We start from the raw sequence: 143,843 nt of genomic DNA, 5'->3' as shown, positions 1-143,843 counted from the left end.
ATTGATAGGCGGCGGCGTCAGAAGGAAGGGAGGGGCAGGCCTGGATAAGTGCTGAGTCATGGAGCCACACCCCATGGCCTATATAAAGGATCTGCTTTCTGGCAGTCTCTGAGTCAGGCAAAGTCAAACATATCTTGCTGAAGTCACTTTCTGGTCTCCTGCCTGCCTTGAGGACTTTGCTAGGACTTTGGCAGAGCTGCAGAGGCATGCCTGATTCGGATTTCCCTGACCTGGCCGTCAGCGGAGGAGTGGGACACGACAGGGTCATGTGGTTGAGGCAAACAAGCTAGCGAGCGAGCAAGGGAGCCAAAGAGCAGCAGCTGCTATGGCGCGGCCAAGGCAGGCAAGGTGTGATAAGGAGTTACCGGGAGGGGTGGGGCTGGTGGGGTGGGCGGGCCAGCCAGTGGTGCGATTAGCCAGTTCTCCAAACTCCACAAAAAATTAACAACAGGTTTGCCCAAACTGGCTGAATCCCACCCCTGACTTGTTTTGTTACATCATTCTTGTATTGCTGAAATCGTAAATTTCTTCAAGATTCCATAAATAAGTTGTAAAAGGGTTAGGGAGGAAAAATTGATATTCTGATGTTGTTATGGAATATGTTCATATTCTACTTTGTGAAAAATTGGTAGAAATTAAAATATGGTACCTTGTTTAAAAAAAGCACTATTTTTATTTTTCCAATTGAAATTTAATATACATTATATTGCAAATCTCCCTTACGCAACTTTTGTTGGCATTTGTTCATTTTAACAAACTGTTGAACCATTAGCCAATTATTATCTCATCAAAACAAAATAATGATCTCCTAGAGGAATCACTATGTTTTCTCAGCTAGACCAAAACATCAAAGGCTGCACAAAAGAACATTTTTAATTCAACAATAATGTAAGGTGTCTGTTTGTCTCTAAAGTAACTCTTGAATCACAAGGAGTTTGGTACAAGGAGTAATAATGTTTCCCTCAGATTCATTGCTTCAAGTATCCACCCTCTGTTCTCTTCTGCCAGACTATCTGTTCAAATCCTTGTGATATTCAAGATAAAAATGCGTGCTCTAATGGATCTTCAAATAGAAAATGATAGATTTTCTCATTAAACGCATCCTCAAATATAAACCTTAGATCAATCTTTAGATGAAGTCTTGGGTTATATGTCCTTCCCTATGGGTAGGATGGAAGGCAAAACATTTTCACAATAACGAAAGCATCAAGATGTTTCTCCTGATGTTTTTGGTGCATAAAGTAGGTACTTTGAGCTGCCCTGCAAGTGATGCTTTCCTTGTTCCACATGAGTGGTACCAACCTGGGGACCTCATCATTGGTGGGATGATGTCTCTCCTCGTTTACCACTTTCTTGAAAGTAAATTTTATGAAAACTCTGCTATGACATCTTATGACATGCCAATGTAAGAATTTTCTTTGCTATCTAATCTTAGCCAGATCTCCGCACCCCCAAAAAACCCCCACCCTTATATGAGTAAAAGCTGTGCATAAAAGTAGCATGCTTTTAATGTAATATTTTAATGCTTTTTGTGTCTTTCAATGGCATCTGGTTCTAGCAGAAGAAATAATCTTCTTTACACAATTCTAAAGGTTTTTTGAAAATCTCATAGAAAATAAATGTAGCACTTTGAAAAAGTCACTGCTTATATTGGTTGCAATATATATTAGCTGAAAGACATGGAAATACTGTGTAAAAAGTAAATTTGAACTCTGTAGAAATTACCAATAAAGAAGAATATTGGTAACTCAGGGTTGAAATGAAGGATCCTTGGTGCTCTCTGATATTTCATATTTTCTTGCAGACATTTCATTATCCAAACTAGATAACATCCTCAGTGCCAGGCCGTGATGATGTTACCTACTTTGGATAATGAAACATCTGTAAGAAAACACCCAAGTTCCAAGACCACCAAGGATCTCCCTGTAGAAATTATTAAGAATTGTAGGAAGACAATTATCTTTTTATTACTACCAGAGAAAGCAATGTTTGTTATTCATACAGAAATGATGCTACCTTATGAGAATTGTCCATTTCCTTTTTCAAGTGAGGTATTTAAATCATTTGCAGTGTAATAATGAAGTTCTACCAGCACATCCTTGCCTTGGCCTTTGCTGTGAAGGAGATCAATGAGGACTCCCAGATCTTACCTAACGTCACTCTTGGGTTCCACATCTATGACAGTTACTACAATCCAAGGATGACCTATCGCACCACCATGGACCTGCTTTTCAAATCCCAGGAATTTGTCCCTAACTACAAATGTGACAGCCAGAAGAATCTTATGGCTATTGTTGGAGGATTGAATTTTGATACGTCATCTTATGTAGCTAAACTCATAGGATTCTTCAAGATTCCACAAGTAAGCTTTGATAGGATTAATTAGAAAAATTCTATATATTGTTGTGGTTGTGATGGAACAATTAATAAGCATGAAATATTAGGCCTAGGTTTGTGTGAATATGTTCTGCATGGCTTAAAATCTACTACTTAGTACTCTTTGAAACTACAATACAAATTTCTGGAAGTGAGTATTCAGAGACATTCCATAGCTGTGGGAAGATTTTTATGTAGTACTCCTTGCCCCTATTAAAACAATTGATCTCTTCTATGTATTTGAAGGGAATGCCAGAAAATTCCTTTCTATATTTATATTTAAAAGATTTCTAGGGGAAAAAAATCCTTGGATATATTTTATAAAAAAAAAAATCTACACTAACAGTTATATTTGATTTAATAATTGAAAAGAATCCTACTCCATTTTTCTTCTAGCTGACATATGGCTCATTGGCCCAAGAGGAATTCCAGACCAGTAAGCTCTCTTCAGTTTACTTCATGGTTCCCAAAGAGGACCATCAGTACATTGGGATTATCCAGCTGCTTCATCATTTCAACTGGACATGGATTGGGATTTTTGCTGTTGATAACAACAGTGGAGAAAATTTCTTACAGAAAATGCAGCCCTTACTTTCACAGAATGGAATATGTTCATCATTTGTACAAAGGCTTCCACAACTAGTCCACTTGGAATATTGTCAAAAATCTTTTCAAACAATTCAAATTATTGCCCTCAATATGATGAACAGCAAAGCAAACACATTTCTTGTCTATGGAGAATCCTTGACAATAATGTGGCTAAAGATAGCCATTTTTATAGTAGATCCTGAAAGCAAGGAAATTGCCTTATTTGGAAAGGTGTGGATCATGACTGCACAGATTGATTTTGTACTATCAGGATTTCAAATCCGTTGGGATCTCCAGATGTTCCATGGGGCTATTTCCTTCATTGTCCATTCAACTGAAGTTGCAGGTTTCAAGGAATTTCTTCTGAGCATAAATCCTATTTCAATCTCCAGTGATGGTTTTTTGCAGGATGTTTGGGAACAATCATTTGAGTGTTCATTTCCAAAAGCAGAATTGAAAGAAATATATAGTAGGAAATGCACTGGGGAGATGAAGCTGGAGGATCTTCCTGGGCCTGTGTTTGAAATGGAAATGACTGGTCAAAGCTACAGTATCTACAATGCTGTTTATGCTGTGGCCCATGCTTTGCAAGCACGACTCATGCTGAGATATAATATTAAAAAAACAACGATGAATGAACAAACTGGCCACTTAGATCTCCAGGCTTGGCAGGTATTCTCTCTGCATTGGGCACTTCTTTTATTTCAATGAGTAGCTTTGTATAGAAGCTTTGTTTTGAAATGATTGTAGAAAGTCTTAATATTTTCTGCACGTGGAATCAAGTTAAGTATTAAAAAAGAATTTAGAAATAAGGAGGGTTTTATCTACGTCAGTGAGAAAAAATAATTTGTTTAACAGCTTGCATTCAGAACTTCTGGATGTTTCCTCACTGGAGATTTTTATGACGAGTTTGTAGAAACCATTTGTCAGAAATGGTATAGGGTCTCGTCCTTCAGCAGGGAGTTGAACTAAAAGACCTCCGAAGTCCCTTCCAACTCTATTATTCTTTTCTATAGAAGACATATAGATAAACAGGTTTCTGTTATTCTGATCATTGAAAATTATTTAGGAAATCATCTTAGTTTGTCCAATAAGAATGATATATAATAATATAATTATAACTAAATGAATAATAAGCCTGCATAAGAGCATCAGCGTGCCTACTGTTCCTGTCCTAATGTTCCCTTTGATTGTATCCAATTTCGTATAGTTATTACATACTTATGCTTATATATATGCTTATGTATCATATAGTTATTTCACTCTTATGCTTATATATACTGTTGTGACAAATAAATAAAATAAATTAAAATAAAAATAAAATATTTTAAATGACTTTACATTGTCTGTTCCAAAAATAATCAATTTTTAAAGATACTTCTGTGTGGCTCATGAACTTTTAATATGTTCTAATTTGAGTCTTCTGTCTCTATCAGATATTTAGAGGAATGAAGTGGTGGTCCTTCTTATATGTGGCATACATAGTATGAACAACTCCTATGTTTGCAGTGATCACTATCTCTCATCTATCTATGGATTAAGAGTACTTGAATCTCAGATTTTAAAGTTCTGACTAAGGGATTTCAGACTATCAAATAGCTTCATACAAATGAGGAAAGGTTCGATATGCTCTAGATATAATTACTTATTTAATTGTTGTCGTTAGTTACGAAATCATGTCCGATCCATCACGACCCCATGGACAACATTCTTCCAGGCCTTCCTATCTTCCACCATCCACTGGAGACCATTTAAATTCATGCCGACTGCTTCAATGACTCAATCCAGCCACCTCATTCTCTGTTGTCCCCTTTTGCCCTCAATCTTTCCCAGCATTAGGCTCTTCTCCAGTGAATCCTTTCTTCTCATTAGATGGCCAAAGTATTTGAGTTTCATCTTCAGGATCTGGCCTTCTAAAGAGCAGTCAGGGGTTGATCTCCTCTAGGACTGACCGGTTTGTTCACCTTGCCGTCCAAGGGACTCACAGGAGTCTTCTCCAGCACCATAGCTGAAAGGTCTCAATTTTTTGGCACACAGTCTTCCTTATGTTAATTTGATATAATGAAGGGAACAATAGGACAGGAACGGTAGGCACTTTTGTGCTCTTATGCACGCCCCTTATAGTCCTTTTAGGAATGGGGTGAGGTCAATAGTAGACAGTTTTTGGTTGAAGATTTTGGGATTTTGAATAGAGACTATGGAGTCAGGTAATGAGTTCGATCATTAACAACTCTGTTACAGAAGTTATATTTTCTGCAATCAAGTTTGAAGCAGCTGACATAAAGTTTGAATCTGGACCCGTGCCCCTCCTGGCTGGTGCTGGCCACTCAGGAGGTGACACGAGGCTGGCTCCAGGGGATTACGAGTGCTTCCTTGTTGGAGGGAGTCTTTCCGGCCACCTTGAAAGAGGCGGTGGTGAGGCCCCTCCTCAAGAAGCCTTCCCTGGACCTGGCTGTTTTAGGTAATTATCGTCCGGTCTCCAACCCGCTCATGAAGGTTGTAGAGAGTATGGTGGCATATCAGTTCCCCTGCACCTGGAGGAAACTGTCTATCTGGACCTGCTCCAGTCCGCCCGGCCCGGTTACAGCACTGAGACGGCTTTGGTCGCTGGTGGATGATCTCTGGAGGGCCAGGGATAGGGGTTATTCCTCTGCCCTGGTCCTATTAGACCTCTCAGCGGCTTTCGATACCATCGACCATGGTATCCTGCTGCGCGGTTGGAGGATTGGGAGTGGAGGCACCGCCATCGGTGGTTCTCCTCCTATCTCTCCGACCGTCGCAGACGGTGTTGACGGGCAGAGGTCACCGCGGCGCCTCACTTGTGGGTGCCGCAGGGTCGATTCTCTCGCCTTCTGTTCAACATCTATATGAAGCCGCTGGGTGAGATCATCAGTGGCTTCGTGTGAGGTACCAGCTGTACGCTGATGACACCCAGCTGTACTTTTCACACCGGGCCACCCCAATGAAGCTATCAAGTGCTGTCCCGGTGTTTGGAAGCCGACGGGTCTGGTTGGGGAGAAACAGGCACAAGCCCAACCCCCCCAAGACGGAGTGGCTGTGGATGCCGGCATCCCGGTACAGTCAGCTGAGTCTGCGGCTGACTGTCGGGAGCGAGTCATTGGCCCCGATGGAGAGGGTGCGCAATTTGGGCGTTCTCCTGGATGAACGGCTGTCGTTTGAAGACCATTTGACGGCCGTCTCCAGGAGAGCTTTCCACCAGGTCCGCCTGGTGCGCCAGTTGCGCCTTTCTAGACCGGGATGCCTTGTGCACAGTCACTCACGCCCTTGTGACGCCTCGCCTGGACTACTGCAATGCTCTCACATGGGGCTCCTTGAGGGGCATCCGAGGCTACAGTTAGTCCAGAATGCAGCTGCTGGTGATAGAGGGAGCCTCGTGGCTCCCGAGTGACACCTATCCTGCGCAGGCTGAACTGGCTACCTGTGGCCTTCCGGTGCGCTTCAAGATGTTGGTGAACGCCTTTAAAGCGCCCATGGCATAGGGCCGGGTTACTTACGGGACCGCCTGCTGCTACCGAATACCTCTCACCGACCTGCGCGCCTCACAGAGAGGGACTCTCAGGTGCCATCGGCGCGACAGTGTCGTCTGGCGACACCCAGGGAAGGGCCTTCTGTGGGGGCTCCCGCCCTCTGGAACGAACTCCCCCCAGGACTTTGTCAACTTCCGGACCTCCGAACCTTTCGCCGTGAGCTTAAAACCCACTTATTCATCTGCGCTGGACTGGGTTAGTTTTTTTAAGTTTATGGGTTTTAATGGGTTTTAGTCCTAAATTTTAATCGTGGCCAATTTAATAAGTTTTTTAACTGTATTTTAATTGTATTTATAGTGTATTGTGTATTTTTACTTGGCTGTGAACCGCCCTGAGTCCTTCGGGAGAAGGGCGGTATACAAATTTAAATAATAAATAAATTTAAATAATAAATAAATATTGTTTGCTCTTGTATTATCGCGATTGAAGCTGAAGTAGTCTTTTACAGGAAGGATATTGCAATAGATGATTATGGTCCAACTCTATGGTCAACTTATTTAAATAGTGGACCTAAATCATAGGAATTGGTATAATTTCAATATTAATTTTGGTTTGGTTCATTGTTGGTGCTTTTATCTTTCCTTAACAATGCCAAATGAATAATAGAATTTGTATTTACATCTGCATGCAATATCAACTATCAAATTTATAAGGGTACATATTTAGCAATTATTATAGGAATGGAAAAAATGAGTGGATGAGATTTGAATACGATGGTCTCCTCACTATCATCATGCTTTCAACTCCTTCTATCTTTCATTCTTTTTCAAGTAGCTCCATTCATTTCTTCAAGGCATTTCGTTCAACAATTCAGCTGGGGAGAGAGTGTTCCTGAATGAGAAAGGGGAAGCAACAGGTGGATTCGACATCATCAACTTGATCACCTTTTCAAACAGATCCTTTCAGAGAATTAGAGTGGGAAAGATGGATCCCAGATAATGTTGAAAAGGCCCTTCGCAAACTGAAACCATCTCTATCTATTGGACCTGATGGCCTATGTGCATACTTCTTAAAAAAACTTTCCACTAATATAGCAGAACCCCTAAGCATAATCTTTGAAAAAGCTTTCACGACCAGCTCCCTACCCAAACTTTGGTCACTAGCCACAGTCATCCCTGTCTTCAAAAAAGGAGACCCCAGCCTAGTTGAAAATTACAGACCAAATTCTTTATGCTGCATCACCTGCAAAGTAATGGAATCAATCATCAACTAATCCATTACCCTCCACCTAGAAACAAACAACCTACTCTCTAATAAACAATTTGGTTTCAGAAAAAATTATCCTGTAATTTACAACTTTTGCACTGCAAAAACATATGGACTACAAATCTTGATCAAGGCAAAGCAATAGATGGTATTTACACAGACTTCTGTAAAGCTTTTGACAAGCTTTTGGTACATGACAAACTTCTCCTAAAACTAAAATCCTACGGCATCTCCGGACCCCTCCACAATTGGATATCAGCATTCCTGTCAAACAGACAAGAAGTGGTCAAAATAGGCAGTGCCCTATGAAATCCTGTTCTTGTCAATAGCGGCATTCCCCAAGGCAGCGTTCTAGGACCAACACTCTTCATATTATACATTAATGATCTCTGTGACCATATTATAAGTAATTGTGTCCTCTTTGCTGACGATGTTAAACTATTTAACACTACCAACGATACAGTTACCCTTCAAAAAGACGTTGACTTTGTGTCGGAATGGTCAAAAACTTAGCAACTCCAAATCTCAACCAGCAAATACTCTGTCTTACACATTGGGAAAAAGAAACAGAACACTAAATACAAGCTTGATGGACATTACCTTGTAGATGACCCCCACGTCATTAAAGACCTTGGAGTTTTCATATCAAATGATCTAAGTGCCAAAGCCCACTGCAACTACATTGCAAAAAAGGCTTTAAGAGTTGTAAACTTAATCTTGCGTAGCTTCTTCTCCAGAAACACTACACTACTAACCAGAGCATATAAAACATTTGCTACACCAATTCTAGAATACAGCTCACCTGTCTGGAACCCATACCTCATTTCGGACATTAATACAATTGCGCATGTCCAGAAATATTTTACAAGAAGAGTTCTCCACTCCTCTGATTACAACAAAATACTTATGCCACTAGACTTGAAATCCTGGGTTTAGAAAATTTAGAACTCCGCCGCCTTTGACATGACCTGAGTTTAATTCATGGAATCATCTGTTACAACATCTTTCCTGTTGAAGATTATTTCAGCTTCAATCACAACAATACACGAGCACACAATATATTTAAGCTTAATGTGAACCGCTCTAGTCTTGATTGCAGAAAATATGACTTCAGCAACAGAGTTGTTAATGCCTGGAATGCACTACCAGACTCTGTGGTCTCTTCCCCCAAACCCCAAAGCTTTAACCAAAAGCTGTCTACTATTGACCTCACCCCATTCCTAAGAGGTCTGTAAGGGGCGTGCATAGGATCATCAACGTGCCTACCGTTCCTGTCCTAATGTTCCCTTTGATTGTATCCAATTTCATATAGTTATCACATACTTATGTTTATATTTATAGTTCACGCTTATGCTTATATATACTGTTGTGACAAATAAATAAAATAAACAAACTGTTATTGTAATCCACTTATACAAAGTTTGCCACAGCATCATATTTATCCCAAATCATCCCCAAAATTAAAAATATTTTGTCCTGGATCAAATATACACATTTGATAGGAGATTCCTCCCCGAGATGGCTGCTGCATGGTAAGAGCTTTTATTTTCTCATACCAACAATTTGATGATTTTACTGCCAAATCTGGTTTTCTGGCAGTGCTGCTCCCTGGATGTGAATGGGAGTACTTAGAAATGATCCAAGATGACTTTTGGAGAACTATGGCTCCAGTTGGGAAGGAGAGTCTTGAAGAAATCTGTAAGTAATCAAAAAGTCACTGGGCATACACATCTTCCTGTCAGCAGTTTCATTTTCTTAAGCATGCCTGGGATCTTAACTTTCACTTTTCACTTTTCACTTTTAAATAATAAATAATAATAATAATAATAATAATAATAATAATAATAATAATAATAATAATAATAATAATAATAATAATAATAATAATAATAATAATAATAATAATTGTTATTATTATTAGCTTTAAAAGTTGATCAGTGGTTGAATGCTGATTTATTTCAACCCTTTGCTGAACTCTGGTTTTTTTTTTTCCATTTTTTTCTCTCTCTTTGATATATGTTTTTTGGTTAACGAAGGAAGCACCAAGCCTTTGCATGGTGAAGAATTTTCATTTGACTTGTTTTAATATTAGAATTTCACCCAAGGATTTCTGTATTTTTTGAATTTTCAAAATATTTGCAAATTTATTTGAAGTTTACCTTTTTTTTTTTTTGATTTTTTTTTATCTTGGATTGAAATATACAGAAACATTTAGAAAACCTCCTTTTCATTTCTTTCTGCTTCTCTGTTCTTTGTTCCTTGATAAAATTTAACAGACTAAAGAATGGCTGAACAGTGGCTGAAACTTAAGAAAATATGTGACAGGTATTTTATTTTTATTTAATTTATTTTTATTTATTTATTTTGTCACAACAGTATATATAAGCATAAGTATGAAAGTAACTATATAATATATAAGCATATATATATAAGCATAAGTATGTAATAACTATATTGATTGGATATAATGAAAGAAAACATTATGACAGGAATGGTAGGCGCATTTGTGCTCTTATGCAGGCCCCTTATGGACCTCTTAGGAATGGGGCGAGGTCAATAGTAGAGAGTTTTTGGTTAAAGCTTTGGGGATTTTGGGAAGAGACCACAGAGTCAGGTAGTGTATTCCAAACATTAACAACACTGTTACTGAAGTCATATTTTCTGCAATCAAGATTGGAGCGGTTAACAGTAAGTTTAAATCTATTGTTTGCTCTTGTATTGTTGTGATTGAAGCTGAAGTTGTATGCAGCATCGAAAGTTCTCTCTAAAAAATTTGATGAAATGATAATGATTGTGCAAAAAGATATGATAAAAATATACAAAAAGACTTCAGTTCAATTCCAGGCCTAAAATATATTCTCAAACCTGGATAATTAAGTTGATTTGATTGGTTTAAGCCTGCATAACCCTACACTATTCTGTTTGAATGGGGAAATGAGAAATTCTTTCTTCCTACGAAGATTGCGGGAGATGGATGGATTTATTTTACCTAACCAGAAATGACTTCTATCTGGACTTTGATGAGAAGATAGACTTATTCTGGAGACTGAATCTAATGTATTTAATTAGACAACAATTGTAAAGAGATGATATTAATCAACCATACTTTAATCAATTATGAACTCAAAACCCTCCTTTTCAAAACCTTTTATGTTTATCACCAGGATCTTCCATTGTCTCGGTGCAATGACCCTTGTTTCCCTGGGTCCTGGAAGAAGGGGATCGAGGGGGAACAGTTCTGCTGCTATGACTGTGTTCCATGCCCAGAAGGGAAGATTTCAAATCAAAATGGTAAGGACGCATGAGATTAATAAAGTGGGTTTCAATAATATGGAATGCCTAGATGACAAATTCCTTGACTTTTCTTCCAAATATGGATGATTGTTTTGAATGTCCAGAAGATCATTATCCAAATAAAGAAAAGAAAGGATGTATCCTGAAACCGGTGGTGTTTCTAACCTTTGAAGAAACTTTAGGAATTTGTTTAGCCTCAGCAGCTCTTTGTTTCTTCTTCTTGACCTGTTGGGTACTTGGAACATTTATTAAGCACAGGGATACTCCCATTGTCAAAGCCAACAACCGGTCCCTCACCTACACCCTGCTTGTCTCTCTTCTGCTCTGTTTTCTCTCCTCTTTCTTCTTCCTCAGCCAACCTGGCAAAGTGACCTGCCTTCTCCGACAATCAACGTTTGGCATTACTTTCTCAGTGGCCATTTCTAGTGTACTGGCCAAAACGATCACTGTGGTTGTGGCTTTCAGGGCTACTAAACCTGGTTCTCAGATGAGGAAATGGATGGGGAAAAGATTGGCTTTTTCTATTGTACTTTCCTGCTCTCTCTTAGAAATATGTATCTGTATTCTTTGGTTATCAACATCTCCCCCATTCCCTGAGTTGCACTCAGAGCTCCAAGAAATGATTTTACAATGCAATGAGGGATCAGCTTTCTTCTTTTATTGTGTCTTGGGCTACATGGGTATCTTGGCCATTGCCAGCTTTATTATGGCTTTCCTTGCCCATAAATTACCCAACAGCTTTAATGAAGCCAAGTTCATCACCTTCAGCATGTTGGCCTTTTGCAGTGTTTGGATCTCCTTTTTTCCATCCTATCTGAGCACAAAAGGCAAAGCCATGGTAGCTGTGGAGATCTTCTCCATCTTGGCCTCCAGTGCTGCACTACTGGGATGCATATTCTTGCCAAAGTGCTACATCATTGTTTTCAGACCTGACCTCAACCACAGGGAGCAACTCATAAAGAGGAACTAATATCTGATTTGATCTTTCTGACTTAGCAGAACTTTTCAAAAAAGGAATAAAAAGACTGCTGCCTACATGAAAATTATATACAAGTTGAGAAACATAGACATTTTTATTTCTGTTAAAGAATTATTTATATAGGATATTTGTGATTATTAAGTTTTATTATGGTTGGCCATTCCAAAGTAAGTTCTCATATTGCTGCATTTGCATCATTTCCCAAGTTTCTTTAACCTAGCCCATTCTCCTTTTCAACACTCTTGTTGAATTTGACTTTGATCTAGCTGTCTTGGTTTCTATTAGGATTTTTCAGGTATTGACTCCAGCAATGTTCAATGTTTGCAGGGACATTTTTATGGGTTTTATACTTTCAACTCACAAAGCTCTATATAAAAATAATAAAAAGTGGATTGCCATTGTATGAATACATATTTAGAACAGTATTATATTAGTTTGGATTTGTTAGGCTTCTTTGAAATTTAAAGAAGGGATCGCCTTCTGCCACTGTTTGCCTCCCACCGACCCGTGCGCTCACATAGGGAGGGCCTCCTCAGGGTGCTGTCAGCTAAACAATGTCGGCTGGCAACCTTCAGGAGGAGGGCCTTCTCTTTGGGGGCCCCTTCCCTCTGGAACGAGCTTCCCCCAGGACTTCATCAACTTCCTAATCTCCGGACCTTCCGCCGTGAGCTGAAGACATATTTATTCTTCCGCTCAGGACTGGCATAGAATTAGTATTATTATTTGTAATTTTAAATGGGGTTTTATGGTTTTATGTATTTTAATTTAGGGGCCAAATTTAATAAGTTTTTTAGCAGTGTTTTTATTTGTATTGTATCCATTGATTGTTGATTTTATCTGGCTGTGCACCACCCTGAGTCCTTCGGGAGAAGGGCGGTATAAAAATTAAATAATAATAATAATAATAATAATAATAATAATAATATTATTATTATTATTATTATTATTATTATTATTATTATTATTATTATTATTATTATTATTATTATTATTATTATTATTATTATTATTATTATTATTATTATTATTATATCCTGTATATTTAACTGCATTTTTTTTAAAATATACTGGACAGTAACCATTTATTCTCTACACATACATCTGTAAACTGTTATCAGGTATTAATAATATGGGAAATCTATTGAACCAAAGTGAAATTTTGGCAGCAACCGAAACAGCTAATGCATTCCTAGGCTGCGTTACTAAGGGATAGAGTCACATCTGCATGATATTCTAGTACCACTTTACAAAGCCTTAGTAAAACCACACTCAGAAACTTGCATCCAGTTCTGGTCACCACGAAAACAAACATGTTGAGGCTCTGGAGAGAGTGCAGAAACAGCAACAAGAATGATTAGGGGACTGAAGGCTAAAATGTTTTGTACTTATCCTTTTCTTCCCAGATTTCTTGGCCTTCAGTTGCCTGTCCACTGCTGGAGGTTTCAGATGGGCACTCTGCTCATTTTAGCTGCCATGCTACTATATAACTCATAAAATCATCTGCTATAATGTCCTTCCCGTCGAATACTACTTCAACTTCAATCGCAACAATACACGAGCATACGATAGATTTAAACTTAATGTGAACCGCTCCAATCTTGATTGTAGAAAATATGACTTCAGTAACAGAGTTGTTAATGCCTGGAATGCACTACCTGACTCTGTGGTCTCTTCCTATAATCCCCAAAGCTTTAACCAAAAACTCTCTACTATTGACCTCACCCCATTCCTAAGAGGTCTGTAAGGGGCGTGCATAAGAGCACCAGTGTGCCTACCATTCCTGTCATAATGTTCCCTTTGATGTATCCAATTTGTATGATTTGGAAAAACTTTGTATAATTTGGAACAATTTGTACAATTTGGAACAACTTGCCTGCAGAAGTTGTGAATGCTCCAACCCTGGAAATTTTTAAGAAAATGTTGGATAACCATCTGTCTGAAATGGTGTAGAGTTTCCTGCCTGGGCAGGGGGTTGGACTAGAAGACCTCCAAGCTCCCTTCCAACTCTGTTATTACGTTATGTTATGTATGGTTATTTCGTGCTTATACTTATATATACTGTTGTGTTTGACAAATAAAATAAATAAATAAAATAGATAGATAGATAGATAGACAGACAGACAGACAGACAGACAGACAGACAGACAGACAGACAGACAGACAGACAGACACAGATAGATAGATAGGTAGATAGATAGATATCAGAATCAAAAAGAGTTATGGATTTGATTTTGTTAAAAGTGAATTGGAAATCTTACTGTGTGTAAAATGATTGACATATTATTGCTAAGATTTATAAAATGTTATTGAAATTGAATTTGGTAAGTGAACATGTAAACATTCAGTGGGCAAGGAATCTTGGATATGAAAAAATAATTGCTACCAATCTGCCTTCCATTGAGGACCTGTATACTGCACGAATCAAGAAGTGGGCCGTGAAAATATTTACAGATCCCTCACATCCAGGACATAAACTGTTTCAACTCCTACCCTCAAAACGACGCTATAGAGCACTGCACAACAGAACAACTAGACACAAGAACAGTTTTTTCTCCGAAGGCCATCACTCTGCTAAACAAATAATTCCCTCAACACTGTCAAACTATTTACTAAATCTACACTACTATTAATCTTCTCATCGTTCCCATCACCAATCTCTTTCCACTTATGACTGTATGACTGTAACTTTGTTGCTGGCAATCCTTATGATTTATATTGATATATTGACCATCATTTGTGTTGTAAATGTTGTACCTTGATGAACGTATCTTTTCTTTTATGTACACTGAGAGCATATGCACCAAGACAAATTCCTTGCGTGTCCAACCATACTTGGCCAATAAAAATTCTATTCTATTCTATTCTATTCTATTCTATTCTATTCTATTCTATTCTATATATGTACCTTCTATATGTACCTTGATGAACGTATCTTTTCTTTTATGTATACTGAGAGCATATGCACCAAGACAAATTCCTTGTGTGTCCAATCACACTTGGCCAATAAAAAATTCTATTCTATAAAAATTCTATTCTATTCTATCTGTGGTGGGATTCAGCTAGTTCGCATCACTTCAGGAGAACTGTTTGTTAACTTTCTGAGCAATTTGGTGAACTGGTTGTTGGAAGAAATCATTAGAGCAGAGAACCGGTTGTAAAATTATTTGAATCCCACCACTGGATATAATGTGATGCTTGAATAATGGGAAAATATGTGGACGAAGAGAGAGAGAAAGAGAGAGAGAGAGAGGGAGGGAGGGAGGGAGGGAGAGACAGAGACAGAGACAGAGACAGACAGATATAGATAGATAGATAGATAGATAGATAGATAGATAGATAGATAGATAGATAGATAGATAGATAGATAGATAGATAGATGAGTGGGGTATTCTATGGACAGCTTAAAAGGGCCCAAATTATAATGAAATTTCAACTCTCATTGCAGATATGGTGGTGCAGTGGTGAGAATGCAGTAATGCAGGCTAACTTTTATGGTCAGAAATGAAGTCTGGAAAGCTAAGGTTCAAAATGAACTAAGGTTTGAAACAAAAGTCAAGAGGAACAAAAAAAAAAGCTTCTTTCAAGATGCATAAAAGCATGCAACTATGTGGCATGGTGTCCCACACAGTTCATCACTTTTGTGAATTGAAATTTAAAGACCAGCCTTGTATGCTGTTGTCCCATTGTAAGGGTTTCCTTACTTTTTATAATCTTAGTCAAAATTTCTTAATATGAGTAAAAAAATGGTTCATCATACATATAGGCTTTATTTCTAATCAGGAGCCAGGGTGACTCAGTGGCTAGAATGCAATATTGCAGGCGGGCTCTGCCCACTGCCAGCAGTTCAATTCTCACTGGCTCAGGGTTGACTCAGCCTTCCATTCTTCCAAGGTCAATAAAATGGGGACCCAGATTGTTGGGGAGCAATAGGATGACTCTGTAAACTGCTTAGAGAGGGCTGTAAAGCACAATAAGTCAGTAAGTGCCATTGCTATTGCTATTTCTGCTGCTGATCTAGGCTTTCTCTGTCTTTCAAATGTTCCTAGCTCTGGAAGAAGAAATAAATGTCAGCTGTCTCACCCTGGTCAGTCAGGAAAGAAAGACTCTTAGGCCCATGGTTAGCCAAAGGTATACTTTACTAAAGACAAATAGTTACAGAAGAAGCAAAGCTGGATCTGAGGCCCAAAGTATATGATAAACTTTTTCCTGTTCCCTTCCACCCCCTGATTTTGAAGAAGTATCCAACTATGTGCTAACAATACATCAATACAATTGAACGTGTCCAGAAATATTTTACAAGATGAGTTCTCCATTCCTCTGTCCGTCGCCTTCGACAAGACCTAAGTTTAACTCACAGAATCATCTATTGTAATGTCCTTTCTGTTAAAGACTACTTCAGCTTTAATTGCAATAATACAAAAGCAACCAATAGATTTAAACTCAATGTTAACCGCTTTAATCTAGATTGCAGAAAATATGACTTCTGTAACAGAATCATTAGTGCTTGGAACACTTTACCTGACTCTGTGGTCTCCTCCCATAATCCTAAAAACTTTAACCAAAAACTTTCTACTATTGACCTCACCCCATTCCTAAGAGGACCATAAGGGGCGTGCATAAGAGCACAAACGTGCCTACCATTCCTGTCCTATTGTTTTTCTTTTCTTCTATATATGCTTATACCTCCTAATATTTACTCATATATATGTTTATATATTATATAACCTTTTGTACGATGCTTATATATATTGTTGTGACAAAATAAATAAATAAATAAACAAATGGTCTGGGTAACAATTGCATTCCTTTGCTCAATCTTGGAATGGCCAGCAATTTTAACAGGATGGTAGGAGGCTGGGTTTGGTGCAATAGAATGTATGAAACTTTGGTGCAAGAACTCTTTTGAAAATTTTTAATGAGCTTGAGGTTATTCTTTTAAAAGGGTCTGCACTGTTACTCCTCACCAAAAAATACAGACAATAAACCACTGATATCTGCTGGATCTGTTCATATTCTATTTTGTGGGGGGAAATGGTAGAAAATAAATGTGGTATCTTGAAAAACAGCACTATTTTTATTTCTACAATTTCAATAATTAAATATATATTCTATTGCAAATCTTCCTGATGCTACTTTCATTGGCCTTTGCACATTTAAAATAAAATAATAGCTGAAGCATCAGCCACTTATTATCTAATCAAAACAAAATAATTATCTCCTAGGGGAATTACCATATTTTCTTCATATGGCCTAAGCATCAAAGGCTGCCCAGAAGAGTATTGAAATTCAACAACATTCAAGGCTTTTGTTTGGCTATAAAGTAAGTCTTGAACCACAGGGAGATTGGCACAAGGGGTATTAAGAGCTCTGTCAGATTTCTATGCTCTGTTCTCTCTTGCCAAAATATCTATTCAAATTGTGGTGGTATTCAAGATACAAATTTGTACTCAGATGGATCTTCAAGCAGAAAATGATAGATTTTCTCATTAGATGCATTCTCAAATGTAATCCTTCGATTAATCCTTAGATGACCTATTGGAAAATATATACTTTCCTATGGGTAGAATAGACAATAAAACATCTGCACAATAACAAAAGCATCAAGATGTTTCTCCTGATGTTTTTGGTGCATAAAGTAGTTACACTGAGCTGCCCTGCAAGTGATGCTTTCCTTGTTCCACATGAGTGGTACCAGCCTGGAGACTTCACCATTGGTGGGATAGCATCTCAGATGGGCTACCACTTTTATTCAATGAAATTTGATGAAAATCCTGCTAGAATACCTTACGACGTACCAATGTAAGAATTTGTCTCATCTTAGCCAATCTCAAAAATCCCTCATATGAGTAAAAGCTGTTTGTGCACAAATCTTCTTTTTTTTAATGTAATCTATGCTTTCTGTGTCTTTCAAATACATCTGGTTCCGACAGAACAAATATTTTTCTTTACATTTTTTAAAAAGACGTTAACTCACCTGGTTGAATATCTTCTGAGGTTAAGGTAATTTTATAAAAACTCTAAAATCCCTCCTCACCAAACTTACATAAAGTAAATGAGTGACACCTGATTAATGTATTCATGTAACATTTTCTGAAAATCTTGTACAAAATAGAGTATTTTGAAAACAAGTCACTACTTGTACATGTTGCAGTATATATTTGTTGCAAGTCATGGAAATATTATGTAAAAAGTAAATTTGAACTCTGTAAGAATTATCAATAAAGGAGAATATTTGTATCTCAGGGTTGAAATGAGGAGTCCTTGGTGCTCTCTGATATTTCATATTTTCTTGCAGAAATTTCATTATCCAAACTAGATAACATCCTAAGTGCCAGGCAGTGATGATATTATCTACTTTGGGTGATGAAATGTTTGCAAGAAAGCTACCCAGCTAAGAGAGCACCAGGGATCCCTCCAAAGAAATTATTAAGAACTTTAGAAAAAGTGATTATCTTTTTACTATTGTCAGAGAAAGAAATGTTTGTTATTTATAGAGAAATGATGAGAATTGTCAACTTACTTTTTCAACTGGGGTATTTACAATATTTGCAGTATAATCACCAAATTTCATCAACATGTCCTTGCCTTGGTTTTTGCTGTGAAGGAGATCAATGAGGACTCCCAGATCTTACCTAACATCACTCTTGGGTTCCACATCTATGACAGTTACAACAATGCAAGGATGACCTATCGCACCACTCTGGACCTGCTTTTCAAATCCCAGGAATTTGTCCCTAACTACAGATGTGACAGCCAGAAGAATCTCATGGCTATCATTGGAGGATTGGATTTTGATACCTCATCTCATATAGGTGAAATTATAGGTTTCTTCAAGATGCCACAAGTAAGCTGTGATGAGGTTGAGGAGGGAAATTCTATATTTTGTTGTTGTTGTTGTTTTGATAAAAAGTTTTTTTATTTTTTACAACGAACAAACATAAAAGCCTCTTCAGTCCAGTTACAGTGTGTCGGTGGGGTGTTGACATATCTCTTGTGCAATTTCAGGTTAAACATCTCTTTCATTCTTCTAATCTTACATTATCCAAATCTCTTATTCAATCAATTTTTAATTAAATAATGGTTATAACATTTCATGCTCTCATTTCATGTTAATTTTCCCAAATTAGTGTTTTATCTAATAACATTATTGATTCCATTCTCCTAGATTAATTTAATTCAGTTGCTTCCTTTAACAACAACCTTTTAAAACTCTTTTCTAATATGTCTTTCCTTCTAACCATTGATAGAATAAATCCCATATTTTATAATATTGCTTATCTTCTTGTTCTCTAATTTCAAATGTCAATTTACTCATTTCTGCAGATTCCATTATCTTCCTAATGATTTCATCTTGCAAAGGTAATTTCTCATTTTTCCAATTTTTAGCAAACACAATCCTAGCTGCTGTTATAACATTCACCATCAAATATTTTAATTCTCTGCTATATATTTCAGGTATAATCCCCCCCCAAAAAAAACTTCTGGCTTAAAGTCTATATGTTTTTTAATCATTTTCTCCAACCATGTGTGTATTTTAGTCCAATATCTTTTAGCTTCAATGCATGTCCACCACATATGGTAATATGATCTAGGTATCTGATGGCACCTCCAACATTTTTCGGATTTGTCCTTGAACATTCTGGCAATTCTTGTCGGGGGTAGATGCCACCTGTAAAACATCTTATTCAAATTCTCCTTGTATGCCGTAGACATTGTCATTGTATAATTATACGTCCATAATTTCTGCCACACCTCTAGATCTATCCCATGACCAAAATTCTTCCCCCAGGCAATCATTGTCTCTTTTACTTGTTCTTCTTCCAATTTAACCTCTAATAAATATCCATACAATTTTCTAATGAAGTTATCATCAGTACCTGTTAAAATCTTATCAAAACAAATTAAGTTATTATAGAAGCTTGCTGTTTTGGAATCTTTATTGTATCTGGAGTCTATTTGCAAGTAAGAAAACCAATTCATTTTTATGTGTTCTACTTCTAGTTTTTGCTTAGTTTTTAAGTCACCCTTTTCATTCAACAATTCATTGTATCGAACAATTTGTTCCTTTCTAAATGTTAGTGAATATGAGAATGCCTCAATATATGATACCCAAATTGGAATTTTTTAAAAATGACCTTTCTTAATCCTCTCCCAGTTTAATAACAACGCCTCTCTTACAAAATGTCTTCTGAAACATCCCTGTGTTTTAGTTTGCCCATACCATAAGAAAGAATGCAATCCCAATAGCAAGTCATGGCCTTTGAAAGTCAATATTCTATTATTTCTTAGGGTTATCCACTCCTTGATCCACATTAAGTTTGCTGCTTGATAGTACAGTTCCCAATTGGGTACCCAAAACCTCCTCTTGTTCTCACATCTTGCAATAGTTTTAATTTTATCCTCGTGATTTTGTTGTTGTTGTTAATGTTGCTGTTATGGAATATTTCATGAGCATCAAAGATTAGGCTTAGGTTTTTGTAAAAATGTTCTGCATGGATAAAGGACTATGAATTAGTTCTACTTTTCTGAAACAATAATACCGAATATCGGAAGTGAGTATCTAAAGACATTCTATACCTAAGGGAAGAGTGAATTATAGCATTCTTTGCACCCATTAAAGCAATTCTTCTCTGATTTGTATTTGAAGTAATTCCAAGAAATTCCTTTCCACAGTAATATTTAGAAGAATTCTAGGGACAATGTTCTTATTTCATAAGAAAACTAGATAAGAAGAAATAGATTTGATATACCATTTCAATAGAATACTATTCCACTTTCTTATAGCTGACATATGGCTCATTAGCCCCCATAAAATTTCAGACCAGTAAGATCTCTTCACTTTATTTCATGGTCCCAAAAGAGGACCATCAATACATTGGGATTATCCAACTTCTTCACCATTTCAAGTGGACATGGATTGGGATTTTTGCTGCTGATAACAACAATGGAGAAAATTTCTTACAGAAAATGCAGCCCTTACTCTCACAGAATGGAATATGTTCATCATTTATACAAAGGCTTTCCCAACTACTCCATGTGGAAGACTTCCCAGGACTTTATCAAACAGTCTCAGTTATCTCCATTAATCTGATGAATAGCAAAGCCAATGCATTTCTCGTCTATGGAGAATCCTGGGCAATTTTGTGGGTAAGAGGTGTCACATTTATAGTAGATCCTGAAAGTAAGGAAACTGCATTATTTAGAAAGGTGTGGATCATGACTGCACAGATTGATTTCATGTTATCAGGATTTCAAATCAGTTGGGATCTCCACATGTTCCATGGGGCTCTTTCCTTCAGCATTCATTCAACAGAAATGGTAGGCTTCAAGGAATTTCTTCAGACCATCAATCCTCTTTCACTCTCCAGAGATGGGTTTTTGAAGGATATCTGGGAACAATCATTTGATTGTTCATTTCCAAAACCAGAATTACAAGAAATGGATAGTAAGCCGTGCACTGAGGAGATGAAGCTAGAAGATCTTCCTTCTCCTTTGTTTGAAATGGAAATGACTGGCCACAGCTACAGTGCCTACAATGCTGTTTATGCTGTAGCTCATGCTTTGCAGGCTCTCTACACATTACGTTTCAAACAGAAAAAAGCTATGATGGGTAAACAAACTGGCCATCTAGATCTCCAGGCTTGTCAGGTATGCTCTCTGCATTGGACGCTTCTTTTATTTCAATGAGCAGTTTGATGTAAACTTTTCTTTTGAACTCACTGTGGAAAATCTTAATATTTTCTATGTGTGGAATCAAGTTAACCATGAGAAACAACCTAGAAATAAGGAGCAATTTCCTGAAAGTGAGAATAATTAATTAGTGGAAGAGCTTGCCTTCAGAAGTTACGGATGCTCCAACACTTTTACAAAATGATTGGATAATGATTTGTTTAAAATGTTATAAGGTCTCTTCCCTGGGGAGTGTATTGGACTAGAAAACCTCCATGTTCCCTTTCATCTCTGTTATTCAGTTCTGTATAAAATAGGAAAGTAGTTTATTTTTTGCCTTTGCTTTCCTGACTTCATTTTTGCAAGACTGAGCTGTTTGCTGATATTCTGCCTTGGTTATTTGCCCCCCTTCCACTTTTTATATATGTCCTTTTCCTTTTTTAGTTTATCAGAGAGTATTTTGTGCAGCCATACTGATTTCTTTTGAATCCTCTTATTTTTCTCCTTCATTAGAATTGTTCTAGACTGGGCTTTTATACTGTTGCGTTTCAAAGTTTCCCAATCTTCTTGGGTTGTTTTCACCTTGAGAATTCTAATCCCTGGAATCTCTTATGAGCTCTCTCAAAGTATATTGAAGTCAGCTGTCATGAAGTCCAAGGCTCTAGCTTGAAAGTGTTCTATTGCTTCTGCTTGCAGAACATTAAATTCCAGTATTGCATGATCACTCCCACATAACATTCCTGTAACTTCAATACCTCCTTTCATTTCATCTTTCTTAATGAGAATTAAGTCCAGTGTGACTGACCCTCTAGCTCCCTTCACTACCACTTATCATGATTAGTTATCCGTAAAAGTTATATAGGAAATCCCCATAGCTTGTACAATAAGAGCTATTTAAAATGATAATTTAGGTTACTTTTCACCATTCTCCAAATACTTCTTCCTTGCTCATAAATCTGTCAGGATTGAGAAGCTGAGCTTTCTGTCCTTATCAAAATTCAAGAGGAATGAATTAGAAGACGTTTCTTTTCAGAAGTGGCATCTGTACTTTTGAACAATAATATCTATCTATCTATCTATCTATCTATCTATCTATCTATCTATCTATCTATCTATCTATCATCTATCTATCATTTAAATAGCTAGCCAGCTAGCTAGCTAAGAATAATACATACTTTGCAATAATCCCATCTCACATCTATCTATTGAAGAAGGAGTCTCAAATTTTCAAATCTGGATAAAGGAAATTTGTCATATTTTGGATTATCAAATATATTTATACTACTGTGGGCAGATTAACTATGTCCTAGCTTTCATTATTGTTTAAATAATTGAAGGAATTTGACTAATCCCAATAGCCTACTTTCATTCTGCTTTGGTTCATTCTTATTGTTTCTTAAAATAATATCAATTTAATGCTAGTGTAGCCATGTACATTTCTATGAAATATCAATTATCAAATTTCTAGGAGTACATCTTTAATAATTCTTATAGGAATGGGAAGAAATCATCAATGAAACTTTAATACAGTGTTTACCTTTCTGTTACATTGAAGTCAACTCCCTTTCTCTTTCACTCTCTTTCATGTAGCTCCATTCATTTCTTCAAGGCATTTCTTTTAACAATTCAGCTGGGGAGAGAGTGTTCCTGAATGAGAAAGGAGAAGCAACAGGTGGATTTGATATCACCAACTTGATCACTTTTCCAAACAGATCCTTTCAGACAGTTAGAATTGGAAAGATGGATCTCCAGGCTCCAAAAGGGAAAGATTTATTCATTGATGAAGATGTGATTGTCTGGCACCCAGCTTTTAACCAGGTATGGAGGCATTTAATCAACCATGCTTGGGTTTTTTTTGCATCTTTTTATTTTATCGAAGGCAAACTTAAAACATGAAACTCAGAAAAATCCATAAAAAAATGTCAAACAAGAAAAAGTAACACAAAACAACTAGCATTAAAAAAAAGAAGAAGGTGAAGATGTGCTTGTCTGGAACACAGCTTCTAATCAGGTATTGAATTATTGAAGCAGCTAAGACTAATCCATTATGATCCAATATTAAACGTAGTCTGTTTAGAAATATGATTTCTGATGTTTTTTTAAAAAATAAACAACGGTATATTCTTTTCAAATCTTGCTGATGATCAGGCATTCCTCAAGTTGACAATATGATATTACAATTTAAAAGGGATGTTTACGTTTTTGTTTTGGATTTGAATCAGAAATCACGAGACAATCTTTATGATTTATATTGATATATTGACCATCAATTGTGTTGTAAATGTTCTACCTTGAGGAACGTATCTTTTCTTTTATGTACACTGAGAGCATATGCACCAAGACAAATTCCTTGTGTGTCCAATCACACTTGGCCAATAAAAAATTCTATTCTATTCTATTCTATTCTATTCTATTCTATTCTATTCTATTCTATTCTATTCTATTCTATTCTATTCTATTCTATTCTATTCTAATTGCCAATTTTCCATGAGATTGTCACTATGTGCAATTATTTACATGGCCTGCCCTTCAAAAAGGAGTTTTCCTACATCACTGCAATTTCCAACACTTTTTAAGTGGATGAAGTTGAAAAATTAAACAAACTGTTTTAAATATCTCCAATTTCAAAACCTTGTATACTTATCAGCAGGTTATTCCACTTTCTCGATGCAATGACCCCTGTTTCTCTGGATCCTGGAAGAAGGGGATTGAGGGAAGTCAATTCTGCTGCTATGACTGTGATCCATGCCCAGAAGGAAAGATTTCAAATCAAAATGGTAGGTTATCCATTCTACCATTTTTCATTAGACTTTCATATACTAGTTTGGGTTGCAAAAAATTAATAAAGTGATTTCTAATAATTGGAATGCCTAGATGACAAATTCCTTGATTTTGCTTCCAGAGATGGATGACTGTTTTGAATGTTCAGAAGATCATTATCCAAATGAAGAAAAGAAAGAATGTATCCTGAAACTTCTGGTCTTTCTAACTTTCAAAGAAGCCTTAGGAATTGGTTTAGGTTCAGCAGCTCTGGGTTTCTTCTTCCTGACATCTTGGGTACTTGGAACTTTTATTAAGCATAGAGATACTCCCATTGTCAAAGCCAACAACAGGTTCCTCACCTACGCCCTCCTTGTCTCTCTTCAGCTCTGTTTTCTCTCCTCTTTCTTCTTTCTCAGCCAGCCTGGTGAAGTAATCTGCCTTCTCCGACAATCTATGTTTGCTGTCACTTTCTCAGTGGCCATTTCTAGTGTACTGGCCAAAACCATCACTGTGGTACTTGCTTTCATGGCCACAAAACCGGGATCTCAGATGAGGAGATGGGTGGGGAAAAGATTGGCCTTTTCTATTGTCCTCTCTTGCTCTCTCTTACAAGTGTGTATTTGTATTCTTTGGTTGTCAACATTTCCCCCATTCCCTGAATTGGACATGCACTCAGAGCTCCAAGAAATGATTTTACAGTGCAATGAGGGGTCAGCTTTCTTCTTCTACTGTGTCTTGGGCTACATGGGTATCTTGGCCATTGCCAGCTTTATTGTGGCTTTTCTTGCCCGGAAATTACCCGACAGCTTTAATGAAGCCAAGTTCATCACCTTCAGCATGTTGGCCTTTTGCAGTGTTTGGATCTCCTTTTTTCCAGCCTATCTGAGCACAAAAGGCAAAGCAATGGTAGCTGTGGAGGTCTTCTCCATTTTGGCCTCCAGTGCTGCATTACTGGGATGCATATTCTTGCCAAAGTGCTACATCATTGTTTTTTGTCCTGACCTCAACCACAGGGAGCAGCTCACAAAGAGAAATTAGTAATTAAAGGAATAGAAAGGATGCTGCTTACTGGAACATTATATAGAAGTTTGAAAAGTCAAATTTATTGAGTTTGTTAATCCCGTAGATTGACATGTATTTAGAAAAAAGGTTTTATATTGGGTCATAACCATTCACTCTCTACCCATAAATCTATTTCCAGAGCAACCTGTTATCAGGTATTAACAGGGATACACTTTTTCTAGGATTTGAGCTGAATTTCAGCTGACTTTCTTGAAAAATGCCAGACTTTTATTGGAAACTATTCAAATCACTCTTTCTAATGATCACTATACACTTTGAATAACGCATGAAAGAGAAGAAAGAGAATACATTTCATTTCAATTCACTAAATTTCCCAGGACTACAAAGATGAAGAAGCTTTGAGGAACATTTTGAGTGTTCACTTGATGGAGTGGATAGATAGGCATTCTCCTCTCCTCTACTCACAATAGAATTCCCTAATCCTCCAGGCTTGAAGTTTTGGTCTTGGTCAATCTGAAACTACGCCAGCTGCGGTCTTATGTAAGCACAGTATACAAAATTGTCTGCTACAACATCATGCCTGTCAACGTCTTCTTCAGCTTCAACCACAATAATATACGGGCAAACAATCGATAGAAACTCAAGGTAAACCGCTTCAAACTCAATTGCAGAAAATACAACTTCAGCAACAGAGTGATCAATGCCTGGAATACTCTCCGCAACTCCATTGTTACATCCTCAAACCCTCACAGCTTCAATCTCAAACTGTCTACCGTGGTCCTCACCCCATTCCTAAGAGGTCCATAAAGGGGAACTACATAAGCACACCAGCCTGCCTACCATCCCTGTCCTACTGTCCCCATTTCTCTGTACTTACTTCCTTTGTCCATGTTTATGTTCATACCTATACTTGCACATGTTTGACAAACAAATAAAATACATAAATAAATATAGTTATGTAGGTAGGCATGTAGATGGATAGATAGATGGATAGATAGATGATGGAAGATTTATAGATGGATGGATGGATGGATGGATGGATGGATGGATGGATGGATAGATAGATAGATAGATAGATAGATGTAAGAAGAAATTTTCTGACAGTTATATATAGTTATGTAGGTAGACATGCAGATGGATAGCTAGATGGATAGATAGATGATGGATGGATGGATGGATGGATGGATGGATGGGTGGATGGATGGATGGATGGATAGGTAGGTAGGTAGGTAGATAGATCTAAGAAGAATTTTCCTGACATTCAGAACAATTAATAATTGGAACAACTTGCCTCCAGAAGTTGTGAATGCTCCAACAATGGAAATTTTTAAGAAGATGTTGGATAACCATTTGTCTGAAGTGGTGTAGGGTTTCCTGCCTGAGCAGGGGGTTGGACTAGAAGACCTCCAAGGTCCCTTCCAGCTCTTTTATTATTATTAGATAGATAACCATAGTAATAATGAAAGTGCAACCCTAATTCAGACAGAAACTAGTTACTTTGTCCTTCTCTGCAGGTGATACTTCCTCTGTTCTCATCATTGGTGGCACAATGTCCCACATACTTTTCCAGTTTTATAAACTGCAATTCAAAAAACATCTTTCAATAAGAACTTATGACACAGCATTGTAAGGAGTTTGTTTATTTATTTAAGAGAACTTATATGGCCACCAACTCACTGTTAGTGTCTCTCAGCTGCTTAAAAAAATAATAAAATAAAAACCCAATATACAAACTATAAAAATACATCCCTAGAGATAGAAATCAGCCAGCTGAGCCACTTGATGGGCTCCAACCCACTCTGTCTTCCATAGGCCTATTGGAAAAACTGGGTGCTCAGGGCTTTTCAAAAGAGTGTCAAAATAGGAGCCAATCTCATCTCCATCCGGATGATGTTCCAGAGGGAAGAAGCCATCACAAAGAATACACTTCTTCTGGGTCCCACCAGATGTCCTTCCTTGAGAGATAGGACACACAACATTCCCTGCCTCTATGCTCTACCGGATCACATGGATGGGATCAGGAAGAGGCAGTTCTTCAAATATAATGTAATACAACAACAGAATTGGAAGGGACCTTGGAGGCCTTCTAGTCCAACCCCCTGCCCATCTCAGTCAGATGGTTATCCAACATTTTCTTAAAAATTGTTGGAGCATTCACAAGTTCTGCAGGCAAGTCGTTCCACTTATTAATTGTTCTAACTGTCAGGAAATTTTTCCTTAGTTCTAAGATGCTTCTCTCCTTGATGAGTTTCCACCCATTGCTTCTTGTCCTGCCCTCTGGTGCTTTGGAGAACAGCCCGACTCCCTCTTCTTTGGGGCAGCCCCTGAGATATTGGAAGACTGCTATCATGTCTCCCCTAGTCCTTCTTTTTCTTAAACTAGACATACCAGTTCCTGCAACCGTTCTTCATATGTTTTAGCCTCCAGTCCCCTTATCATCTTCGTTGCTCTTCTCTTCACTGTTCTCTGCATTCTGCACTCTGCACTCTAAACTGGTCCCAAGCAATGTAAGGTTTAAAGGTGATAACTAGCACCTTGAAATGTACCCAGAAGCAAATTGTCACCCAATACAACTCTTGCAATAAAGGTGACACAAGTGTGCACCTGGGTCTACCCAAAACCATAAAGGTGGCTGCATTTGGAACCAATTGGAATTCTGGATACGTTTCAACTTATAGTCCCATGTAGAATCCCAGTTTGACTGGTGACTTCTTAATCGTTGGCATGGTTCCCTGCATAGGTTGTCACTTTTATGAATTGAAATTTAAGGAACATCCTTAAATCAAATTATATGACATCCCATTGTAAAAGCTTTTTTTTTCTTTTTATAATTTTAGTCAGTTTCTCCCAAATTTCTCATATGAGTAAAAGGGGTTTGCGCAAAAATTTAGGCTTTATTTCTAACCTATAACTTCTCTGCCGTTCAAATGCTTCTAGATGTGGGAAAAGAAATAACATTCTTTAGAATATATGAAAGTGTTTGTCAGAGAATGTGCAGGACATTATTTTGAAGAGTTTAAGAGAGCTTAAGGTAATTTATATAGGGGCCTCTGGTGGCTCAGACTGCTAAGACCATCTGTTATTAACGCAGCTGCTTGCAATTACTGCAGGTTCTAGTCCCACCAGGCCCAAGGTTGACTCAGCCTTCCATCCTTTATAAGGTAGGTAAAATGAGGACCCAGATTGTTTTTTGACTTTGTATATAATATACAAATGGATGAAGACTATTGCTAACATAGTGTAAGCCGCCCTGAGTCTTCGGAGAAGGGCGGGATATAAATGCAAATTTTAAAAAAAAATAAAAAAAAAAGATCAGTGTTGTTTTCTCCCCAGAAAACATGCTTACAATAAATGACGGATACCTTCTGGATCTGTTTATTTTCCATTTTGTGAAAAATTGGTAGAAAATAAACGTGATGTCTTAAAAAATAGTTCATTTTATATATTCTATTTAGTGCAAATCTCCCTTATATTATTTTTGTTGGCATTTGCTCATTTTTTTAAAAAAATAGCTGAACCAGCTCATCAAAACAAAATAATTATATCCTAGAGGAATTACTGTAGGGCAAAACATCAAAGGCTTTCCAAAAGGCTATTGAAATTGAACAATAATGAAGTTTGGCTATAAAGAGTGTTTAGTAGAAGGGGTAGTCATGTCTCTGTCAGATTCAATTGCTACAGGTTTCCTCACTCTGTTCTCTTCTGGTAGAGTACATGTTCAGATCCAACCCTTGTGATATTCAAGATAAAATTTTGTCCTCACATGGATGTTCAAACAGAAAGTGATAGTTTTTCTCATTAGATGTGTTCTCAGATAAAATCCTTAGATCTTTCTTTAGATGAAGTCTTGGATTATATATGCTTCCCTATGGGTAGGATGGAAGGCAAAACATTTCCACAATAACAAGACCATCAAGATGTTTCTCCTGTTGTTTTTGGTACACAGAGTAGTTACACTGAGCTGCCCTGCAAGTGGTGCTTTCCTTGTTCCACATGAGTGGTACCAGCCTGGAGACTTCACCATTGGTGGGATGGCATCTCACATGGGCTACCAGTTTTATTCAATGAAATTTGATGAAAATCCTGCTAGAATACCTTACGATGTACCAACGTAAGAATTTGTCTTCCCTGTCTCATCTTAGCCAAATTCCAAAATCCCTCATTTGAGTAAAAGTTGTTTGTGCACAAATCTTTTTTTTTAAATGTAATTAATGCTTTCTGTGTCTTTTAAATGCATCTGGTTCTGACACAACAAATATTTTTCTTTACATTTTTTAAAAAGACGTTCACTCACCTGGTTGAACATCTACTGAGGTTAAGGTAATTTTTTAAAAGCTTTAAAATCCTTCCTCACAAAAATTACATACAGTAAATGAGTGACACCTGATTAATGTATTCATGTACCACTTTCTGAAAATCTTGTAGAAAATAGAGTGTTTTGAAAACAAGTCACTACTTGTAAATGTTGCACTATATATTTGTTGCAAGTCATGGAAATATTATGTAAAAAGTAAATTTGAACTCTGTAGGAATTATCAGTAAAAGGTAATATTTGTAGCTCAGGGTTGACATGCGGAGTTCTTGGTGCTCTCTGAGATTTCATATTTTGTTGCAGATATTTCATTATCCGAACTAGATAACATCCTCAGTGCCAGGCAGTGATGATAATTTGGGTGAGGAAATGTTCGCAAGAAAGCCACCCAGCTAAGAGAGCACCAGGGATCCCTCTGTAGAAATTATTAAGAACTTTAGAAAAGTGATGATCTTTTTACTACTGTCAGAGAATGAAATGTTTGTTATTCATAGAGAAATGATGAGATTTGTCAACTTACTTTTTCAACTGGGGTATTTACAATATTTGTAGTGTAAGCTCCAAATTTCATCAACACGTCCTTGCCTTGGCCTTTGCTGTGAAGGGGATCAACGAGGACTCCCAGATCTTACCTAACATCACTCTTGGGTTCCACATCTATGACAGTTACAACAATGCAAGGATGACCTATCGCACCACTCTGGACCTACTTTTCAAATCCCAGGAATTTGTCCCTAACTACAGATGTGATAGCCAGAAGAATCTCATGGCTATCATTGGAGGATTGGATTTTGATACGTCATCTTATATAGGTGAAATTACAGATTTCTTCAAGATGCCACAAGTAAGCTGTGATGAGTTTGAGGAGGGAAATTATATATTTTGTTGTTGTTGTTATGGAATATTTCATGAGCATCAAGGATTAGGATTAGGTTTGTGTTAAAACGTTCTGCATGGCTAAAGGTCTACGAATTAGTCCTACTTTTCTGAAACAATAATACCGAATAGCGGAAGTGAGTATCCAAAGACATTCCAGACCTAAGGGAAGAGAGAATTATAGCATTCTTTGCCCCCATTAAAGCAATTCTTCTCTGGCTTGTATTTGAAGTAATTCCAAGAAATTCCTTTGTACAGTAATGTTTAGAAGAATTCTAGGGACAATGTTCCTTGGATGTATTTCATAAGAAAACTAGATAAGAAAAAATAGATGTGATTTAACATTTCAATAGAATACTATTCCACCTTCTTATAGCTGACCTATGGCTCATTAGCCCAAGATACATTTGAGACCAGTAAGCTCTCTTCGCTTTATTTCATGGTCCCAAAAGAGGACCATCAGTACATTGGAATTATCCAACTGCTTCACCATTTCAAGTGGACATGGATTGGGATCTTTGCTGTTGATAACAACAATGGAGAAAACTTCTTACAGAAAATGCAGCCCTTACTTTCACAGAATGGAATATGTTCATCATTTGTACAAAGGCTTTCCCAACTAGTCCATATGGAAGACCTTTCAGGACTTTATCGAGCAGTCTCCGTTATCTCCACTAATCTGATGAATATCAAAGCCAATGCATTTCTCGTCTATGGAGAATCCTGGGCAATTATGTGGCTAAGATCTGTCACATTTGTGGTAGATCCTGAAAGCAAGAAAATTGCATTGTTTAGAAAAGTGTGGATCATGACTGCACAGATTGATTTCATATTATCTGGATTTCAAGTCAGTTGGGATCTCCAGATGTTCCATGGGGCTCTTTCCTTCACTGTTCATTCAGCAGAAGTTGTAGGTTTCAAGGAATTTCTTCAGACCATCACTCCTCTTTCAGTCTCCAGAGATGGGCTTTTGAAGGATATTTGGGAACAATCATTTGATTGTTCATTTCCAAAACCAGAATTACAAGAAATGGATAATAAGCCATGCACTGAGGAGATGAAGCTAGAAGACCTTCCTTCTCCTTTGTTTGAAATGGGGATGACTGGCCACAGCTACAGTGTCTACAATGCTGTTTATGCTGTGGCTCATGCTTTGCAGGCTCTGTACACATTACATTTCAAAAGACAAAAAGCTATGATGGGTAAAGAAACTGGCCATCTAGCTCTCCAGGCTTGTCAGGTATTCTCTCTGCATTGGACACTTCTTTTATTTCAATGAGCAATTTGATGTAAAATTTTCTTTTGAACTCACTGTGGAAAGTCTTAATATTTTCTATGTGTGGAATCAAGTTAAGCGTGAGAAACAACCTAGAAATAAGGAGAAATTTCCTGACAATTAGAACAATTAATTAGTGGAAAAGCTTGCCTTCAGAAGTTATGGATGCTCCAACACTTTTTCAAAGTGATTGGATAGTGATTTCTTTAAAATGTTATAAAGTCTCCTCCTTGAGGAGTGTATTGGACTTGAAAACCTCCAAGTTCCCTTTCATCTCTGTTGTTCTTTTCTGTATAAAATAGAAAAAGTAGTTATTTTTTTCCCTTAGCTTTCCTGACATCATTTTTGCAAGACTGAGCTCTTTGCTGATATTCTGCCTTGGTTAATTGTTCCCATTCCACTTTTTATATGTGTCCTTTTTCTTTTTTAGTTTATCAGAGAGTATTTGTGCAGCCATACTGATTTCTTTTGAATCCTCTTATTTTTCTCCTTTGTTGGAATTGTGCTAGACTGGGCTTTTATACTGTCGCGTTTCAAAGTTTCCCAATCTTCTTAGCTTGTTTTCACCTTGAGAATTCTAATCCCTGGAATCTCTTACAAGCTCTCTCAAAGTATATTGAAATCAGCTGTTGTGAAGTCCAAGGCTCTAACTTGACTGTGTTCTATTACTTCTGCTTGCAGAATATTATATTCCAATATTGTATGATCACTCCTACATAACTATCCTATAACTTCATCGCCTTCTTTCATTTCATCTTTTTTAAGGAGTATTAAGTCCAGTGTGGCTGACCCTCTAATTCCCTTCATTTCCTTTCATCATGATTAGGTATCTGTAAGAGTTATCTAGGAAATCACCCTCGCTTGTACAATAAGAGATATTTAAAATGATAATTTAGGTTACTTTTCATTGTCTCATCCAAAAATAATCAATTCTCCAAACACTTCTTCCTGGCCACCTTGAAAAGAAGCCCTATCACGTTTTTGAGCACATGCGATTAAATTAAGCCCCACAAAAAAATTATTCCTAATTAAGACCCCGCCCATCCCAGGGTGCAGGGGGTGGGGTGAGGCACACAGGTAAAAATAAGTTAGGGTGGGGATGGTGGGGGGTTTGGAGCTGCTCTACTTACCAGGCCTCACACACCTCAACACCTGCCTCACTGTTTTCTGCGGCTACATCTTTTGTGGCCGCTTGCCACCATTTGGTTTAAATAATTGAAGGAATTTGATTAATCCCAATAGCTTACATTCATTCTGCTTTGGTTCATTCTTACAATAGAATAGCCGTGTACATTTCTGTGAAATATCAATTGTCAAATTTCTAAGTGTACATATTTAATAATTGTTATAGCCTTTCTATTATATAATATTCAACTCCCTTTCTCTTTCATTCTCTTTCAAGTAGCTCCATTCATTTCTTCAAGGCATTTCTTTTAACAATTCAGCTGGGGAGAGAGTGTTCCTGAATGAGAAAGGGGAAGCAACGGGTGGATTTGACATCACCAACTTGATCACTTTTCCAAACAGATCCTTTCAGAGAGTTAGAATTGGAAAGATGGATCTCCAGGCTCCAAAAGGGAAAGAATTATCCATGGATGAAGATGTGATTGTCTGGAACTCAGCTTTTAATCAGGTATCGAACTACTGAATTGGCTATGATTAATCCACGATGGTGCCATATTGAATGCAGTCTGTTTAGAAATATGATTTCTGTTTTTTTAAATAAACAATGACATATTCTTTTCAAATGTTGTGGATGATCAAACATTTGTCAAATTGACAAAATGACATTACAATACAAAAGCCTGCTTAGTATTTCATCTGCATTTCCATTTATAATCACTAGAGTGACCATGTTTCCATGACATTGCTATCCTGTTAAATTATTTAAGCACCCTGCCCTTCAAACAGGACCTTTGATACAACATTATAATTTTTACATCTTTTTAAATTGTTGATGAAGTTGATGAATTAAATATTTTTTTTGGAAGTCAAAAATAATTTCCCTCTGTAAAGGACAAAAATTACAAACTGTTTTAAATATCTCCCATTTCAAAACATTTTATGATTATCACCAGGTTCCTCCACTTTCTCGATGCAATGACCCTTGTTTTCCTGGATCCTGGAAGAAAGGGATCGAGGGAGATCGGTTCTGCTGCTATGACTGTGCTCCATGCCCTGAAGGGAAGATTTCAATTCAAAATGGTAGGATAGGCATTCTACCAATTTTCATTAGACTTAAGCGAACTTTAATAAACTACTACAAATAATAAGGTGCTTTTCAATAATTTCGAATGTCTAGGGGACATATTCTTTGATTTTCCTTCCAGATATGGATGACTGTCTTGAATGTCCAGAAGATCATTATCCAAATAAAGAAAAGAAAGGCTGTATCCTAAAACAGGTGGTGTTTTTAACCTTTGAAGAATCTTTAGGAATTGGTTTGGCCTCAGTCGCACTTTGTTTCTTCTTCCTGACATCTTGGGTGCTTGGAACTTTTATTAAGCACAGGGATACTCCCATTGTCAAAGCCAACAACCGGTCCCTCACCTACACCTTACTTGTCTCTCTTCAGCTCTGTTTTCTCTCCTCTTTCTTCTTCCTCAGCCAACCTGGAGAAGTGACCTGCCTTCTCCGACAATCAGTGTTTGGCATCAGCTTCTCAGTGGCCATTTCTAGTGTACTGGCCAAAACCATCACTGTGGTACTTGCTTTCATGGCCACAAAACCGGGATCTCAGATGAGGAGATGGGTAGGGAAAAGATTGGCCTTTTCTATTATCCTCTCTTGCTCTCTCTTACAAGTATGTGTTTGTATTCTTTGGTTGTTGACATTTCCCCCATTCCCTGAGTTGGACATGCATTCAGAGCTCCAAGAAATGATTTTACAATGCAATGAGGGGTCAGCTTTCTTCTTCTACTGTGTCTTGGGCTACATGGGTATCTTGGCCATCGCCAGCTTTATTGTGGCTTTTCTTGCCCGTAAATTACCTGACAGATTTAATGAAGCCAAGTTCATCACCTTCAGCATGTTGGCCTTTTGCAGTGTGTGGATCTCTTTTTTCCCATCCTATCTGAGCACAAAAGGCAAAGCCATGGTAGCTGTGGAGGTCTTCTCCATCTTGGCCTCCAGTGCTGCATTATTGGGTTGCATATTCCTGCCCAAATGCTACATCATTGTTTTCCGGCCTGACTTCAACCACAGGGAGCAACTCACAAAGAGAAATGAGCAATTAAAGAAATAGAAAGACTGCTGCCTACACAAACATTATATAGAAGTTTGAAAAGTCAAATTTATTGAGTTTGTTAATCCCGTACATTGACATGTATTTAGAAAAAAGGTTTTATATTGGGTCTTAACCATTCACTCTCTACCCATCAATCTATTTCCAGAGCAACCTGTTATCAGATATTAACAATAGGGGAAATTTAGTGAATCGAAATGAAATGTATTCTTCCTTCTGTTTCATGCTTTACTCAAAGTGTATGCTGATCATTAGAAAGAGTGATTTGAATTAGTTTCCAATAAATGTCTGGCATTTTTCAAGAAAGTCAGCTGAAATTCAGCTCAAATCCTAGACAAAGAGTATCCCTCTCTAATGGAGGACAGGCCTACAAAGATGAAGAACCTTAGAGGAAAATTTTGAGTGTTCACTTGATGGAGAGGATAGATAGGCATTCTCCTCTCCTCTACTCACAATAGAATTCCCTATGCCTCCAGGCTTGAAGTTTTGGTCTTGGTCAATCTGAAACTACACCAGCTGCGGTCTTATGTAAGCACAGTACACAAAATTGTCTGCTACAACATCATGCCTGTCAATGTCTTCTTCAGCTTCAACCACAATAATATATGGGCAAACAATCAATAGAAACTCAAGGTAAACTGCTTCAAACTCAATTGCAGAAAATACAACTTCAGCAACAGAGTGATCAATGCCTGGAATACTCTCCCCAACTCCATTGTTACATCCTCAAACTCTCACAGCTTCAATCTCAAACTGTCTACCATGGACCTTACCCCATTCCTAAGAGGTCCATAAAGGGGACCTGCATAAGCATACCAGCCTTCCTACCATCCCTGTCCTACTGCCCCCATTTCTCTGTACTTACTTCCTTTGTCCATGTTTATATTCATACCTATACTTGTTACCTTGCACATGTTTGACAAACAAATAAAATACATAAATAAATATAGTTATGTAGGTAGACATGAAGATGGATAGATAGATGATGGAAGATTTATAGATGGATGGATGGATGGATGGATGGATGGATGGATGGATGGATGGATGGATAGATAGATAGATAGATCTAAGAAGAATTTTCTGACAGTTATATATAGTTATGTAGGTAGACATGCAGATGGATAGATAGATGGATGGATGGATGGATGGATGGATGGATGGATGGATAGATAGGTAGATAGATAGATAGATAGATAGATCTAAGAAGAATTTTCCTGACATTTAGAACAATTAATAATTGGAACAACTTGCCTCCAGAAGTTGTGAATGCTCCAACAATGGAAATTTTTAAGAAGATGTTGGATAACCATTTGTCTGAAGTGGTGTAGGGTTTCCTGCCTGGGCAGGGGGTTGGACTAGAAGACCTCCAAGGTCCCTTCCAGCTCTGTTATTATTATTAGATAGATAACCCATGTAATAATGAAAGTGCAACCCTAATTCAGATAGAAATTAGTTACTTTGTCCTTCTCTGCAGGTGATACTTCCTCTGTTCTCATCATCGGTGGCACAATGTCCCACATACTTTCCCAGTTTTATAAACTTCAATTCAGAAAACATCTTTCAATAAGAACTTACAACACACCATTGTAAGGAGTTTGTTTATTTATTTAAGAGAATTTATATGGCCACCAATTCACTGTCAGTGTCTCTCAGCTGCTTAAAAAAATTAATAAAATAAAAACCCAATATACAAACTATAAAAATACATCCCTAGAGATAGAAATCAGCCAGCTGAGCCACTTGATGGGTTCCAACCCACTCAGGGTTCCATAGGCCTATTGGAAAAACTGGGTGCTCAGGACTTTGCAAAAGAGTGTCGAAGTAGGATCCAATCTTATCTCCATCCGGATGATGTTCCAGAGAGAAAAAGCCATCACAAAGAATATACTTTTCTGGGTCCCACCAGATGTCCTTCCTTAAGAGAGAGGACACACAACATTCCCTGCCTCTCTGCTCTAATGAATCACATGGATGGCATCAGGAAGAGGCAGTTCTTCAAATATAATGTAATACAACAACAGAATTGGAAGGGACCTTGGAGGCCTTCTAGTCCAACCCCCTGCCCATCTCAGTCAGATGGTTATCCAACATTTTCTTAAAAATTGTTGGAGCATTCACAAGTTCTGCAGGCAAGTCGTTCCACTTATTAATTGTTCTAACTGTCAGGAAATTTTTCCTTAGTTCTAAGATGCTTCTCTCCTTGATGAGTTTCCACCCATTGCTTCTTGTCCTGCCCTCTGGTGCTTTGGAGAACAGCCCGACTCCCTCTTCTTTGGGGCAGCCCCTGAGATATTGGAAGACTGCTATCATGTCTCCCCTAGTCCTTCTTTTTCTTAAACTAGACATACCAGTTCCTGCAACCGTTCTTCATATGTTTTAGCCTCAGTCCCTTATCATCTTCGTTGCTCTTCTCTTCACTGTTCTCTGCATTCTGCACTCTGCACTCTAAACTGGTCCCAAGCCATGTAGGGTTTAAAGGTGGTAACTAGAACCTTGAAATGTACCCAGAAGCAAATTGTCACCCAACACAACTCTTGCAATAAAGGTGACACATGTGTGCATCTGGGTCTGCACAAAGCCATACAGGTGGCTGCATTTCATCAAAGACCTTTCATATCAAATGACCCAAGTGCCAAAGCCCACTGCAACTACATCGCCAAAAAGATTTTAAGAATTGTAAACCTAATCTTGTGTAGCTTCTTCTCCAGAAAGATTACACTACTAACAGAGGATACAAAACATTTGCTAGACTAATTCTCAATTACAGCTCGCCAGTCAGGAACCCACAGCTCATTTTGGACATTAATACAATTGAGCTTGTCCAGAAATATTTTACAAGAAGAGTTCTCCACTCTTCTGATCACAACAAAATACCTTATGCCACCAGACTTGAAATCCTGGATTTAGAAAATTTAGGCATGACCTGAGTATAACTCATAAAATCATCTGCTACAATGTCCTTCCTGTCGAAGACTATTTCAGCTTCAACCACAACAATACACGGGCAAACAATCGATAGAAACTCAAGGTAAACCGCTTCAAACTCAATTGCAGAAAATACAACTTCAGCAACAGAGTGATCAATGCCTGGAATACTCTCCGCAACTCCATTGTTACATCCTCAAACCCTCACAGCTTCAATCTCAAACTGTCTACCGTGGTCCTCACCCCATTCCTAAGAGGTCCATAAAGGGGAACTACATAAGCACACCAGCCTGCCTACCATCCCTGTCCTACTGTCCCCATTTCTCTGTACTTACTTCCTTTGTCCATGTTTATGTTCATACCTATACTTGCACATGTTTGACAAACAAATAAAATACATAAATAAATATAGTTATGTAGGTAGACATGTAGATGGATAGATAGATGGATAGATAGATGATGGAAGATTTATGGATGGATGGATGGATGGATGGATGGATGGATAGATAGATAGATAGATAGATGTAAGAAGAAATTTTCTGACAGTTATATATAGTTATGTAGGTAGACATGCAGATGGATAGCTAGATGGATAGATAGATGATGGATGGATGGATGGATGGATGGATGGATGGATGGATGGATGGATGGGTGGATGGATGGATGGATGGATGGATAGATAGGTAGGTAGGTAGATAGATAGATCTAAGAAGAATTTTCCTGACATTCAGAACAATTAATAATTGGAACAACTTGCCTCCAGAAGTTGTGAATGCTCCAGCAATGGAAATTTTTAAGAAGATGTTGGATAACCATTTGTCTGAAGTGGTGTAGGGTTTCCTGCCTGAGCAGGGGGTTGGACTAGAAGACCTCCAAGGTCCCTTCCAGCTCTTTTATTATTATTAGATAGATAACCATAGTAATAATGAAAGTGCAACCCTAATTCAGACAGAAACTAGTTACTTTGTCCTTCTCTGCAGGTGATACTTCCTCTGTTCTCATCATTGGTGGCACAATGTCCCACATACTTTTCCAGTTTTATAAACTGCAATTCAAAAAACATCTTTCAATAAGAACTTATGACATAGCATTTTAAGGAGTTTTTTTATTTATTTGAGAGAACTTATATGGCCACCAACTCACTGTTAGTGTCTCTCAGCTGCTTAAAAAAATAATAAAATAAAAACCCAATATACAAACTATAAAAATACATCCCTAGAGATAGAAATCAGCCAGCTGGGCCACTTGATGGGCTCCAACCCACTCTGTGTTCCATAGTCCTATTGGCAAAACTGGGTGCTCAGGGCTTTTCAAAAGAGTGTCAAAATAGGAGCCAATCTCATCTCCATCCGAATGATGTTCCAGAGGGAAGAAGCCATCACAAAGAATACACTTCTTCTGGGTCCCACCAGATGTCCTTCCTTAAGAGAGAGGACACACAACATTCCCTGCCTCTATGCTCTACCGGATCACATGGATGGGATCAGGAAGAGGCAGTTCTTCAAATATAATGTAATACAACAACAGAATTGGAAGGGACCTTGGAGGCCTTCTAGTCCAACCCCCTGCCCATCTCAGTCAGATGGTTATCCAACATTTTCTTAAAAATTTCCAGTGTTGGAGCATTCACAAGTTCTGCAGGCAAGTCATTCCACTTATTAATTGTTCTAACTGTCAGGAAATTTTTCCTTAGTTCTAAGATGCTTCTCTCCTTGATGAGTTTCCACCCATTGCTTCTTGTCCTGCCCTCTGGTGCTTTGGAGAACAGCCCGACTCCCTCTTCTTTGGGGCAGCCCCTGAGATATTGGAAGACTGCTATCATGTCTCCCCTAGTCCTTCTTTTTCTTAAACTAGACATACCAGTTCCTGCAACCGTTCTTCATATGTTTTAGCCTCCAGTCCCCTTATCATCTTCGTTGCTCTTCTCTTCACTGTTCTCTGCATTCTGCACTCTGCACTCTAAACTGGTCCCAAGCAATGTAAGGTTTAAAGGTGATAACTAGCACCTTGAAATGTACCCAGAAGCAAATTGTCACCCAATACAACTCTTGCAATAAAGGTGACACAAGTGTGCACCTGGGTCTACCCAAAACCATAAAGGTGGCTGCATTTGGAACCAATTGGAATTCTGGATACATTTCAACTTATAGTCCCATGTAGAATCCCAGTTTGACTGGTGACTTCTTAATCGGTGGCAAGGTGCCTGCATAGGTTGTCACTTTTATGAATTGAAATTTAAGGAACATCCTTAAATCAAATTATATGACATCCCGTTGTAAAAGCTTTTTTTTTCTTTTTATAATTTTAGCCAGTTTCTCCCAGATTTTTCGTATGAGTAAAAGGGGTTTGCGCAAAATTTAGGCTTTATTTCTAACCTATAACTTCTCTGCCGTTCAAATGCTTCTAGATGTGGGGAAAGGAATGACATTCTTTAGAATATATGAAAGTGTTTGTCAGAGAATGTGCAGGACATAATTTTGAAGTGTTTTAGAGAGCTTAAGGTAATTTATATAGGGGCCTCTGGTGGCTCAGACTGCTAAGACCATCTGTTATTAACGCAGCTGCTTGCAATTACTGCAGGTTCTAGTCCCTCCAGGCCCAAGGTTGACTCAGCCTTCCATCCTTTATAAGGTAGGTAAAATGAGTACCCAGATTGTTGGGGGCAATAAGTTGACTTTGTATATAATATACAAATGGATGAAGACTATTGCTAACATAGTGTAAGCCGCCCTGAGTCTTCGGAGAAGGGCGGGATATAAATGCAAATTTTAAAAAAAAATAAAAAAAAAAGATCAGTGTTGTTTTCTCCCAGAAAACATGCTTTCAATAAATGATGGATACCTTCTGGATCTGTTCATTTTTCATTTTGTGAAAAATTGGTAGAAAATAAATGTGGTATCTTGAAAAATAGTTCTATGTTATATATTCTATGCAAATCTCCCTTATACTATTTTTGTTGGCATTTGTTCATTTCAAAAAACAATAGCTGAACCAGCTCATCAAAACAATATAATTATATCCTAGAGGAATTACTGTAGGGTAAAACATCAAAGGCTTCCCAAAAGGCTATTGAAATTCAACAATAATGAAGTTTGGCTATAAAGAGTGCTGGAAGAAGGGGTAGTCATGTCTCTGTCAGATTCATTGCTACAGGTTTCCTCACTCTGTTCTCTTCTGGTAGAGTACATGTTCAGATCCTAACCCTTGTGCTATTCAAGATAAAATTTTGTACTCACATGGATGTTCAAACAGAAAATGATAGTTTTTCTCATTAGATGTATTCTCAGATATAATCCTTAGATCTTTCTGTAGATGAAGACTTGGATTATATATGCTTCCCTATGGGTAGGATGGAAGGCAAAACATTTCCACAATAACAAGACCATCAAGATGTTTCTCCTGATGTTTTTGGTGCATAAAGTAGGGACTCTGAGCTGCCCTGCAAGTGAGGCTTTCCTTATTCCACATGAGTGGTACCAGCCTGGAGACCTCATCATTGGTGGGATGGCATCTCACATTGGCTACCACTTTTATGAAATGAAATTTGATGAAAACCATGCTAGAATACCTTACAACATACCAACGTAAGAAATTATCTTCCCTATCTCATCTTAGCCAATCTCAAAAATCCCTCATATGAGTAAAAGCTATTTGTGCACAAATCTTTTTTTTTAATGTAATCTATGCTTTCTGTGTCTTTCAAATGCATCTGGTTCTGATAGAACAAATATTTTTCTTTACCTTTTCTTTAAAGACGCTCAGTCACCTGGTTGAAATCTACTAAGGTTAAGGTAATTTTTTAAAAGCTTTAAAATCCCTCCTCACCAAACTTACATAGAGTAAATGTGTGATACCTGATTAATGTATTCATGTAAAGTTTTCTGAAAATCTTGTAGAAAATAGAATATTTTGAAAACAAGTCACTACTTGTACATGTTGCAGTATATATTTGTTGCATGTCATGGAAATATTATGTAAAAAGTAAATTTGAAGTTTGTAGGAATTACCAATAAAGGAGAATATTTGTAGCTAAGGGTTGAAATGAACTAGATAACATCCTCAGTGCCAGGCAGTGATGATAATTTTTACTTTGGGTGATGAAATATTTGCAAGAAAGCCACCAAGCTAAGAGAGCACCAGGGATCCCTTCGAAGAAATTATTAAGAACTATAGAGAAGTAATGATCTTTTTACTACTGTCAGAGAAAGAAATGTTTGTTATTCATAGAGAAATGATGAGAATTGTCAACTTACTTTTTCAACTGGGTTATTTACAATATTTGTAGTATACTCACCAAATTTCATCAACATGTCCTTGCCTTGGCTTTTGCTGTGAAGGAGATCAATGAGGATCCCCAGATTTTACCTAACATCACTCTTGGGTTCCACATCTATGACAGTTACGTGAATGCGAGGATGACCTATCGCACCACTCTGGACCTGCTTTTCAAATCCCAGGAATTTGTCCCTAACTACAGATGTGATAGCCAGAAGAATCTCATGGCTATCATTGGAGGATTGGATTTTGATACATCATCTTATATAGGTGAAATTATAGGTTTCTTCAAGATGCCACAAGTAAGCTGTGATGAGGTTGAGGAGGGAAATTCTATATTTTGTTGTTGTTGTTAATGTTGTTGTTATGGAATATTTCATGAGCATCAAAGGTTAGGCTTAGGTTTGTGTTAAAATGTTCTGCATGGCTAAAGATCTATGAATTAGTTCTACTTTTCTGAAACAATAATACCGACTACTGGAAGTGAGTATCCAAAGACATTCCATACCTAAGGGAAGAGAGAATTATAGCACTCTTTGCACCCATTAAAGCAATTCTTCTCTGACTTGTATTTGAAGTAATTCCAAGAATTCTTTTGCACAGTAATGTTTAGAAGAATTATAGGGTAAATGTTCCTTGGATGTATTTCATAAGAAAACTAGATAAGAAAAAAAATAGATTTGATTTAACATTTCAGCAGAATATTATTCCACCTTCTTATAGCTGACATATGGCTCATTAGCACAAAAGGAATTTCAGACCAGTAAGATCTCTTCACTTTATTTCATGGTCCCTAAAGAGGACCATCAGTACATTGGCATTATCCAACTGCTTCACCATTTCAAGTGGACATGGATTGGGATTTTTGCTGTTGATAACAACAATGGAGAAAATTTCTTACGGAAAATGCAGGCATTACTCTCACAGAATAGAATATGTTCATCATTTATACAAAGGCTTTCCCAACTAGTCCATGTGGAAGACCTACCAGGACTTTATCAAACAGTCTCAGTTATCTCCATTAATCTGTTGAATATCAAAGCCAATGCATTTCTCGTCTATGGAGAATCCTTGGCAATTACGTTTCTAAGAGCTGTCACATTTATGCTAGATCCTGAAAACAAGGAAATTGCATTGTTTAGAAAAGTGTGGATCATGACTGCACAGATTGATTTCATATTATCTGGATTTCAAATCAGTTGGGATCTCCAGATGTTCCATGGGGCTCTTTCCTTCACTGTTCATTCAACAGAAGTTGTAGGTTTCAAGGAATTTCTTCAGACCATCACTCCTCTTTCAGTCTCCAGAGATGGGCTTTTGAAGGATATTTGGGAACAATCATTTGATTGTTCCTTTCCAAAACCAGAATTACAAGAAATGGATAGTAAGCCGTGCACTGAGGAGATGAAGCTAGAAGATCTTCCTTCGCCTTTGTTTGAAATGGAAATGACTGGCCACAGCTACAGTGTCTACAATGCTGTTTATGCTGTAGCTCATGCTTTGCAGGCTCTGTACAAATTACATTTCAATAGAAAAAAGGCTATGAAGGGTAAACAAACTGGCCATCTAGATCTCCAGGCTTGTCAGGTATTCTCTCTGCATTGGACACTTCTTTTATTTTAATTAGCAATTTGATATAAAATTTTCTTTTGAACTCACTGTGGAAAGTCTTAATGTTTTCTATGTGTGGAATCAAGCTAAGTATGAGAAACAACTGAGAAATAAGGAGAAATTTCCTGACAATTAGAACAATTAATTAGTGGAAAAGCCTGCCTTCAGAAGTTATGAATGCTCCAACACTTTTACAAAGTGATTGGATAGTGATTTCTTTAAAATGTTATAAAGTCTCCTCCTTGAGGAGTGTATTGGACTTGAAAACCTCCAAATTCCCTTTCATCTCTATTTTTCTATTCTATATAAAATAGAAAAAGTAGTTTATTTTTTGCCTTAGCTTTCCTGACATCATTTTTGCAAGACTGAGCTATTTGCTGATATTCTACCTTGGTTATTTGCCCTCCCTTCCACTTTTTATACATGTCCTTTTTCTTTTTTAGTTTATCAGAGAGTATTTGTGCAGCCATACTGATTTCTTTTGAATCCTCTTATTTTTCTCCTTTGTTGGAATTGTTCTAGACTAGGCTTTTATAGAATTTCAAAATTTCCCAATCTTCTTAGGTTGTTTTCACCTTGAGAAATCTAATCCATGGAATCTCTTACAAGCTCTCTCTAAGCATGTTGAAATCAGCTGTCATGAACTCCAAGGCTCTAATTTTACTGTGTTCTATTGCTTCTGCTTGCAGAACATTAAATTCCAGTATTGCATGATCACTCCCACATAACATTCCTGTAACTTCATCGCCTTCTTTCATTTCATCTTTTTTAAGGAGTATTAAGTCCAGTGTGGCTGACCCTCTAATTCCCTTCATTTCCTTTCATCATGATTAGGTATCTGTAAGAGTTATCTAGGAAATCACCCTCGCTTGTACAATAAGAGATATTTAAAATGATAATTTAGGTTACTTTTCATTGTCTCATCCAAAAATAATCAGTTCTCCAAACACTTCTTCCTGGCCACCTTGAAAAGAAGCCCTATCACGTTTTTGAGCACATGCGATTAAATTAAGCCCCACAAAAAAATTATTCCTAATTAAGACCCCGCCCATCCCAGGGTGCAGGGGGTGGGGTGAACACAGGTAAAAATAAGTTAGGGTGGGATGGTGGGGGTTTGGAGCTGCTCTACTTACCAGGCCTCACACACCTCAACACCTGCCTCACTGTTTTCTGCGGCTACATCTTTTGTGGTGCGCCTCATTGTTTAAATAATTGAAGGAATTTGATTAATCCCAATAGCTTACATTCATTCTGCTTTGGTTCATTCTTACAATAGAATAGCCGTGTACATTTCTGTGAAATATCAATTGTCAAATTTCTAAGTGTACATATTTAATAATTGTTATAGCTTTTCTATTATGTAATATTCAACTCCCTTTCTCTTTCATTCTCTTTCAAGTAGCTCCATTCATTTCTTCAAGGCATTTCTTTTAACAATTCAGCTGGGGAGAGAGTGTTCCTGAATGAGAAAGGGGAAGCAACGGGTGGATTTGACATCACCAACTTGATCACTTTTCCAAACAGATCCTTTCAGAGAGTTAGAATTGGAAAGATGGATCTCCAGGCTCCAAAAGGGAAAGAATTATCCATGGATGAAGATGTGATTGTCTGGAACTCAGCTTTTAATCAGGTATCGAACTACTGAATTGGCTATGATTAATCCACGATGGTGCCATATTGAATGCAGTCTGTTTAGAAATATGATTTCTGTTTTTTTAAATAAACAATGACATATTCTTTTCAAATGTTGTGGATGATCAAACATTTGTCAAATTGACAAAATGACATTACAATACAAAAGCCTGCTTGCGTATTTCATCTGCATTTCCATTTATAATCACTAGAGTGACCATGTTTCCATGACATTGCTATCCTGTTAAATTATTTAAGCACACTGCCCTTCAAACAGGACCTTTGATACAACATTATAATTTTTACATCTTTTTAAATTGTTGATGAAGTTGATGAATTAAATATTTTTTTTGGAAGTCAAAAATAATTTCCCTCTGTAAAGGACAAAAATTACAAACTGTTTTAAATATCTCCCATTTCAAAACATTTTATGATTATCACCAGGTTCCTCCACTTTCTCGATGCAATGACCCTTGTTTTCCTGGATCCTGGAAGAAAGGGATCGAGGGAGATCGGTTCTGCTGCTATGACTGTGCTCCATGCCATGAAGGGAAGATTTCAATTCAAAATGGTAGGATAGGCATTCTACCAATTTTCATTAGACTTAAGCGAACTTTAATAAACTACTACAAATAATAAGGTGCTTTTCAATAATTTCGAATGTCTAGGGGACATATTCTTTGATTTTCCTTCCAGATATGGATGACTGTCTTGAATGTCCAGAAGATCATTATCCAAATGAAGAAAAGAAAGGCTGTATCCTAAAACAGGTGGTGTTTTTAACCTTTGAAGAATCTTTAGGAATTGGTTTGGCCTCAGTCGCACTTTGTTTCTTCTTCCTGACATCTTGGGTGCTTAGAACTTTTATTAAGCACAGGGATACTCCCATTGTCAAAGCCAACAATCGGTCCCTCACCTACACCTTACTTGTCTCTCTTCAGCTCTGTTTTCTCTCCTCTTTCTTCTTCCTCAGCCAACCTGGTAAAGTGACCTGCCTTCTCCGACAATCAATGTTTGGCATCAGCTTCTCAGTGGCCATTTCTAGTGTACTGGCTAAAACTATCACCGTGGTTGTGGCTTTCATGGCAACTAAACCAGGATCTCAGATGAGGAGATGGGTAGGGAAAAGATTGGCCTTTTCTATTGTCTTCTCTTGCTCTCTCTTACAAGTATGTATTTGTATTCTTTGGTTGTCAACATCTCCCCCATTCCTTGAGTTGGACATGCATTCAGAGCTCCAAAAAATGATTTTGCAATGCAATGAGGGGTCAGCTCTCTTCTTCTACTGTGTCTTGGGCTACATGGGTATCTTAGCCATTGCCAGCTTTATTGTGGCTTTTCTTGCCCGTAAATTACCTGACAGCTTTAATGAAGCCAAGTTCATCACTTTCAGCATGTTGGCCTTTTGCAGTGTGTGGATCACCTTCTTTCCAGCCTATCTGAGCACAAAAGGCAAAGCCATGGTAGCTGTGGAGGTCTTCTCCATCTTGGCCTCCAGTGCTGCATTACTGGGATGCATATTTCTGCCAAAGTGCTACATTATTGTTTTCAGACCTGACCTAAACCACAGGGAGCAACTCACAAAGAGGAATTAGTACCCATGCGATATCTCTGCCTAGACAAAAATGGTGAAAAAATAAATAGAAAGACTCTTTGACATCCACAGGAGATATACATTATATAAAACTTATAAAACAGAATTGTTTTACATTTTCTTTAAACAACAATTTATGTAGAAACTCTTTTATTATTAAGATTTATTGTGATGGTGCATTCCAAAAGAAATGTTTATGTTGCTTCATTTTCACCATTTTGCAAGGTTCTTTAACTTAATCTTTTCTCCCTTTCAGTGCTCTTGTTGAAGTTGACTTTGGTAATCTTGCTTTCTTAGTTCTTGTTAGGATATTTCAGATATTGACTCAATCAATGTCCAATGTCAGCAGAGATACTTTTATGCTTTTTCTACTTTTAACTTTTAATTACATTTAGTAAAATTTACTCAGAAGCAAATGGTCAGCCAATGCAATTCCTGCAGGACAAGGTGACACATGTAGACATCTGGGTCTAAACAAAACCATATCGGAAACTGCATTTTGAACCAGTTGGAGCATTTGGGTACAATGACAGCTCCATGTTGGACTGGTGATATAATAATAATAATAATAATAATAATAATAATAATAATAATAATAATAATAATAATAACAACAACAACAACAACAACAACAACAACAACAACAACAACAACAACAAAAGAGTTGGAAGGGACCTTGGAGGCCTTCTAGTCCAACCCCCTGCCCAGGCAGGAAACCCTACGCTATCTCAGACAGATGGTTATCCAACATTTTCTTAAAAATTTCCAGTGTTGGAGCATTCACAACTTCTGCAGGCAAGTCGTTCCACTTATTCTACTAAGTTCTACTAACTGTCAGGAAATTAATTGGTGGCATGGTGTCCCACATAGTTAATCCCTTTTATGAATCGAAACAAGGAACATCCTTGTATAAAACCATATAATATTTCATTGTAAAGGGTTTTTTTTCTTCTTTTTATAATCTTAGCCAGTTCCCCCAAACTTAACAACTTCACCAAGTTTAAGCATCAGACGAGAAGTTCCACTGCAGTAACTGGCAGAACACCCCAAAGAGGGAACAACCAAGTTCCCAGTTAATTACACAGATATTCCAGATGTTTTTGAGGAGGAGGAGGAGGCGGAAGAAACAACTGTAATATAGACCTGTTCTCAGGGGAGATGTGGGATAAAATACCCGGTAAGAGATAATATCCCAATATCAGCTAAGGAATGCCGCAGTGCTTAACTATCAGTACTAACTACCAGGATCAAAGCACAGAAAACGTCAACCAATGTTTAGAGCAGGGGTGAAATGCTCCCAGTTCGCACCTGCTCTCCCGATTAAGTAGCGATGGCAGCTGCTGGTTCGGAGGACTGGTAGCAAAAATCCCTGCCCCCCCCCCCGCCTCTGCTGAGCCGCACCATCAGCAGAGGTTTTTTTTACTTTTAAAAGTTTTTCTTCAGCCGAAACATGCCTTTAAAAGTTAAAAAAAATAAACCTCTGATGATCACGGGGCTGAGCAGAGATCAAAACCCTTTAAAAGTTTTTTTTTAAAAAACCCTCTTCAGCCAAAGGGGGGGGGGGAAACCCAGGATTTAAAAGCCTCCTCTGGAGATCCCAGAGGAGTTTCCTGATACTCACAGGCCTTTAAACTCACTTTTTAACAGCCCCCACTTACAAGAGCCCCCACCCATGCCCAGCCAATTCCCCCTCCTCACTTACCTATAATTACTGCTCTTTCGGGCTGGCAACGCCATGCTTTCTTCAGCTACTGAAGAAAAAAAAAGCTTGCTTTGACTTCCTGCTTTGCTAGCTGAGGAACTCTGGGATTTGAAGTCCACAATAAAATAAAATAAAATAATAAAATAAAATATTTGTGCAGCTTTCTGAGGTTTGGTGTGTTTCTGCAGTGTTTCACTCTAACTACACAAACACATAAAATCTCAGAAAGCTGTATGTGGCATTGTGTGTGTGTGTGTGTGTGTGAGTTGTGTGTGTGTAAAGTGTGAAAGTTGGTTTTTGAGCTTTTTGTGGCTGTGTGAAGTGTGAAGTGCAGCTGCTTTTACATTGTGTGTGAGTCAGTTGTGTTGTGTTGTGTTGTGTGTGTGTAAAGTGTGAAAGTTGGTTTTTGACACCTCTTATTGTTTTTTATACTTTGTTTATTATTTTTATTTTTATTGTTATTGGCCATGCCCACCTAGTCATCTGACTACCAAACCACACCCACCAATTAAGTCACACCCACAGAACCGGTAGGCAAAATTTTTAGATTTCACCCCTGGTTTAGGGGCAACCACTGGATGACCTCCAAGGACCCCAAACATATACTTAAGAAGTTACTGCTCCTATAGCCAAGATAACTGGCTCTCATAGTTGCCATTGGAAGAATTTTTCTATAGTAATTCTCTGCAGCCTTTATTTTCTATGACCCCACCTTCAAGCTTTGTATGGAAGACATCCCAGCATTCTATCAGAGGAGCTGTGAATTTTTTACAAGAGCTGTTTGCTGCACAAACCCTGTTGAACCAGTTGGAACAATAGTAAGAAGACTGCAGGTTCTTGTCAATAGAAAGGGCCATTAATATCTGAAGGAGACAAACTCTGGTTCTTGACCACTTTTTGGTCTCTGCAAGACTGTGTAAGAAGCTAGATGTCAAACTTGTAGGACCTTTCAAAGTCCTTCAGCAGATGAATCCTGTAATTCTCCGCTTGTAATTACCTTGCTCTGTCTAATTTTTCCACTGTTTGTTGCTGCTTCAATAAAAGCCTCTAAGCACCTTTTGCTCTCAAGTCTCACGAATTCTCTGCCAGTGATATTGGAGGGGAAAATAATGTACAAAATGGAGGAAATTTGGGGTTCTAGGTGAAGGGCAAGGGGAACCCAATATTTGATCCATTGGAAAGGGTAAGAAGAGTCTACATGCTTGTGGGAGAATGCCAGGTATCTTCATCCCCTAAACTGGTTGTAGCAATTCCACCAATATCTCCCTGAAAAACCCTGTCACTCCAATTCTCTGTCAGACTCCACCTGGAGTATCTGTAGGTGAAGGGGTTCCCTTTATAGGGATAGATTCAGGCAATCCATTCTAATCCTTTTCCTGGAGAGTGACAGATCCAATTCCAAATACAGTTGTCCAAGGTTGAGACAGCAGGAACTTTAAAGAGCAAACTGAGATTTTGCCCTGATCTTAATATTTTGGGCCCTGATTATAAGTTACATATCAGAAAGAAGAAAAGAAGTAAGAGAAAGTTTTAGACCGAATGGTCTAAAACTTGGCAACTCCAAATCTGAACCAGCAAATGCTCAGTCTTACATATTGGAAAAAAGAACCCAAACACTAAGTACAAGCTTGATGGACATTACCTTACAGATGACCCCCACCCTGTTAAAGACCTTGGAGTTTTCATGTCAAATGATCTAAGTGCCAAAGCCCACTGCAACTACATACCAAAAAAGGCTCCAAGAGTTTTAAACCTAATCTTGCATAGCTTCTTTTCCAAAAACACTACACTACTAACCAGAGCATATAAAACATTTGCTAGACCAATTCTTGACAGCTCGCCTGTCTGGAACCCATACCACATTTCTGACATCAACACATTTATTTATTTATTTATTTATTTATTTATTTATTTATTTATTTATTTATTTATTTATTTATTTATTTATTTATTTATGTATTTATTTATTTATTTATTTATTTATTTATTTATTTATTTATTTATAATCAAATTTGTATACCGCCCTTCTCCTGAAGGACTCAGGGCAGTTAACAGCCAATTTAAAAAACACTATATAATACAAGTTAAAAACACTATAAAATTAATATAATTTATGGACAAAATACTAAAAACTAACGATAACAATAAAACTAAAAACCCCATTAAAACTACATTTTTAGGCTAACCCTGCTCGATGAAATAAAAGAGTCTTCAGCTCGTGGCGGAAGGTCCAGAGGTCAGGGAGTTGGCGAAGCCCCGGAGGCAACTCATTCCAGAGGGCAGGAGCCCCCACAGAGAAGGCCCTCCCCCTGGGGGCCGCCAGTCAACATTGTTTAACTGATGGTACCCCGAGGAGGCCCTCCCTGTGGGAGCACACAGGTCGATGGGAGGCTGTTGGTGGCAGTAGGTGGTCCCATAAATAGCCCGGTCCTAAGCCATGGAGCACTTTAAAGGTGGTAACCAGCACCTTGAATTGCACCTGAAAAACCACCGGAAACCAGTGCAGACCGCGCAAGAGAGGTGTCACATGGGAGCCATGAGGTGCTCCCTCTTTCACCTGCGTGGCCGCATTCTGGACCAGTTGGAGTTTCTGGGTGCTCTTCAAGGGGAGCCCCATGTAGAGAGCATTGCAGTAGTCCAGGTGGGAGGTAATGAGGGCATGAGTGATTGTGCAAAGGGAAACCCGGTCTAGAAAGGGTGGATCAGGCGGACCTGATAAAAAGCCCCCCTGGCGATGGCCGTCAAATGATCTTCTAGAGACAGCCGTGCATCCAGGAGGATGCCTAAATTGCGAACCCTCTCCGTGGGGGCCAACGACTCACCCCCAACAGTCAGCAAAGGAGTGAGTTGGCTGTACTGGGAAGCCGGCATCCACAGCCACTTGGTCTTAGAGGGGTTGAGCCGAAGCCTGTTTCTCCCCATCCAGATCCGTACAGTTTCCAGACATCACTTCAACAGCCTCGTTGGGGTGGTCTGGGGTGGAAATGTACAGCTGGGTGTCATCAGTGTACAGGTGATAACGCACCCCAAAACCACAGATGATCTCACCCAGCGGCTTCATATAGATGTTGAACAGGAGAGGCGAAAGGACCGAGCCCTGTGGCACCCCACATAAGAGGCACCTCGGGGTCAACCTCTGCCCCCCTGCCAACACCGTCTGTGATCAGTCGGAGAGATAGGAGGAGAACCACTGATAAACGGTGCCCTCCACTCCCAGCCCCCCGAGCCGTCGCAGCAAGATACCATGGTCGATGGTACCAAAAGCCGCTGAGAGATCTAATAGGACTAGGACAGAGGAACAACCTCTGTCCCGAGCCCTCCAGAGATCATCAACCAACCAAGGCCGTCTCCGTGCTGTAACCAAGCCGGAAGCCGGACTGGAATGGGTCTAGATAGACGGTTTCATCCAGGTACTGGGGAAACTGTTGTGCGACCACACTCTCAACAACCTTCGCCACAAAACGAAGGTTGGAGACAGGACGGTAATTTGCTAAAATGGCTGGGTCCAGGGAAGGCTTCTTGAGGAGGGGCCTCACCACCGCCTCTTTTAGGGTGGCAGGGAAGACACCCTCCATCAAAGAAGCATTAACGATTCCCTGAAGCCAGCCGCGTGTAACCTCCCGGGTGGCCAGTACCAGCCAGGAGGGACACAGGTCCAATAAACATGTGGTCGCATTCAGCCTCCCCAGTAACCTGTCCATGTCCTCCTTTTCCCCCTCTTAACCATTAAAGCCCATGAAGATATTCCCTCTACCATTGTTTCCATATTTTTTTAAAAAATCTTTTCCATTCTTTACTTATATACTAGAAATCAAAAGTAATTGAACTTTTCAGTTTGGTTACAGCTGGAAAAAGAGATTTGGAGACAAAAGAATAAGGGAGAGATAGCTGGTAAACAAAATTAAATTTCAGCCAAATTGGACCAAAAAGTATGGAATGGAAATCTCCTGTTGTTTATTTTTACTAACATCATTCTTTGGTTTTGTGTTGTACTTGTATTACGACTGTAATATAGGACTTGTTCTGTTGGGCTATAATACCCAATATGAGACAGTCACTCATGTCAAGTAAGGGATGCACCAATTCTTTATTACCATGATCAAGGCACATAAAAACCCTTCAATCAGTTTTGGGGGAGCAACGGTCGGATGATCTCTTAGGTGTCCCACTAGGTACTGCATCCCCAGTTTCAATGAAGGGGGGCATTGAAGCAGATGGATAGAATAGTACCCTGTTTCCCCCAAAATAAGACATCCCCTGATAATAAGCCCAATCGGGCTTTTGAGTGCATGGTAATAAGACCAAACACTTATTTCAGGCTTCAAAAAAATATAAGACAGGGTCTTATATTCAGGGAAACACAGTAGTACCCCTATTTTAGGGATATTAATTTTAATAGCTGGAACAGGAAAGTATTGTGACTTCGCCCCCTGAGCCTGTCCTCATGGAGGAGGGTGACTTTGAGAGTGATGGGGAGGAGCCGACAAGGCCTACCTCTCCAGGACCCTCCTCTCTGGCACTGCCCCAGGTCCCAGCTGCAGGCCAGGAGGAGGAGCTGACAAGGCCTCCCTCTCCCGGACCCTCCTCCTCCCTGGCAATGACTCAGTCTCCAGCTGGTGAGGATCAATCTTGGATTGACTAGAGGCAGCGACGAAAGATAAGCGCTCACAACAAAGAAAGAGGTGTGGCAGGCTCAGAGATTGCTGAGTCACTGAGCCACACCCCACAGGGGATCAAAGCGGGTGGAGTTGCCATCTGGCCCTTGTGACGGACAAAAGGTACCAAGTGCAAACTGCAGATCGATCGTTTGGGAGTTAAAGGCCTGGACTGTGCAAAGGCTTTTTTCTGTGAGCTCTTGGCAACGAATCTTGGACACGTGGGCTTCTGTCTCTGTAAGAGATAAAGAACTTGGAACTTGGCAGGCCTTTGCACTGTAGCTTCCAAGGCTTTCATTCACTACCGAAAATCAGGTCTGTTGCAAATAGAAAGGACTGTGGGACACGCGTCTCTGCGTCTTCTCTGTGAAGTGGGGAGGGGGACAGAACAGGAAAGTATACAATAAGCCAGAACATACAATTGTAGTTGATTCCCTAGAGACCGCTGACTCATGCATAGGAAATCTACATTATGATTGGTTGCTGTAAGTATAAACGGAGAGTTTCCCTTTTTCCCCGCCTTTTTTTTCCTGTGTGTTTTGCATGCTGTTTAACTTGCCTCATGATATCCCTGTGTTTCGGACTATTTTTCTTTCTGGATAATGACAAAGACTGTTGTAAATTAAAACGTTAAATGTAATACATATATAAAGTTTGTGTTAGTGTCTCCAATTTCATCTGGACAACTGCTACGCAATTCCTTAACAGGTTATGGGCCCATCTGTGCCCTGAAGTACCAGCAGTAAATGTCTCTCAAGCGTAAAGATAGTGAGATGAGATGGTGAAAACTCGTTTGTGAGCCCAAGGAAGTTTGAGGACGATTAGCTTGTATAGATGGCTTGATGCTATCTCTTACAGCAATTGGAAAAGGTTTTTCTTTGGCTCATCTTTTTTTTTTATCCAAAATTTGTATTGATTTTACTACAACACAACACAACACAAACATATATAACACAAACACATAATATGTGTTTTCTATTTACATGTCAGTTTCATTCCACATACTTTCTACTTTATCTATTCCCCATTTTTCCCCTCTTTTCTTATATTTATCTTTATCATCCCTTTATATCTGGTTTTATTCATTTACAATATTTTTTTTATTTTTTTTTTATTTATTATTTTGATTTATATACCGCCCTTCTCCCGAAGGACTCAGGGCGGTTTACAGCAAGGTAAAAACAAGAATACAAAAATTAAAACATTATTAAAAAACTGATTCAATTTAGGTGAAAATAATTAAAATTTTATACATTTATCACCTTCTCTTTGCCATCATTTATTCATATTTACTTTTCTTATTCTCTAACCAATTGTATCACTTAGTCCATACTTGATAGTATTCTGTCTCTTCCTTTTCTTTTATTTCTTTCGTTAATTTATCCATCTCTGCACAATCCAGAATTTTTTTCCTTATCTCTTCCTCTGTTGGTACCTTTTCATTTTTCCAGAACTGTGCATAGACAATCCTTGCAGCAGTGATTATGTTTAATATCAAATATTGAGTTTCTTTACTGTAAGCTCTGTTTAATATTCCTAGTAAAAACATCTCTGGTTTCAAATCCGCCTTCTATCCACTTATCTCTTCTATCTAATAGTTTCTAATTCTGGACCAATATTTTTTCATCTTAGGATCATCTCAGAGGTGATAATATGTTCCGGGAACTATTTTGCATTTCCAACAATCTGGAGAATTATTAGGAAACATTTTAGCAAGCCGTATTGGTGTAAAATGCCATCTTTGGAACATTTTTAGTTGGTTTTCCTTGAAAGCCATTGATAGGTTCAATTTAATATTTATTTCCCATAATTTTTCCCATTTCCCCAGTTCTACATTAAAGCCGATTTTTTTCTACTTTGGCTCAACTTAACGAGTCTAATTATCTCTCATGGAACCTAATAATGGAAAGGGAGGGAAGGTTTTTTGGACAGTCGTAAGCAACCCTTCAGCAGATCTTGGCGAGCAAATGCAAAAGCAATATGAAAAAGCAGCAACCAGCATAATTTTGTGCTTGGAAGATAGTCAGCTAATGCATGTGTGTGGGCTAACTACTCTGCTAGAGAGTGCTTGTTTGTCTAACACAAAGTTTGTTTATTTATTTATTTATTTTGTCACAACAATATATATAAGTATCATACAAAAAAGATTATATAGTATATAAACATATATATGAGTAAATATTAGGAGGTATAAGCATAAGAAGAAGAAAACAATAGGACAGGAACGGTAGGCACGTTTGTGCTCTTATGCACGCCCCTTATGGTCCTCTTAGGAATGGGGTGAGGTCAATATTAGAAAGTTTTTGGTTAAAGCTTTTGGGGTTATGGAAAGAGACCACAGAGTCAGGTAAAGTGTTCCAAGCACTGATGATTCTGTTACAGAAGTCATATTTTCTGCAATCTAGATTAAAGCAGTTAACATTAAGTTTAAATCTATTGGTTGCTCTTGTATTATTGCAATTAAAGCTGAAGTAGTCTTTAACAGGAAGGACATTACAATAGATGATTCTATGAGTTAAACTTAGGTCTTGTCGAAGGCGACAGAGTTCCAAGTTTTCTAAACCTAGGATTTCAAGTCTGATGGGATAAGGTATTTTGTTGTTTTCAGAGGAATGAAGAACTCTTCTTGTAAAATATTTCTGGACATGTTCAATTGTATTGATGTCAGAAATGTGGTGAGGGTTCCAGACAGGCGAGCTATATTCTAGAATTGGTCTAGCAAATGTTTTATATGTTCTGGTTAATAGTGTAATGTTTTTGGAGAAGAAGCTATGCAAGATTAGGTTTACAACTCTTAGAGCCTTTTTTGCTATGTAGTTGCAATGGGCTTTGGCACTTAGATCATTTGATATGAAAACTCCAAGGTCTTTAACAGGGTGGGGGTCATCAGTAAGGTAATGTCCATCAAGTATGTACTTAGTGCTTGAGTTCTTTTTTCCAATATGTAAGACTGAGCATTTGCTGGTTGAGATTTGGAGTTGCCAAGTCATAGACCAAGCGATTAGATGATCAAGGTCTTTTTGAATGGTAGATGTATTGTCTGTGGTGTTAGTAGAATAGAATAGAATAGAATAGAATAGAATAGAATAGAATAGAATAGAATAGAATTTATTGGCCAAGTGTGATTGGACACACAAAGAATTTGTCTTGGTGCATATGCTCTCAGTGTACATAAAAGAAAAGATACGTTCATCAAGGTACACCATTTACAACACAATTGATGATCAATATATCAATATAAATCATAAGGATTGCCAGCAACAAGTTATAGTCATACAGTCATAAGTGGGAAGAGATTGGTGATGGGAACTATGAAACGATTAATAGTAGTGCAGATTCAGTAAATAGTCTGACAGTGTTGAGGGAATTATTTGTTTAGCAGAGTGATGGCCTTCGGGAAAAAACTGTTCTTGTGTCTAGTTGTTCTGGTGTGCAGTGCTCTATAGCGCTTTGAGGGTAGGAGTTGAAACAGTTTATGTCCAGGATGCGAGGATCTGCAAATATTTTCACGGCCTCTTCTTGATTCGTGCAGTATACAGGTCCTCAATGGAAGGCAGGTTGGTAGCAATTATTTTTTCTGCAGTTCTAATTATCCTCTGAAGTCTGTGTTTTTCTTGTTGGGTTGCAGAACTGAACCAGACAGTTATAGAGGTGCAAATGACAGACTCAATAATTCCTCTGTAGAATTGGATCAGCAGCTCCTTGGGCAGTTTGAGCTTACTGAGTTGGCGCAGAAAGAACATTCTTTGTTGTCCTTTTTTAATGATGTTTTTGATGTTAGCTGTCCATTTGAGATCTTGCGATATGATAGAACCCAGAAATTTGAAGGTTTCTACTGTTGATACTGTGTTGTCAAGTATTGTGAGACGTGGAAGTATGGAAGGGTTTCTCCTAAAGTCTACCACCATTTCTATGGTTTTGAGTGTGTTCAGTTCCAGATTGTTTTGGTTGCACCACAAGGCTAGTCATTCGACCTCTCGTCTATATGCGGATTCGTCATTGTCTCGAATGAGACCAATCACTGTTGTGTCATCTGCAAATTTCAGTAGCTTAACAAATGGATCATTGGAGATGCAGTCATTGGTATACAGAGAGAAGAGAAGTGGGGAGAGCACACAGCTTTGGGGGGCCCCTGTGCTAATTGTACAGGTATTTGATGTGATCTTGCTTAGCTTCACCTGCTGCTTCCTGTTTGTTAGGAAGCTTGTGATCCACTTACAAGTCTGTTATAGTTTGATATCATCAGCAAAGAGAACACAATTACTTGAGATATGGTCACAAAGATCATTTATGTATAGTATGAAGAGTGTTGGTCCAAGAACATTGCCTTGAGGAATGCCACTCTTGACAGGAACAGGATTTGATAGAGCATTGCCAATTTTAACCACTTGTTGTCTGTTAGACAGAAAAGCAGATATCCATTTGTGAAGGGGTCCTGAAATGCCATAGGATTTTAGTTTTAGGAGAAGTTTATCGTGTACTACTGACTCAAAAGCTTTGCAGAAGTCTATGTAGATTGCATCTATTGTTTTGCCTTGATCAACATTTGTAGTCCATATGTTTTTACGGTGGAGAAGTTTATGTAAGAGAGACAAGAAGCAGTAGAGTAACTGTCACAAGAAAATTCTATAAAGCAAGGCTACAGTTGGCTGGATCACCTCCAGTTCATGAAAAAAACCTTAGAAGAGCAAGGAATGGTGTTTTCAGAAGCACACAAAGTGTATGTTGTGCTGAATTCTCTTGATGATACATGGGACATGTTGGTATGAATTGAAATTTAAGGATCTCTAGAAAAAGTGCAGAGAACAGCAACCAAGAGGATTAGGGGACTGGAGGCTAAAGCATACGATGAAAGGTTGTAGGAACTGGGCATGGCTAGTCTAGTGAAGAGAAGGACCAGGGGAGACATGACAGCAGTCTTTCAATGTTTGAGGGGCTGCCACAGAGAGGAAGGGCTCAAGTTATTTTGCAAGGCACCAGAAGGCCAGACAAGAAATAATGGATGGAAACTGAACAAGGAGAGAGTCAACCTGGAAATAAGGAGAAATAAGGACAATCAAACAATAGAACAGAAGTTGCCTTCAGAAGTCATGTAGGTTTCATCACTTGAGACTTTCAAGAAGAGATTGGACTGTCATTTGTCAGAAATGGTGTAGGGTCTCCTGCTTGGGCAGGGGGCTGGACTACATGACTTACAAGGTCCCTTCCAAATCTGTTAATCTATAATCTGTAAACTTCCTTGTATAAAATCTTATGATATTTATTTATTTTTATTTATTTATTTATTTGATTTTTATACCGCCCTTCTCCCGAAGGACTCAGGGCGGTGTACAGGCAAAAATAAAACAGATAATACAATATACAATTTAAAATGCAGATTAAAAAACTTATTTTAAAATTAGCCTGATAGGTTAAAATATACTAGACTAAAAACCCCATTTAAAATTAATTAATAAAAATTTAAAATTAATAAAATTCAGTTCAAGCCAGCTCCGCGCGAATGAAAAGATGTGTCTTCAGTTCGCGACGGAATGTCCGAAGGTCAGGTATTTGGCGTAAACCCGGGGGAAGTTCGTTCCAGAGTGTGGGAGCCCCCACAAAGAAGTCCCTTCCCCTGGGGGCCGCCAGCCAACATTGTTTGGCGGACGGCACCCTGAGAAGTCCCTCTCTATGAGAGCGTACGGGTCGGTGGGAGGCATGTGGTAGCAGCAGACGGTCCCGTAAGTACTCAGGCCCTAAGCCATGGAGTGCTTTAAAGGTCATAACCAACACTTTAAAGTGCACTCGAAAGGCCAGAGGTAGCCAGTGCAGTCTGCGCAGGAGCGGTGTTACGTGGGAGCTACGCGTAGCTCCCTCTATCACCCGCGCAGCTACATTCTGGACTAGCTGAAGCCTCCGAGTGCACTTCAAGGGGAGCCCCATGTAGAGAGCATTACAATAATCCAAGCGAGAGGTAACGAGCGCATGAGTGACTGTGCACAAGGCATCCCGATCAAGAAAGGAGCGCAACTGCCGAACCAGGCGAACCTGGTGGAAGGCTCTCCTGGAGACGGCTGTCAAATGATCTTCAAACGACAGCCGATCATCCAGGAGGACACCTAAGTTGCACACCCTATCCTTTGGGGCCAGTAACTCGCCTCCAACAGTCAGCCGCGGCTGCAGCTGACTGTATCGGGATGCCGGCATCCACAGTCACTCCGTCTTGGAGGGATTAAGCTTGAGCCTGTTTCTCCCCATCCAGACCCATACGGCTTCTAAACACCGGGACAGCACTTCAACAACTTCATTGGGGTGGCCCGGGGTGGAAAAGTACAGCTGAGTGTCATCAGCGTACTGCTGGTATCTCACCCCGAAGCCACTGATGATCTCACCCAACGGCTTCATGTAGATGTTGAACAGGAGAGGCGAAGGACCGAGCCCTGTGGCACCCACATAAGAGGCACCTCGCGGTCGACCTCTGACCCCCTGTCAACACCGTCTGCGACCGGTCAGAGAGATAGGAGGAGAACCACCGGTACACGGTGCCTCCCACTCCCAATCCCCCCAACCGGCACAGCAAGATACCATGGTCGATGGTATCAAAAGCCGCTGAGAGGTCTAATAGGACCAGGCAGAGGATAAGTCCCTGTCCCTCCAGAGATCATCCACCAATGTGACCAAAGCTGTCTCCGTGCTGTATCCGGGTAAGCCGGACTGGAACGGGTCTAGATAGACATCTTCATCCAGGTATTGGGGTAGCTGTCGCAAGATTTCTACAACCTTCGCAACAAAGCGAAGGTTGGAGACTGGACGATAATTACCCAAAATAGCTGGGTCCAGGGAGGGCTTCTTGAGGAGGGGTCTCATCACCGCCTCTTTCAAGGCGGCAGGGAAAACCCCTTCCAACAAAGAAGCGTTGATAATCCTCTGGAGCCATATAACCATATAATACATACATATAAAGAGATATTTTTTCTTTTTATGATTTTAGCCAGTTCCCCCAAAATTGTAAAAGTGTTTTAGCATAAATTTAGGCTTTATATCTAATATAAGCCACTCTATCTTTCAACTATTTCTAGTTGTGGGGGAAGAAATGATATTCTTTAGATTTTTATTAAAGCATTTGCCATAGAATGTAGGAAACTTTGGTGCAAGAAATTTTTTGAAGATTTTTAGTGAGCTCAAGGTAATTTTTTTTTAAAAAAGTTATGCATTGTTACTCTCCACAAAACATACATAAAATAAATGATTTCCTCCTGGGGGATCTGTTCATATCCTGTTTTGTGAAAAAATGGTAGAAAATAAATGTGGTAGCTTCAAAAAACACGTTCAACAATTTCTACAACTAAGCATTTTTTTCCTCTTTTTTTTTTGTGCAAATCTCTCTTATATTACTTTCATTTAAAAAAATAGTTGAACCATTAGCCAATTATTATCTCATCAAAACAAAATAATTATCTCCTACAGGAATCACCTTGTTTTCTTGGCTAGGCCAAAACACCAAAGGCTGCACAGAAGGAAATGATAATTAAAAAAAAGTCAAGGTATTAGCTTGGATAAAATGAAACACAGGAAGTTTGACACAAGAAAATAATGGCTCTGTCAGACTCATTGCTTCAGGCTTCGACCCTCTGTTCTCTTCTGCCAGAGTGGTGTTCAAATCCAGGAGGAATTCAAGATACAAATTTGCGCTCATGTGGCTCTTCAAATAGAAAATGATTTTTTTTCTCTCATTAGGTGCATTCTCAGATATAAACCTTGGATCAACCTTTAGATAAAATATTGGTTGATAGGTACTTCCCATTCGGGAGGATGGGAGGCAAACCATTTCACAATAACAAAAGCATGAAGGTATTTCTTGTGATGCTTTTGGTACACAGAGTAGTTACTCCGAGCTGCCCTGCAAGTGATGTTTTCCTTGTGCCACATGAATGGTACCAGCCTGGTGACTTCATCGTTGGTGGGATGGAATCTCAAATGGGCTACCACATTTTTGAAATTAAATTTAGTGAAAATCCTTCTATAAAACCTTACGACATACCAATGTAAGATTTTTTTCCTCTATCTAATGTTATCTAGATTTTCAAATGACTAAGAATTTCTTTGTGCACAAATGCAGGGTTTTGCATATAATCTATGCCTTTGTTTCTTTCAATTGTATCATGTTCTGAAAGAAGAAATAACATTCTTTACATTATTTTAAAGTCTTTCACAAGGAATGAACATAATTTCAGATCCAGAAGCCTCTATTTGAACATCTACTGAGGTAAAGATAATTTTTGGAAAGATTTGGCATTATCTCTCCTCACAAACATACATAGAGAGGCACAATTATTACAGAGGCAGGGTTGAGAGCATCTTAACAAAGTGCATCATTGTTTGGTTTGGTGGCTGCAGTGCCTCAGATAGAAAGTCCATTCAGAGAGTGGTAAGGACAGCCAAGAAGTTTATAGCAAGCTCATTTCCTTTTATTCAGGATACTGTTTATAAATACTATGTGCTTAGTGCCAAGCGCTTTTTTCAGGCTTCAAAAAATATAAGACAGGGTCTTATTTTCGGGGAAGCATGGTACATGTATACATCTGAACCAGACTGTATTGTTTCTCTATGTCATATATGTGGGTCAAATATATCAAATAATAAATACATCATTTTGTATGTTTTATTTATTTATTTTGTCATGTTTATGTAGTGTATATTGGAGGTGGTGACCCTTTGAGAGCTGTATGTAACAAAATTTCACTTTAAGGTAAAGGTAAAGGTTCCCCTCGCACATACGTGCTAGTCGTTGCCGACTCTAGGTGGCGGTGCTCATCTCCGTTTCAAAGCCGAATACCCAGCGCTGTCCGAAGACGTCTCCGTGGTCATGTGGCTGGCATGACTCAATGCCAAAAGTGCACGTAACACTGTTCCCTTACCACCAGTATTTTTTTCTACTTGCATTTTTATGTGCTTTCAAACTGCTAAGTTGGCAGAAGCTGGGACAAATAACGGGAGCTCACCCCGTTACACGGCAGCACTAGGGATTCGAACCGCTGAGCTGCCGAAGTTTCAATCGACAAGCTCAATTATCATACATTCAAAGTGACGATCAACTTATTCTAAGTTCTAAAAAAATAATAATACAGAAAAGAAGTGATTCCCCCAGAATCTGTTCATACAGCATTTTCTGAAAACACCGTAGAAAATAATTATAGTATTTAGAAAAAAAGTCACTACTTGTATTTGTGGCAGTACATATTTGTTGGAGGTCATGGAAATGCTTTGTAAAATCAATTTGAGTTCCATAGAAATTACCAATTCAGGAGAATATTTTAGTTCAAGTGAAAATGAGGGGTAATTGATGCTCTCTGAGATGTGTTGTATTCTTACAGACATTTCATTATCCAAATTAGATAACATCCTCAGTGCCAGGCAGTGATGATATTATCTAGTTTGGGTGATGAAATGTTTGCAAGAAAGCCACCAAGCTCAGACAGCACCAAGGATCCCACTGTAAAAATTATTAAGAATTTTAGAAAAAGTCACTACTTGTATTTGTGGCAGTACATATTTGTTGGAGGTCATGGAAATGCTTTGTAAAATCAATTTGAGTTCCATAGAAATTACCAATAGAGGAAAATATTTTAGTTCAAGTGGAAATGAGGGGTCGTTGATGCTCTCTGAGATGTGTTGTATTCTTGCAGACATTTCATTATCCAAACTAGATAACATCCTCAGTGCCAGGCAGTGATGATATTATCTAGTTTGGGCGATGAAATGTTTGCAAGAAAGCCACCAAGCTCAGAGAGCACCAAGAATCCCACTGTAAAAATTATTAAGAATTTTAGAAAAAGTGATGATCTGTTTACTACTGTCAGAGAAAGAATCGTTTGTTATTCATACAGAAATGTTGCCACCATGTGAGAATTGTCAGTTTTCTCTTTCAACTGGGGTATTTAAAATATTTGCAGTATATTCACCAAATTTCATCAACATGGCCTTGCCTTGGCCTTTGCTGTGAAGGAGATCAACGAGGACACCCAGATCTTACCTAATGTCACTCTTGGGTTCCACATCTATGACAGTTACAACAATCCAAGGATGACCTATCGCACCACTCTGGACCTACTTTTTAAATCCCAGGAATTTGTCCCTAACTACAAATGTGATAGCAAGAAGAATCTCATGGCTATCATTGGGGGACTGGATTTTGTCACATCATCTCGTATTGCTGAAATTACAGGATTCTTCAAAATTCCACAAGTAAGTTGTGAAGTGGCTAAAGGGAAAAAATATATTCTGTCCTTGCTGTTTTGTTGTATTAATTAAGGATTAAAGATTAAGCTTCGGTTTGTATTAAAATAAAAACCAGGAAACTACAGACCTATCAGCCTGACTTCAATACGAGGGAAGATTCTGGAGAAGATAATCAAACAACCAATCACTGAACACCTAGAAGCAAACAAAGTAATAACCAAAAGCCAACATGGGTTTATCAAAAACAGATCATGCCAGACTAATCTTATTGCATTCTTTGACAAAATGACAAAATTAGTGGACCAGAGAAATGCTGTCGATATAATTTCCTTGGACTTCAGTAAAGCATTTGATAAAGTAGACCATAACCTACTACTAGATAAAATAGAAAAATGTGGGTTAGACAGCACCACCACCAGATGGATTCATAACTGGCTGACCAACCACACTCAATGTGTAGTCCTCAATGGAACTACATCCACATGGAGGGAAGTATGCAGTGGAGTACCCCAAGGCTCTGTTTTAGGCCCAGCACTCTTCAACATCTTCATCAATGACTTGGACAAGGGGATAGATGGGGAACTCATCAAATTTGCAGATGACACCAAGCTGGCAGGAATAGCCAACACTCCAGAAGATAGGCTCAAGATACAGAAGGATCTTGACAGACTTGAACATTGGGCGCTATCTAACAAAATGAAATTCAACAGTGAAAAAAGTAAGGTTCTACATTTAGGCAAAATAACAACAAAATGCACAGGTACCGTTTGTATGTTACCTTGCTCAATAGTAGTAACTGTGAGAGGGATCTTGGAGTCCTAGTGGACAACCATTTAGATATGAGCTAGCAATGTGCAGCAGCTGCCAAAAAAGCCAACACAGTTCTGGGCTGCATAAACAAAGGGATAAAATCAAGATCAGGTAAAGTGTTAATACCGCTCTACAATGCATTGGTAAGGCCACACATTGGAATATTGCATTCAGTTTTGGTCGCCACGATGTAAAAAAGATGTTGAGACTCTAGAAAGAGTGCAGAGAAGAGCAACAAAGATGATGAGGGGACTGGAGGCTAAAACATATGAAGAACGGTTGCAGGAACTGGGTATGTCTAGTTTAATGAAAAGAAGGACTAGGGGAGACATGATAGCAGTGTTCCAATATCTCAGGGGTTGCCACAGAGAAGAGGGAGTCAAACTATTCTCCAGAGCACCTGAAGGTAGAACAAGCAGCAACTAATCAAGGAGAGAAGCAACCTAGAACTAAGGAGAAATTTCCTGACAGTTAGAACAATTAATAAGTGGAACAACTTGCCTGCACAAGTTGTGAATGCTCCAACACTGGAAATTTTTAAGAAAATGTTGGATAACCATCTGTCTGAAATGGTGTAGGGTTTCCTGCCTGGGCAGGGGGTTGGACTAGAAGACGTCCAAGGTCCCTTCCAACTCTGTTATTATGCTATGTTATATGTTCTCCCTGACTTAAGGTCTATTAGCATAATTTTGAAACTACAATATACAAGATTATATGCAATTATATATACAATATAAAAATAAAAGTAGTAAGTATCCATCCCCAATGGAACTTAGTGTTCTTTGTTTCTATCAAAATAATTGATCAATTATATTTGCTTGAAATAAAGCCAGTATATTCTTTTCCATATTAATACCTAGAAATATTTCAGGAAACCAACTCCTTTCTTGAATATATTGTATATGAAAACTTGATCTGGACAATTGCATTTGATCTTACAACTCAAGAGAACACTACTCTATTTTCTTGCAGCTGACATACGGCTCATTAGCCCAAGGGGAATTTGAGATCAGTAAACTCTCTTCACTTTATTTCATGGTTCCCAGAGAGGACCATCAGTACATTGGGATTATCCAACTGCTTCTCCATTTCAAGTGGACATGGATTGGGATATTTACTGTTGAGAACAACGATGGAGAAAATTTCTTACAGAAAATGCAGCCCTTACTTTCAGAGAACGGAATCTGCTCAGCGTTCATAGAAAGGCTTTCACAACTAATCCACATTGAAGACTTTCCAGAAATATATCAAAGAATCTCTAGTATTACCATGACTTGGATAAATAGCAAAGCCAATGCATTTCTTGTCTATGGAGAATCACTGCCAATTATATGGCTAAGATTTGTCACATTTATGACAGATCCTGAAAGCAAGGAAATTGCACTATTTAGAAGGGTGTGGATCACGACTGCACAGATTGATTTCGTATTATCAGGATTTCAAATCAGTTGGGATCTCCACATGTTCCATGGGGCTATTTCCTTCACTGTTCATTCAAAAGCAGTTGCAGGTTTCAAGGAGTTTCTTCGGTCTGTAAATCCTCTTTCAGACAGCAGAGATGGATTTCTGCAGGACATTTGGGAACAATCGTTTGATTGTTCATTTCCAAAATCAGAATTACAAGAAATGCATAGTAAGAAATGCACTGGGGAGATGAAGCTGGAGGATCTTCCTGCACCTGTATTTGAAATGGAAATGACTGGCCAAAGCTACAGTATCTACAATGCTGTTTACGCTGTGGCTCATGCTTTGCAAGCTCTACACATGTTGGGTTTCAATAAGAAGAAAACTATGATGGGTAAAAAAACTGATCTTCTACACCTCCAGGCTTGGCAGGTATTCCCTTTGCCTTGGACACTACTTTTATTTCAATAAACTGTTTTACGTAGAAGTATCTTTTGATCCCATTGTGGACAGTCTTAGTATTTTCTGCATGTGGAATCAAGCATGAGAAAGCAACCTAGAAATAAGGAGGAGTTTCCTGATGGTGAGAACAACGAACAATCGATTAGTGGAAACTGTCACAAACTGTCAATTAGCAAACCTGCAAACTCTTAGCTGTGATCGCTGGCTGGGCCCACCCACCCACTCCTGTGCTATCCTTTCCATATACAACTAACTTTCTGGCTTGTTCCCCCTGTCCACTCTGCCCAGCAGAGTTCCACACTGCCCCTGTTATACTCACTGGAGCTGTCAGAGTTGATTAGCAGCATGTTTGAAGCTCCATTTTAGTCCCAAAAGGGCGTGTGTGAGTGAAGCGTGCTGTTGTGTCTGCGCCCCCCGAGCCAGGCCCCCTGCCAGGAAATGACTTGGAAAGTGAGGGGGAAGGGCCATCAGGACTTACCTCGGAAGCACTGGCTTCCCTGGCTCAGCTCCAGGAGCCAGAGGCAGGCCAGGTGGAGGAGATAACAAGGCCTCCGTCCCCTGACTCTTCCCCCCCAGGCCACGCCTCCAGACCCGGCTGATGGCAATCAGGCCTGGCTAGACCCTAGGTTTCGTAGGCAGGAGAGGCGGGAAAAACAGAAGCAGGGGTAGGGCAGGCCTAGGAAGTGCTGAGTCATGGAGCGACACCCCACATGATATAAAAGCAGCAAGGGCTGCTATACCTCTTCGTAGCAAGCAAATCAACTGCTTAACTAAGAGCTGAAGTACTGTTTGTTCTTGGTTGACTCATCAAGAGAGACAACAGAGACACTTGGCAGACACTCTCTAGTTTACTGCCAGAGCTAATAGTGCTGGATAATTAAGTTATCGCTCGGACTGAGGCGAGGGGGACAGAACATGTGCATTGTGTGTGCACATGCTCACAACCAGTAAACCCGATGTGAACGTAAGTGCAGCCCACCTCTGTATATAGTGTAGACATGTACTTATCATGCAATATTGATTATTAAATTTTTAAGCTTAATAATAATTATAGGAATAGGAAGAATGATTGAATGAAATTTGAACATGATTTTCTCTTCTCTATTATAATGCTTTTATTTCCCTCTCTCTTTTATTCCTTCTCAAGTAGCTCCATTCAAGTCTTCAAGGCATTTCTTTTAACAATTCAGCTGGGGAAAGAGTGTTCCTAAATGAGAAAGGGGAAGCAATAGGTGGATTCGACATCACCAACTTGATCACTTTTCCAAACAGATCCTTTCAGAAAGTTAGAGTTGGAGAAATGGATCTACAGGCTCCAAAAGGAAAGGAATTGTTCATTGATGAAGATCTAATTGTCTGGCACCAAGCTTTTAACCAGGTATCGAATTATTGATACCACCTGCCAGTTTCTAAGAGTTCATGACTTGGAAGATATGGTAATAAGATCAGCCAATAAATATGCATAGCAACTAAGTCAGCCAGTGAGGGCTATTTGGAAACTAGGAGCCTGGGCATGGCTTAGCTCAACTGCTCTGTACATAGGAGACGATCCTTTGTCTCTTCTCTCCTCAACCTGTGTTTGTACCTACTTACAATCTCTTCTCTCTACCATGTTGGAAAAACCGGCATGGGTATTGTATATATGCCTTATGCGTTATTATGTATATAAAGAAATTTTGAATCCTGCTGAATTGTCTTGATTGTATTTCAACTCTGACACCATTTTAATCCATAATGATCCTATATTGAACATAGTCTCTTTAGAAATCTAATTTCTATATTTTTTTAAATAAAGAAAAGGATATTTTTTCAAATGTTGTGGATGACCAAAGATTCCTCAAATTGACAAATAAGATATTACAACGTGAAAGCCGGATTGCATATTTGATGGGAATTTCCACTTGAACTCACAAGAGTGTCCGTGTTTCATGGGATTCTCACCATGTGCTGTAATAGGAGTTTTTGTAGTTCAATATAATTTCTACATTATTTTAAGTTGTTGATGAAATTGTTAAATTCTGTATCCTTTGGGAAGTCAATAAACATGTTACTCCATTAAGGGGAAAATTCAGAAACTCGTTTAAAAATTCTCCTTTTCAAAACATTTATATATTTATCACCAGGTTCTTCCACTTTCTCGATGTAATGATCCTTGTTTCCCTGGATCCCGGAAGAAGGGGATTGAAGGGGATCAATTCTGTTGCTATGACTGTGTTCCATGTCCAGAAGGGAAGATTTCAGATCAAAATGGTAGGGCAGAAATTCTGGCATATTTCAGAGCCTTAAGCAAACTTTAATAAACTACATGGGTACATAAAAATAATGCAATTTTCAATATTTTGGAAGGTCTAGATGACAAATTCCTTGATTTTCCTTCCAGATATGGATGACTGTTTTCAATGTTCAAAAGATCATTATTCAAATAAAGAAAAGAATGGATGTATCCTGAAACCATTGGTGTTTCTAACCTTTGAAGAATCTTTAGGAATTGGCTTAGCTTCAGCAGCTCTTGGTTTCTTCTCACTGACATCTTGGGTACTTGGAACATTTATTAAGCACAGGGATACTCCCATTGTCAAAGCCAACAATCGGTCCCTCACCTACACCCTCCTTGTCTCTCTTCAGCTCTGTTTTCTCTCCTTTTTGCTCTTCCTCAGCCAACCTGGCAAAATGACCTGCATACTCCGGCAACCAATGTTTGGCATCACTTTCTCAGTAGCCATTTCTAGTGTACTGGCCAAAACCATCATTGTGGTTGTGGCTTTCATGGCCACTAAACCAGGTTCTCAGATGAGAAAATGGGTAGGGAGAAGATTGGCCTTTTCTATTGTCCTCTCTTGCTCTCTCTTCCAAGTATGTATTTGTATTCTTTGGTTGTCAACATCACCTCCATTCCCTGAGTTGGACATGCAGTCAGAGCCCCAAAAACTGATTTTGCAATGTAATGAGGGGTCAGCTTCCTTCTTCTATTGTGTCTTGGGCTACATGGGTATCTTGGCTATTGCTAGCTTTATTGTGGCTTTTCTTGCCCGTAAATTACCTGACAGCTTTAATGAAGCCAAGTTCATCACCTTCAGCATGTTGGCCTTTTGCAGTGTGTGGATCTCCTTCTTTCCAGCCTATCTGAGCACAAAAGGCAAAGCCATGGTAGCTGTGGAGGTCTTCTCCATTTTATCCTCCAGTGCTGCATTACTGGGATGCATATTCCTCCCAAAATGCTACATCATTGTTTTGCGACCTGACCTAAACCACAGGGAGCAACTCACAAAGAGGAATTAGTAGATCATGCAATCTTTCTTGCTTACAGAATTTCCTGAAAAAAGAAATAGAAAGAATGCAGTCTGTAAGAAACATATAAAAAGTTGTTGTTGTTGTTGTTGTTGTTGTTGTTGTTGTTGTTGTTGTTATTGTTATTGTTATTGTTATTGTTATTGTTGTTGTTGTTGTTGTTATTATTATTATTATTATTATTATTATTATTATTATTATTATTATTATTATTATTATTATTGTCAAAGAAGGATTTGTGTAAGAAAATGCTGAAAAAAAGAATAGAAAAATTGTTTGCTTTCTAAGGAAGTATTTATAAAAACCTATAGGAACATAATTTATTTTTTTCTGTCAAGGAAGGTTTTATGTAGGATATTTAAGATTTATTCATATTGAAGCCCATTCTACAGTAAGTGCTTAAGTTCCTGCATATCCACCGTTTTCCTAGGTTCTTTGACCTCATTCATTCTCCCTTTCAACACTCCTGTTGAACTTGACTTTCATCTAGTTTTCTTTTCTTGCTGTTAGGATATTTCGTCATCATTCAAATGATGTCCAATTTTTGCAGCGACATTTTCATGGGTTTTATACTTTTGTTCCTAAAGCACTATACAAATATAGTAAGAAGCCGACTACCATTTTATGAATATATATTTAATATATATTATAATATTATAAGAGTATAATATACTCTTATAAAGATATTAGTTTGGATTTGTTAAGGTGCTTTGAAATGTAATATACACTGTGTTTGTGGATCCTGAATATTTAACTGTATTGAAATAAAATGGATCTCCTACTTGGTCCCAACCATTCACTATCTACCCATACATCTATTTCCACTGTTATCAGGTATTAATAATATGGAAAATTTATTGAAATGAAATTTTCCCAGGAAAAAACAAAACAAAACAAGCCAATACAATCCTAGGCTGCATTAGGGATAGAATGAAGATCAGATGAAGTTCTAGTATCACTTTATAAAGCCTTATAAAAACCACACTTGGAAAACTGTATCCACTTCTCATCACCAGACTATAAAAAAGATGTTGAGACTCTGAAAAGAGTGCAGAGAGGAGCAGCAAGAATGATTAGCGGCTGGAAGATATAACATATGAACAACAGTTAGAGGAACTGTGCATGCCTAGTCCAGAGAAAAGAAGAAGTGGGGAGACATGATAGCACTTTCCCAATATTTGAGGGACTCCTAAAAAGACAAGGGGATCAAACTATTTTTTTAAAAACATCAAAAAGCAAGACAAGAAACAATGAACGGAAATTTAGCAAGGAGGGAAGCAACCTAGAACTAAGAAGAAATTTCTTAATGGTGAGAGCAATCAAGGGCCTCTTGTGGCTCAACAGACTAATGCAGTCTGTTATTAACAGCAGCTGCTTGCAATTACTGCAGGTTCAAGCCCCACCAGGCCCCAGGTTGACTCAGCCTTCCATCCTTTATAAGGTAGGTAAAATGAGGACCCAGATTGTTGGGGGGGCAATAAGTTGACTTTGTATATAAATATACAAATAGGATGAAGACAATTGCTAACATAGTGTAAGCCGCCCTGACTCTTCGGAGAAGGGCGGGATATAAATGCGAATAAAAAAATATTAGTGGAATAGCTTGCTCCAGAAGCTTGCCTCCAGTATCTTTGACAAAGATACTGGAGAACCAATTGTTTGAAATGGTATAGGACCGTGATGGCGAACCTATGGCACGCGTGCCACAGGTGGCACATATAGCCATATCAGTGGGCACGCGAGCTCAGCTCCGCCAGCTGATTTTCGGGCCTTCTGGGCCCACCAGAAGTAGGGAAACAGGCTGTTTCCTGCCTCCGGAGGGTCTGGGGGGTGGTGGGGAAGGCCCGTTTTTCTCACACACCTGGCTCTCTAGGAATCTCTGGAGGCTGGGGAGAGCAAAAAAGTAACTTCCTGTGCAACCAGAAGTTGGCAAACAGGCCATTTCTGGCCTTCAGAGGACCTCCAGGGGGGTGGTGGGGAAAGCTGTTTTTGCCCTCCCTAGACTCATAGAGAAGCTCTGGAGCCAGGTGAGTGAGAAAAACAGGCCTACCGGGCCATCGTGTGCCAGGAGCGGGGGGAGTGGTCACGTGCGCATGCGCAGGGCATGTAGAATTATGTGTGTGGGCATGTGCGCGTGTGACCCCACCCCCCGTCTCCTGGCACACAATGGCAAAAAGGTTAGCCCCCATTGGTGTTATGTATTAACAGTTGTACCTTTAAATATTTGAGCGGGAAATCAGCACGTTGCTGATTGGACGAAGCCTCCAGCAGAACTGTATAAAAGGAGAGGTTTTTCCCCCAGCCTGTTGCTGGGTTCACCCTATATTAAAGAGCTGTTGTCACGACCCTGGTCTCCAGCCTCGTTACTTCCAGAACATAACATTGGCGACGAGGATGGGATCTCGAGGCTGAGGAGAACCAGAACCGAGCTGAAGCACGATAGACCCGAACCCAGCAAATCCAGGGCAGAAAAGGCGAGATGGCCAGTTACACTCCACCCGCACCGTTCGACCCGGCTAAGGAGAAATGGGACGTATATGACCCGTTTGAAAGTTTCTAAAGCCAACGAACTGCAGGAGTTCCAGATAACCGAAAAGGGCTTATTTCTTAAGCCACTGCGGTCGGAGGTCATTGACATGCGGAAGCCCTGGCAGAGCCAACACCGTTGCAGTCGGTGTATCGTGGCCAACCTGCAGACTTTGCTAAGAACCATTTGCCACCGTCCAAATATCGTGCAGCGGTTTGAATTGAGGGCGAAGACAGATGGAGGCGAGTCCGCCGGTGACTACATGGCCGCCCTGAGAAGAGCGTCCAAGGACTGCGGATACCGTGACCTGGGCGAGGTGCTCCTCGAGCAACTCATCCGAGGTCAAAGACATCCGTTTACGGCGACGGCTGCTAGCAAGAGCAACCCTGCTAGCCACGCTCTGGGCGAAGCCAGAGCACATGAAATGTCATCCAGCGGCAGAGACGCAGAAGCCGGTTCCACAAAGGCGGCGAAGGCAACCCCGGTGCACCAGGAGGAGGTTCAGACCGAATCCGGCGGTGAAGACGAGGAAGGGTCTGCCGCACCGAGCGACAAAGGGGACCGAGCGAATGCGGAAGCTGCGGGTCAACACCAGCGCCAACGCTGCAAATTTAAAGATGCGACATGTCGGCGGTAGAAAGGGCACCTAGCTCAAGTTTGTCGGCGGCCCAACCTTCCGAAAATTCAAATCGGCCAATCAGGCGCGGAATCGGCAAGGCGACCGCGATTGGCTCAAACAAAAAGGCAGTTCCAACCAAACAACGGTGGTCATAGGCGGCGCCTCACCAAAGTGGAAGAAGATCTTCACCAGGCCAAAAATAGAGGGTCGGTGCGGCTTGAAGTAGACACGGGATCAGCGATCACCATCATGTCCTGGGACACTTTGGCGAAATCGCTGCCGTCCATCGCGAGCGCCACCTGCAAGCACAACGACTCAGTCCACGACTACCAGGGAATCGCATCCCTGTTCGAGGACCACCTCCGTCCAGTCGATACGGCCCTCACAAGAAGACCCTGCCCATCACGATCGTCGAAGGAACTCTGCCCAGTCTGTTGGGACTAGACTGGTTTCGTGCCCTGGGCATGGGAGTGACTGGCATCTACAGAAGTGACTGCAATTTGAAAGACATTCTCTTTAACGAGTTCAAGATGTCTTCAAGGACTGCCTGGGCAAGTACAAGGGACCCCTATTTCCTTCAACTTAGACCCCAGGTAGCCCCATTAGGCTTAAGGCGAGGAGAGTCCTTTGCCCTAAAACCAAAATCGATAAGGAGCTGGACAAGCTCATAAATCAGGGATTTTGGTGCCAGTCGATCACGCAAAGTGGGAGACGCCAATCGTCACCCCATAAACCGGACGGGTCAATTAGAATTTGCGCTGACTACAAGGCGACGCTTAACAAAGCCTTACAGAAAAGCGCTTACCGGTTCCGTGGTGCAACACTTATTGCACTCTTTGGGGCAAGGGCAAGTCTTTGCAAAGTTAGACTTGGCCCAAGCCTACCAACAACTGCCAGTAGACCGCACAGCAAGCCCAAACGACAGACGCACAGGGGGGCCTTCAAGTGCACCCGATTGCAATTTGGGGTTAGTGTGGCACCAGGGCTGTTCCAAAACCTGATGCAACGACTACTGCAAGGGCTCCCAGGGGTAGTTCCCTACTTCGATGATGTCCTAATTTCAGGGGAAAACATGGAGGAATTGGGGAGCGTTAAGAAAGGTCTTGAGCATTTTCCGGACAGCCGGACTAAAAGTCAAGACAAATAAATGCCAGATAGGGGTCGAATCGGTCGATTTCTTGGGCTACCGGATAGACAAGAAAGGAATTCACCCTACTGAGAGCAAGGTTAAGGCAATTAGGAAGGCTCCAGCGCCCAAAAACAAAGCAGAGCTGCAGGCATTCCTGGATTGGTTAATTTTACGCGGTCTTTTAAAGAACAAAGCAACTGCTATGGAACCGCTGCATAGGCTCTTAGGAAAAATACTGTTTGGTCTTGGGAAAGTCAGAAAATAGGGCTTTTGAAGCAGTAAAGAACCTGCTCTCAAGTGATAGCCTGCTCATCCAATATCACGACTCACTACCCCTAGTGCTGGTTTGCGATGCATCCCCTTATGGGGTGGGGCTGTACTCAGCCATAGACTTCAAACGGCACAGAAGCCCCTATAGCTTCTACTCTAGAACGATGTCCTCCCCAGAGAGGAACTACAGCCAATTAGACAAAGAAGCACTAGCCATTGTATCAGGGTCAAAAATTCCATGAGTATGTCTTTGGGCGGAATTTTGAAATCGTGACTGACCACAGACCGCTACTAGGATTACTGGCTGGCGACCGCCAACGCCTGTGGCACTTTCGCCACGCTTGACCCGATGGACTATATTTTAGCCGCTTATTCGTACAAGCTGCAGCATCGACCGGAAAAGAAGTGGGGCATGCAGACGCTGAGCCGATGCCCACTGCCAGGGGCGACGAAGACCCCACTCCGGGACACCCATCCTCCTTATTGACTCGTTGGACTCTGGCCCAGTCACATCAAGGAAGTGGCTCGGCATCATACCGACATTGTGTTAAGGACTGTACTCGGTTGGGTACAGAGAGGTGGCCGCTGCGCCGGCGAACGGTTCAAAGAATTTGTTAAGAAACGAGATGAGCTCTCGGCTCAAGGGGTGCCTGTTATGGGGTGATCGTGTAATAATTCCTGATAAATTAAGGGAAAGGTATTGGACCTCCTCCACGAGGGTCACCCAGGCATCGTAAGGATGAAGGGTTAGCTAGAAGCTATGTATGGTGGCCACTCATGGACGCAGAGATTGCTGAGAGGGTAGGGAAATGCCAAGCTTGCCAAGAGTCCAGACCGCTACCCCAACAGCCCCAGTCAGAGAATGGGAAAACCCCAAGGGCCTGGTCAAGAATCCACATTGACTTTGCTGGCCCTTTCACGCCAAACGTTCCTAGTGGTGGTGGACGCATTTTCCAAATGGTTGGAGATCATACTCATGAAGTCCACCACGGCCGAGCAGTAATCGCAACCCTGCGCCACCTATTCGCAACTCACGGGTTGCCGGACACTCTGGTGTCCGACAATGGGCCCCAATTCACGGCAGCCCAGTTTGAAGAGTACCTGGCAGAGGAAGGCATCCGACATGCCCTCTGCGCCTTTCCACCCTGCGTCGAATGGCCTTGCAGAGCGCCCGTCCGGAGCGCTAAGGAGGCATTGTCCAGGCTCAAGCCAGGTGACTGGCAAACAAAATAGACTTTTTTCTGGCCGTCCAGCACAGAACCCCAAGCACGCCACTGGAAAAGCCCAGCCAATTGCTAATGGGACGGAAACTCCGTGCCCACTTGACCGCTTGAACCCCATTACACACCGAGGGTTACAAGGGGAACTAGAAAAGACAAGGGAAATGAGCATAGGCGACCGGTGTGGGCCCAAACTATGGGGACGGCCCGAGTTGGGTCGCAGGACAACAAAAAGATAACAGGCCCAAAATCATACTTGGTAGAGCTACAAGACAACCGAGTGTGGAGGCGCCACATAGATCAGTTAAGGAAACGAATAACTGACCAAACCAAACCAATAGAGACAGGCAATGACCAATACCACTTTGAATCCACAGCTGACAATGACCCGGGAGGCGCAAGACTTAGCTGAGGTCCCAGAGTTCCAGCGACGCCATCAGGTCCCCGAGGGAAACAGCAGGAAAATTAAAAAATTAATCCAAGGCCGGATGGCCAAGAAAAAGAGTCGTCCAATAATCCGGAGCCCGATGGCCCAGAGAAAGAGCTGGGAGGAGAAAACAGCCCCTCCGACCAGCTCAAAACACCACCCAGAACTGAACCGCGCAGGTCAGAAAGAACTAGGAGACGCCCAGGTTATTTGCGTGACTACGTCGAAAAATAACATGTAAATAAATATGTAAATAGAGACAAAGTGTTTTCTGGGAGGGGAGGAGTGTTATGTATTAACAGTTGTACCTTTAAATATTTGAGCGGGAAATCAGCACATTGCTGATTGGACGAAGCCTCCAGCAGAACTGTATAAAAGGAGAGGTTTTTCCCCCAGCCTGTTGCTGGGTTCACCCTATATTAAAGAGCTGTTGTCACGACCCTGGTCTCCAGCCTCGTTACTTCCAGAACATAACAATTGGTATAGGATCTCCTGCTCAGTGGGGAGGGGTGTGTGGATGAGAAGACCTTATACTTCCTTTCCAACTCTATTATTTTATGTTCTTTCTTTTCTTCCTTCTGTCTCACCCTTGGTTCAAAATGTATACTGCCTAATGACCATAAGAAAGAGTCTGGCATTTTTCAAGAAAATCAAATATGAAATTCAGCCCAAATCCTAGAACAAATGTGCATCGCTATCCGATTGAAGGAGATATATACTACCTGACTCTGTGGTCTCTTCCCAAAATCCCCAAAGCTTCAACCAAAAACTGTCTACTATTGACCTCACCCCATTCCTAAGAGATCTGTAAGGGGCGTGCATAAGAGCACAAGGATGCCTACCATTCCTGTCCTATTGTTTCTTTTCATTATATCCAATTACTATATGTGTATCCTCTGACAGAGGTGAAGTCTGATCTCACAAAGCCTCTGCATTTTGAAAGTTCTGTCAGAGTTCTCAGGGCAGGCAGGAGTCCAAGATGTGACTTCAGCAATCCAAATTAGACTTTGCCTGACTCAAAGAATGCCAGAAAGCAGATCCTTTATATAGGCCATGGGGTATGGCTCCATGACTCAGCACTTATCCAGGCCTCCCCTCCCTTCCTTTTTCTGACGTTGCCTCTCCATTCTCCGGAAGCGTGGATCCCTCCACCCTCCAGCTGCCGGCAATTCCAGCTCGTGACTTGCTTCCTGTTCCTCATGTTCACATGCTCTGGGGGAGGGGTTTATTTGCTCTGTTTGTCTGGGCATGGTGCCAGGACTGGGGGCTGGAGGCATGCCAGGCCATTCGTCTACATTATCCGTCTCTGGCTGAGATAACAAGAGATGAGAGGGGCCCAGCTGTGGAGAGGGGGGCGAACGAGGCACAACACTATAGTTATTACATATTCATGCTTATATATATGCTCATATATTGTATAGTTATTTCATGCTTATGCTTATATATGCTGTGTGTCAAAATCAATAAATAAAATAAATAAATAAAGGAGACCCTCCTCTACTATGGCAAGACAAAAAAAAAGATATCACAACCATGAAACCAGCTGGGGGAAAAAGGTTTTCCTGCAGATTGGAGGAATTTGGTTTCCCGTGCTGCCTACATCCCACGGATAGGGCATTTCTCATTTCTGACACGGCCAAGGTTTGGGGACCTCTGTTTCTGACTTGGTTTCTGACACGGCCAAGGTTTGGGGACCTCTGCTTTAAGTTATATTAAAGTGTTTGCAAAAGAATGTATGAAACTTCAGCACCAGGAATCTTTTGAAGATATTTAGTGATCTTAATGATGTTTTTTTAAAAAGTTCTGCATTGTTACTCCTTTAAAAAAATACATACAATAAATTCCTGATACCTACTGGATCTGTTCATATTCTATGTTGTAGAAAAATTGGTAGAAAATAAATGCTTCAATAAGCACTTTCAACCATTTCAACAACCAAGCATATATTTTATTGAAAATCTCTCTTATATTACTTCCATTGGCATTTGGTCACTTAAAAAAAAATAGTTGAACCATTAGCCAATTATTATCTCATCAAAACAATATAATTATCTCCTACAGGAATCACCATGTTTTTTTCCTAGCTAGACCTAAACAGAAGAGAATGATATTCAATAACAATCAAGGTATCAACGTGCATATAAAGAAACACTTGAACCGCAGAAAGTTTTGCACAAGAGTAATAATGGCTCTGTCAGAGTCAATGCTTCAGGTTTCTACCCTCTGTTCTCTTCTGCCAGAGTATCTGTTCAAATCCTGGTGCTATTCAAGATACAAATTTGCACTCATATCGATCTTCAAAGAGAAAATGATAGATTTTCCTCATTAGGTGCATTCTCAGAAATAAACCGTGGATCAATCTTTAGATGAAGTATTGGAGTTTAGGTACTTGCCAATCGGTAGGATTGAGGGGAAAACATTTTCACAATAAAAAAAGCATGAAGATGTTTCTTGTGATGTTTTTGGTACACAAAGTAGTTACTCTGAGCTGCCCTGCAAGTGATGCTTTCCTTGTTCCACATGAGTGGTACCAACCTGGAGACATCATCATTGGTGGCATGGCGTCTCATTTTGGTTACCACCTTTATGAAATTAAATTTAATGAAAATCCTTCTAGGAAACCTTATGACATACCAAAGTAAGTATTATGTTTTCTCTTAGCTAATCTTAGTATTATTTTTTCTCTTAGCTAATCTTTAGTCATATAAATCCTTTATATGACTAAAAGTTCTTTGTGCTTAAATGTAGGGTTTTTAATATCATTATGCTTTTTCTTTCTTTCAATTGTATCTGGTTATGAAAGAGGAAATTACCCTCTTTACATTATTTTAAAGTCTTTCACAATTTGAGATCAAGAAGTTCTATTTGAACATTTTCTGAGGGAAAGATAATTTTAGAAAGGTTTGACATTCTCTCTCCTCACATACATACATCTCCTCCAAAACATACATACAGTAAGTAAATAATACCTAGAGTATTTTGATTTCCCCCCTTCTTTTTCTCATTTCTATTTATACTTCCTCTAGTTTGTATTGTCTCTGTCAGTACTGTTGACTGGTTTAATTTAACAGAATCATAATCATAATAATATGGAAAGGTCAGAGTCAACGCAAAAGGAATACATCAGGAGGGTCCGCAAAATATTAAAATCAAAGCTGAATGCTGGAAACATAATTAAAGGCATTAATACATGGGCAGTTCCAGTGATGCACTACTCAGCTGGAATCATCAATTGGACTTTGGCTGAACTGGAAAACTTGGACCGGAAAACACACAAACTTTTGAATATGTACCATGCTTTACATCCATGAAGTGACATTGACAGTTTGTACCTACCAAGAAAAATAGGGGGCAGAGGACTATCGCAAATCCATCAAACTGTAGAAGAAGAAAAATGAAGTTTGATGGTTCATGTGAACCGAAGTACAGAAAAATTGCTGCAAGCTGTGAAAATGGAGAAGATTATAAAAATAACAGAAACAAAGGCAGAATATAAGGAAAAACAGCTGGATGACAGATTAAATAGAAGGAAAACCAAAGCTTTGCATGGACAGCACTTGAAAAACATTGAAGGAAGATGTGATGGCAATTTTACATGGGCATGGCTTAAGATGGGAACCACCAAGAAAGAAATTGAAGGTTTAATACTTGGTGCTGAAAAACAAACACTACAAACTAATGCCATGAAAGCAAAGATACAAAAATCCATTGACAATTCAAACTGCCAACTTTATTTTATTTTATTTATTTATTTTATTTGTCACAACAATATATATAAGCATCACACAAAAGATTATATAGTATATAAGCATATATATGGGAAATATAAGGAGGTATAAGCATATATATATAAATAAACCGCCTGCCCCACCACATACATTGGACAAACCAACAGAAGAATAAGTGCACGCATTGAAGAACACAAGAACTCATTCAAAAAAGAGGAACCAACTTCTTCCCTGGTCCAACACTTTAAAGTCACAGGACACGATATTGACTTTAAAAAGACCAGAACTATCGCCAAAACTGAACACTTTAACAACAGAATAATCAGAGAAGCCATCGAGATAGAAAAACGCCCACACAGCATGAACAAACGAGATGATACCTCCCGCCTACCAGCCATTTGGAAACCTGCCCTTATTGACAAACGTGTCCCTAACACGAGGAATGACACCAGACCCACACTCACGAGGTCCACACAGGATGTCACCACCACACATCCACCCAGAAAGCACACCCAAACCCACACTGATCAGGAAGCACGACCAAGGACCAGAAGCCAGACCGCAGCTGCAACATTAGCCATTTCAAACCCCTCCAATCCATACATGCAGCAGACTGACACCCACTATGACGATGTAGCACGACCACAAAAGCCAAACAGCAGCAGTGCAGCTCACCAGCTCAAATCCCCTGCAGCACAGATTAGACTGAGCACAACCAAGCCCCCACCAACACAGGACACACCCCAGCCAATCAGAGCACAGAAAACCCCATCCAATCAGAGCACAGCCAAGCTCCCACCCAATCAGTTCAAACCCCACTAGCAGTTAAAAGGAAGAAACAGCTGCGATCACACATTGCTCCCAGAAGCACGTTGAAGCCTGAAGATGACGAATGAGACTTCGAAACGCCGCCAAGACACTTCCAATTTTACACGGAGAAAACCGAACAACCAAAGACCTATATATATATATATATATATATATATATATATATATATATATATATATATATATATATATATATATATATATATATATATATATATATATTTATTTCTGAGGTTGGGTGTTTGTATAGGTCTTTGGTTATTTTTCGTAAATTGGAAGTGTCTTGGTGACGAATGAGACTTCGTCGAAACGTCGCCAAGACACTTCCAATTTTACGCGGGAGAAAACCCGAATAACCAAAGACACACACACACACACACACACACACACACACACACACACACATATATATACATACATACATACATACATACATACTTACATACATAGAAAAGAAAAAGAAAAACAATAGGACAGGAACGGTAGGCACGTTTGTGCTCTTATGCACGCCCCTTATGGTCCTCTTAGGAATGGGGTGAGGTCAATATTAGAAAGGTTTTGGTTAAAGCTTTTGGGATTATGGGAAGAGACTACAGAGTCAGGTAAAGTGTTCCAAGCAGTGATGATTCTGTTACAGAAGTCATATTTTCTGCAATCTAGATTAAAGTGGTTAACATTAAGTTTGCAACCAAGAAAGTTGAAACTGTTTCACATTTAATATGTGAATGCAGCAAAATCACACCAACTGATTACAAAGCTAGATACGACTGAGTTGCTAAATTAATCCACTGGTCATTATGTAAAAAATACAATTTACCTGTATCCAAAAAGTCATGGGAACATAAAGTGGAAAAAGTGATAAAAATGAGAAGGTAAAGATCTTGTGGGACTTTTGAATACAGACGGATCGTCACTTGGAACACAACACGCCAGATATTACAGTTGTTGAACACCAAACAATTTATTGACATCATGGCACCAGGAGACGCCAGAGTCGAAGAAAAAGAACTGGAAAAAATCATGAAATATCGCGACCTGCCCATCGAAACTACACAGCTATGGATGAAACATGTAACAGTGATACCCATTGTCATTGGGGCACTGCAAAAAACAGTGCTACTTGGAACATCATACATTTTAAGAAGGTACTTGGTTGATACCTAGGATGCTGGCAGCAACCCGTATCAACCATTAGCACCAGTCAATGGTATTTGCACTTTTACTGTGCAATGGTATTTCCACAAGTGTGATGTATTTTTAAAAGATCTGTTGACTGATTGTCATGTTTAATGAATAAAGTAAATAATATAACAATAATAATCTGTTCATATAGCATTTTCTGAAAATCTCTTAGAAAATAAATATATCACTTCAAAAAAAGTCAGTACTTTTATTTGTTCCAGTACGTATCTGTTGCAAGTCATGGAATACTGTTTGAAAAGAAAAGTGAAATGATCAATAAAGGAGAATATTTTAGTTCAGGATTGAAACAAGGGATTCTTGCTGCTCTCTGACATTGTTTTCTTGCAGATATTTCATTATCCAAACTAGATAACATCCTCAGTGCTAGGATGTTGATGATGTGACATATTTTGGATAATGAAACACCTGCAAGAAAGCAACCAAACTCAGACAGTACCAATGAACATTCTAGAAATTAAGAATTTTGGAAAGGCTATTTTTTTCTAGAATAGAATAGAATTTTTATTGGCCAAGTGTGATTGGACACACAAGGAATTTGTCTTGGTGCATATGCTCTCGGTGTACATAAAAGAAAAGATACGTTCATCAAGGTACAACATTTACAACACAATTGATGGTCAATATATCAATGTAAATCATAAGGATTGCCAGCAACAAGTCATAAGTGGAAAGAGATTGGTGATGGGAACTATGAAACGATTAATAGTAGTGCAGATTCAGTAAATAGTCTGACAGTGTTGAGGGAATTATTTGTTTAGCAGAGTGATGGCCTTCGGGGAAAAACTGTTCTTGTGTCTAGTTGTTCTGGTGTGCAGTGCTCTATAGCGTCGTTTTGAGGGTAGGAGTTGAAACAGTTTATGTCCAGGATGTGAAGGATCTGCAAATATTTTCACGGCCCTCTTCTTGATTCGTGTAGTATACAGGTCCTCAATGGAAGGCAAGTTGGTAGCAATTATTTTTTCTATTATAATTTATTTATTTTATTTATTTATTTTATTAGATTTTTATACCGCCCTTCTCCCGAAGGACTCAGGGCGGTACCCTGTATTACCATCACAGAAAGAAATGTTCGTTATTTATACAGAAATGGTGCTACCTTATGAGAATTGTCAGCTTACATTTTCAACTGGGGTATTTAAATTCATTGCAGTGTACTCACCAAATTTCATCAACACGTCCTTGCCTTGGCCTTTGCTGTGAAGGAGATCAATGAGAACTCCCGGATCTTGCCTAACGTCACTCTTGGGTTCCACATCTATGACAGTTATCGCAATGCGAGGATGACCTACCGCACCACTCTGGACCTATGTTTCAAATCCCAAAAATTTCTCCCTAACTACAGATGTGATAGCCAGAAGAATCTCATGGCAATCATTGGAGGATTGGAATTTGAAACATCATCTTACATAGCTGAAATTATAGGATTCTTCAAGATTCCACAAGTAAGTTCTGAAGAGGTTGAACAGAAAATTCTTAATCTTATTGTTGTTATGGAATAATTAATGGGCATTAAAGAGTAATCTTAGCTTTGTATTAAAATGTTCTACATGGCCTAAGTCAGGGTCTGCAACCTTAAACAGTCAAAGAGCCATTTGGACCCATTTCCCACAGAAAAGAAAACACAGGGAACCAAAAAACCTGTGTCGGTGTGGTTCCCAGTGACGTCACTCACTTCCACCAGTCACATGACCCCCTAGCCACCGCTATCGAGCCGGTCATTAGGGCAGAGAACTGGTTGTTAAAAAACACCAGAAACCACAAAACTCTTTTGACATCTCTCTCTCTCTCTCTCTCTCTCTCTCTCCCTCCCCCCCCCTCTCTCTCTCTCTCTCCTTCCCCACCTCTCTTTTCCCCCCCCTCTGTATCTCTCTATGTCTCTCTCTTTCCCCCCCACCTCTATATCTCTCTGTCTCTGCCCTGGCTGCGTCTCCATCCCCTGCCATCGCCCTTACCTTCTCAGGTCAGGTGAGGAGTGCCTGGGAGGGGAGGGTGAGAGGCAGGGCCAGCCAGTGGTGGGATCACCTGACAGGGAGCCACAGCAGAGGGCCCAAAGAGCCGTATGCATCTCAAGAGCCGCAGGTTGCTGAGACCCGGCCTAAGATCTCCTACTTAGCATTATTTTCTGAAACTATAATCCTAGTTACAAGAAGTGAGTATGAGGGGTTATTCCATAGCTGACAGAATATTTGAGTTGCTCTCTTATTGATCTTTTATTTGTGCTTGAAGTAATTCCAAGAAATTTCTTTCTACATTAATATTTAGAAGAATTTTAGGGAAAAAAATGTTGGATATATAAGACGGAGTGGCTATGGATGCCGGCATCCCGATTCAGTCAGCTGCAGCCGTGGCTGGCTTTTGGAGGCGAGTTACTGGCCCCAAAGGACAGGGTGCGCAACTTAGGTGTCCTCCTGGATGATCGGCTGTCGTTGGAAGATCATTTGACGGCCGTCTCCAGGAGGGCCTTCCACCAGGTCCGCCTGGTTCGGCAGTTGCGCCCCTTCCTTGATCGGGATGCCTTATGCACAGTCACTCATGCATTCGTTACCTCTCGCTTGGATTATTGTAATGCTCTCTACATGGGGCTCCCCTTGAAGTGCACTCGGAGGCTTCAGTTAGTCCAGAATGCAGCTGCGCAGGTGATAGAGGGAGCTACGCGCAGCTCCCATGTAACACCGCTCCTGCGCAGACTGCACTGGCTACCTGTGGCCTTTTGAGTGCACTTTAAGGTGTTGGTTACGACCTTTAAAGCGCTCCATGGCTTAGGGCCTGGGTACTTATGGGACCGCCTGCTATTACCACATGCCTCCCACCGACCCGTACGCTCTCACAGAGAGGGACTTCTCAGGGTGCCGTCCGCCAAACAATGTTGGCTGGCAGCCCCCAGGGGAAGGGCCTTCTCTGTGGGGGCTCCCACACTCTGGAACGAGCTTCCCCCGGGTTTACGCCAAATACCTGACCTTCGGACTTTCCGCCGCGAACTGAAGACACACCTTTTCATCCGCGCAGGGCTGGCTTGAATTGAATTTTAATGTCAAATTTTTATCAATTTTAAATGGGGTTTTAATGTATGGTAAATTTTAAATTTCCAGGCTAATTTAAATAAGTTTTTTAAATCGCATTTTAAATTGTACTTTGTATTGTTTGTTTTATTTTGCCTGTACACCGCCCTGAGTCCTTCGGGAGAAGGGCGGTATAAAAATCAAATAAATAAATAAATAAATAAATAAATAAATAAAAACTAGAGTAGAAAAATTAGATTCAATTTAATAATTGAACAGAATCCTATTCCACTTTCTTGCAGTTGACCTACGGCTCATTAGCCCAAGAGGAATTTAAGACCAGTAAGCTCTCTTCACTTTATTTCATGGTCCCCAAAGAGGACCATCAGTACATTGGGATTATCCAACTGCTTCATCATTTCAAGTGGACGTGGATTGGAATTTTTGCTGTTGAGAACAACAATGGAGAAAATTTCTTACGGAAAATGCAGCCCTTACTTTCACAAAATGGAATTTGTTTATCGTTTATTCAAAGGCTTTCACAACTGGCCCACTTGGAATATTATGAAGAAACGTTTCAAGCAGCCGAAATTATTGCCATCAATATGATGAATAGGAAATCCAATGCTTTTCTTCTCTATGGAGAATCCTGGGCAATTATGTTCCTAAGATTTGTCACATTTCTGGTCGACTCTGAAAGCAAGGAAATTGCACTATTTAGAAAGGTGTGGATCATGACTGCAACGATTGATTTCATATTATCAGGATTTCAAATCACGTGGGATCTCCAGATGTTCCATGGGGCTATTTCCTTCAATGCTCATTCAATATCAGTTGTGGGTTTCAAGGAATTTCTTCAGACTGTAAATCCTCTTTCATTCTACAGAGATGGGTTTCTGCAGGACATTTGGGAACAATCGTTTGATTGTTCATTTTCAGAACTAGAATTACAAGGAATGGATAGTAGGAAATGCACTGGGGAGAGGAAGCTGGAGGATCTCCCTGGCCCTGTCTTTGAAATGGAAATGACTGGCCAAAGCTATAGTATCTACAATGGTGTTTATGGTGTGGCTCATGCTTTGCAAGCATTACTCATGCTGAGTTATAATAAGAAAAAAAATGTGATGAGTAAAAAACCTGACCATCCAGATATCCAGGCTTGGCAGGTATCGTCTCTACATTGGACAGTTTTATTGCAATGAGCAGTTTGATGTAGAATTGTGTTTTGAACGCATTGTGGAAAATGTTTTAATATTTTCTACGTGTGGAATCAAGTTCAACAGCCTCAAAATTGTGAGAAAAATTAATTTGTGGGACAGCTTGCGTTCAGAAATTGTGAGTGCTCCATCACTGGAAATTTTTATGATGAGATTGGAGAACCATTTGTCCAAAACGGTAGAGGGCCTCCTCTTTAAGCAGGGAGTTGCACTAGAAGACTTCCAAAGTCCTTTCTAAATCTGTTATTCTGTTCTGCACAGAATAGATACAGAAAATCTGATTTCTGTTGTAGGATAGTGTAGCCTTTATTGCCATTGTACATCCTGTATACAACAAAATTGGTTTTAGCCTCACTGGTGCAATCCATGACAAAAAATACAAACAACTTAAATAGTATAAAGAATAATCCCTATGCAAGTAATTAGGGGGGAGGGGAGAAAAAGAAAGAAAAAGAAAAACTAGTCATACATTTCCACGTGTGCGTGGAGTGATTGTGGTTGTGTTTAAGAGTCTGACAGCCCAAGGATAGAAACTATTTTTAAACCTATTTCTTCAGCTGGCTATGCTATGCTCATAACTGTACATATTTAGTATTTATTATAGGGATTGGAAAAATGAGTGAATGTGTTGTGTCTGCGCCCCCCGAGCCAGGTCCCCTGCCAGAAAGTGACTTGGAAAGTGAGGGGGAAGGGCCATCAGGACTTACCTCAGGAGCACCGGCTTCCCTGGCTCAGCTCCAGGAGCCAGAGGCAGGCCAGGTGGAGGAGATAACGAGGCCTCCGTCCCCTGACTTTTTTCCCCCCAGGCCACACCTCCAGACCCAGCTGATGGCAATCAGGCCTGGCTGGACCCTAGGTTTCATAGGCAGGAGAGGCGGGCACAACAGAAGCAGGGGTGGAGCAGGCCTAGGAAGTGCTGAGTCATGGAGCCACACCCCACAGGATATAAAACCAGCGAGGGCTGCTATGCCTCTTCGTAGCAGGCAAATCAACTGCTTAACTAGAGCTGAAGTACTGTTTGTTCCTGGGTGACTCATCGTCATCAAGGGAGATAACAGAGTCACTTGGCAGACACTCGCTAGTTTGCTGCCAGAGCTGATAATGCCGGCTAATTAAGCCATCTCTTGGACGGAGGTGAGGGGGGACAGAAGAGAATGAAACTTTATTTATTTATTTATTTATTTATTTATTTATTTATTTATTTATTTATTTATTTAATCATATTTTTATACCGCCCTATCTCCCAAGGGACTCAGGGCGGTTTACAGCCTATTAAAAACACCAATACATAACTATAAATACAGAAATAAAACACTAATTAAAAAACTTATTAGATAAGGCCGAATTAAAATTTACAATTAAAATAATAAAACCCCATTAAAACTACATTTGATTAAAAACCTAGCCCAGTCCTGCGCAGATAAATAGATGTGTCTTAAGCTTGCGGCGAAAGGTTCAAAGGTCGGGAAGTTGACGGAGTCCCGGGGGAAGTTCATTCCAGAGGGTGGGGGCCCCCACAGAGAAGACCCTTCCTCTGGGTGTCACCAGTCGGCACTGCCTAGTGGACGGCACCCGAAGGAGTCCCTCCCTGTGAGAGCGCACGGGTCGGTGAGAGGCAATCGGTGGTAGCAGACGGTCCCGTAAGTAGCCCGGCCCTAAGCCATGGAGCGCTTTGAAGATGGTTACCAAAACCATGAAGCGCACTCGGAAAGCCACAGGCAGCCAATGCAGTCTGCGCAGGAGTGGTGTCACATGGGAGCCACAAGGGGCTCCCTCCATCACCTGCACAGCTGCGTTCTGGACTAACTGCAGCCTCCAGATGCTCCTCAAGGGAAGCCCCATGTAAAGAGTGTTGCAGTAATCCAGGCGAGATTATCACGAGAGCATGAGTGACTGTGCATCTGATGGTCCCCTCTCTATCAATTATCAAATTTCCAAGTGTACATATTTAATGATTGTTATAGGAATGGGAAGAATGCATCAATGAAACTTGAACACAGTGTTCACCTTTCTATTAGATTGAATTCAACTCCCTTTCTCTTTCATTCTGTTTCGAGTAGCTCCATTCATTTCTTCAAGGCATTTCTTTCAACAATTCAGCTGGGGAAAGAGTGTCGCTGAATGAGAAAGGGGAAGCAACAGGTGGATTCGACATCATCAACTTGATCACCTTTCCAAACAGATCCTTTCAGAGAGTTAGAGTTGGAAAGATGGATCCCAACGCTCCAAAAGGGAAGGAATTATTTATTGATGAAAATGGGATTGTCTGGCACCCAGCTTTTAATCAGGTATGGAGGCATTTAATAAATCATATTTTTTTGGTTGCTTCTTCTTTTCTTTTCTTTTATTCAACTCATGGTTGAAATACGAAACTCAAAAAAATCCAAAGTAAAAGGAGAAACAAGAAAAAAAACCACAATCAAGACATTAAAAAAAAAAGTGCAAATGGTGTGAAATGGATTATGTTTTATATTATATTTTAGATTATGTTTGTTAGTTACTATACCTTGTATTCTGTTCTGGGAAGTCTCGGGGGGGGGGAGGATGGAGGGGAAATGAGGGGGGAAGGGGGAAGATTATAAATTGATTGATTGCCATTGTACAGGAATAATGGTAGAATTAAATAAGTTGGAATGGTGTAAAGTCGGGGCTGCTCGGTAGCCACTCCGGAAGGGAAAGGGTAAGGAAAGAGGAGTAAAGAAGGAAGAAAGTAGGTAGGCAGGTAGGAAGGTAGGAAAGAAGGGAGGGGGAAGAAAGGATAGGAGGAGAAGAAGGAGGGGAAGATAGAGGGTTAGAAAGGATGGAAGTGAGAAGTGGTAAGGAGGAGGGGAAATAGGAAAGTGAGGAGGAGGATGGTGGGTAAAGTAGAAGGATGAGAAGGGTAGAAAGGATTAAGGAAGGGAGTGGCGACTGAGCAGGCCCGATTGAGCATAATTTGAGTATAGGATCGATTGTTGGATAAATGATTGTATTGTACACTGGTCAAATTGTGGGAATTATTATGGAAAATAAAAAACTTTTTAATACAAAAAAAAAAAGCCATGAGACGTGGGGGCACAGTGGTTAGAATGCAGTACTGCAGGCTAATTCTGTGGACTGCTGGCAGTTCAGCAGTTCGATTGTCACCAGCTCAAGGTTGACTCAGCCTTCCTTCCTATTATAATATAATAGGATAATATAATAGGACTGAACCTATTATATTTAATTAAACAATTGATAAGGGATGGCATTAATCAACCATATTTTAATCCACTATGAACTCATATTGTACATACTACAGTCTCTGCAGTCTCTGAAGAAATCCAATTTCTTTCTTTAATATAAAGCAAGCATTTATCAAAATGACATTACCATATAAAGGCTATATTTGAATTTTGGGGTTGCATTTATATTAGAAATCACAAGACTGGCAATTTTTCCAATCACATTGTCACCACATTCAATCATTTACTCATATAAAGTACCTTTTGTACATCATTGTAATTTCTACATTGTTTTTAATCTTCACTATAACTCCTAGTTGATTCAGTGTTCATTTGGGAAGTCAAGAATACTTCCCGTCCATTAAGGCAAAGTTAAGGTTTTTAAACTGTTCAAAAAACCCTTCTTTTCAAACCATTGTAATGTTTGTCACCAGGTTCTTCCACTTTCTAGATGTAATGATCCTTGTTTCCCTGGATCCAGGAAGAAAGGGATTGAGGGAAAACAGTTCTGCTGCTATGACTGTGTCCCGTGCCCCGAAGGGAAGATTTCAAATCAAAATGGTAGGTTATGTATTCTACTATTTTTCATTAGACTTAAACAAATATTAATAAACTACTTGATGCATAAAATTAATAAGGTGGTTTTCTATAGTATGGAATGCATACGTGAAAAAACTCCTTTACTTTTCTTCCAGATATGGAAGATTGCGTTGAATGTTCAGAAGATCATTATCCAAATAAAGAAAAGAAAGGATGTATCCTGAAACGGCTGATCTTTCTAACTTTGGAAGAAACCTTAGGAATTGGTTTAGCTTCAGCAGCTCTTTGTTTCTTTTTCTTGACAACTTGGGTACTCGGAACTTTTATTAAACACAGGGATACTCCCATTGTCAAAGCCAATAATCGGTCCCTCACCTACACCCTCCTTTTCTCTCTTCAGCTCTGTTTTCTTTCCTCTTTCTTCTTCCTCAGCAAACCTGGCAAAGTGACCTGCCTTCTCAGACAATCAATGTTTGGCATCACTTTCTCAGTGGCCATTTCTAGTGTACTGGCCAAAACCATCACTGTAGTTGTGGCTTTCATGGCCACTAAACCAGCCTCTCAGATGAGGAAATGGGTGGGGAAAAGATTGGCCTTTTCTATTGTCCTTTCTTGCTCTCTCTTCCAGGTATGTGTTTGTATTCTTTGGTTGTCAACATTTCCTCCATTCCCTGAGTTGGACATGCAGTCAGAGCCCCAAAAAATGATTTTACAATGCAACGAGGGGTCAGCTTTCTTCTTCTACTGTGTCTTGGGCTACATGAGTATCTTGGCCATCGCCAGCTTTATTGTGGCTTTTCTTGCCCATAAATTACCTGACAGCTTTAACGAAGCCAAGTTCATCACCTTCAGCATGTTGGTCTTTTGCAGTGTGTGGCTCTCCTTCTTTCCAGCCTATCTGAGCACAAAAGGAAAAGCCATGGTAGCTGTGGAGATCTTCTCCATCTTGTCCTCCAGTGCTGCATTACTGGGATGCATATTCTTGCCAAAATGCTACATTATTGTTTTTCGACCCGAGTTAAATCAGAGACAGAACCTCATAAAGAAAAATTAATACATCATGTAATCTATCTGGCTCAGTGGAACTGTTTAAAAAACAAATAGAAATACTGCTGTGTACAGGAGACATAATTTTTTAGAAACATGGATGTTTTTGTTAAAGAAGGATTTATATAGGATATTTGTGACTGCTAAAATTTATTATGATTGCCCATTTCAACATAAATGCTCATGTTGCTGCATTTTCACAATTTTCCATGTTTTTTTAACATAATCCTTTCCACGTTTTAACATTCCTGTTGACCTTGACTTTGATAATCTAGGTTTCTTTGTTCCTGTTAAGATATTTCACATAGTGACTTGACCAATGTTCAATGTTCTTTTGCGAGTGTGGAGATAGAGAGGGGGAAGGGAGAAGTGAAGTGGAGAGAAAGAGAGAGAGAGAGAGGGAGGGAGTGTCAGAGTCCTGATGTGTTGGGGTCATTTCAGGGGGAAGGGGAGTGAGCATCGCATTCCACAAACACTTGGAAAGTTTGTTGGCCTGCTGGGTGTACGAGAGAGAGAGAGACTCTTTGTTGGGGTTGCTGGCACTCCTAATAAATGGAATGCTTTGTTAAATAGAGAGGGTTTCTTGTGTTTGGGAGCCGGGTCAGAAGAGATAGATAGATGATAGATTGATAGATAGATAGATAGATAGATAGATAGATAGATAGATAGATAGATAGATAGATAGACAGACAGACAGACAGACAGACAGACAGACAGACAGACGGACAGACCGGCAGATTAACAACAACAACAACAACAACAACAACAGAGTTGGAAGGGACCTTGGAGGTCTTCTAGTCCAACCCCCTGCCCAGGCAGGAAACCCTATACCATTTCAAACAAATAGTTATCCAACATTTTCTTAAAAATTTCCAGTGCTGAAGCATTTACAACTTCTGCAGGCAAGTTGTTCCACTGATTAATTGTTCTAACTGTCAGGAAATTTCTCCTTAGTTCTAAGTTACGGTTGCAGGAACTCAGTATGTCTAGTTTAATGAAAAGAAGGACTAGGGGAGACATGATAGCAATGTTCCAATATCTCAGGGGCTGCCACAAAGAAGAGGGAGTCAAGCTATTCTCCAAAGCATCTGAGGGCAGGACAAGAAGCAATGGGTGGAAACTGATCAAGGAGAGAAGCAACTTAGAACTAAAGAGAATTTCCTGACAGTTAGAACAATTAATCAGTGCAACAACTTGCTTGTAGAAATTGTAAATGCTCCAATACTGGAAGTTTTTAAGAAAATGTTGGATAGCCATTTGTCTGAAATGGTGTAGGGTTTCCTGCCTGGGCAGGGGGTTGGACTAGAAGACCTCCAAGGTCCCTTCCAACTCTGTTATTATGTTATGTTATATAGGCCATTAATGGGTTCCATCCCACTCTGGATTTCAAAGGGCAATACCAGGTTTACTTTCAACTGGTTGTTCTGTTATTTTTTCTAGCCATTTTTTAATATTTGCCCAGAAATTTTTTGCTACCAGACACGTTCACCAAAGATGGTAATATGTTCCCTGAGTTTTTTTTAACATGTCCAGCATGTTGAATTATTATTATTAGAAAGAGTGCAGAGAAGAGCAACAAAGATGATCAGGGGACTGGAGGCTAAAACATATGAAGAATGGTTGCAGGAACTGGGTATGCCTAGTTTAATGAAAAGAAGGACTAGGGGAGACATGATAGCAGTGTTCCAATATCTCAGGGGTTGCCACAAAGAAGAGGGAGTCAAACTATTCTTCAGAGCACCTGAGGGAAGAACAAGAAGCAATGGGTGGAAACTAATCAAGGAGAGAAGCAACCTAGAACTAAGGAGAAATTTCCTGACAGTTAGAACAATTAATCAGTGGAACAACTTGCCTGCAGAAGTTGTAAATGCTCCAACACTGGAAATTTTTAAGAAAATGTTGGATAGCCATTTGTCTGAAATGGTGTAGGGTTTCCTGCCTGGGCAGGGGGTTGGACTAGAAGACCTCCAAAGTGCCTTCCAACTCTGATATTATTATTATTATTAAAGAATAGAATAGAATTTTATTGACCAAGTGTGACTGGACACACAAGGAATTTGTCTTGGTGCATATGCTCTCAGTGTACATGAAAGAAATTTACTTTCATCAAGCATAAGCATATATTTTATTGCAAATCTCCCCTATATTACTTCCATTGGCATTGGCTTAGTTCTTAAAAAATAGTTGAACCATGAGCCAATTATTCTCTCATCAAAACAAAATAATTATCTCCTATAGGAATCACCTTGTTTACTTAGCTAGGCCAAAACACCAAAGGCTGCACAGAAGGAAATGACATTCAAAAAGAGTCAAGGTAGAAAAAGAAACACTTGAACCACATGAGGTTTGCACAAGGGTAATAATGGCTCTGTCAAACTCAGTGCTTCAGGTTTCTACTCTCTGTCCTCTTCTGCCAGCGTATCTGTTCAAATCCTGATGCTATTCAAGATACAAATTTGCACTTGTGTGGATTTTCAAATAGAAAACGATAAATTTTCTCATGAAGTGCATTCTCAGATCTAAACCTTGGATCAATCTTTAGATGAAGTATGGGATTATTGGTACTTCCCATTCAGTAAGATGGGAGGCAAACCATTTTCACAATAACAAAAGCATGAAGATGTTTTTTCTGATGGTTTTGGTACACAAAGTAGTGACTCTGAGCTGCCCTGCAAGTGATGCTTTCCTTGTTCCACATGAGTGGTACCAGCCTGGTGACTTCATCGTTGGTGGCATGACGTCTCACATGGGTTACCACTTTTTTGAAATTAAATTTAGTGAAAATCCTTCTACTAAACCTTATGACGTACCAATGTAAGATTTTGTTTTCTCTACTTAGCGTTACCTAGTTTTTCAAAAATACTTCATGTGACTAAATAGTTCTTTGTGCACAAATGCGGGGGTTTTAATATAATCTATGCCTTTGTTTCTTTCAATTGTACCAAGTTACGAAAGAAGAAATAACATTCTTTGCAGTATTTTAGAATCTTTCGCATGGAATGAACAAAATTTCGGATCAAGAAGTCTCTATTTGAACTTTTTACTTTTTTTTTTATGTACACTGAGAGTATACACATCAAGACAAATTCATTGTGTGTCCAATCACACTTGGCCAATAAAATTCTATTCTATTCTATTCTATTCTATTCTATTCTGTTCTGTTCTGTTCTGTTCTGTTCTGTTCTGTTCTGTTCTGTTCTGTTCTGTTCTGTTGCGGTAAAGATAATTTTTAGAAAGATTTGACATTATCTCTCCTCACAAAACATACATAGAGAGGCATGACTTTTACAGAGGCACGATTGAGAGCATCTTAACAAAATGCATCACTGTTTGGTATGGTGGCTGGAGTGCCTCAGATTGAAAGCCCATTCAGAGAGTGGTAAGGACAGCCGAGAAGTTTATAGTTATTCAGGATACTATTTATAAGCACTCTGTGCTTAGCGCTCAACCATTTTTCTCACCAAGTACATGCATATATCCAAGCTAGACTTTATTGTTTCTCTGTGTCATATAATATATGTGGGTATATACATCATTTTGTATTTCTTATTTATTTATTTTGTCATGTTTATGTAGTGTATATTGGAGGTGGTGACCCTTTGAGAGCCGTACGTAATGAAATTTTATTTTATTGTAGGCCAACTAGTAAATAAAAGGGAATATTTTAGTTCAGGGTGGAAATAAGGGATCCTTGGTGCTCTCTAAGATGCATTGTTTTTTGCAGATGTTTCATTATCCAAACTATATACCATCTTCAGTGCCAGGCAGTGATGATATTACCTACTTTGGGTGATGAGATGTTTGCAAGAAAGCCACCAAGCTCAGAGAGCACCAAGGATCCCTCTGTAGAAATTATTAAGAATTTTAGACATTTCACTACTATCAGGGAAAGAATTGGTTGTTATTCATACAGCAATGATGTCACCTTATGAGAATTGTCAGTTTTCTCTCTCAACTGGGGTATTTAAATTTTTACAGTGTATTCACCAAATTTCATCAACACGTCCTCGCCTTGGCTTTTGCTGTGAAGGAGATCAATGAGGACTCCCAGATCTTACCTAATGTCACTCTTGGGTTCCACATCTATGACAGTTACTACAATCCAAGGATGACCTATCGCACCACTCTGGACCTACTTTTCAACTCCCAGGAATTTGTCCCTAACTACAAGTGTGATAGCAAGAAGAATCTCATGGCTATCATTGGGGGACTGGATTTTGTTACATCATCTCGTATTGCTGAAATTACGGGGTTCTTCAAAATTCCTCAAGTAAGTTGTGAAGTGGCTAAAGGGAAAAAACATCCTGTTCTTGGTGTTCTGCTGTATTAATTAAGGATCAGTAAAGATTAAGCTTAGGTTTCTATTAAGATGTTCTTCCTGACTTAAGGTATATTAGTTAGCATAATTTTGAAACTACAATGCGAAATAAAAGAAGTAAGTATCCACAGACAGTCCATCCCTGATTGTGTTGTTTGTTTCTATCAAAATAATTGATCAATTATATGTGCTTGAAATAATTCCAATAAATTCATTTTCATATTAATACCTAGAAGAATTTCAGGAAAACAATTCCTTCCTTGGATATATTTTGTATGAAAACTAGATAAGGATAACAGTATTTGATCTTACAACTCAAGAGAACACTACTCTATTTTCTTGCAGCTGACATACGGCTCATTACCCGAAGAGGAATTTGAGACCAGTAAACTCTCTTCACTTTATTTCATGGTCCCCAAAGAGGACCATCAGTACTTTGGGATTATCCAACTGCTTCTCCATTTCAAGTGGACATGGATTGGGATATTTACTGTTGAGAACAACGATGGAGAAAATTTCTTACAGAAAATGCAGCCCTTACTTTCAGAGAGCGGAATCTGCTCATCGTTCATAGGAAAGCTTTCACAACTAATCCACTTGGAAGACTTATCAGAAGTAATTCAAACAGTCTCTAATATTACCATGCATTGGATAAATAGCAGAGCCAATGCATTTCTTGTCTATGGAGAATCAGTGCCAATTATTTGGCTAAGAATTGTGACATTTGTGGTAGATCTTGGAAGCAATCAAATTGCATTATTTAGAAGGGTGTGGATCACAACTGCACAAATTGATTTTGTATTATCAGGACTTCAAGTCAGTTGGGATCTCCACATGTTCCATGGGGCTCTTTCCTTCACTGTTCATTCAAGAGCAGTTGCAGGATTCAAGGAGTTTCTTCAGACTGTAAATCCTCTTTCAGTCTACAGAGATGGGTTTCTGCAGGACGTTTGGGAACAAGCATTTGATTGTTCATTTCCAAAACCAGAATTACAAGAAATGCATAGTAAGAAATGCACTGGCGAGATGAAACTTGAGGACCTTCCTGCACCTATATTTGAAATGAAAATGACTGGCCAAAGCTATAGCATCTACAATGCTGTTTATGCTGTGGCTCATGCTTTGCAAGCTCTATACACATTGCATTTCAATAGGAAAAAAACTGTGGGGTATAAAAATCCTGACCTTCCACATCTCCAGGCTTGGCAGGTATTCCCTTTGCCTTGGACACTTCTTTTATTTCAAAAAGCAGTTTGATGTAAAATTGTGTTTTCATTCCATTGTCGAATGTCCTAATATTTTCTGCATGTGGAATCAAGAGTGAGAAAGCAACCTAGAAATAAGGAGGAATTTCCTGATGGTGAGAACAATGAAGAATTAAGTAGTGGAACAGCTTGCCTTCAGAAGTTTTGGATGCTCCAACATTGGAGATATTTATGAAGAGAAGGACAGCCACTTATCTTAAATATCACAGCATCTCCTCCTTGACCAAGGTGTTGAATTAAAAGATCTCCAAGTCCCTTCTGACTCTGATCTACTGTTCTGACTGAAATAAATATTGAAAAAATAGTTTCTGATCATTGAGATGCTACTACATGAATTATGGTTGATATGTCACTGGAAGTTATTTAGTAAATCACCAGACATTGTACAATAAGAGATAATTGAAATGATAATTTAGATTACTCCTGATTGCCTCCTCCAAAAATAATCAATTCTCCAAGAACATGCACCATGGTTTTCATAATGAACAAGCTGAGCTTTCTGTCTCTAAGACAGTGGTCCTTCTTAGATGTGGCATCCATAGTATGAAACATGAAACATGTTTGCAATAATCTCTATCTTGCATCTTTCTATGGAGGAATGCTTGAACCTCAAAATCTGAAATTTGGCAAAAGGACATTAATCAGATCACAAACTGTCCAAGAGCTTTCTATCAACGACGAAAGATTAGATATGATCTAGGTGGAATTAGGTGCTTAAGTACTGAATCTAAATCATAATTTAAAGTGTTAAAAAATTTCATAATCCTTTTTTTCATTCTGTTTCAGTTAATTCCTACGTTTCCTTTTATTGATATCAAATTAAATATATAGTGTAGACATGTACATTATCATAGAATATTGATTATCAAATTTCTAATATTATAGGAATGGGAAGAATGAGTGAATGAAACTTGGATATGATTTTCTCTTCTCCATTATATTGCTTTTAATTCCCTCTCTCTTTCATTCCCTTTCAAGTAGCTCCATTCATTTCTTCGAGGCATTTCTTTTAACAACTCAGCCGGGGAAAGAGTGTTCCTGAATGAGAAAGGAGAAGCAACAGGTGGATTTGACATCACTAATTTGATCACTTTTCCAAACAGATCATTTCAGAGAGTTAGAGTTGGAGAGATGGATCTCCAGGCTCCAAAAGGAAAGGAATTATTCATTGATGAAAATCTAATTGTATGGCATCCAGCTTTTAACCAGGTATCAAATTAATGACTCCACCTTAATCCATTTTGATCCCATATTGACCACAGTTTCTTTAGAAATCTAATTTCTGTTTTTTTAAATAAACAATGGCATGCTCTTTCAAAGGTTATGGATGATCAATGATTCCTCAAACATGATATTACAATGTTCAGAGTTTACTTTAGTGGTTAGCCCTTGGGCCATATCAAAGTGCAGAGTTCCAGACAGAAATGATTACTGAAATCCGATAAAAACAATTTAAAATAGAATTGGATACAGTTTAAAATGATAGCTTTGATTAGCCTATTTGTTGTTAGTTGCGAAGTCGTGTTCGACCCATCGTGACCCCATGGACAACATTCCTCCAGGCGTTCCTGTCCTCTACCATCCTCTACCTACCATTTAATTAGTTAGTTAGTTAATTAATTAATTAATAATTAATTAGTTATTTGATTAGCCTATAGGCCATATCAAAGCACAAGGTGCAAACAAGTATCGTCAATAAAATCTAATACAAACCATTTAAACTAAGAGTAGGGTAAAATACAATAGTTATAGGATAGGATACAATATAATTTTTCGGAGTATAAGACGCACCTTTTTACCCCCAAAAAGAGGATGAAAATCTGTGTGCATTTTATAGACCCGGGTGAGGAGAGAGCTTAGGCAGTGGTAGCGGTGGCAGCTCCTCACATTGCTGGGAATTGAAGTCATTGTAGCCAGTGGTGGGATTCAGCCAGTTCGCACCACTTCGGGAGAACCGGTTGTTAACTTTCTGAGCAGGTAGCCTCATCCACCCGCCAGCCCCCACCATTCGAAGATTTTTGGGCTCTGCGCATCGGTTCCAGGCAGCGGAGATCTGGGTTAGGGCACAGCCTGAGGAACAAACCTCTTTGGGATGGTCTGGGGGGAATCTGCCCCATGGCTTCTGCTAACAAGGCGGGCCCCACAGTTTGTGGCTGGTCCCCCCTCTAGCTGCCTAGTGAGCACCTCAGGGCAGACAATGGCTACAGTCAGTGGTGGGATTCAAGTAATTTAACAACCGGTTCTCTGCCCTAATGATTTCTTCCAACAGCCAGTTTGCCAAACTGCTCAGAAAGTTAACAACCGGTTCTCCCGAAGTGGTGCGAACTGGCTAAATCCCACCACTGGCTACCATGACTTCAATCCCCAGCAATGTGAGGAGCTGCCACCGCCACCACTGCCTAAGCCCTCTCCTCACAGGGAGCTGAGCCGAGCGGGAGCCCCTAAAGCTGCGCTCCTTCCTCCTCCTTCTCTGCAGACTCATCTTCTCTGTCCTCCTGGCCAGATCCGCCACCTAAAACGCGATGCACTTTTTTTGGCCTCCGCACACCCTGTTTCTGGAATCAGCAAGGAAAGATTTTTCAGGCAGCAGACCCACAATCCCCTTCCTGATTACAAAAAACAGGTGTGCGGAGGCCCAAAAAAGTGCAATCATGTTTCAGGCAGCGGATCTGGCCAGGAGGAAAGAGAAAGTGAGTCTGTTGAGAAGGAGAAGGAGGAGGACGCCCATGTCTGCAATGTGCATTGGGGAAGAAAGCATTTTCAGGTGGAAGTGCCGGCTGCATATCCTGTTTTTGGATTCAGGGTAGGGATCGCAGTGCTGTCACCTGAAAACGTTTTCCTCCCTGATGCACTTGGGATAAATCAGCAGCCCTGATGCACTTGGGATAAATCAGCAGCCCTGATGCACTTGGGATAAATCAGCAGCCGTCAGAACTGCTGGAGCCACTTCCAGGCAGACCCTGGGAGGACTCGGAGCTCTCTGTGGCTAAAGGTTAAGCAGACAACTCTGGGCACATTGAGAAGACACACACTCCAGTTGCTAGAAGAAGGGGAGAAGGGCTGCTTCTGTTCCAGTTCCCCCCTCCTTGTCCTTGGGCCTTCCCTTGCACCTTCATCAGGGAGGCAGCGGAGATCTCCAGGCAGCAGATATAGTGGCAGCAGTGTTTTTGGGTCGCAGTGCCTGGCCTTACGCCCCCTGCGCAGTGCCTGCTTTGCCAACTGAGTCCCGACCTCCGCGCTTCCCCAGGCCACTTCCAAAAAGTGCTCCAACTGAGGCAGCAAAGGCACAGGGGGCTTTCTGGGACTTCCCCCCTGCACATGTTTACAAGATGGCAGCATCTAGGAGGACTGAAGTGCTGCATCTCTGTGGGATCTTGCTGTGAGAGAGCCAGGCTTTCAACATTTACAGCTATAGGTAGGAAGATGGGAACGTCTCGGTAGTGGAGCCTTCTGTTGTGCCTCGCCCGCACCCTTCTCCTTAGCTGGGCCCTTCCCATCTCCTGTTATCTGAGCCAGAAACTGATAGTGAAGAAGAATGGCCTGGCATGCCTCCAGCCCCCAGCCCTGGCACCATGCCCAGACAGACTGAGCAAAAAAACCTCCCTCCTACAGCGTGTGAGCAAGAAGCCAGCCACGAGCTAGAATTGCCGGCAGCTGAGCAGGAGGACAAAACATGGACAGATCCCTGCTTCCAGAGAATGGAGAGGCGATGTCAGCAAAAGGAAGGGAGGGGCAGGCCTGGATAAGTGCTGAGTCATAGAGCCATACCCCATGGCCTATATAAAGGATCTGCTTTTTGGCATTCCTTGAGTCAGGCAAAGTCTCATCTGGTTGCTGAAGTCACACTTTGGATTCCTGCCTTCCCTGAGAACTCTGACAGGAATTTGGCAAAGCTGCAGAGGCTTCGTGGCCACACTGGATACAGACTTCCCAGACCCGGCCATCAGAGGAGGAGTGGGACACGAGACCTTCGGTGCCGAGTCCCTCTTCTGCCCCCATATAAATCATCCCCCACCCCACCCCTCCCACTCCAGTTAAATGCATGTAGGGTGATAGGGTTTGTTTTAAACGGATAAAAAGATCTGTGCTACTCATTATCAAAATCAGATTCTTCCACTCTCTCTATGCAATGACCCTTGTTTTCCTGGATCCTGGAAGAAGGGGATTGAGGGGAATCAGTTCTGCTGCTATGACTGTGTTCCCTGCCCAGAAGGGAAGATTTCAAATCAAAATGGTAAGTTAGAAATTTTATCACATTTCATTACACTTAAGCAAACTTTAATAAACTATATGGGTGCATAAGAATAATGTGATTTTCAATAATTTGGAAAGCCTAGATGACAAATTCCTTGATTTTGCTTTCAGATATGGATGACTGTTTTCAATGTTCAGAAGATCATTATCCAAATAAAGAAAAGAAAGACTGTATCCTGAAACTGGTGGTGTTTCTAACTTTGGAAGAAACCTTAGGAATAAGTTTCACCTCAGCAGCTCTTGGTTTCTTCTTCCTGACATCTTGGGTACTTGGAACTTTTATTAACTACAGGGATACTCCCATTGTCAAAGCCAATAACAGGTTCCTCACCTACACCCTGCTTGTCTCTCTTCAGCTCTGTTTTCTCTCCTCTTTCCTCTTTCTCAGCCAGCCTGGCGAAGTAATCTGCCTTCTCCGACAATCAATGTTTGGCGTCACTTTCTCAGTGGCCATTTCTAGTGTACTGGCCAAAACCATCACTGTGGTTGTGGCTTTCATGGCCACAAAACCAGGATCTCAGATGAGGAGATGGGTGGGGAAAAGATTGGCTTTTTGTATTTTCCTTTCTTGCTCTCTATTACAAGTATGTATCTGTATTCTTTGGTTGTCAGCCTCTCCCCCATTCCCTGAGTTGGACATGCATTCAGAGCAACAAGAAATGATTTTTCAGTGCAGTGAGGGGTCAGCTTTCTTCTTCTACTGTGTCTTGGGCTATATGGGTATCTTGGCCATTGCCAGCTTTATTGTGGCTTTCCGTGCCCGGAAATTACCTGACAGCTTTAATGAAGCCAAGTTCATCACCTTCAGCATGTTGGCCTTTTGCAGTGTGTGGATCTCCTTCTTTCCAGCCTATCTGAGCACAAAAGGCAAAGCCATGGTAGCTGTGGAGGTCTTCTCCATCTTGGCCTCCAGTGCTGCATTACTGGGATGCATATTCTTGCCAAAGTGCTACATCATTGTTTTGCGACCTGACCTCAACCACAGGGAGCAACTCATAAAGAGGAGTTAGCACATCATGTGTTCTTTCTTTCTAGGTAAAACTGCTGAAAATCAGAATAGGAAAAACTGTTAGGATATTTCATATATTGAGTACAATTTTATGAATATAAATTTAATACAGTGTCACAGGATATTAGTTTGGATTTGTTAGGGTTCTTTGAAATGGAATATAAACTGAATTTGTGAATCCTGAATATTTAACTGTCTTGTAAAAAAAGGTTTCTGTACTGGGTCATAACCATTCATTCTCTACCAATAAATCTATTTCCACTGAAAACTGTTATCAAGATTAATAATATGGGAAATTTATTGAAATAAAATTTTCCTAGGCAAAAAAACAACAGCACAATACAATCCTAGGTTGCATTACTAGAGGGACAGAACACATGAAGTTCTAGCATCACTTTACAAAGCCTTAGTAAATCCACACTTGGAAAACTGTATCCATTTCTGGTCACCAGAGTATAAAAAAGATTTTGAGACTCTGAAAAGAATGCAGAGAGGAGCAACAAGAATGATTAGGGTCTGGAGGCTAATACATATAAAGAACAGTTTGAGGAACTGGGTATGACTAGTCTAGAGAAAAGAAGAAGTGGGGTGACATAATAAACTTTCCCAATTTTTGAGGGACTCCCAAAAAGACAAGGGAGTCAAACTATTTTTAGAGACACCAAAAAGCAAGACATGAAACAATGAACGGAAATTTAGCAAGGAGGGAAGCAACTTGGAATGAAGGAGATATTTCCTAATGGTGAGAGCAATCAACAAATGTAATAGCTTGCCTCCAGAAGTTGGAGGTGCTTCATCACTGGATGTTTTGAAAAACAGACTGGACAACCATTTGTTTGAAATGGTATAGGGTCTCCTGCTCAGCAAGGGTGTGTGTGTGTGTGGACAAGTTCCTTTCCAACTCTATTATTTTATGTTCTTTGTATTCTTGCTTCTGCCTCACCCTTTATTCAAAATGTAAATTATGTGGGGTCAGAGTTGTCTTGCTTTCAGGTTCCAATCGATGTCCAAATGATATCATGAGCCTCTTGCCAAGCTTCAAAAGAAATCCAGTTATTTATTAGGAGCTTCATGTCAGCATATTCCAAGTGAAGCCAACTCTGACCCCACGTAATTTATGCCCCAATCATGACCCTGTTTTCCCCTTCCCCCCCAAGTTGTGTCATCAATCACATTCGCCAACGGAGCAATTTCACAGGTTATAGAGATCACTTCCTTCAGGCCGCTGTAGGTAAACCTAGGAGACAGCCTTGAGTGGGATATGTCTGGAATGTGCTTTCATATTTGGCTGCCATGCTGCTTTGTCGGTTTCCCATCCCCCTTGCCTATGGCCATTTGAGAGCTGACCAGGGATGCTTTGTGAGTTGACATACTGACTAATGACCATAATAAAGAGTGACTTTATTATTATTTTTATTTGCATTTATATCCCGCCCTTCTCCAAAGACTCAGGGCGGCTTACACTATGTCAAGCAATAGTCTTCATCCATTTGTATATTATATACAAAGTCAACTTATTGCCCCCAACAATCTGGGTCCTCATTTTACCTATCTTATAAAGGATGGAAGGCTGAGTCATCCTTGGGCCTGGTGGGGCTTGAACCTGCAGTAATTGCAAGCAGCTGCTGTTAATAACAGACTGTCTTACCAGTCTGAGCCACAGAGGCCCAAATTGGCTTTCAATTCAAAGTCTAGCATTTTTAAAAAAGAAAATCAAATACAAAATTCAGCCCAAGTCCTAGAACAAATGTACATCCCTCTGTGATTGAAGAAGAAATGACAAACATGAAACTAGTATCAGTAACAGAGTTGGAAGGGATCTTGGAGGTCATCTAGTCCAACCCCCTGCTCACGCAGAAGACCTGTACTCGGGATTTGAACCGCCAAACTGCCGACCTTTCTGATTGACAAGCTCAGTGTTTTAGCCACTGAACCACCTAGTCAGGCTACCGGGGGGAAAGGTTTTCCTGCAGTCTGGATGAATGTGGTTTTACGTGTTGCCTGCCTCCCATGGACAGGGCCTCTCTTGTTTGCATGGGTTTGGTTTCAGGCATGGCCAGGGGTCGGGGACCTCTGCTTTAAGTTATCTTAAAAGGATTTGCAAAAGAATATATGAAAATTCAGTACCAGGAATCTTTTGAAGACTCTGAGTGAGCTTAAGGTAATTTTAAAAAAAAGTTCTTAAGTGAGCCTCTGTGGTAAGACAGTCTGTTATTCACAGCAGCTGCTTGCAATTACTGCAGGTTCAAATCCCACCAGGCCCAAGGTTGACTCAGCCTTCCATCCTTTATAAGGTAGGTAAAATGAGGACCCAGATTGTTGGAGGCAATAAGTTGACTTTGTATATAATATACAAATGGATGAAGACTATTGCTTGACATAGTGTAAGCCGCCCTGAGTCTTCGGAGAAGGGCGGGATATAAATGCAAATAAAAAAAAGGTAATTAAAAAAAAAGTTCTGCATTGTTACTCTGTGAAAAAAAATATACATACAATAAAATACTGATACCTACTGGTTCTGTTCATATTTTATTTTGTGAAAAAAATTGGTAGAAAACCAATGTGGTACTTTGAAAAAAAGCATGATTTTTAACAATTAAATATATATATTTGATTGCAAATCTTCCATAGGCTACTTTCATTGGCATTGCTCATTTAAAAAAAACAAAACTGAACCATCAGCTATGTATTATCTCATAAAAACAAAATAATTATATCCCAGAGGAATTACTATAGGCTAACACTTTAAAGGCTGCACAGAAGGATATTGAAATTCAACAACCAACCACAGGGAGTTTGGTACAAATAACATCTCTGTCAGAGTCATTGCTTCAGGTTTCTACCCTCTGTTCTCTTCTGCCAGAGTATCTGTTCAAATCCTGGTGCTATTCAAGATACAATTTTGTACTCATGTGGATCTTCAAATAGAAAACGATAGATTTTTCTCATTAGGTGCTTTCTCAGATCTAAACCTTGGATCAATCTTTAGATGAAGTGTTGGATTATATGTACTTTGTGATCGGTAGGATGGAAGGGGAAACATTTTCACAATAACAAAAGCATGAAAATGTTTCTTGTGATGTTTTTGGTACACAAAGTAGTTACTCTGAAATGCCCTGCAAGTGATGCTTTCCTTGTTCCACATGAGTGGTACCAGCCTGGAGACTTCATCGTTGGTGGCATAGCATCTCACTTTGGTTACCACCTTTATGAAATTAAATTTAATGAAAATCCTTCTGGGAAACCTTATGACATACCAGCGTAAGAATGTTTTTCTCTATCTTAGCTTACTCAGATTTTCAAAAATCCTTTATATGATTGAAAGTTCTTTGCACATAAATGTAGGGTTTTTAATATCATCTATGACTTCTATTTTGCATTCAATTTGATATTGCATTCAGTTTTAGTCACCACGATGTAAAAAGGATGTTGAGACTCTAGAAAGAGTGCAGAGAAGAGCAATGAAGATTATCAGGGGACTGGAGGCTAAAACATATGAAGAACGGTTGCAGGAAGTCGGTATGCCTAGTTTAATGAAAGGAAGGACTAGGGGAGACACAATAGCAGTGTTCCAATATCTCAGGGGTTGCCACAAAGAAGAGGGAGTCAAACTATTCTCCAAAGCACCTGAGGGTAGAACAAGAAACAATGGGTGGAAACTAATCAAGGAGAGAAGCAACTTAGAACTAAGGAGAAATTTCCTGACAGAACAATCAATAAGTGAAACAACTTGCCTGCAGAAGTTGTGAATGCAACATTGGAAATTTTTAAGAAAATGTTGGATAGCCATTTGTCTGAAATGGTGTAGGGTTTCCTGCCTTGGCAGGGGGTTGGACTAGAAGACCTCCAAGGTCCCTTCCAACTCTGTTATTATGTTATGTTATGTTATTTCTTTCAATTGTATCTGGTTATGAAAGAAGAAATAACTTTCTTTACATTATTTTTAAGTCTTTCACATGAAATGTACCAAACATCAGATCAAGAAGCCTCTGTCTGAAGATTTACTGGGATAAAGATAGTTTTTAGAAAGATTTGGCATTATCTCTCCTCACAAAACATACATACGGTAAATAAGTGATACAGTACCTCCTGAATCTGTTCCTAAACCATTCTTTGAAAGTGTCATAGAAAAAAATATAGTACTTTGAACAAAGTCACTACTTGTATTTGTTGAAGCCCATATTTCTTGGGAGTCAAGGAAATGCTTTGTAAAATAGATTTGAGTTCTGTAGAAATTACCAATAAAGGAGAATATTTTAGTTCAGGGTGGAAAAGGGGGGGGGTCCTCTGACATGGATTGTTTTCTTGCGGATAACATCATCAGTGTTGGGTTGTGATGATGTTACCTACTTTGGGTAGTTAAATGCCTGCAAGAAAAGCAACCAAGCTCAGAGCACACAAAGAACCCCTCTGTAGAAATTATTGATAATTTTAGCAAAGCTATTTTCTCTCTATTACTATCACAGAAAGAAATGTTTGTTATTTATACAGAAATGGAGCTACCTTATGAGAATTGTCAATTTACACTTTCAACTATTAAAATTATTTGCAGTCTAATCATCAAATTTCATCAACACGTCCTTGCCTTGGCTTTTGCTGTGAAGGAGATCAATGAGGACTCCCAGATCTTACCTAACGTCACTCTTGGGTTCCACATCTATGACAGTTACCTCAATCCAAGGATGACCTATCGCACCACTCTGGACCTGCTTTTCAAATCCCAGGAATTTGTCCCTAACTATAAGTGTGATAGACAGAAGAATCTCAGGGCTATCGTTGGGGGACTGGATTTTGTCACATCATCTCATATTGCTGAAATTATAGGATCCTTCAAAATTCCACAAGTAAGTTGTATAAGGGCTAAGGAGAACAATTCTATATTTTGTTCTTTCTTTCTTTATTTTCTTTATTTTTTTTTTGAATCAAGTGTTATTGATTTTTTTCTTTCACATCCACCCACATATTTTATGAACAGAGTATTGACCATATCATATCTTGTACAACTTGTCATATCCAAATACATTTTACATAGCTACAATTTCTGCCAAAATGTTCTTTTTCCATATTTTTTAATCTTAGCTTAATACTTCTATGCTTATTATATAAACAACACCTTCCTCCGCCCTCAAATTCTAATTTCTCCATTTTTAATCGTATATATTCTCTTTTAACTTTCGTAGTAATTCATTCTTCATCCTGATAAGTTTAAACATGGGTTGCCTTTCTTCCATTTCATCTTTTTTGTTTTACAGCAGTCCTCCTTCTCCCTCTCTTCTCTTTCCCCTTCTTCCCTTCTTTTATCCTTCCTACTTTCTTCATTCCTCCTCTCCTACTCCTTTTCTACTTCCTCTTCCTTTCTCCCCTCCTCCTTTCTTCCTCCCTTTCTAACCTTCTGTCCTACTTTTATTTCTCCTCCTTTTTTTCCTCTCCTTTTCCCTTTCTTCTATTCCTCTCTCTCCTTCCTCTCTTCTCCCTTCCTTCCATCTCCCTACTCCTTCTTCCTTTCTCTCTCTATTGCTGTATTCATTTTCAGTTCATATTTTCCGCTATGGTTTTCCGCTATTTTCCAGACAACCCCAACTTTTCTCCATTTATTGAATATATTTCTCAGAATCCCCATCACATCTTTTAATTATTAACAGTGCATTTCAACTTATTCCATTTTTACCTTAAAACCTTACAACTAAATTAATTTTCCACCTCTTCTTTTCTTTCCTAATTTCTTATTCCCACATCAATTAATTGTTTTTCTCATTTGCTAGCATTCAATTTTTTATCTCAGTTTCAATTATTTTCACATTTAAACCATTTTACAATAAACAATATACTTCTTTTTTGCTTTTTACATACATTACATTTCATCCTTACATACATCATTTACTAACATTTCAGTTTTGTATCTTAATTATTCCATTTTATAGTAATCTATATACTACTTCTAATTTACTTCTTACATACATTTCTACTACTAATACCATTCCCTTAAATCAACAAATTAATGCTTTAATTCTCTTTCTACTATCCACTATTCTTCCCCTTTTAACCATTTTCTTTTGGTATCTCCAGAATTCCATTTCTTGATATTTTCCCTTTCTCCTATTCTCTTATTTCCTTCTTTTTCTTTTTATATGTATTGTATCTTTCCCCCTGAATCCTTTCTCTAGTTTTTAAGATTGTTAGCCTCTTGATTCTCCCCCTCAATCTTTTCCCATTTCCTTCTCTTCCCTTCTTTTTTGAGGAATATTCCCCACTATCCATTTTTATTTTGTCACTGTCAATCCCAGTGTAATTATCCATTTCTTTATCTTCAATTATTTTCTTTTCAACATTATGTTCTTGCTTCTCATTTGTATTTTCTTTTTCTTTTTCCTTTTGTTTTTTCTTTCGCTCTGAATTCCCAAGTGCCAATTAGCCACTTATTTCACACTGAAACCTTTTTTAAGCTTTCGGAAGATTTTTCTTCTTTCCTGTGAATTGGCCAATTGCTCACCCAGTAACAATACTCCATTCAATCACCGCTTAGCACAAAATGTAGTCCGATTGCCCCAGCTTGTAGTGGTCATTTCAATGGCCTCCATCCCCACTGCCAGATCAAAGAGTTGCCTCCGACCTATTGAGGAACTTGCCTGTTCCTCTTGATCTTCTGAGGTACCTCTCTTTCTTCCTCATCCCTCCAAGATGGTTCTGGTCCGATGAAGCTCGTCACAGCTCGCTATTTCCAGCCAGTATCGCCACGACGCATCTGGTTCCTCTCTCCTGTTCTTGATGTTGTTATGGATTAATCAAGGAGTAATAAATATTAATGTTAGCTTTTTATTAAGATGTTCTGCCTATCTTAAGGACTATTAGTTAGCATAATTTGAAACTACAATGCCAAATACAAGAAATGAGTATCTAGAGAGATTCTGTACCTGAGGAAAGATTTGAACATAGTATCCTTTGCTTCTATCAAAATAATTGATCAATCATATGTATTTGAAATAATTCCAAATATATTCATTTCCATATTAATACTTAGAAGAATTTCAGGAAAACAATTCCTTCCTTGGATATATTTTGTATGAAAACTAGATCAGGATAATTGCATTTGATCTTACAGTTTTTCCTTTTCCTTTTGAACACTACTCTACTTTCTTGCAGCTGACATACGGCTCATTACCCGAAGAGGAATTTGAAACCAGTAAACTCTCTTCACTTTATTTCATGGTTCCCAAAGAGGACCATCAGTACATTGGGATTATCCAGCTGCTTCATCATTTCAGGTGGACATGGATTGGGATATTTGCTGTTGACAACAATGATGGAGAAAATTTCTTACAGAAAATGCAGCCCTTACTTTCAGAGAACATAATTTGCTCATCGTTCATAGAAAGACTTGCACAGCTAATCCACTTGGAAGACTACCTAAAAGTAATTGAAAGAATCTTCATTATTTCCATGAGTTGGGTAAATAGCCGAGCCAATGCATTTCTTGTCTATGGAGAATCATTGACAATTATGTGGCTGAGAGTTGTCACATTTATAACAGATCCTGAAAGCAAGGAAATTGCATTATATAGAAGGGTGTGGATCATGACTGCACAGATTGACTTCGTATTATCAGGATTTCAAATCAGTTGGGATCTCTACATGTTCCATGGGGCTATTTCCTTCACTGTTCATTCAAGAGCAGTTGCAGGTTTTAAGGAATTTCTTCAGACTGTAAATCCTTTTTCAGTTTCCGGAGATGGGTTTTTGCAGGAAGTTTGGGAGCAATCATTTGATTGTTCATTTCCAAAACCAGAATTAGAAGAACTGGATAGTGGGCAGTGCACTGGGGAGGTGAAGTTTGAGGATCTTCCCGGACCTGCCTTTGAAATGGAAATGACTGGACACAGCTACAGTGTCTACAATGCTGTTTATGCTGTGGCTCATGCTTTGCAGGCTCTGTACACATTACATTTCAATAGGAAAAAACCTATGATCTGTAAAAATCCTGACCTTTCACATCTCCAGCCTTGGCAGGTATTCCCTTTGCCTTGGACACTTCTTTTATTTCAATAAGCAGTTTGATGTAGAATTATGTTTTGAAGCCATTATCAAATGTCCTAATATTTTCTGCATGTTGAATCAAGCATGAGAAAGCAACCTAGAAATAAGGAGGAATTTACTGATGGTGAGAACAATGAATGATTAATTAATGGAACAGCTTGCCTTCAAACATTTTGGATGCTCCAATATTGGAGATTTTTATGAAGACAAGGACAGCCACTTATCTGAAATATCATAGGGTCTCCTCCTTGAGTAGGATGTTGGATTAGAAGACCTCCAGCCTCCTCTTGACCCTAACTTACTCTTCTGTCTGAAATAGATATAGAAAAAAATAGTTTCTGTTGTTATTCTGATCATTGAGAAAATACTGCATAAATTATGGTTTAGATTTCAGTAGAGATTATTTAGTATATCACCGTATACTGCATAATAAGAAATAGTTAAAATGATAATTTAGATTACTTTTCATTGTCTCCTCCAAAAATAATCAATTCTCCAAGAATTTTCTATGTGGCTCATGAACCTTTCAGGGGTAACAAGCTGAGCTTTCTGTCTCTGAGTTTTAGAGGAATAAAATAAAAGTGGCATCCATAGTTTGCAATAATCTGTACTAATCTATAATAATCTGTAATAATCCATGTTTGCAATAATCTGTAGCTTGCATTTTTCTATGGAGGAATGCTTGGGTCTCAGATTCTAAAATTTGGCTAAACAACATTAATCAGATCTCAGAATTAATTTCATGTGGATTATCATGCAACAATGATTACCAAATTTCTAAGCATATATACTTAATTATAGTTATTGGAATGGAAAGAATGAGTGAATGGAACTTGGATATGATTTCCTCATCTCTATTATGTTGCTTTTAATTCCCTCTCTCTTTTATTCCCTTTCAAGTAGCTCCATTCATTTCTTCGAGGCATTTCTTTTAACAATTCAGCTGGGGAAAGAGTATTCTTGAATGAGAAAGGAGAAGCAACTGGTGGATTCGACATCACCAACTTGATCACTTTTCCAAACAGATCCTTTCAGAGAGTTAGAGTTGGAAAGCTGGATTTACTGGCTCCAGAAGGGAAGGAATTATGGATTGATGAAGATGTGATTGTCTGGTACCCAGCTTTTAATCAGGTATCGAATTAGTTAATCCACCATGCCTTAATCCATTATGATATCATATTGAACATAGTCTTTTTAAAAATCTATTTTTTTTAAAATAAACAATACCATATTCTTTCAAATGTTGTTGATGATCAAGCATTCCTCAAATAGACAAAATACGATGTTACAATGTGAAAGCCATGGTTGCATATTTGGTGGGCATTTCCACTTGAAATCCACTTGAGTGGCCACGTTTCCACGAGATTCTCACCATGTGTGATGATATACTTCCCCTTCCCTTCAAAGAGGAACTTTTGTACATCATTGTAAAATCTACATCTTTTAACTTGTTCATGAATTTGTTAAAGTCCCTATCCATTTGAGAAGGCGATTGTCAGGCTGCCTCTGATTATAACCAGGAAAGAATACACCTTGACTTCATTTGCAAATAAAGAAAACTACTTTTACTAGTTACATCTGGATAGCAGCAGTGCTAAGTTGAATCTGAGACAAAATATGGCTAACAATCTGTATCACCCCATTCCTCCCTCCTCTTTCCCAAAAGGTCATCAGGTCTGGTCCAATGCCAGCTCCTTCCCAGGGTCCCGTGGTAATCTTCTTCCACAAGTCTCTGGTTGTCAATCATATCAGGAATGCAATGTCCGTTAGAGTTCGCGCTCAAACATTCCTGTTGAATTCAAAACATTAATCTCCCCTCCCACCTTAATTATGTCAGACTGACACTCTTAAAGGCCCCTCTCTACTTAACTTGAATCCAATAGCTATTTACATTAGAAATACAATCCCATGCTATCTAACAACCGAATATAAGGAGTACAAAGAGTTACGAAGTTTGGAGTGGAGGCTGACAGCGATAATCATGTCATTGCATTAAAGGAGAAAATTCTGAAACTGTTTTAAAAATCCTTCTTTTCAAAACATTTTCGTGTTTATTATCAGGTTCCTCCACTCTCTCTATGCAATGACCCTTGTTTTCCTGGATCCTGGAAGAAAGGGATTGAAGGGGATCAGTTCTGCTGCTATGATTGTGTTCCATGCCCAGAAGGGAAGATTTCAGACCAAAATGGTAGGGTGAAATTCTGGCATATTTCATTAGCCTTAAGCAAACTTTAATAAACTACATGGGTGCATAAAAATAATAATTGAAATGCTTAGATGACCAATTTCTTGACTTTCCTTCCAGATATGGATGACTGCTTTCAATGTTCAGAAGATCACTATCCAAATAAAGAAAAGGAAGGTTGTATCCTGAAACCAGAGGTGTTTCTAACCTTTGAAGAAACCTTAGGAATTGGTTTATCCTCAGCAGCTCTTAGTTTCTTCTTCTTGACATCTTGGGTACTTGGAACTTTTATTAAGCACAGGGATACTCCCATTGTCAAAGCCAACAACCGGTCCCTCACCTACACCCTCCTTGTCTCTCTTCTGCTCTGTTTCCTCTCCTCTCTGTTATTCCTCAGCGAACCTGGCAAAGTGACCTGCCTTCTCCGGCAATCAATGTTTGGTGTCACTTTCTCAGTGGCCATTTCTAGTGTACTGGCCAAAACCATCACTGTGGTTGTCGCTTTCGTGGCTACTAAACCAGGATCTCAGATGAGGAGATGGGTGGGGAAAAGATTGGCCTTTTCTATTGTCATCTCTTGCTCTCTATTACAAGTATGGATTTGTATTCTTTGGTTGTCAACATCACCTCCATTCCCTGAGTTGGACATGCACTCAATGCTCCAAGAAATGATATTACAGTGCAATGAGGGGTCAGCTTTCTTCTTCTACTGTGTCTTGGGCTACATGGGTATCTTGGCCATTGCCAGCTTTATTGTGGCTTTCCTTGCCCGTAAATTACCCAACAGCTTTAATGAAGCCAAGTTCATCACCTTCAGCATGTTGGCCTTTTGCAGTGTTTGGATCTCTTTCTTTCCAGCCTATCTGAGCACAAAAGGCAAAGCCATGGTAGCTGTGGAGGTCTTCTCCATCTTGGCCTCCAGTGCTGCACTACTGGGATGCATTTTCTTACCAAAGTGCTATATCATTGTTTTCCGACCTGACCTCAACCACAGGGAGCAACTCACAAAGAGAAATTAGTGTATCATGCAATCTTTCTTGCTTGTAGAAATTGCTGACAAGAGAGAATGGAAAGACGGCTTGTTGTCTATAGGGATTATATATAGAAATTTTATTTCTGTCGAAGGAGGATTCTGGCGGATTATTCTTAGTAGCGAGATTTATTGTAGCTGCCCATTCCAGAATAAGTGCTTGTGGTGCTGCATTTTCAAACATTTTCCATGATTGGTTATTCTAACCCTTTGTCCCTTTCAACAGTCGACTTCAGGAAACTTTGAGAAAATTGGTATCTCATGTTCTGTTAGGACTTTTCAGGTATTGACTCAAAACCTGCCCAACGTTTGATGTGCTATTTTCATGATATTTATACTTTTTTTAAAAAAAAAAATTAAACATTTTTCAAAAAAGAATCTTTAAACAAATTTTTCTTTCCAACAATTTTGCAACATTTCTTACTTATCTATCTCTTTCTCCCTTATTTCAATGTATCTTTTATACATACAATTCTAATGTGAAGTACCAGCTGTACGCTGATGATACTCAGCTATACTTCTCCACACCGGGCCACCCCAACGAAGCTATCAAAGTGCTGTCCCGGTGTCTGGAGGCCGTACCGGTCTGGATGGGGAGAAACAGGCTCAAGCTCAATCCCTCCAAGACAGAGTGGCTGTGGATGCCGGCATCCCGGTACAGTCAGCTGCAGCCACGGCTGACTGTTGGGGGCGAGTCATTGGCCCCAATGGAGAGGGTGCGCAACTTGGGCGTTCTCCTGGATGGATGGCTGTCTTTTGAAGACGATTTGACGGCCGTCTCCAGGAGAGCTTTTTACCAGGTTTGCCTGGTTCGCCAGTTGCGCCCCTTTCTAGACCGGGAGGCCCTATGCACGGTCACTCATGCTCTCGTGACATCTTGTCTGGATGTCTGCAATGCTCTCTACATGGGGCTCCCCCTGAAGAGCACCCAGAGGCTCCAGTTAGTCCAGAAAGCGGCTGCGCGGGTGATAGAGGGAGCCCCTCGTGGCTCCCATGTGACACCTCTCCTGCGCAGACTGCACTGGCTACCTCTGGCCTTTCGGGTGCGCTTCAAGGTTTTGGTAACTATCTTCAAAGCGCTCCATGGCATAGGGCCGGGCTATCTACGGGACCGTCTGCTGCCACCGATTGCCTCCCACCGACCCGTGCGCTCTCACAGGGAGGGCCTCCTTAGGGTGCTGTAAGCCAGGCAGTGCCGACTGGCGACGCCCAGAAGGAGAGCCTTTTCTGTGGGAGCCCCCACCCTCTGGAACGAACTTCCCCCAGGTCTTCGTCAACTTTCCGACCTTCGAACCTTTCGCCGCGAGCTTAAGACACATCTATTTATTTGTGCAGGAGTGGACTAGAATTTTAAATTTTAATTTGGTTTTAATGGGGTTTTATTATTTTTATTGCAATTTTTAACATTCGGCCTTATTTAATAAGTTTTTTAAATTGGTGTTTTATTCTGTATTTATATGTATGTTTTATTAGGCTGTAAACCGCCCTGAGTCCCTTGGGAGATAGGGCGGTATATAAATGTGATTAAATAAATAAATATATAAATGTGATTAAATAAATAATATTAATTTATTTACAAATATACATATAAAGAACAGTATACACAATTTCATTTTTTCTGTTTCCTCTTATTTGTTGTTACATTTCTACTCCTATATCTTCCATATTTGATCTTTCTTTGCCCTTTATCTCTCTCCTCTAACCATTCATACCATTTTCCCACACTATATAATATTCTGTTTCCTCTTTTTCTTGTATCTCCTTTGTAAGTTTGTCCATTTCTGAACATTCCAAAAATTTTTCTAATGAAATGATCTTCGGTTGGTATATTATTGTTTTTCCAATTCTGGGCATATATTATTCTTGCTGCTGTAATAATACTTTATACTTACAATAATTTATACTTTCTATTAATAAATCGCTGCATAAATATGCCGAAAATCTGAATATCATTTTTCGACATAAATGCAACCCAGTATCATTTAACCATGTTTTTTTTTAAATGTCATGTTGGATCATAACTCTTCACTCTTTATCTGTAAATCAGTAATTGATTATCATCAGATCATCATAATATGGAAAACGAATGAGATGAAATAAAATGCATTCTTGCATCTGCCTTATCATTTATTCAAAGTATATGTTGCCCAATAACTATAACGAAGAGTGATTTTATTTGTGTAGTGGAATACTTTATTAATTAATTAATTAATTAATTTTGTCACACAGTATATATAAGCATAAGCATGAAATAACTATACAATATGTAAGCATATATATAAGCATAAGTATGTAATAACTATATTAATTGGATATAATGAAAGGAAACGATAGGACAGGAACGGTAGGAATGCTTGTGCTCTTATGCATGCCCCTTACAGACCTCTTAAGAATAGGGTAAGGTCAATAGTAGACAGTCTTTGGTTGAAGCTTTGGGGATTTTGGGAAGAGATCACAGAGTCAGGTAGTTTATTCCAAGCATTAACAACTCTGTTACTGAAGTCATATTTTCTGCAATCAAGATTGGAGCGGTTAACATTAAGCTTAAATCTATTATGTGCTCGTGTATTGTTGTGATTGAAGCTGAAGTAGTCTTCGACAGGAAGGACATTGCAATAGATGATTCTGTGTGTTAAACACAGGTCATGTCAAAGGTGGCAGAGTTCTAAATTTTCTAAACCCAGGATTTCAAGTCTGGTGGCATAAGTTATTTTGTTGTATTCAGAGGAGCAGAGAACTCTTCTTGTAAAATATTTCTGGACACACTCAATTGTATTGATGTCTGAAATGTGGTATGGGTTCCAGACAGTCGAGCTGTATTCAAGAATTGGTCTAGCAAATGTTTTATATGCTCTGGTTAGTATGAAAACGGGGATCTGTTTATAGCAGGGGTGAAATCTACATACCTTCCCTACCAGTTTGGAAGTGCATGTGTGCGTGCGGACATGTCAGGTGCATGCTTGGACCCTCCGTGCATGCGCAAATCCTTTTGCGCATGTGTAGAAGGTAAAAAGCAGGTGACTGCAATGATGACTGGGCGGTGGGCAAAGCTTTATGCTGCCGTCGCTAATGGTTCTCTGAACTACCCACCACCATCACTACCGATTCGGCCCAACTGGTCTGAACCAGTAGCATTTCACCCCTGGTTTATAGACATTACATAGCCCCAAGTGCAACCCCCACGTGAACGCCTTTGACCCATATTTCTTTCTAACCATATGCTGACCATTCTTTGAGTGTATTCCTCTGCATAGACTTTAAGCAATAAATCAGTTTACTTGAACGTTCATGTGTGGACCTGTTTTTTTTTTCCTGTGCCTGACATGAAACTCCATTCCCAAAAATGTTTACTGAGGAGCAATGGAAACCACCAGCATGGCGTCTGACAGCCAGAAGGTGTGGCTGACCATGAAATGGTGGACGTTGCCGCTCTTTGTGCAAGCAGACAGCACTCCAAACATACGACAAATGTAAAATAGTTTGTCGTGTCCCACTCCTCCTCTGACAGCCGGGTCTGTAAAGTCTGTATCAAGTGTGGCCACGAAGCCTCTGCAGCTTTGCCAAAGTCCTGTCAGAGTTCTCAGGGCAGGCAGGAATCCAAGGTGTGACTTCAGCAACCAGATTAGACTTTGCCTGACTCAAGGAATGCCAGAAAGCAGATCCCTTATATAGGCCATGGGGTGTGGCTCCATGACTCAGCACTTATCCAGGCCTGCCCCTCCCTTCCTTTTGCTGACGTCACCTCTCCATTTTTCCAGAAGCGGGGATCTCTCCACCCTTCGTCTGCCTGCCCAGCTGCCGGCAATTCTAGCTCATGACTGGCTTCATGCTCATCATGCTCACACGCTGTGGGGGGAGGTTTATTTGCTCAGTCTGTCTGGGCATGGTGCCAAAGCTGGGGTTTGGAGGCATGCCAGGCCATTCATCTTGCTCAGTCTTTCCGGGCATGGTGCCAGGACTGGAGTTTGGAGGCATGCCAGGCCCTTCGTCTGCACTATCAGTCTCTGGCTGAGATAGCAGGAGATGGGAGGGGCCCGGCTGTGGAGAGGGGGGCCGGCGAGGCACAACACTGTTGCAGGTTCTACCCTGCACCTCTGACACCTCTGGCACCAATAGCAACCTCAGCACAATCATCCGTGTGTCAGGCCTGGAAACCATACTAGGCCGTAGGTTTCCAGACGCTGCCACATTTCTCCCTTGAGGAGAAGAAGGGGGGTTGATGGGTATGGTAACATTCTTCAAGCGGATTGTGTTCGCATCTGCAGAAGGAGTGGCAAGAAGAGGTTTTGAATAAAGTGGAAGAACATTGGACCATGTGACCAGCAAAGGGTTTAGGGGGGTGGGACTCTTGGGGTTTGTATAACTGGGGAAAGAATCCAGAAGTTTCAGTTTTGGAATTTCACTCATCGTGTGCCAGTTTCCTTATGCTAGTAAAGAACTTTGAAAGACAATGGCTTCAGAGTTTTTTTCATGCAGAAGAGGTTTTTCTGGAACCTTGTCACCGTGTTGCAGAGGAGTCAATGATGCTCACCAGAAAGATCAAGATGAGATGTTGTGGACCACCAGCTGCTAGCGGAGCTGGTGGCAGACTCGGATGATGAGGAGGTTGGGGAGGAACTTGGGTCCTTGAGTCTGGGGAAGCCTCTGATGGATGCTCTGTGTCAGAAGATAGATCCAGGGCCATCCAACATTTCCCAGCTGCCTTCGGAGGTGGAGATAAGTGGGGAGGAAGAACAGCTGGGGCCTGTTCCAGATGCGTGCATGCACAGAGCTGTTAGGAGAGGAGAACAACTGAGGACAAGGAGCCGACTCAGGAAGAAAGGCACACGTGGATGCTGAATGTCCCCTCCCTGGCTGGGAAATAAATAGAAGGAAAGGAGAGAGGTGGTTGCAGGAGACAACCGTTCGGATTTCTTTCGGAAGATTTGTTTATTGTGCTTTGTGCCTCAGAGACTGCTTGCCAGAACTTAATTTACAGCTTGCGGCTGGAAGCTACTGGCCTGGAAAGTATCCCAAAGAACTGATAAGGTCAGTTACTGCAGTTAACTGTTTGAAGGATTATTGCCTGGACTTTTCGGTGTGTGAATGCTGTTAATTCACAGTAACTAAATAAAGGCACAACTAAGGTCAACCAGGCTACTTGTGAGGCAGTGTTCTCACCCCCACACAGTCCTTGATGGGTTGTACTGATGAGCGGCTATTGATCTCAGTGCATGAAAGGAAACAATGTTGGAAACAGCTGCTGTCAACTTGCCTCTGATCAATACTCAAGAAAGGAAACCCCCGACTCTATATGGTAATAGAGAAAAGGTACTTTTACTCTGAGTAGGTCTGATAGCAGCAAAAGAAAAGCAAGATCTGAGAGTAGGTGTGACTTACAGATACATTTCCCCTCATTCCTCCCTCCTCCCTCCAAAGGTCAAACAGATCTAGGCCAATGCCTTTTCCCTCATGGGCCACGTGGTGTTCTTCTTCTGATGTTATTCTTCTGTCTGGTGTGCAAAGTTCGTTGATGCCAGCTTGCGTCTGACTGTTTGAATTCTTCCTCCCTCCCTTTTTCAAATGACAGCCGAAACCTCTTAAAGAGCCACAACCCCATTAATCTTTGCATGACAATAAGTAGCAATAAAACACTTAACAAAGTAATAAAACAGTTAAACAATCAAACACCCTACTATGTGACTAAACACTTAAAGTAATAGGCGGAGGCTGACAGCTGCCGTGATTTTTTCCTTGACACCTCAACCAGGATTCTCTACCTCAAACTTTGGATCATGTCTCTTGGACTCTAGACCTGCCTTTACTTTGTGGACTTGCCTTTACCTTGAGGACTAGCCTTTGCCCTGTGTACTGGAGCAGAGTTCTTCATTGAATAGACTATTGTATTGTATTGTATTGTATTGTATTGTATTGTATTGTATTGTATTGTATTGTATTGTATTGTATTGTATTGTATTGTATTGTATTGTATTGTATTGTATTCATAGATGGTATTCAGCCGGTTCGGACCAGTTTGAAGAGTTTGGAGAACCAGAAAGTACCACCTTTGACTCGCCGCTTGCCCCACCCACCTGGTCACCACTTGCCCCACCTGCCTGCCCTCTCACCCTGCCCTGCCCCCCCCACCCTGGGTGGAAAAAATGGCTTCCAGGACTGACATATTGTCTATTGCATTGCATTGCATTGCATTGCATTGCATTGCATTGCATTGCATTGCATTGCATTGCATTGCATTGCATTGCATTGCATTGCATTGCATTGCATTGCATTGCATTGCATTGCATTGCATTGCATTGCAGTACTGTCTGAGATACTACACATTTTCTCTATGACCAGTTTTCTTTGTTAACTTCTGGGAGAAGGCTTTGCAGTTGAACCAGAACAATTAGATTCTATAGTAGCAATAGCACTTAGATGAGAGGTCGAACGACTAACCTTGTGGTGCAACCAAAACTATCTGGAACTGAAAACACTCAAAACTGTAGAAATGGTGGTAGACTTTAGGAGAAACCCTTCCATACTTCCACCTCTCACAATACTAGACAACACAGTATCAACAGTAGAAACCTTTAAATTTCTAGGTTCTATCATATCGCAAGATCTAAAATGGACAGCTAACATCAAAAACATCATCAAAAAAGGACAACAAAGAATGTTCTTTCTGCGCCAACTCAGTAAGCTCAAACTGCCCAAGGAGCTGCTGATTCAGTTCTACAGAGGAATTATTGAGTCTGTCATTTGCACCTCTATAACTGTCTGGTTCAGTTCTGCAACCCAACAAGAAAGACACAGACTTCAGAGGATAATTAGAACTGCAGAAAAAATAATTGCTACCAACCTGCCTTCCATTGAGGACCTGTATACTGCACGAATCAAGAAGAGGGCCGTGAAAATATTTACAGATCCCTCACATCCTGGACATAAACTGTTTCAACTCCTACCCTCAAAACGATGCTATAGAGCACTGCACACCAGAACAACTAGACACAAGAACAGTTTTTCTCCGAAGGCCATCACTCTGCTAAACAAATAATTCCCTCAACACTGTCAAACTATTTACTAAATCTGCACTACTATTAATCTTCTCATCGTTCCCATCACCAATCTCTTTCCACTTATGACTGTATGACTGTAACTTTGTTGCTGGCAATCCTTATGATTTAAATTGATATATTGACCATCATTTGTGTTGTAAATGTTGTACCTTGATGAACGTATCTTTTCTTTTATGTACACTGAGATCATATGCACCAAGACAAATTCCTTGTGTGTCCAATCACACTTGGCCAATAAAAAATTCTATTCTATTCTATTCTAGACTTATATACTGCCTCATAATGCTTTACAGTCCTCTCTAAGCAGTTTACAGAGTCAGCATATTGCCTCCTAACAATCTGGGTCCTCATTTTACTGACCTCAGAAGGATGGAAGTCTGAGTCAACTTTGAACCGGTAAGAATTGAACTGTCAAATTGCTGGCAGTTGGCAGTCAGCAGAAGTAGCCAGCAATGCTGCCTTCTAACCACTGTACCACCTTGGCTCATAGCTTTATAGTATCATAGTATCAACCTTGTTAAATCTGAAGACACTTTTTTGACTATGTATTCTAAATGGTCTGTGATTAATGTGTATGTATATGTGTGTTTAGCATGTGTATTTTGTTTGGAGAGTGGGCATCAGAATTTCATTTTTTTAATATGTGCCAGTATGTTCATAGGAAAAAAAAGTCACAATAAAGTTTATTTTATCTTACCTTGCCTCATCTTATATCTTATCTCATCTTATCTTATCCTATCTTACCTTCCCCTACCCTATCTTATCTTATCCAATGCAAGTAGAAACAATACACGATCAGCCTTTGAAAATTGTTCCCAATGCAAATAGCAGTAACCCAGCATAAGGTAAAGGTTCCTGTCGTGTCCCACTCCTCTGCTGACGGCCGGGTCAGGGAAATCCGAATCAGGCGTGCCTCTGCAGCTCTGCCAAAGTCCTAGCAAAGTTCTCAAGGCAGGCAAGAGACCAGAAAGTGACTTCAGCAAGATATGTTAGACTTTGCCTGACTCAGAGAATGCCAGAAAGGGAGATCCATGGGGTGTGGCTCCATGACTCAGCACTTATCCAGGCCTGCCCCTCCCTTCCTTCTGTCGCCGCCGCCTATCAATTCTTCTGAAGCGAGGGTCACTCCAGTCTGCAGCTGTTGGTAATTGACCTTCCTCAGGCTCACATGATGTAGGGGAGGGGGAGGGGTCTAGTTGCTCTGTTTGCCTGGGCATGGAGCCAGGTCTGGGGGCTGGAGGTACTTCTTCCTCCTCAGCCTGTCTGGGCATGGAGCCAGGGCTGGGGCCGGGAGGCATACTAGGACATTCCTCAGCATTCGGAAGCAGATAAGAAGGCCCCGGCTGCGGTGAAAGCGGGCGAGACACAACAGTTCCCCTGCACATGTGTACTAGTCATTTCCAGCTCTAGGTGTGGTGCTCATCTCCATTTCAAAGTCAAAGTGTCAGCGCTGTCTGAAGATGTCTCCGTGGTCATGTGGCCAGCATGACTTAATGCCAAAGGCACACAGCGCACTATTACCTTCCCCCCAAAGGTGGTCCCTATTTTTCTACTTGCATTTTTTTACGTGCTTTCGAACTGCTAGGTTGGCAGAAGCTGGAACAAGTAACAAGAAGCTCACTCCATTACACGGCGCTAGGGATTCGAACTGCTGAACTGCCGACTTTCTGATAGACAAGCTCAGCATCTTCAAACCCAGCATATTCAACTGAAAATCCTGTATGTCATCAGCCACCTTCTCTTACAGATCTCTTGGGGGCAGAGTGGCTGAAATTTCAAACAAATGATAGATTGGAGCCTGAAACTCTGCCTTTTATGGATCCAGCTTACCAACTTCACCAAGTACAAGTAACAGATCATCAGGCCCTTTGGGTTAACTGGAAGAAAGCCCCAAGGAGAGAAGAGCCAAGTTAAATATACAGATTTTGTAGATATTTGGGGGTGGGAGGAAGATGTATTTCCCACACATTGAGACCACAACTTATGAAATTGCAGCAAAATGAACATTTATTTTGGAATGAGCAATATTAATAAATCTTAATAATCAAAAATATTCTACATAAATTGTTCTTTGATATGAATAAAAACTTCTATGATTCTGTAAGTCATAGAATTGTATATATATAGACAGTTTGCTATTTATTCCTTTTTTCAGGAATTTCTCTGAACCAAAAATATCACATGGTGTACCTCTATATCTGTATGGTTCAGTCAACAAGAAAGACACAGACTTCAGAGGATAATTAGAACTGCAGAAAAAATAATTGCTACCAACCTGCCTTCCATTGAGGACCTGTATACTGCACGAATCAAGAAGAGGGCCGTGAAAATATTTACAGATCTCTCACATCCAGGACATAACCTGTTTCAACTCCTACCCTCAACACGATGCTATAGAGCACTGCACAACAGAACAACTAGACACAAGAACAGTTTTTCTCCGAAGGCCATCACTCTGCTAAACAAATAATTCCCTCAACACTGTCAAACTATTTACTAAATCTGCACTACTATTAATCTTCTCATAGTTCCAACCACCAATCTCTTTCCACTTATGACTGTATGACTGTAACTTTGTTGCTGGCAATCCTTATGTTTTATATTGATATATTGACCATCATTTGTGTTGTAAATGTTGTACCTTGAGGAACGTATCTTTTCTTTTATGTACACTGAGAGCATATGCACCAAGACAAATTCCTTGTGTGTCCAATCACACTTGGCCAATAAAAATTCTATTCTATTCTATTCTATTCTATTCTATTCTATTCTATTCTATTCTATTCTATTAATTCCTCTTTATGAGTTGCTCCCTGTGATTTAGGTTAGGCCGCAAAACAATGATGTAGCATTTTGGGAGGAATATGCATCCCAGTAATGCAGCGCTGGAGGCCAAGATGGAGAAGACCTCCACAGCTACCATGGCTTTCCCTTTTGTGCTCAGATAGGCTGGAAAGAAGGAGATCCACACACTGCAAAAGGCCAACATGCTGAAGGTGATGAACTTGGCTTCGTTAAAGCTGTCAGGTAATTTACGGGCAAGGAAAGCCACAATAAAGCTGGCAATGGCCAAGATACCCATGTAGCCCAAGACACAGTAGAAGAAGGAAGCTGACCCCTCATTGCACTGTAAAATCATTTCTTGGAGCTCTGAATGCATGTCCAACTCAGGGAATGGGGGAGATGTTGACAACCAAAGAATACAGATACATACTTGTAATAGAGAGCAGGAAAGTACAGTAGAAAAGGCCAATCTTTTCCCCACCCATCTTCTCATCTGAGATCCTGGTTTAGTAGCCGTGAAAGCTACAACTACAGTGATGGTTTTGGCCAGTACACTAGAAATGGCCACTGAGAAGGTGACGCCAAATGTTGATTGTCGGAGAAGGCAGGTCACTTTGCCAGGTTTGCTGAGGAAGAAGAAAGAGGAGAGAAAACAGAGCAGAAGAGAGACAAGGAGGGTGAAAGTGAGGGACCGATTGTTGGCTTTGACAATGGGAGTATCCCTATACTTAATAAAAGTTCCAAGTATCCAAGAGGTCAAGAAGAAGAAACAAAGACCCACTGAGACTAATCCAGTTCCTAAGGTTTCTTCAAAGGTTAGAAACACCAATGGTTTAAGGATACAGCCTTTCTTTTCCTTATTTGGATAATGATCTTGTGAACATTCAAAACAGTCATCCATATCTAGGAAGAAAAATCAGGGAAATTTGTCACCTAGGCATTCCAAATTATTGAAATTTACCTTACTAATTTTATGCATCCTAAAATGGTGTATCGAAGTTTGCTTAAGTCTAATGAAAATTGGTAGAATACTAACCGGTATGTTCCAGTCCCCTGAACTAACTCCCAGTTCCTAGATTGCATACCTTCAGAGACCCTGGGATTCGGCTGCTGCTACTTAATGCCAAGTTGCTTAACAACAATGCTCCTCTCATTCTTTTTTTTAAATATTTTTTTTATTAAATATACAATTTAAAAACATTAGACATGGTGCGATTTGTCTGGTACATATTTTTCTAATACTTTTTCTTTTGTGTATGCTTATTCCATATATACTTTTTGTACATTCAATCACACTCCAGTTACATACATATTCCCTTCATATCTATTCAAATGCTGTTTACTCCTATCTAATATTTCTTATATTATTTTATTTATTTTTTCCCCCTTATTCTTCACTTTGTTTCTAATTCTCTATCCCTACATTCCTCCTTTTCTCTAGCCATTTATAAAATGTATTCCAGGTTACATAGAATTCTGATTCATCTTAATCTTTGAGCTCCATTGTTAATCTGTCCATTTCTGCACAGGTCAATATTTTTTTTTATTTGCATTTATATCCCGCCCTGTTGATTGTTTCTGCCTCCTGTGGGTTCTCTCTGCATTTCCAATTTGTGTGAAGGTCAACCTCACTGCCATTAATATGTGTACCATTAGATATATTTCTTCTTTTTGATAATTATCCCTTACTATACCCAGAAGGAAGAGTTTTGGCGTCATATCTATCATCTGGTTTAACATCTCTTCTAGCCACTGTTTTCTTTGGAGCCAAAAGTCCTTGGCAATGTTCGTCTCATTCAAGATCTCATTAAGGAGGAGTGAGACAACCTAGCATGCATTATTGAAACCTGGTTGACCCTGGAAGGGGAGGTTCCCCACTTGGAGATGTGTCCATCCAGGGTTTACGGTTTGGTAGTAGTTGAGATGATAGGGTAGATGACAGTGGTGGGATTCAGCTGGTTCGCTCTGGTTCACGTGAACTGGTGGTGGCGGCTGTGGGAAGCTCCGCTCACCCATCTGGACATAATGTGCAACTACTGTGCATGCGCAGAAGGCATGTGCATACTCTGAGGTGGTGCAGGTGCGCTCTTATTTGTGAACCGGTAGGGAAGATAAGTGAATCCCACCTCTGGTAGGGAAGACAACTTGGTAGTGGTCATCAGAGAATCAGATTGGCCAAGGTAGTGTGACTTGTGGGATCCAGGAGAAGGATCTTCTCTGTCATTGTTCCTGCCTTGTGGAATGTCCTGCCTTCCAGAATGAGAACCACTCCAACCCTCCAGACCTTCCCTAAGAGCCTAAAGACCTGGCTCTGCCAGCTGGCTTGAGGTTCCAAAGGAGCATGCCAGTATGTTGGATTATGCCAGTATGCTGGATTGATTGATTGGATGGTTGATAATCCCAGACTCCCTGCTCTCACTTCCTCCCCATCTTTTAACTATATAGTATTTTATATTTGTATACTTTGTAGTATTTTATTTCTTTAGTATTATATTTCAATATTGTAAGCTAACCAGAGTTACCCTGTGGTAAGATGGCAGTCAATAAATTGAATGGATGGATGGATGGATGGATGGATGGATAGATAGATAGATAGATAGATAGATAGATAGATAGATAGATAGATAGATAGATAGATAGATGATAGATAGATAGATAGATAATAGCTAGATAGATGATAGCTAGCTAGCTAGATAGTTAATAGATAGATAGGTAGGTAGGTAGGTAGATAGATAATAATAATAATGATGATGATGATGATGATGATGATGATGATGATGATGATAATAATAATAATAATAATAATAATAATAATAATAATAATAATAATAATAATAATGTTTTAATTTGTATACCGCCCTTCTCCCGAAGGACTCAGAGCGGTGAACAGGCAAATAAAATACAAACAAACATACACAATAATTAAAACAACCCTTAAAAAACTGATTCAAATTTGCCAGAAAATTTAAAATAACATTACACCCCATAAAATTACAGAAATTTAAAACCCATCAAAATTCAATTAAAATTTAAATAGATAGATAGATAGATAGATAGATGATAGATAGATAGATAGATAGATAGATAGATAGATAGATAGATAGATAGAAATAGAATAGAATAGAATAGAATAGAATAGAATAGAATAGAATAGAATAGAATAGAATAGAACAGAATAGAATAGAATAGAATAGAATTCTTTATTGGCTAAGTGTGATTGGACACACAAGGAATCTGTTTTTGGTACATATGCTCTGTGTACATAAAAAAAAGATGCATTTGTCAAGAATAATAAGGTACAACACTTAGTGATAGTCATACGGTACAAATAAGCAAACAAATCATACTAGGAATAGATAGATAGATAGATAGATAGATAGATAGATAGATAGATAGATAGATAGATAGATAGATAGATAGATAGATAGATGATAGACAGTCAGACAGATAGATAGAAAAATAAATTTACCATTTTGATTTGAAATCTTCCCTTCAGGGCATGGAACACAATCATAACAGCAGAACTGATTTCCCTCAATCCCCTTCTTCCAATATCCAGGGAAACAAGGCTCATTGCATTGAGAAAGTGGACGAACCTGTAGAAGAAAGTAAAAGAAAACCTCCTATATTACCATCTTTTACAATACTAGACAACACAGTGTCAACAGTAGAGTCCTTCAAGTTTCTAGGTTCTATCATATCTCAAGACTTAAAGAGACTTAAACCTAGTATCAAAAATGTCATCAAAAAAGCACAAAAAAGAGTTATTGAGTCTGTCATCTGCACCTCCATAACTGTCTGGTTTGGCTCTGCAACCAAACAAGACAAACACAGACTTCAGAGGATAATTAGTACTGCAGAAAAACCAATTACTACCAACCTGCCTTCCATGGAGGACCTGTATACTGCACGAATCAAGAAGAGGGCCGTGAAAATATTTACAGATCCCTCACATCCTGGACATAAACTGTTTCAACTCCTACCCTCAAAACGACGCTATAGACCACTGCACACCAGAACAACTAGACACAAGAACAGTTTTTTCCCGAAGGCCATCATTCTGCTAAACAAATAATTCCATCAACACTGTCAAACTATTTACTGAATCTGCACTACTATTAATCTTCTCATAGTTCCCATCACCAATCTCTTTCCACTTGTGACTGTATGACTGTAACTTTGTTTCTGGCAATCCTTATGATTTATATTGATATACTGACCATCAATTGTGTTGTAAATGTTGTACCTTGATGAAGGTATCTTTTCTTTTATGTACACTGAGAGCATATGCACCAAGACAAATTCCTTGTGTATCGAATCACATTTGGCCAATAAAGAATTCTATTCTATTCTATTCTATTCTATTCTATTCTATTCTATTCTATTCTATTCTATTCTATTCTATTCAAGCATGGTTGATTAAATGCCTCCATACCTGGTTAAAAACTGGGTGCCAGACAATTACATCTTCATTTATGAATAATTCCTTCCCTTTTGGAACCGTGGGATCCATCTTTCCGATTCTAACTTTTTGAAAGGATCTGTTTGGAAAAGTGATAAAGTTGGTGATGTCAAATCCACCTGTTGCTTCCCCTTTCTCATTCAGGAACACTCTCTCCCCAGCTGAATTGTTAAAAGAAATGCCTTGAAGAAACGAATGGAGCTACTTGAAAAAGAATGAAAGAGAGAGGGAGTTGAGAGGATAATAATAGAAAATAGAACATCATATTCAAGTTTCATTCACTTATTCTTCCCATTCCTACAATTATTATTACATTTGGTAATCAATATTGCATGGAAATGTACATGTCTACTTTATTATTCATTTGCTATTATTTTAAGGAAAGATAAAAAAGAACGATCACCCAAAGTAGAATGAAGACAATTGGAATTATGTAACGTCCTTCAATTATAATTTAACTTCACTATTTAAACAACTATTTAAACCTAAGGTAAAGGTAAAGGTTTCCGTTGCATATATGTGCTAGTCATTCCTGACTCTAGGGGGCGGTGCTCATCTCTGTTTCAAAGCCGAAGAGCCAGCACTGTCCAAAGATGTCTCCGTGGTCATGTGGCCGGCATGACTAAATGCCAAAGGTGCACAGAACGCTGTTACCTTCCCATCAAAGGTGGTCCCTATTTTTCTACTTGCATTTTTTATGTGCTTTCAAACTGCTAGGTTGGCAGAAGCTGGGACATGTAACAGAAGCTCACCTAGTTACGTGGCACTTGGCCAATAAACACTTGGCCAATAAAATTCTATTCTATTCTATTCTTTAATTGAAGCACTACTATCTAATCTTTCCTCACAGGTACAAGCTATTTGACAGTCTGAGGTCTGACTAATTTCCTTTAGGTCCAACGCTCTTCATACTTCGCATAAATGACCTTTGCGACCATTTTTTATTTTTTTTATTTTTTTTATTTTGTCACAAAATCATACAAAAAGATTATATAGTATATAAACATATATATGAGTAAATATTAGGAGGTATAAGCATATATATATATATATATAGGAAGAAGAAAAGAAAAACAATAGGACAGGAACAGTAGGCACGTTTGTGCGCTTATGCACGCCCCTTATGCTCCTCTTAGGAATGGGGTGAGGTCAATAGTAGAAAGTTTTTGGTTAAAGCTTTTGGGATTATGGGAAGAGACCACAGAGTCAGGCAAAGTATTCCAAGCACTGATGATTCTGTTACAGAAGTCATATTTTCTGCAATCTAGATTAAAGAGGCTAACATTAAGTTTAAATCTATTGGTTGCTCTTGTATTATTGCAATTAAAGCTGAAGTAGTCTTTAACAAATGAACAGCTCTGCGCATGCGCAAGATGGCGCGGCTCTGAGGACTCGGCTCCGGCGACGAGAGGCCCCTCCGATGTTGACGAAGCCTCGGCCGCGCGTTTAGCCGCTTGCTGTCCCCGGCCCGGTAGATCTTACTTCGGGCAGCCATATGAGAGGTCTTTGGACTCTCTCGTACATGTGGTTGCCGAGAACGAGGCCGGGTAGGCAAGCGGTGGATTCTGGCGGCCATGTTTTAGGCTCGGAGGTGGGGCGATGAGTCGGCGTTTTTTACGGCCGTTTTTCGGCCGTTTTTCGGCCGATTCGTCTGGCCGGCTGGCTGCTAGCCTCTGGCTCATCTCCCGGCCCTCTTCTGACTGCGGACTCCGGACTTTTCGGGGGTAGCCTTTGGGCTCCAGCCTCTGCAATCGTGGACGACCTGGATGATTGCGGAGGTATTTCATCTACCCCTATTGCCATCTGCCTCGCTGCCATGGTTTCTTGGCTTTCCCCCTGTTGCCGGATTATGGACTTGGCAACCTTCATACCCCCCAGCCTCTCGGAGAGGTTTAGCCTTTTATATGGACTTCGTCTCTTGGAGGGAGAGGTCTGGGGAGACCCGGCTTCTGGAGTGGTTAGGATTCTTCTCCTGGCCATGTCTGGAGATGGTTATTGGAGGATTGCGGGGAGACGATGGAGGTACCCCGGAGTTGCCCCCTGCAACCAGTCTATGACTGTGACTATTTTAACATCACCCATGCCCCCCTCGGCCTTTTTTGAGACTACTATGGCCGTTTTTGGTCCTATTAGGACTCCTTGGGGGGGGACATGGGATTTAGTTGGGGACAGAGGAGGACGGAGGAGGACGTGGCCAGCGACTGGAATACCATTTCCCCTCACCCCCGGTTCCAGGATGTTTGGACTATGCACCGGACAGAATACCACCTAGACTGTCATTCGGTGCTAATTGCTGTTCCATTCTTTGTATGCCTTCATTCTGGACTAGTACCATCTGTCATCATCTTGCCATCCGGAGATGGAGCCTCTACTTTGCCGATTCTTAGTCTCAGCTGCTACGCATTATACTGCTTGTGAACTCTTGCGCCTGCAGTGCCCCCGCCGCAGGAATGGCCTCCTCATTACCGAGGGCCGGCCTCCATGACGGGTCTTGGGACCCACAGAGGTGGCATGCGAAAAGAAGAGCTTGTGGGGTTTTTAGAGGAATTTTAAGGGTGGGAGGGTAAGGCGGGTAATGGGGTAACCCATCGGGTGAGGCCAGTTCCTGCACATGCTCATGGCGGTTTTTACTATCAGGTTCGGAGGTTATGGGGGAGGAGTCTGTTCCTATCTGTGAGGGTGGTCCTATTGACATGGTAAGTGGGAGGGGCAGGTATGGCGGAAGCGAGGGGTCATATCAAATCCCGGGAGCGCGTGCTCGATGTCTCAAAGCGATCACGCGCTCCGACCCCTTGGACTTTTCTCGTTCCCCGGATGGTCAGGATCCTCAGAGCCTGGGCCTTCGGTTGATGTTGTGCAATGCTCGGTCCGTGGTGAACAAAGCCCCCCTTGTTTGTGATCTTATACAGGGGTTCCATGGACCTTAGGGGCATTACGGAGACCTGGTTGGGCACTGGAGGGGGCGTGCCCCTTGTAGAGATGTGCCCGCCGGGTTTCTGTGCATTCCATCAGCCGAGGGCCCAGGGTAGGGGTGGGGGGGTGGCGGTTGTGATTAGAGAGAGTCTAGAGCCGAGGGAGACCACTGTACCTCAGATTGCGGGTGAATCCCTCTTTGTGAGATGGGGTCGTAGGTGTCAGATGGGCTTGCTGATCACGTACCTGGCTCCTTGCTGCGTGACAGCTGCCCTGCCCGAGCTCCTGGAGATGCTGGCTGGGGTGGCAGTTGAGACCCCCAGACTCTTAGTCATGGGGGACTTTAACTTGCCATCTTCCGGCTCATCATCGGCGGCAGCTCGGGAGGTCACGGCTTCCATAACGGCCTTGGATCTGACCCAAGTAGTTGATGGCCCTACTCACATTGGGGTGGCACTCTGGACCTGATTTTCTCTCTGGACAGTGGTTGAGAGATCTGGACTTAAAGGAAATAGTCATCGAACCTTTGTCATGGTCAGATCACTCTCTTCTTCGCTTGGACTTTCTGACCGCCATTCACCACCGCAGGGAGGCGGAGCCGACACGTTGGTTCCGCCCCAGGCGCCTGATGGACCCTGATGGGTTCGGACGGAGCTTGGGCCATTTCCTGAGGGTCTGGCTCACGGCTCGGCTGAGGAACTTGTGGCGGCCTGGGAGCGGGCGCGGCGGGGCCTTAGACCGTGTCGTGCCTTTGCGGCTTCTGACCCGGCGCGGGTCCCAACCGGCTCCTTGGTTCTCTGAGGAGCTGAGAGGATGGCGCCGGAGAAGACGCCTAGAGAGTTCCTGGAGGTCTAGCCGTTCGAAGCTGATCGGACACTAGTGAAGTCCTATACTAGGACTTACCTAGTGGCATTGAGGAAGCGAGGCGTAGTTACGCCTCCTCATTGCATCGGCAGATAACCGCCCAGCCGCCCTGTTTGGTGACCCGCTCCTCCTACATCAGGGGAGCGGGATGACCCGCTGCAGGACGTGCTGAGGAGTTTAACAGTTATCTATACGATAAAATCGTTCAGCTTCGGGATGGGTTGGACCAAGATTGCGGTGATGCGGTGAGATGCTCGAGGTGGTCTTGGCGATATTGTTTGGGATGAGTTTGACCCTGTGGCTCCTGAGGACATGGACAGGTTGCTGGGTAGGCTGAATGCCACCACATGTTTACTGGACCCGTGCCCCTCCTGGCTGGTGCTGGCCACTCGGGAGGTCACGAGGCTGGCTCAGGCGATTCGACCGCTTCTTTGGTGGAGGTGTCTTCCGGCCGCCTTGAAAGAGGCGGTGGTGAGGCCCTCCTTAAGAAGCCTTCCCTGGACCCGGCTGTTTTAGGTAACTATCGTCCGGTCTCCAACCTTCGCTTTGCGGTGAAGGTTGTAGAGAGTATGGTGGCATATCAGTTTCCCTTGCACCTGGATGAAACTGTCTATCTAGACCCGTTCCAGTCCGGTTTCCGGCCCGGTTACAGCACGGAGACGGCTTTGGTCGCGTTGGTGGATGATCTCTGGAGGGCCAGGGATAGGGGTTGCTCCTCTGCCCTGGTCCTATTAGACCTCTCAGCGGCTTTCGATACCATCGACCATGGTATCCTGCTGCGCCGGTTGGAGGGATTGGGAGTGGGAGGCACCGTTTATCGGTGGTTCTCCTCCTATCTCTCCGACCGGTCGCAGTCGGTGTTGACAGGGGGGCAGAGGTCGACTCCGAGGTGCCTCACTTGTGGGGTGCCGCAGGGGTCGATTCTCTCGCCCCTCCTGTTTAACATCTACATGAAGCCGCTGGGTGAGATCATCAGTGGTTTTGGTGTGAAGTATCAGCTGTATGCGGATGACACCCAGCTGTACTTTTCTACACCGGACCACCCCAACGAAGCTATCGAAGTGCTGTCCCGGTGTCTGGAGGCCGTACGGGTCTGGGTGGGGAGGAACAGGCTCAAGCTCAATCCCGCCAAGACAGAGTGGTTGTGGATGCCGGCATCCCGGTACAGTCAGCTTAATCCGCGGCTGACCATCGGTGGCGAGTCATTGGCCCCGATGGAAAGGGTCCGCAACTTAGGCGTCCTCCTGGACGAACGGCTGTCTCTAGAAGACCATTTGACGACCGTCTCCAGGAGAGCGTTCTACCAGGTTCGCCTGGTACGCCAGTTGCGCCCCTTTCTGGACCGGGATGCCCTATGCACGGTCACTCACGCACTCGTGACGTCTCGCCTGGATTACTGCAATGCTCTCTACATGGGGCTCCCCTTGAAGGGCATCCGGAGGCTGCAGTTAGTCCAGAACGCGGCTGCGGGTGATAGATGGAGCCCTCGTGGCTCCGTATAACACCCATCCTGCGCAGACTGCACTGGCTACCTGTGGCCTTCCAGGTGCGCTTCAAGGTCTTGGTGACCACCTTTAAAGCGCTCCATGGCATTGGGCGGGTTATACGGGACCGCCTACTGCTACCGAATACCTCTCACCGACCCGTGCGCTCACAGAGAGGGTCTCCTCAGGGTGCCGTCAGCGAGGCAATGTCGTCTGGCGACGCCCAGGGGAAGGGCCTTCTCTGTGGGGGCTCCCACCCTTTGGAACGAACTTCCCCCCGGACTCCGCCAGCTTCCGGACCTTCGGACCTTCCGCCGCGGGCTTAAAACATACTTATTTAATTGTGCAGGACTGAGCTAGGTTTTAAATTCATGGGTTTTAATTGGGTTTTATTTGTATATTTTAATTAACGGGCTTTAAAATAAGTTTCTTAATTGTTTTTATTCTGTATTTATATGTTTTTAAATGCCTGTGAACCGCCCTGAGTCCTTTGGGAGATAGGGCGGTATATAAATATGATTAATAAATAAATAATAAATAAATAAATAAATAAACAGGAAGGACATTACAATAGATGATTCTATGAGTTAAACTTAGGTCTTGTCGAAGGCGATGGAGTTCCAAGTTTTCTAAGCCTAGGATTTCAAGTCTGGTGGGATAAGGTATTTTGTTGTTTTCATATTAAAAATCATCATATTTTTAATCATATTTAAATCATATTAAATCATATTTAAATCATATTTAATCATATTAAAAGAAACTGTGGTCTCTTCGCTGACGATGTTAAACTATTGAACATCACAGACAATGCACCTACCCTTCAAAAAGACCTTGACTATGTGGCAGATTGGTCTAACAAGTGGCAACTTCAAATCTCAACAGAACAGAACAGAGTAGAGTCATGTAGAGTAGAGTGGGATGGGATGGGATGGGATGGGACAGATGACTTGTAGTCCAGCCCCCTGCTTAAGCAGGAGAACCTATAAAATCTCAAACAAGTGACTGTCCATTCTCTTCTTAAAAACCTTCAGTGATGGAGCACCCATAATCCTACATCAAACTGCTCATTGAAATAAAAGAACTGTCCAAAGAAGGGAGAATACCTTCCAAGGGTGAAGATCTGGAAAGTCATGTTTTTTATGCATTATACTTTTTTTGCCATGGAACCTTAAGAGATACAGAGTTTGCAGAGCATGAGCCACAGCATAAACAGCGTTGTAGATGCTGTAGCTTTGGCCAGTCATCTCCATTTCAAAGACAGGCCCAGGAAGATCTTCTAGCTTCATCTCCCCGGTGCATTTCCTACTATACATTTCTTTTAACTCTGATTTTGGAAATGAGCACTCAAATGATTGTTCCCAAACATCTTGCAGAAAACCATCTCTGCAGACTGAAAGAGGATTGATGGTCTGAAGGAATTCCTTGAAACCCACAACTGCTCTTGAATGAATGGTGAAAGAAAGAGCCCCGTGGAACATCTGGAGATCCCATTTCATTTGAATTCCCGATAGTATGAAATCAATCTGTGCAGTCATGATCCAAACCTTTCTAAATAAGGCACTTTTCTTATTTTCAGGATCCGCCATGAATGTGACAAGTCTCAACCATTTTATTGCCGATGATTCTCCGTAGACAAGAAATGCATTGGCTTTGCTGTTCATCAGATTAATAGAAATACTTGAGACCGTCTGATAAAATTTGGTGTAGTCTTCCAAATGGACTAGTTGTGAAAGCCTTTGTATGAACGATGAACAGATTCCACTTTGTGAAAGTAAGGGCTCCATTTTCTGTAAAAAGTGTTCTCCATTATTGTTGTCAACTGCAAAAATCCCAATCCAAGTCCAACTGAAATGATGAAGCAGTTGGATAATCCCAATATACTGATGGTCCTCTTTGGGGACCATGAAATAGAGTGAAGAGAGCTCACTGCTCTGAAATACATCTTGGGCTAATGAGCCATATGTTAGCTATAAGAAAGTGGAATAGTATTCTGTTGAATTGTTACATCAAATCTAATTGTCCTGACCTAGGTTTTCATATAAAATATATCCAAGGAAGAAATTATTTTCCTAAAACTCTTCTAAATATTAATAGAGAAATAATGTGTTGGAAAAATATGAACTGATCAATTGTTTTTTAAAAAAGTTTTTTATTTTTAAAACACATTAAAACGAAAGACAAAACATACAACATTTATGTAGATATCACTGTTTATCAGCTATTCAAGACAGTCCTTTCCTATTAGTTACACATATTTTAGTTCTATCTTACTCTACTTTTATTTAACTACCGTTCCTATTTTCTAACCATTCATACCATTTTCTCCAGACTGGCAGCATCTGGAAACCTACGGCCTAGTATGTCACAGACCTTATAATATTCTGTGTCCTCTTTCTCTTTAATTTCTTTTGTAAGTTTGTCCATCTCTGCACATTCTAATATTTTTTTAATTAGTTCTTCCTCTGTTGGTGGGTTTTCGTTCTTCCAGTTTTGGGCATAGGCTAAACGTGCAGCTGTCAATATATGGAGTATTAAATATTGCGTATCATTTGTATAATTTTCTGTTGGAATCCCTAATAAGAATTGTATGAACGGATCAATTGTTAAATAGGAGCAAGGAGTGCTACAGTCAGAACGTTCCTCAACTATTGAATGTCCTTAGATACACACTTCATATCATTGGCAATGTAGTTTCAGGAAAGAGTGCTAAGTAGTAGACCTTAAACCATGCAGAACTTCTTAACACGAACCTAAACTTAACCTTTGATTCTCATTAATTATTCCAAAACAACAATAAGATTAAGAATTTTCTTCTCAACCCCTTCAGAACATACCTGTGGAATCTTGAAGAATCTTCCAATTTCAGCTATATAAAATGATGTATCAAAATCCAATCCTCCAATGATGGCCATGAGATTCTTCTGGCTGTCACATTCATAGTTAGGGACAAAATCCTGGGATTTGAAAAGCAGGTCCAGGGTGGTGCGATAGGTCATCCTTGGGCTGTAGTAACTATCATAGATGTGGAACCCAAGAGTGACGTTAGGTAAGATCTGGGAGTCCTCATTGATCTCCTTCACAGCAAACGCCAAGGCAAGGATGTGCTGGTAGAATTTGGTGATTACACTGCAGATAATTTAAATTACCCAGTTCAGAAAAGAAGTTGACAGTTTGTATAAGGTGGCATCATTTCTATGTCAATAACAAATATTTCTTCATCTAGTGGAAATAGGAAAATAGGCTTTTTAAAATGCTCAATAATTTGAACAACTTTCTAATTTATTTTTTCCACAGTATTTCCATGTTTGCAGCAAGGATGTACTACTAGAAATAAAAACAGGGCTTTTATCCAAGTTACCACTTTTATTTTCTACCATTTTTTTCACAAAATAGAAGATGAACAAACCCAACAGGTATGAGTCACTTATTGCATGTATGAGGAGCCTTTGGTGCTCTCTGAGATTCCTTGTTTTCTTGCAGAGGTTCCATTTCCTTAACTAGGTAATATCACCAGTGCTAGTCCTAGGACTGATGATGTTACCTAGTTAGGTAACTGAAACATCTGCAAGAAAACAAGCAAGCACAGAAAGTACCACCTTTCAACCCTGAGCTGCAAATATTCTCTTTGGTATTGTATGTATGTTTTGTGAAAAGTGACAATGCAGAACTTTTTAAAAAAATCATCTTAAACTCACTAAGGGTTCTTCAAATGATTTCAAAACAAAATGCACAGGTACCGTATATGTGGTACCTTGCTCAATAGTAGTAACTGTCAGAGGGATCTTGGAGTCCTAGTGGACAACCATTTAGATATGAGCCAGCAGTGTGCAGCAGCTGCCAAAAAAAAAGCCAACACAGTTCTGGGCTGCATAAACAGAGGGATAGAATCAAGATCACATGAAGTGTTAATAGCATTTTTTATTATGCCTTGGTAAGGCCACACTTGGAATATTGCATTCAGTTTTGGTCGCCACGATGTAAAAAAGATGTTGAGACTCTAGAAAGAGACTCTGTTGCAGAGAAGAGCAACAAAGATGATGAGGGGACTGGAGGCTAAAACATATGAAGAACGGTTGCAGGAACTGGGTATGTCTAGTTTAATGAAAAGAAGGACTAGGGGAGACATAATAGCAGTCTTCCGATATCTCAGGGGCTGCTACAAAGAAGAGGGAGTCAAGCTATTCTCCAAAGCACCTGAGGGTAGAACAAGAAGCAATGGGTGAAAACTGATCAAGGAGAGAAGCAACCTAGAACTAAGGAGAAATTTCCTGACAGTTAGAACAATTAATCAGTGGAAGAACCAGAAGTTGTGAATGCTCCAACACTGGAAGTTTTTAAGAAGAGATTGGATAACCATTTGTCTGAAGTGGTATAGGGTTTCCTGCCTAAGCAGGGGGTTGAACTAGAAGACCTCCAAGGTCCCTTCCAACTCTGTTATTCTATATTCTATATTCTTGCACCAAAATTTTATGCATTTGATGACAAACACTTTAACAGGAAGAATTGTACTTTCTTTTCCCACAACTATAAATATTTGAAAGACAGAGAAGGCTTAGATAACAGATAAAGCCTACATTGATGCTGAAACACAAATATTTACTCATATAAGCAGTTTTGGGGAAATTGAGTAAGATTAGAAAAAGCAATAAAAATCCTTACAGTGGTAAGTCATAAGGTTTTATACCAGGATGTTCCTTAAATTTAATTTCATAAAAGTGGTAAAAAATATGGGACACCATCCCACCAACGACGAGGTCCCCAGGTTGGTACCACTCATGTGGAACAAGGAAAGCATCACTTGCAGGGCAGCTCAGAGTTACTATTTTCTTCACCAGAAACACCAGAAGGAGCAACATCTTGACTTTATTGTTACAGGCAAAAGGTCCCTGTCTTCCATTCTATCCTATCCCATAGGAGCGTTTGTATTATTCCAATGGTTAATCCAGTGATTAATTCAAGATTTACATCTGAGAGTGCACCTAATCAGAAAATCCACCATTGTCTAGTTGAAGATTCATGAGAGCGTAAATTTGTGTCTTGGTAGCATCGGGATTTGAACAGATATTCTGGGAGAGGAGAACAGAGAGATTGTCAGATTGGTCTAACAAGTGGCGACTTCAAATCTCAACCAACAAATGTTCTGTCTTGTACATTGGCAAAAAAATAACTAAATCAAAACATAAAATACAAATTAGATGGACATGACCTTATAGATGACCCTCACTCTGTCAAGGACTTTGGAGTACTCATTTCTAAAGATCTAAGTGCCACTGTAACAAATTGCCAAAAAGGCACTAAGGGTTGTTAGTTCTTCTCTGGTAATATTGTACTACTAACTAGAGCATACAAAACATTTGCTAGACCAATTCTTGAATACAGCTCATCTATCTGGAACCCGCATTGCATATCGGACATAAATACAATCGAGAGATTCCAAAGATATTTCAAAAGAAGAGTCCTCCAATCCTCTTCTTGCAATAAAATACCTTATGCCACCAGACTCCAAATTTTGGGCTTAGACAATTTAGAATATGCTGACTTCAGTCTGACCTAAGCATAGAACATAAAATTATCTACCACAATGTCCTACCTGTCAATGACTGCTTCAGCTTCAACCACAACAATACACGAGCAAATAATAGATACAAACTCAAGGTAAACTGCTCCAAACTCGATTGCAGAAAAGATGACTTCAGCAACAGAGTGGTCAATGCCTGGAATGCACTACCTGACTCTGTAGTTTCTTCCCCAAACCCCCAAAACTTTAAACTTAAACTGTCTACTGTTGACCTCACCCCATTCTTAAGAGGTCTGTAAGGGGTGTGCATAAGTGCACCTGCGTGCCTTCCGTCCCTGTCCTAATATTCCTTTTTTACTTACTCTTTTCATGTATCCAAATAATATTTATACTTTTACCTGTTATCTTATATATGATTGACAAAACAAATAAATAAAATAAAATAAATTACTTTGACACAGTTATTATTACCCGTGTGCCAATATTGCTGTGGTTCGAGTGTTACTTTATAGTCATAAGGATCTGTTGATTGTTGTTGAATTGAAATAGTCTTCTGTGCAGTCTTTGCCTAGTTAAGAAAATACGGTAATTCCTGTAGGAGATAATTATTTTGTTTTTGGTCACAGAGGACCAAAACAAGGCTGGAGTTAAATGCTTTTTTGTTTTTAGCTGCTAACTTCTCCATCCCTATACAGTTGCAATAAAAATGTATAGGGAGGATTGGCAATACAAAATAAACATGATTTTTGAAATTTGTATTATTTTTTCACAATAGAATGGTGCGGTGGCCTAGAGGTGGAGCTCTCGCCTCACAATCAGGAGGCTGTGAGTTCAATTCTAGGTAGAGGCAGATATTTCTCTCTCTGGGCGCAATGAGAATATATGTGCTAAACAAAGCTCCACATTAGTGACAGGAAAGGCATCCGGACATTAAACTCTCTGCTAGCTCCATTCAATTGCCCAGACGCCACCCTTCAAAGTATCAATAGGTCGCTAAATGATATTATTTTTCACAATGAATGATAAATACAATCCATCTTCCCTTGCATAGTGTTAACATAGATGTTCCTCCCCCTCATTTTAAGAGGTTTTGCATGATTTCTTTCCCCATCCCATCTAGAAGGGAGGGAGATACCGCTATTGTTTCCACAATGTATCGATTGTGTGACATTTTTACTTATATTAGTCGCGAGAGTGAGTACATTTTTTTTATTCTATTTGGAAAAGGACAAATGTTTGTAGCCATAGATCTTATTGTGGGTGGGCTTCTAACTTTTTAGAGACCCATTCCAGCAGAGGGTTTAGCTCCCTAGTAAAATTTGTGGTCATCTATACCTCACAATAAAAGGGACATGGTGGCTTAGTGGGTAAGACGCTGAGTTTGTCGATTGAAAGGTCGGCAGGTCAGCGGTTCGAATCCCTAGTACTGCCGTGTAATGGGGTGAGCTCCTGTTACTTGTCCCAGCTTCTGCCAACCTAGCAGTTTCAAAAGCACGTAAAAAATGCAAGTACAAAAAATAGGGTCCACCTTTGGTGGGAAGGTAACAGCGTTCTGGGCGCCTTTGGCATTGAGTCATGCCGGTCACATGACCATGGAGATGTCTTCGGACAGTGCTGGCTCTTTGGCTTTGAAACGGAGATAAGATTCGCCCTCTAGAGTCGGGAACGACTAGCACATATGTGTGAGCGGAACCTTTACTTTTTTATGCCTCACAATTTCCAAAGAGAGGAAAGTTGTTCTGATATTATTTTTCTTTCGTTTTCCCTCTCCCATCCCTTCCTCATTTACAGTATCAGATTTCATTTTGCTGTCATTGATGAACAGTATTGAAAAACTCAGAAATTAAAATTCACCAAGCGTGAATTCACTGTCTGTAAAGATTTATTCAATGGAGTGGAAAAAGAAGAAAAGAGGCAATGGCCCTAACATTTATCTGAATTTGAATAAGAAAGTTGGAACGGACCTTGGAGGTCTTCTAGTCCAACTTCCTACTTAGGCAGGAAATCCTACACCACTTCAGACAAATGATTATCCAATCTCTTCTTAGAAACTTCCAGTATTGGAGCATTCACAGTTTCTGGAGGCAAGTTGTTCAACTGATTAATTGTTCTAACTGTCAGGAAATTTCTCCTTAGTTCCAAGGAGCTTCTCTCCTTGATTAGTTTCCACCCATTGCTTCTTGTTCTACCCTCAGGTGCTTTGGAGAATAGCTTGACTCCCTCTTCTTTGTGGCATCCCCTGAGATATTGGAAGACTACTCTCATGTCTCCCCTAGTCTTTTTTTTTCATTGTCTAGTTTTTCATGTCTAGTTTAGACATACCCAGCATGTATAGTCAAGGCTATGGTTTTCCCAGTTGCAATGTATGGCTGTGAAAGTTGGACCATAAGAAAGGCTGAGCACCAAAGAATTGAGGCCTTTGAACTCTGGTGCTGGAGAATCCTCCTGCCAGTCCCTTGGACTGCAAGGCGATCCACCTGGTCAGTCCTAGAGGAGATCAACCCTGACTGCTCCTTAGAAGGCCAGATCCTGAAGATAAGCTCAAATACTTTGGCCACCTAATGAGAAAGAAGGACTCACTGGAGAAGATCCTAATGCTGGGAAAGATTGAAGGTAAAAGAAGAATGGGATGACAGAGAATGAGGTGGCTGGATGGAGTCACTGAAACAGTTGGTGTGAGCTTAAATGATCTCCAGGGGATGGTAGAGGACAGGAAGGTGTGGAGGAACTTTGTCCATGGGTTGGACATGACGTCACAACTAACAACAACAACCCAGTTCCTACAAGTGTTCTTCATATGTTTTAGCCTCCAGTCCCATATTCATATTTGTTGCTGTTTCTGCACTCTTTCTAAAGTCTCAACATCTTTTTTTACATCATGGTGACCAAAACTGGATGCATTTCAGACATCTCTCTTCAGACCATCAGCTTAATGGCAGAAGCCAGAGCTCTGTTTTACTGTATGAGATACAGAGGGAGAGAACTCTCTCTGTGTGCTTAAATTTGGACGATGTTTCCTCTAGGGAGCACTTCAATCTCCTTTAATCACCTCAATTGAAAGGGAAGGAGAGGAAGGGAGGGAGGGAGGGAGGGAGGGAGGGAGGGAGGAAGGAAGGAAGGAAGGAAGGAAGGAAGGAAGGAAGGAAGGAAGGAAGGAAGGAAGGAAGGAAGGAAGGAAGAAGGAACGTCTTGATCTGGATTCATCTAATGAATGCAAACTCTCCACTGAACCTGGCTTTCTTTATACCTCACTGGGTTTATGCAAACATTGTCATGAAACATTCCTCTTTATAAGCAGAGTCCTCATTTTGGATCTTTACATTCTCCTCAAATTGTACTGTACATGTCAAACTGGAGGAAATTCATGTAAAAAGACACGATGAATTTCTTGCTGTTTTTCTCTTCTCTGATAGCCATGCCAAAATGTGAGTACAATTTTAGAGAGAGCAACGATATGATTTCTTTCTCTGATGTATGCGAATTCTAATGTATATTTCTCCGGACCGGGTTACTTACAGGACCGTCTACTGCCGGCCTTGATCTCCCATCGCCCGGTGCGCTCCCACAGAGAGGTACTCCTCAGGGTGCCGTCAGCCAAACAGTGTTGACTGGCGGTCCCCAGGGGGAGGGCCTTCTCTGTGGGGGCTCTGACCCTGTGGAACGAACTTCCCCCCGGACTTCGACAACTACCAGACCTTAGGACCTTTCGCCGCGAACTTAAAACCTATTTATTTCGTATGGCTGGACTAGCTTGATTTTTTATCTTTAAATTTTAATTGACTTTTGATGGGTTTTTAAAATTTAAATTTTTGTAATTTTATGGGGGTGTATGTTATTTTAATATTTGGGCAAATTTAAATCAGTTTTTTAAGGGTTGTTTTTACTATTGTGTACGTTTTGTATTTTATCTGCCTGTTCACCGCCCTGAGTCCTTCGGGAGAAGGGCGGTATACAAATTAAAATATTCTATTCTATTCTATTCCTACTTCTATAGGGTCTCTTTCTGAGACGCAACTTGTATCATCAGGGCCTGAAACTGTAAGACCAGGGCAAAATCTCAATTTGCTCTGTAAAGTTACCGGTGTTTCCATCACTGACTTTAAGTTCCACCAGGCCCGGTTGACTCAGCCTTCCATCCTTTATAAGGTAGGTAAAATGAGGACCCAGATTGTTGGGGGCAATAAGTTGACTTTGTATATAAATATACAAATAGAATGAAGACTATTGTTGTGCCTCGCTCGCCCCCCCTCGCCGCAGCTGGGCCCTTCTCATCTCCTGCCAGACACTGATAGTACAGGAGAATGTCCTGGCATGCCTCCAGCCCCCAGTCCTGGCACCATGCCCGGAGAAACTGAGCAAACAAACCTCTCTCCGATAGCATGTGCGCCTGAAGCCAGCCACGAGCTGGGATTACCGGCAGCTGGGGATGAAATGATGAAGTGGACAGATCCTCGCTTCTGGAGAATGGAGAGGCAACGTCAGCAAAAGGAAGGGAGGGGCAGGCCTGGATAAGTGCTGAGTCATGGAGCCACACCCCATGGCCTATATAAAGGATCTGCTTTCTGGCATTCTCTGAGTCAGGCAAAGTCTAATCTGGATTGCTGAAGTCACACCTTGGATTCCTGCCTGCCCTGAGGACTCTGATAGGACTTGGCAGAGCTGCAGAGGCACGCTTGATACGGACTTCCCCGACCCTGCCGTCAGAGGAGGAGTGGGACATGACAACTATTGCTAACGTAGTGTAAGCCGCCCTGAGTCTTCGAAGAAGGGCGGGATATAAATGTAAATAAATTTTTAAAAAAGTACGGCTGGGACTGGGTCCATCAGCCTCCAGGAAACGACTTAGAATAGATTGCCGGACTCTTCTCCAATGATGGGAGCAAGGCTTTTTCACCTTCTCTTCAAAGCCGCATCACCATTTCTTCAGACAACTCCAAGAATGAGTTTGCCCTTCAGTTGAACTCCTTGTCAGCTGCTGACACTACTGTGTATTATTGTGCCCGAAGTCCACACTGACTAATTTTGCTTGCTCTTCTGAGCAAAAACAGGAAGCTGATAGTGACTGTGCATTTCTGTTCCATCCAGCAGGTCAACATTCAGACAGTGAAAGCATATGAAATACTAGAGGAAGAACATCAGTGACATTCAGCTCAAGATGAAGACAACAAAACCCGTTCTAGTATCCCTGCTACATAGCAAACTTCCTACTCCTGGAGGCCATCTCAGTCTTGGCAGTGGAGTTCCCCAGGTTTATGGTCCCGAGGGACTTCCATCTGCTTGGCATGCTGCTTGATCTTGGAAACAGCTAAGGAGTTCCTGGCCACCATGACAGCTATGGGCCTATCCATGCTCAAGTCAAGACTGTTGTTGTGTCTTCGGCTCCCGAGCCTGGCCTCCTGGCAGAGAGTGACTCAGAGAGTGAGGGGGAAGAGCCAACAAGGCTTCCCTCTGCAGAACCTTCCTCTCTGGCTCCGCTTCAGGTTCCAGAGGCAGGCCAGGTGGAAGAGATGATGAGGCCTCTGTCTCCCACACCTTCCCCCTCCCAGGCAACACCTCAAGACTCAGCTGCTGACAATCAGTCCTGGTTAAATCCCAGGCATCACAGAAAGGAGAGGCGGGAACAACAAAAGAAGGGGTGGGGCAGGCCTAGAGAGTGCTGAGTCACAGAGCCACATCCCACAGGGTATAAAAGCAGGAGGAGCTGCTCTATAGCTTCTTGTGATGGACAAAAACTGACTCTTGGAAACTTTGGCTGCAATATTTCTAGACTAAGACTCTGGCTTCTGGATTTCTGTTTATTTCTGAACTCTTGGTTGCTCCAGCAATGAACTGCAGTTATGCTGGCTTCTGAGGAGATAAGAGAACTTGGCAGGCAATCACAGGTTCATTGCCAGAACTGATATCTGTCATAGGAATAAATTGCTGGCAGATATAGTCAGATCGTGTGTCTTCTTGGTTGTGGTTGGGGTGGGGGGACAGAACAA

At 40.3% G+C, this 143,843-nt stretch overlaps 9 protein-coding genes across 9 annotated transcripts; 8 read left to right on the top strand and 1 right to left on the bottom strand.

Annotated features, from left to right (window-relative positions):
* The first annotated feature begins 2,077 nt into the window (after window positions 1-2,077).
* LOC131196993 (vomeronasal type-2 receptor 116-like) lies at window positions 2,078-11,982 on the top strand. Its single transcript, XM_058180534.1, has 4 exons — window positions 2,078-2,362; window positions 2,773-3,636; window positions 10,883-11,009; window positions 11,087-11,982. Exons 1-4 carry the CDS (start codon window positions 2,078-2,080, stop codon window positions 11,980-11,982), a joined length of 2,172 nt encoding a protein of 723 aa, XP_058036517.1.
* Window positions 11,983-17,596: 5,614 nt separating this feature from the next.
* On the top strand, window positions 17,597-25,461 carry LOC131196992 (vomeronasal type-2 receptor 26-like). Its single transcript, XM_058180533.1, has 5 exons — window positions 17,597-17,790; window positions 18,658-18,835; window positions 20,776-21,639; window positions 24,311-24,437; window positions 24,563-25,461. The coding sequence occupies exons 1-5, from the start codon at window positions 17,597-17,599 to the stop codon at window positions 25,459-25,461; spliced, it is 2,262 nt and encodes a 753-aa protein (XP_058036516.1).
* A 5,612-nt stretch (window positions 25,462-31,073) lies between these two features.
* LOC131196988 (vomeronasal type-2 receptor 26-like) lies at window positions 31,074-35,154 on the top strand. The gene is made up of 4 exons (XM_058180521.1): window positions 31,074-31,874; window positions 33,316-33,543; window positions 33,989-34,115; window positions 34,241-35,154. Exons 1-4 carry the CDS (start codon window positions 31,074-31,076, stop codon window positions 35,152-35,154), a joined length of 2,070 nt encoding a protein of 689 aa, XP_058036504.1.
* Window positions 35,155-41,469: 6,315 nt separating this feature from the next.
* On the top strand, window positions 41,470-47,192 carry LOC131196987 (vomeronasal type-2 receptor 26-like). The gene is made up of 6 exons (XM_058180520.1): window positions 41,470-41,663; window positions 42,365-42,656; window positions 43,078-43,941; window positions 45,368-45,595; window positions 46,042-46,168; window positions 46,294-47,192. The coding sequence occupies exons 1-6, from the start codon at window positions 41,470-41,472 to the stop codon at window positions 47,190-47,192; spliced, it is 2,604 nt and encodes an 867-aa protein (XP_058036503.1).
* Window positions 47,193-61,372: 14,180 nt separating this feature from the next.
* On the top strand, window positions 61,373-69,721 carry LOC131196986 (vomeronasal type-2 receptor 26-like). The gene is made up of 5 exons (XM_058180519.1): window positions 61,373-61,572; window positions 63,481-63,772; window positions 65,549-66,412; window positions 68,566-68,692; window positions 68,823-69,721. Exons 1-5 carry the CDS (start codon window positions 61,373-61,375, stop codon window positions 69,719-69,721), a joined length of 2,382 nt encoding a protein of 793 aa, XP_058036502.1.
* An 8,759-nt stretch (window positions 69,722-78,480) lies between these two features.
* On the top strand, window positions 78,481-90,694 carry LOC131196985 (vomeronasal type-2 receptor 26-like). Its single transcript, XM_058180517.1, has 6 exons — window positions 78,481-78,560; window positions 82,832-83,123; window positions 84,983-85,022; window positions 87,998-88,185; window positions 89,535-89,661; window positions 89,796-90,694. Exons 1-6 carry the CDS (start codon window positions 78,481-78,483, stop codon window positions 90,692-90,694), a joined length of 1,626 nt encoding a protein of 541 aa, XP_058036500.1.
* Window positions 90,695-94,022: 3,328 nt separating this feature from the next.
* Window positions 94,023-101,534, top strand: LOC131196984 (vomeronasal type-2 receptor 26-like). Its single transcript, XM_058180516.1, has 4 exons — window positions 94,023-94,066; window positions 94,666-94,957; window positions 100,429-100,504; window positions 100,636-101,534. The coding sequence occupies exons 1-4, from the start codon at window positions 94,023-94,025 to the stop codon at window positions 101,532-101,534; spliced, it is 1,311 nt and encodes a 436-aa protein (XP_058036499.1).
* A 7,202-nt stretch (window positions 101,535-108,736) lies between these two features.
* LOC131196983 (vomeronasal type-2 receptor 26-like) lies at window positions 108,737-112,768 on the top strand. The gene is made up of 4 exons (XM_058180515.1): window positions 108,737-109,537; window positions 110,468-110,695; window positions 111,626-111,752; window positions 111,870-112,768. The coding sequence occupies exons 1-4, from the start codon at window positions 108,737-108,739 to the stop codon at window positions 112,766-112,768; spliced, it is 2,055 nt and encodes a 684-aa protein (XP_058036498.1).
* A 9,854-nt stretch (window positions 112,769-122,622) lies between these two features.
* LOC131196976 (vomeronasal type-2 receptor 26-like) lies at window positions 122,623-137,197 on the bottom strand. Its single transcript, XM_058180505.1, has 5 exons — window positions 137,112-137,197; window positions 135,176-135,467; window positions 127,054-127,281; window positions 126,088-126,214; window positions 122,623-123,521 (listed from the first exon to the last, which is right to left on the bottom strand). The coding sequence occupies exons 1-5, from the start codon at window positions 137,195-137,197 to the stop codon at window positions 122,623-122,625; spliced, it is 1,632 nt and encodes a 543-aa protein (XP_058036488.1).
* Window positions 137,198-143,843: the final 6,646 nt, after the last annotated feature.

The sequence above is a fragment of the Ahaetulla prasina genome, chromosome 4 (assembly GCF_028640845.1).
Source record: "Ahaetulla prasina isolate Xishuangbanna chromosome 4, ASM2864084v1, whole genome shotgun sequence".
NCBI classification, from domain to species: domain Eukaryota; kingdom Metazoa; phylum Chordata; class Lepidosauria; order Squamata; family Colubridae; genus Ahaetulla; species Ahaetulla prasina.
The sequence above is the reverse complement of the archived record's forward strand: the minus strand, read 5'-3'. Positions and strand labels throughout refer to the sequence as shown.

Bases quoted from the DNA above. Each gene is read 5' to 3' on its own strand.
- LOC131196986 (XM_058180519.1), top strand. From the start codon at position 61,373: ATGAAGGTATTTCTTGTGATGCTTTTGGTACACAGAGTAGTTACTCCG. The intron at 61,573-63,480 runs GTAAGATTTTTT...AAATATTTGCAG, and splicing joins AAACCTTACGACATACCAAT to TATATTCACCAAATTTCATC. The intron at 68,693-68,822 runs GTAGGGCAGAAA...TTTTCCTTCCAG, and splicing joins GAAGATTTCAGATCAAAATG to ATATGGATGACTGTTTTCAA.
- LOC131196988 (XM_058180521.1), top strand. From the start codon at position 31,074: ATGGTCCCAAAAGAGGACCATCAGTACATTGGAATTATCCAACTGCTT. The intron at 31,875-33,315 runs GTATTCTCTCTG...TCTTTCAAGTAG, and splicing joins TAGCTCTCCAGGCTTGTCAG to CTCCATTCATTTCTTCAAGG. The intron at 34,116-34,240 runs GTAGGATAGGCA...TTTTCCTTCCAG, and splicing joins GAAGATTTCAATTCAAAATG to ATATGGATGACTGTCTTGAA.
- LOC131196993 (XM_058180534.1), top strand. From the start codon at position 2,078: ATGAAGTTCTACCAGCACATCCTTGCCTTGGCCTTTGCTGTGAAGGAG. The intron at 3,637-10,882 runs GTATTCTCTCTG...GTTTATCACCAG, and splicing joins TAGATCTCCAGGCTTGGCAG to GATCTTCCATTGTCTCGGTG. The intron at 11,010-11,086 runs GTAAGGACGCAT...TGACTTTTCTTC, and splicing joins GAAGATTTCAAATCAAAATG to CAAATATGGATGATTGTTTT.
- LOC131196976 (XM_058180505.1), bottom strand. From the start codon at position 137,197: ATGTTGCTCCTTCTGGTGTTTCTGGTGAAGAAAATAGTAACTCTGAGC. The intron at 135,468-137,111 runs GTACCAACCTGG...AATTATCTGCAG, and splicing joins TTCCTTGTTCCACATGAGTG to TGTAATCACCAAATTCTACC. The intron at 126,215-127,053 runs GTATGGAGGCAT...TTTCTTCTACAG, and splicing joins GGCACCCAGTTTTTAACCAG to GTTCGTCCACTTTCTCAATG.
- LOC131196987 (XM_058180520.1), top strand. From the start codon at position 41,470: ATGTTTCTCCTGATGTTTTTGGTGCATAAAGTAGGGACTCTGAGCTGC. The intron at 43,942-45,367 runs GTATTCTCTCTG...TCTTTCAAGTAG, and splicing joins TAGATCTCCAGGCTTGTCAG to CTCCATTCATTTCTTCAAGG. The intron at 45,596-46,041 runs GTATCGAACTAC...GATTATCACCAG, and splicing joins GGAACTCAGCTTTTAATCAG to GTTCCTCCACTTTCTCGATG.
- LOC131196992 (XM_058180533.1), top strand. From the start codon at position 17,597: ATGTTTCTCCTGATGTTTTTGGTGCATAAAGTAGTTACACTGAGCTGC. The intron at 18,836-20,775 runs GTAAGCTGTGAT...ACTTTCTTATAG, and splicing joins GTTTCTTCAAGATGCCACAA to CTGACATATGGCTCATTAGC. The intron at 21,640-24,310 runs GTATGCTCTCTG...ACTTATCAGCAG, and splicing joins TAGATCTCCAGGCTTGTCAG to GTTATTCCACTTTCTCGATG.
- LOC131196985 (XM_058180517.1), top strand. From the start codon at position 78,481: ATGGCGTCTCATTTTGGTTACCACCTTTATGAAATTAAATTTAATGAA. The intron at 85,023-87,997 runs GTAAGCTCTCTT...TCAACAATTCAG, and splicing joins CCAAGAGGAATTTAAGACCA to CTGGGGAAAGAGTGTCGCTG. The intron at 88,186-89,534 runs GTATGGAGGCAT...GTTTGTCACCAG, and splicing joins GGCACCCAGCTTTTAATCAG to GTTCTTCCACTTTCTAGATG.
- LOC131196983 (XM_058180515.1), top strand. From the start codon at position 108,737: ATGGTTCCCAAAGAGGACCATCAGTACATTGGGATTATCCAGCTGCTT. The intron at 110,696-111,625 runs GTATCGAATTAG...GTTTATTATCAG, and splicing joins GGTACCCAGCTTTTAATCAG to GTTCCTCCACTCTCTCTATG. The intron at 111,753-111,869 runs GTAGGGTGAAAT...CTTTCCTTCCAG, and splicing joins GAAGATTTCAGACCAAAATG to ATATGGATGACTGCTTTCAA.
- LOC131196984 (XM_058180516.1), top strand. From the start codon at position 94,023: ATGGTGGCTGGAGTGCCTCAGATTGAAAGCCCATTCAGAGAGTG. The intron at 94,067-94,665 runs GTAAGGACAGCC...AAATTTTTACAG, and splicing joins GAAAGCCCATTCAGAGAGTG to TGTATTCACCAAATTTCATC. The intron at 100,505-100,635 runs GTAAGTTAGAAA...TTTTGCTTTCAG, and splicing joins GAAGATTTCAAATCAAAATG to ATATGGATGACTGTTTTCAA.